The sequence below is a fragment of the Dermacentor variabilis genome, chromosome 11, assembly GCF_050947875.1.
Source record: "Dermacentor variabilis isolate Ectoservices chromosome 11, ASM5094787v1, whole genome shotgun sequence".
Taxonomy (NCBI): Eukaryota; Metazoa; Arthropoda; class Arachnida; order Ixodida; family Ixodidae; genus Dermacentor; species Dermacentor variabilis.
Window position 1 is genome coordinate 42,759,464 of NC_134578.1, and position 119,708 is coordinate 42,879,171.

Below are 119,708 nucleotides of genomic sequence, written 5' to 3' on the forward strand. Positions count from 1 at the left end.
TGGCTTGGGCTGACCGGTTTTTGTTAATGTGTAATGTTTTCATGAAATAAAGGTTACTATTATTATTATTATTATTATTATTATTATTATTATTATTATTATTATTATTATTATTATTATTATTGTCATCTTCGATTTTTCCGGCGAGCATTTTAGCCTTATGGGTCTGAGATAGCTCTCCATTTCCCAGATTGCACTTTTAGGGTGTCTTCTATTGGGCCATCGGTCCCTCCTCCGCCTATATAAAGGGTGAGGTTGTCAGCATAGAGAGTGTGGCAGAGGCCCTCTAGCTTTCTGAGTCTCTCTGGCAGCCCGATCATCGCAATATTAAAGAGGGTAGGGGTTAGCACCGGTCCCTGCGGTGTTCCCTTGTTGCCTATCTTAATGTTTTCTTTTATTGTGGCCCCAATTTCTATGTTCACCGTCCAGTCCGTGAGGGAGCTTTTGATATAGTTGCATAGCTTGCTTCCTACATTTAGGTGATTGAGGTGTGACAGGGTCGCTTTGTTTTTGACGTTGTCAGACGCTCTGCTGACGTCCAGTGCCACTATGACTCTCGAAGCACTAGTCTTCCTTTCCAATACTTGTTCTTCAAGTTGTAGCATGACTTCGTTTGTTGATAGTTGTCTGAATCCAACCGTGCTGTCTGGGTCGAGTTCCTTACTTTCCAAGTATTCGTTGAGCCTGTTCTGTATCACGTGCTCCATGAGCTTGCCTGCAAAGGAGGTTAACGATATGGGCATAAGGTTCTCTAGTTTGAGTTCTTTCTCTGTTTTGGGGATGAGCAAGATATTTGCTTTCTTCCACTGCCCCTGCTCCCAACAATCTTGCATGAATGCCGTTAGTTGCTGAAGGAAGTTGTCATCAACGTTTCTAAGCATCTTGTTGTTGAGCCCATCTGGGCCAGCCGCAGTTTTTCCTTTGAGCTTGTTTAAGGTAGCTTGGACCTCTCTTATAGTGATTGCTTGGTTTAGATCCTCGTTGTTTTCGCCGCTATAGTCGGGGAATGTTTCGGTGTTTCTTTCCCCTATGTACTTCTCTTTTATCTGGTTGATCATATCCTCCTCCGACCTCTGGAAATTGTGTGTTAGTCTTTGCATTTTTCTACTGGTCTCTGCTTTGGCGTTGTCTGGGTCAAGGAGGTGCCTCAATAGTTGCGATAAAAAGAAAAAAAAAAGCAAAGAAGGTACGTAGACATCGCCAATAGAGCCGGCACTTTCTGATAGGGGGGGGGGGGGGCACTTCATACAAGTATTCGTCAAGATGACTGCTTCTCGACTGACTTTTTCATAGTTTGGCCCGTCGTATGTCCTGTTCAAATACCTTCACAATATTCTTTTTTTCTGGTGTTAGAATACTTTTCAGGTAATATTCCAGAAAATTTAAACAGAGAACTTGGCTCTCTCGCAAATGCTGAACCGGTAGTCGCCACTAAGAATGCAAACCTTTTCTAAGCTGCGGGCAATCACAGTGTTGACACTGAGGGGCACCGGTCGCATCTTTTCAAAATACAGTTTCTGCAGAAAATTTAAACACAGAACTTGGCTCTCTCGCAAATGCTGAACCGGTGGTCACCACTAAGAATGGAAACCTTTTCAGAGCTGCGGGTGATCACAGTCTTGACACTCACGGGCGCCGCTCGCGTCTTTTCAATATACAGTCACTGCAGAAAATTTAAACACAGAACGTGGCTCTCTCGAAAATGCTGAACTGGTCGCCGCCACTAAGAATGCACACTTTTCAAAGAGGCGGGTGATCACAGTGTTGACACTGACGGGCACCGGTCGCGTCTTTTCAACATACAGTCCGTGCAGAAAATTTAAACACAGAACATCGCTCTCTCGCAAATGCTGAATCGGTCGTCGCCACTAAGAATTCAAAAATTTTCAAAGCTGTGGGTGATCACAGTGTTGACACTGACGGGCACCGGTCACGTCTTTTCAAAATACAGTCGCTGCAGAAAATTGAAATACAGAACGTGGCTCTCACGCAAATGCTGAACCGGTAGTCGCCACTAAGAATGCAAACATCTTCAAAGCTATGGGTGATCACAGTGTTGACACTGACGGGCACCGGTCACGTCTTTTCAAAATACAGTCGCTGCAGAAAATTTAAACACATAACTTGGCGCTCTGGCAAATGCTGAACCGGTGGTCGCCACTAAGAAGGCAAACATTTTTAAAGCTGTGCGTGATCACAATGTTGACACTGACGGGCACCCGTCACGTCTTTTCAAGATACAGTCGCTGCAGAAAACTTAAACACAGAACTTGGCTCTCTCGCAAATGCTGAACCGGTCATCGCCACTAAGAATGCAAACATTTTCTGTAGGTGATCACAGTGTTGACACTGACGGGGACCGGTCACGTGCTTTAATAATACAGTCGCTTCAGAAAATTTAAACACAGAACTTGGCTCTCTCGCGAATGCTGAACCGGTAGTCGCCACAAAGAATGATATTTTCAAACCTGTGGGTGATCAGAGTGTTGACACTGATGGGCACCTGTCAGGACTTTTCTAAATACAGTCGCTGCAGAAAATTTAAACACAGCACTTGCCTCTCTCGCAAATGCTGAACTGGTCGTCGCCACTAAGAATGCAAATATTTTCAAAGCTGTGAGTGATCACAGTGTTGACACTGACGGGCACCGCTAGCATCTTTTCAAAGTACAGTCGCTGCCGAAAACTTAAACACAGAACTTGGCTCTCTCGCAAACTCTGAACCGGTGATCGCCACTAAGAATGCAAACCTTTTGAAAGCGGCGAGTGATCACAGTGTTGACAATGACGGGCACCGGTTTCGCCATTTCAAGATACAGTCGCTGCAGAAAATTTAAACAGAGAACGTGGATCTCTCGCAAATGCTGAACTCGTGGTCGCCACTAAGAATGCACACTTTTTCAAAGCTGCGGGTAATCACAGTGTTGGCATTGACGGGCACCGGTCGCGTATTTTCAAAATATAGTGGCTGTAGAAAATTTAAACACAGAATGTGGTTCTCTTGCAAATGCTGAACTGGTGGTCGCCACTCAGAATGCACACTTTTTCAAAGCTACGGTTGATCAGTGTTGACATGACGGGCGCTGTCCGCGTCTTTACAAGGTACAGTTGCTGCGGTAAACAGCAGTTACTGCACGTGGCACTCTACGTCAATGGTTTTCCAGCCCATGTAGCTATGATCTGCAGTAGAAGACAAGCGTAATACAGCGCTTGTAGCATCGACGTTCCAGCTCCAAATAAGCAATAGATGCTCCTATTTTCATCAGAGAGCCCTGGCGGTTCCAATAGGCTATCATCGTCACGGCTCTAGCCAACGATCAGCATCCTCAGCAGAAAGTGGAACACTTCTTTGAGGGAAGCTCTATATTTATTTCGTTTCTCTATTATATTTATTGGTACGCAAATATACACAGGTGCCCATGCTGGTAGGAAAGCCCAAAGGAGCGTCATGTTTCAAGCATTGTTCTTGACGTGGATAGCCAAGTTAATCGCTCGTCCGAGTTTAATCAGTCTTCTAAACTACGCAGCGTGGACAGGGCTGGCGGGAAACCCAAGTGTATTCGGGCCGGTACAACTTCTATGTTCAGATACCTTATCATAAATTCCGCGTCTAACACTGTGCCCCTAAACAATTATCAGAAAGGCCTACTCTTTCAACGGCGTACGCGTTTACATTATTGTGCAAAATGTTTTAGAGTTCTTTATTTTATAGAATTCCCTGGCGCACTGGGGAGCTCAGAGACCAACGTTTTCATGGCTATGTATGTGTACGCTGGCAAAGATGTTTTTCTCTTCTTACAGAATGTCATTTGACATTTGAAAGTGACCTTGTTTATTTCATATAAACAACAGCGTCCCTAAATTCCAAAGAGGGTAAAGCTCATCCTACAAACTCTGCCGCACTGCTGAGTTGGTATTTATGTTGTTTTTTGCTCTTCTGGAATTTTTCCGCGAAGGATGCTATCAGAAACAGTCGGCGACCAGTGGTAAAAGGGCACTGGAAATCCACAGTGCAAGTGTTGTCCCCTTTCTATTTTAGCACATTTTCCTCACGAAGTCAATAAATAATGTACACGGATGTTCTAGCATTCGGAAGAACACGTTCAAAGCGCTAGCAGTTCTCAATTCTAAGGAATATATGTTACTAACTCCGAGAATCCCAATTTAGTTCTTGTTCGTTGTTTCCTCTCCTTAAGGCCCCGTCGACTCCATTACTGAAACGGACCCTGAAAGGCTTCTGTATAATTTGTACAAACATACTGAACTGTTAGGTCTTGATCATTAGGTGAACCATTCGGGCGCTCGGCGTAAAGCGTGCAATGTATTACAAGGTTATAAAATGTGCACCCTCGGCGATCACAGTGGCGCCGCTCGCCTCAGTTTTCAGCCGGCCCTTCCCAATTGACGCGGTTGGCTCAAATGACGTCAATTGGGCGAGCAATCCGACTGGCTACCGAGATCACGTCATCGATAGCTTTCTCTGCATTATGCTGAACAACTGTTGCTCGTGTTTCTTAAGCTCGCGTTATTAGCGGCAAAATATGTTCGCTTCGCTTGGGAAGTCGCGTGCAAAAGTTCCACATCGACTGTGCTGGCAACCTTGTATCAAAATCTGCGTTGTCTAAAAAACAGAACCTCTATTTGCCCAAATATATTTACCCAGATACTCACTACCCAGCCCACAACATTCACTAAAACCCGGGAAGCAGGCAATGAAGACTTCTCAGTTGCTGCTTCCGACAGTGCGAACTCTTAAATTTGGGGTGGCTACACATAAAAAACCACCGGCTATGTCCTGAGTCATTTGACAGGATGAGGGTGAAGTGCTTTTTCGGTTCATACCCGAGTAATACATGCCTGTCACGCCACAGCTAGATAACTTCGCGAGAAGCTGCAGGGTTTTCTAGAAGAACCTTTGTTGAATATTCCTGCTCAATTTCTAATACTAAGGCCGTATAATGCAAAACCATTCCAATATGTTTTTATTCCAATCTCCTGACGTCAAATTTGCGTAACCGCCGACGCAAGCATCGGGCGGTCGCCCGCAGGGTTGTCTGAAAAAACCAATCAGACGCTCCCCTCGTTCATAGGAGGTCACTTTTGTTCGCTTTAAAAACGAATAACATTGCCTGCACTGAGCCGCTTGTCTTATCTAATTGGCTCACAAGAGCCGAGGAGCATGCTCAAGTGGAGAGGGATTCGATGGGGCCGAGCCACTGCACTGAATATCGATAACCGGATGAAAAGGGTGGTGCCGGCATCTTCGATTGGTCCGGATTCTCTTAGCTTGCCGTGGCTCGTCGACAATCGCGGCGGCATACAACGGAAGCTTAAGAATGACGCTAAAACAGATTCTCAGCAAGGAAGAGTTGGAAGAACGAGGTCGTAAACGTGCCGAAAGTACTCGAAAACGTTACACGGCCACGCAAAAAGGTTCATTAGACGCAAATAGATCCATGCTCTCCGGCAGGGGCGAGTAGCCAGTGCCAGAGCGATCGGCGGCAGCCATCTTTTATTCCTTTCGGAACGGGGCAGCCTGCAGCTATTCACAAGAAAATTCAGTTTTTCTCGGAATATTAATGCATCTTTAACGCTTACGCGTCAATTCGAAGCCGTGAGTTTTTGCGGTTTTGTGACGTCGCGTGAGAGGCAGGCGAAGTCGGTGCTGCCCGAAACTTTTCACCAATAGCCGATATCTAATGGCAAGAAAGCGTCGAATCAGAAAGAACTATTGTTTTTCTGTTCGGTCAATTTATGCGTAATCAGTGTGTGCACGTCATATCAGACGGGGAGCTATCGCGGGGTTAGTGACTTCGTGTGACAGACAAGTGAAGAGGGGTGGTCCAAAAAAAAGTTTTTGACCAATCGCGGTGGCCTGATTGCAGAATTGGAATAGAAAAGTTTGGAATAGTTTTATAGCGCCCCTAATATCTTAATCAAAACGAGCTCTCGTATTTTTGAACGCTCACAAACCGAGCCTATATTGAACAAATAAAGCTCTAGTTGTCAAGTTACTTCCGGGCTCACCACTTAAGTTATGCAGTGGGTCATCACTCACAATTCTATTCTCTGCCATATTATTTTCCGTCTCTATCTTCAGCGAAAAAGAACAAAGCTACCGTGTTCCTAACACCACAATTGCCAATCTGTAACGCGCCAGAAGAAACATGCTTAATAAGTTTCATATCATGATTGTGCCTTATGTGTGCATCTCTCTAATTCAAAACTGGTCTTCCTTCTATCTGTAGGCGCGTGCACCTTCCCGAAATATGCCTTTCCATTCTTTAAGGACCACCCATTTTCTTTCAAGAGGAATAATTAGCTAGAACTCAACATCGATGCCGCCTGTTCAAACACATGTGAACGGAGAAACGTTTTTAAGGTAACCATTTGGCCGATTTTAATCAAATTTGTGGAATGAGAGAGATAAATGTCATTTCTAGTGACTGGTGAAAGTCTAATTTTGTTTTCGGACTTATATCTTTTTAAAGAGACTTTCAAGGATTGGAAGGCTGCCGGCATTTTTAAACAGTACTTTCAAGAATTGGTAGGCCTGAACGAAGCACGAAGTTTCAGAAATTTGTAGCTCTGCACTAACAACAAATTTCGCAGTTCTTTGACTTGCTTCTGGTAGAGAATACGAAACGGAAATTTTGATACAAAATATGTGTCTTACGTGAATTTGTTACATTCTTTACGAAGGGTTTGCGAATGTCCAATCCACATATAAGCGGTCTATTATAAAGCCGTGCATATTACGTCGACGTTTTACGCGTTAGATTTACTATTGATCGCTGTTTTACGAATAACTTATGTGTAACCCTTGCGGAGTTATAGAGCTCTAAAGTTGATAGTTTCATTTTCAGAAAATTAGAGATTTTCAACAAATTTTATGAAATATTGATGGGCTTAATCGGACATTCGCTAGCAAGAATCACTATATTTTACCTTTTTCTTTTAATCCAACAATGCTCACCCAATTCGGTGCTCGTTTCCGATAAAAACGATTTCTCCTATGCTGTAATAGAAACAACCTAGCTAAAACTTCCTCAAAGCATTCCAAACTTTGCTGACCGTTCTTCCTGAGGGTTGTGGAATAGATCTCGTAAGCTGGAGGGCATGTCATAATAAATGCGCGCACGCATGTCCTCGTTGAGAATGAGCGAGACACGCACGATTCAATGAAGTTTAACTAGGCAGTCTTGCAACTCTCCTTCGAGAGTAACATCTTTTGACTTACGACTTATCCCAGCATTCACCTCACTCACTGTTCATACCTCGACAAACATCAAGAAACGCCAATGCGCTCGAGGCATATGAGCCTTCATCTCCCAGTATGCATTCGCATGAACTGCTCCTAGCACTTCGATAGTTCGCGAGTGGCGTAGCTCCGCATTAAATAGTCTTAGTTTCGTTGGAAAGGCGAAGCAACGATTAACATTGTCATAGGAAGTTCTTTGACAGCTATATGAAGTGAGGATAGTAGTTTTATCGGCCGTATAAACTTATAAACATTAGCTCACTAACTGAATGAACAAGCATGGTGTCAGAGCGCACCAGGAAAAATGAGTACATCCCACTCGGTACGCACGGTCACTCGGTAAGCACGGCCGCACATGTTGATTGTGTGTAACTTGTGCTTCTTTCTAATTCAAAACTGTTCTTGCTTCAATCTGCCCGCATGTGCACCTTCCTATTAAACGACTTCTTTTCCTTGGATAATTATTTGTTGCTTTTCAACAGGAGGCTTTAGCGCGAATCCAACTTCAACGCCGCCTATTCAAGTACATGTAAAATGCAGAAATGCTTTTTTAACGTAACCAATTGACCAATTTCATTGCAATTGGCGTCGTTTCGGATAAAAATGTAAATTCTAGTGACTATTTGAAGCGGAATTTCGCTTGCAGAACAGAGTGTTTCAAAGCAATCATTCAAAAATTGGTAGGCTACACCGAATTGGAAGCACAAAGTTCACAAATGTGTTACTGTGCTCTAAAATCAGGTAAAGCATTTCTGTAAACTGAACCTGCTAGATCATGGAAAGCGTACAAATTCGCTATATGAATTCTTGTTTTACCTGAATTTGTTACTTACACGTAATAGTTCTGCGGAAACCTGCAAGGTGGAGAGAAGCAATTAATGAAGGGAGTCCAGGACCAGGACGAATTTTTCTTCAGCTGCGAGGCTTTTCTTTCAAGGAACCCGTATCGGTTTCCTTTGTAGCATTTGCTACGAACGGGTGGATGTCTGATTTTCTCGTCATGAATTTGCTACTTTGTTTAATAGGCGTTTGCAGAAGTCCCGCTCAGATATTAGTGGTTTATTTTGGAGCGATGTATAATATATCAATTCTTTACGCTTTAGATGTAATACTAGATGCAATTTACAAAATAATATATGTTTTTTTTTCATTTCCGGTTTTGAACAAGCTTTATTAAAAAATTTACGTGTAAATCGTAAATTCGCTATCAACAGTCACTATATTTCACATTTTTCTTGTACTCCAATAAATCCGATCAACTTGGCGTGGAGATTGCCGATAAAAACGATTTCTTCTGTTGCAAGCATTTAGATAGGAGAACCCGAGCTAAAGCTTCCACATACGGTCTGCCGTACTTTGCCGACTGTGGTTCTTGATGGTTGTGAGATAGATCACGTGAGATTGAGAACTTGTCTTTGCAAATGCGTGCACGGAGGCATCCGTATCCAGTAGGTGACGCACGCACAATTGAAAGAAGGTTTAATAGGCAGTCTTGCAACTGTGCGTCGAAAGTAACATGGATGACCTTTTACTTCTCTCAGCATGCACTACATTCAGCGTTTTTTCCACACCAAATATCATGAAACGCCATCTCGCTCTAGTCATATGCGCCTCCGGCTCGCATTATGCATTCGCATAAAATGCTGCTCGCACTTTGATCTAGTTTGCGAATGGTGTAGTTTTCATAAAAAGGTACGGCATGAGCTTTGCAATGCATACACATAAGAATTGCATGAGGGTGCACGTTTCCAAGGGCGACAATATATTCGCCTACACGCATCCCGTTTAGTTGCATCAAATAGATCCGCATCACGAATACATTGCTTTACATTTATTTCAATATGGGTGCTTAATCTTTCAAATTTTAAAACCTAATCCTAATTTAAATCTAATTTTAAACCGAATCGGTCGGACGTAGATGGCATTTGGGTTTTACTGCACGTCGACCATTCCACATGGGTAGTATTTCCTTCTGAAAGACTAAATACCTACAGCAACATTTTCTACCCCCATTGACGTTTAACCGTGACGTTGAAACGTCAGCAGGAGCCAACGTTTCGACAAGAAGACTTGTCTTCTTCAAGGCTTGAATAAAACAAGTCCACTTGTCGAAACTTCGGCTCCTGCTTTCACGTTGATCTCGTTTTGCTCATTGTCTTGAATTTTCACCTCCCGCATTCCCCGTGTATTTCCGGATAGCCAAATAGAAATTCAGTAAAGTTCGCATATGTGGCTCCATCTATTCAGCCTACAAACATTAAGGTGAAGTTTTTCAGTTATGTTAAGAAAGCAATTGCCTTCGGTTATTTTATTTTTGACATCCTGCCTCTTTATTAAGTCGCTTTATTTGTTGGGCCATTGGGCGGTGCCTTCACTCTTGTGACTTCGGCTGTAATTCTCTTCGTCTGCTCCTGCCACTTTCCATGCACGTGCAGGTTCTTTCGCATGCTCTGCAGAAAAAAAATTTCAGTGCCCCAGAACATTCCAGGCAGTGCCTGATAAACTGAGCAATCGGCAAAAGGTGTGCTACGCGGCTGTGAGGCGTGGCAATCCGGGCAGCAATAGCAGGGATAATTTTTTCCGTTTTCTTGCGGTCGTGAGGTTAGCTAACCTTTTTCCAGTGGTTATAAAGAAACAAGCGCTATCCTTATCAGAACAGCCATAGGTCAAAACGAAAGATCTTCTGCAGCTGCTTTCGAGTGAATATATGGATTTCGCGCTGTACATTTTCCTGCGTACTGAAGAAACTGAAGCTGCTCATTGACAGTTACGCGTGAGCTCATTGATGCTAGCTGAGGCGCAGACGGAAATTTCGCTTCAGTATATGGTACTGCTGCTCGTCATTTCTTCCACGAGTAGAAAACTTTCAGTGTGAGTTTTCCGAAAGTTTTCGAATGCCTGCTGCACAAACTGGTTCTGCGAGAGAGAATTCCAGTGATTAGCCTTTTTTTCTCATATTACCACCTTCGAATGTTTACCAAGACGGCGGAAACCAGGAAACTCACTTATGTGGCATTTACCAATTGAGTTTTCAATTAAAAGAATTTGTAGTTACCTGCGCAATGACCGAGCTGCACTTTACTTTTCAACTTTTGCCTAGGATGACAGAAGGTTATTGTCGCTTCTTCGTATTCTCAACTTCACTTTCACATTTAAGTGCTCTTTATTGATGACCGCGTGATATTTTGCGCATTTTTCAGATGTGACATAGGCTAAATTAGGCTAAATTACGGCGGGTTTGACATGTGAGCATATGTGAAAACGGCTAATGGCCCTCCTGGGACTCTATCACAGAAACGGACAACCACTCTTCCACTCCGACTGTTACCTTAGGCAGCGAACTTTGCTCTGCCTGTGCTTACAAGGCGCGTGCTCGTCAGTTTCTCTTTAACGCTTGTTGATCTGCGGTGCGGGATGTTCCCAATTATATGCTACATTATAAAGCTGACAAGCTTTCGCCGTCAATGAATTAATTCACGGACGCAAGAAGTTCCATGCGTGTCCGTGAATTAATTCACGGACATCCATTGTGCTACAGCATGCGATACGACGAAGCCAGTTGTGGCGCGCCCTGCCATCTTGTCCCAAAGTTTCGTTTCCACTTTATAGCAGAAATTCTTACGCACCAAAGTGTTGTATGCTCAGTTTCCCAGCGGTTTCAGACCACTGGCAGCTAGTTTTGCTCTCATAGATATTTTGCAAAAGTAAACGGAGCAAATAAAACACTTATTTACCTAATACTTAAGAAACTTGGACTCGGGCACAACTCCGATGCCGCCTATTCATATACACTTCGGTCTTCGCCAAGCTCACCTGACGACTGACACATGCTTTTCCTGCATTTTGTTTTTCATGAGAAAGCGACTCGGCGCTATTTGACGTTAGTTGTGTTGGAAATGTGCATTTATGCCTAGGTGAGTATAGAACAAACTAAATACAACACAAACTTTACGAAACACCTGCAATATGCTCGTGTGGAATTTAGTACTGATGCTTTGTTATCAATGTTACTGCCCTGAATGAAGCTCTACTGGTTTTCCATGTATCGCTGAACCAAACCAAATAATAAAAGAAAATGGTAAACATTTTCAATTCAACTTCCTAAATATTTATCGCGAGAATAACCAGTAGGGGTGCCAGATGGTTGCAATTCGCTCATATTCCTACCACAAACGATTTCCTCTAAAATGTGTGCAACATTTCATTCCCACCACCCAAATTGTGCTCACGCCGGTGTCTCCAAGACTTACGAACGCTTTGGCAACGATATTAGAGTCGTGGGATGTACACATTCATTCGCCAGTTTATTCGTGCCTCCCCTGAATGCCAGCGACGTGAATAGCCCTCCCACCAGGCGACCAGTTCTTTACTGTCACTTCTGTGCCCCAGCCGTATGTTTGATCGTGTCGGAATTGATCTCTAAGGGCTCCGGCTATTCACCACTGCAGGCAACCAGTGGGTCATACCACAAGGTTGGAATTGTCTGATACTCATGCCACAAACGTTGTGCTCTAAAATATGTGCCGCATTTCACTCACACCCGCAATGTTCCCATGCCGGTGTCTTCAAGACTTACGAATGCATTCAGCATAAATATTACAGGCGTGGGATGTAAACCTTCACTCGTCAGTTGATTTGTGCCTACCCTGAATATCAGGGACGTGAGAAGCCCTCCCACAACAACACCGCTTCTTTAAAGCCGTTTCCGTGCCCTGCCCGTTCTTTTGACCATGGAGGCATTTGTTCGTACGGACGACGGCTATCCGCCACTGCAAGCCATCGGTGTGTTATCATTGCCGTCGACCACTTTACAATGTAGGCGGAAACTGCCGCTCTGCAGTCGCCATAGCATAGGACGTGGAATCCCTCCTTCTTAACGGGCTTATTGTTTGTTGTGGCATTTCCAGGGAATTCCTGAGTGATGGTGGCCATTTTTTTCCTATCTTATATGGTTGAAGGCGAGCTTTATTAGTGCCATAGTGTTCATCGCACCAGCATGGCCCTTTTTATCCTTGACAATCTGCTTCATTCAGTGGTTTATTCTGAGTGGTTGACACATGTTGTGTCCGGTCAGGAAAACTGGGAACTGGTTCTCCCTTTGATACTTAGGCTGACGACACTGTTGCACAAGTCACAGCCATTTTTTCTCCATTCTCATTGTACGATCGCCACCCGTGTAACCCAATAAACACTTTAGTGCCCTACGATTCCGATGACTCCGAATTTGCGCCCATTTCCGAAGCTGCCTTGCATGCCGAAGAATGTCGTCAAGTGGCAAGGCAGCAGTGCCAGAAAAAATCCTGGACGACGTCCATTCTACCGCTACCTTCCTTCCCCTAACATTCGTATCCCAGTTGGAAAACACAACAGGAATTTTCTGTATGTCGTATTTGGGGCATTCTGTTGTCTGACGTCAGTTGTTTGACCTTTGTTGTTGGACGTCTAGTGTTTGACGCCTGTTGTTTGACCTCGGTTGTCTGACGACGGTTTTTTAGCCACTGTTGTTTGACCTCTTTTCTTTGACATTTGCTTGACGTCTGCTTTCTTACATCCATGATCAGACGTCCTCTAGTCTGCTGCTGTATACTTCTTCATAATTATTTATTTAAAATGTCGACCGAGACCTCTTCAGGAATGCGAAAGTATCTTATTGGAAGAAAAAAGTGCAAATTAAAAAAAACTAAATATACCAGAATTTCTTAGCTGGGGATTTCAGCTTACAACATAACACTTCTAAACCCCATATCTTACTACCGCACCACGTCGAAATTTTTACCCTCTATATCCCGCAAAACAAAACGTAAGATATATTACAGAAGGTATACAGCTACACACATCAAACTCAGCCAAAGAAACATGTGCGTCCGAAAACTTCATACGGTCAGGCAGAACTTCCAGAGGAGCGTACACCCTTCTCACAAAATCTGCACTTTCGTCAAAGAGGGATCTTTTAGGTCGCGTGCTTTCAGCATGGCGATCACATTGTCAACACCTCATAGCCCTTATAAATACAGTGCTATGAACATGTTATACGACGGGCCGCCAGTGTTCCTAAATGGTGGAATCCTAATTGAGTATGGAATGATGAGAATCTCTGAATGTGATAGTCCGTCGGAAATTTCCTCCCTCCCTAAAATAAAAAACAACATCCTTAGACTATAGGACAATGCGAGCGAAGCGTGCATCGACAGCCTGCGCGCACGATGGCAAGCGGCACCGCTCAGCTCGGACCTGGAAGACCAACTCTGGGCAGTCCAGCGGGCCAAGGAAGGCGCCGAGAGGCAAGAACTCTTGTCCGTAACTTTGGCAGGTGCCCCAGCCCACTAATCGCCGGACGTAGATCGTTCTAAGTCGAAATAAAGTTTTCTCACTCACTCCTTAGAATATATGAAACGATGATCTCTGGTCACGGCACCTGGACTTAGTCGACAGTTCGTTGACCACGGTATAAAGCCGCCCTTCTAATTTACCCAAGTTCTAACAGGGAATATTTCCGACTGCAACTTAAAGAAAGATGTTTTACTCCACCAGCTAGACACATTTTACGGAAACGCCTTAGTACATCCTGATAAGGTCTACTTAAATAAAGTGCAAACAACAAAGTATATGGCAAAATCAAATCCGCCAGTGCTGCATAATTTCAGTTTTGACTACCAGTGAAAATGTACTCCCAAGCTCAATTTAACTTTCAGCAAAAGAAGTGGGTCAACAGACTTCTTGAGAAATCCCGAACGAGCCTGTGGGAGATCTTTGGCATCTCACGACACTACTATAATAGGAAGATAACTCATCAGAGTCGCAACATTTCATGCAAGAACAGATAGTCACGGTTTCTAAAGAAAGAGAGGCGAGAAACAATTTGCCTGACGGAGAGAAGGACTAATCCTAGAGGTCCACGTGCAAGGGGCAGGAACCCATAATTACGGCGCCTCTATTCACAATCCGAGCTCGCGGTAAATCTCACAAATACGCGATGCCGAGCCTGAATGCGAAGTTCTGAGCAGGGCAGTACATGCAGCACATACATAAGTATATGAAACTAAGAAAACGTTGAGCACTTTAGCCAGACCGAACATTGACAAATTCCGCCTTCGCTATGAATTCGCTTCATGTGAAATTTTTCAAACTTCTCCCGACCACTGAGTGTTGCTTTTCCAATACAGTGAGAGAGGTGCACCTAACTGGCGCAGATCTTTTTTTCGTTTAATTCCTGTGTAGTGTGGTGGCGTTGTGGCCTCTAATCCAAACCAAAAGCTGCAATTTTTTTTCAAAGCTAACGCTAACATCAGACGCCACACAAATTCTTCTTTGATTTCTAGAGTAGCCTTTAGTTGCTTCTTGTCAGTGTAACAGAAGGCCACCTAGTCTTCAAACGCAAGAGCCTGCATCTCATTAGACGGCAAACAAAACACTTAAAAATTGTATTCGTTTTAAATATGTATACAAAATGGCTCTTAATATAAGCAGAACAGAAGCGATGACTAAGGGAATCATTGCCTTACTGATCATTTCATTTATTGAATATCAAGTGCGTACAGGCATTACAGAGAGGAGTGGCAGTAGAAAAAGAAATGGTTAATGAGGCCGCACATCGTCACAGATAGCCGATTTGAACGCATAATGATCTGTGATGGTGACGATGGAGGCGGGAAGGCGATTCCAGTCTTGAATAGTGTCCAAGATGAAGGCTTCGAGGTATACATTGCTTTTACACTGAAGCACCCTAACCTCCATTCGATGATCAATGTGGTATGACAAATGGCTCGGAGTCTAAAAAAAGGTATCATTTTTAGGTCATTATTAGTGTAGTATATTTTATGAAACAGGCATAAGCGGGAAATTTGACGTATTGGGCAAAGGAGAAGTAGGTCAAGCTTTTGATTCGTGCGAGAAAAGCTGGCTAAGAGTTGTTGTTAGAGAGTATAAACATAACTAAGTGGTTTTGAACCGATTCTAGCGACTGTATGAACGACTGCAGGTACGGCTCCGATATCGGTGAAGCGTACCCGAGTTTAGAACGCACGAGTGGTTCATATAGCAGTAGTTTCAACGGAACGGGAGCGAGGCGCAAATTCCGCCGAAGAAAACCAAGGCAACTGTTAGCTTTGTTAATAACATGGTGGATATGTTTCTGCCCTTACAGGCTACTAGTGATATGGACGCCTCGATACTTCTAGCTGTCAAAGAACTGAAGAGGGCAACCGTTCAGATCATAGCCCAGAGAAATGCACTGGTTAATCTTTCGAGACACACTCATTACTTTACATCTGGTAATGTTTCGTTTAATAACCTATGTATCACACCAAGAAGACATTTTATTTATGTGAGACTGAAGAACGCAGAGGTCCGACTCGTAAGAAATTACGCGGTACAGAAAGCAGTCCTATGCAACGAACCTTATGTTAGAAGTAACAGACTCATTGAGGACAATAATATAAATAATAAAAAGAAGAGGGCCAAGGACGGTCACCTGAGGAACACTGGATGTTACATTGCATGATGTAGAGTCATGATCAATAACAGAAACGTACTGTGTTTTATTCTGCAAGGAAAATACAATCTACTTAAGGAAGCTGCACTCAAGATGGAGTGTTCGAAGTTTCAGTAATAGTAGTCGATGTGAGACGGTATCAAAAGCTTTCGCGAAGTCAAGGAAGATGCAGTCAATAACTGCAGCTTGATCTAAATCGGAAGACATATCATTAGTAAAGGTTAATAATTGAGTCTCATAAGAATAATTTTAAGGAAAACCATGCTGCTGTGACGCAAACAATTTATTAGACTCGAGAAAACTAATCAGGTTGGAGTAGAACATATGCTCTAATAACTTGCATGGAATAGAAAGGGATCGGCCGGTACTATAATGGGTTATGTAAATAACTTGATTTGTGGACTGGAATCACCTTCGCCATCTCCCAGTCGTCCGACAGTGATGAATTCTGCAAAAAACTATGTAAAAGTATATGACACGAAAGCAGATGAATAAGCTACAGTACTCTTAAGGAATTCGTAATTTATGGTATGAACTCCAGCCAATGACGAAAGTTTAGCTTTTTTACTCATTAAGTATATACCATGAACGGAGATCGAAATCGCCTTCATCTCAGGGTACGTAAGGGAACCTCCGGGCGGTGAAGTATTTATTAGAGCATCATAAAAAGATAGCGGAAATGGGTTGTTCAAAACCATTGAGCAAAGCTCACCGGGCATAGGAAATTCAGCATTAGATTTCAGAACAATTTTTTTTTAGGTTTACGTACGTTGATAACGTTCGAAAACTTCTTAGTATCAGTTGTGAGCAGATGAGGTAGTGTTTCGGAAAAAAAGTAAATCTTAGCTGACCGGATGGCCATTTTATATTCAGATGAGATAGCTACGTAGACAGCTTTCGTTTCGGTGTCGCCAGACAGCTTGATGCCCGGAAAAATGCGTTTATTTTCTTGTTAAGAAGCCGTTTTAAACACAATAAATAAACCAAGGAGCCCGATTGCATGGCGATAATAGGCGATCCGGAATATATTTTTCAGTTAGTGTCTCAACCTTGTTTTTGAAAAGGAGCCAGTTTTCTGCGATAGTCCTTTCCCATAACTCTGGAAAAAAGAAATTGGCAGAACTTCTTAAATCGTTATTAATCGAGGAACAATCTGCTCGACTGTAGTCACGAATTTTCTTATAGTATTTTAGACTCTCGGGCGAGCGTAAGGGGATTGAAAAATGAATCACTGGTGGCTTAAACCAGGTGTAATTGATAATGAAGAAATAAAATCAGGAGATGTGGTGATTATAATGGGGGAGGGGGGACACATGTGGCAACATACGAATAACATTTCTAAGGGATAGGGAACGCTTATGCTGAAACAGATAAGCTATGAGCGGCTATCAGCACCCCGCCGCCACGTTTGTCTAGTTGGCCTCGGCGGGAGATACGGAAATTAGATAAAGAAGATACCAAATCAGCATCGGCGACTGAAGAATTCAGCAAAGTTTCGGGGAAAATTATAAGGTTACAACAAGATATTACGGCTATTTATGAAAGAAAGTCGCACTTTAGGAAGATACTTCTGATTTTGGTATATCTGATAAAATAGTGCGCGTAAGGTTTCTGTCAGAAGATCTGCCACAAGGCGACAAGAATAGCGGCTGTGCAACAAATTTCTGCTCAAGTGGATCGAAAACGTACGTTGTATTTGCAATTATTAGTTTGGTATAACGAAGCTTGAACGAATTTTTCTGTGTTTTCCCGAATTCGACGATCTTTTGCGTGCGAGTCCGGTGTTTGGCGAGAAATCTGCAGTGACACTGCGTCAGTGCTCTTCAGTAGCGCACTTAGTGACGAGATGTGCTCTTTGTCTTTAAAGTGGGGAAAGCGGACAATGATTGGCCTATCTTTTGTTTAGGTTGAAGCTGCCAATGGGCGGGCACGCTCGTTGTCATTTGGCTCCAACGAAGTGCTGCGCTTAAAAAAGCAAAGGTTGAATATTATTTTTTCCGACTGTTGCCCTGTTTCGCGTTAGTCGACCTTCAAACCAAAAAAAATATGACATTTTAGTGCTTAGCTCTGTCTTCGGAGTCGTCCATTCTTGTGTCAAAATCCTCCTTGTTAAAAAAATTAAATTATGGGATTTAACGTGCCAAAACCAATTTCTGATTATGAGGCACGCCGTAGTGGAGGACTCCGGAAATTTCGACCACCTGGGGATCTTTAACGTGCACCTAAATCTAACTACACGGGTGTTTTCGCATTTCGCCCCCATCGAAATGCGGCCGCCGTGGCCGGGATTCGATCCCGCGACCTCGTGCTCAGCAACCCAACACCATAGCCAAATCCTGTTTGTTGGTGGTGATTGTTGTTGGTGGCCAAATCCTGCGTGAACAGTGAACCTGCTTGGTTCTCTGTTCAGCAAGAGTTTCTACTTTGACAACGTGTTGCTTTTTTTTTATTAGAGACTGCTGTTGAACAAACAACATCAATTTCACCTAGTCGCTTTTTGATTTCAAGAAAGCCTGTTTTCATTTTCGGACAATTTGGAACGTGTAGCTTTCATTTCGTTTAATAATGCTGCTTGTCCGGCTTGAAATTCACTCAATGCTGACACAATATCGCAAGTTGTCTGTGTTGTAGATTGAGTGCTAGGGTCAGGGCTTTCATTGATGTCACCAGACAGTAGCAGGAGTTCAAGAATGCTATGAGCACAATCACAAATCATCACAAAGCCACACTGTCGACTTGGCAGCAAAGCTAATACTTTCTATAGAGTACAACGGACGAAAACGATATAGTAACTTTTTACCTGCGCAAAATGCAAGTGAACCAGATGAGTGTGGGTCATAGTTGTTGTGCCGCTAAGCCCACGGTAAAGCGGCACTGTTTTGTCAGGCTATTTCTAGTACGGCAGTGATGTCAGCGTTGATGACGTCAGGAATGATGAGGTAGCACTGATCCATCCAGGCAAAGATAGTTTGTTTATAATTATCTAGATTTAATTCAGGTCCGAGCAGCAGCTGTTCCAACATGTCGGAGGTGGCGTAGTTCAGCTTGCATAAGCATGCTGACTGCACCTGCCAAATTAGGAGCGGCACAGTTAGCGTCATTGAATTGCCCCCGAAAAACGCGAACGGGAAAAAGTACTTTACCAGAAAAGATTATGTACCAGGGGAAACAACTCCGTAGGCTGCTATTGCTGTAATATATTGTGGCTTTCCTATAGAGTAAGATCGCGCCAAAAGACTCACTGGAGCTGATTGAACAATTTCTAATCATCAGCTATATAAATTTTGGATGCGATTTTGACATTCAGGTATTACAGCATTCAGACTGTTCTGCATTCAGAATTTTTCTGGATGGAGGTACATGGGCGGCAAAATTGTCCGAGTGCCTTGCAAGGCTAGATTGTGCTGCAGCTTCCAGCATCCTCCTCTATAAGGAAGTAACATAACAGGTAGAAAGACTGACCAGATTTCCTGGAACTTAAAATAAGAGATTTGCATTTGTTAAGATTTGGTCCTTTTTATTTATCTGTCTTCTTAAAACAGTAAAAGTAACACACTGTATGCATATCTTTATTTTTTTAGCACATAAGTATGCTTGGTTGTTTCTTTTTTCCATGTTCAGATCCCCGACCAAAGCAGTGACTGTGGGAGAGACGATCATGCAAGATATTAGCTCAGAAAGATTCTGAAAACTAGCTAAATTTCAAGTTTAGTACAGGGAAAATGATAATTTCTTCCCTAAAGCAGTGGGATTGAAACAAGTCAAAAACTGACTTATGGTAAATGATCAGAATACTTCTTACAAGTTTTGATAACTTAAGAGTCTGTAACAACACCATCTAATGAACAGGAGGTATTCAGACACCGTGATAATGAAATATCGAGAAATCAACTTCATCAATCGCCTAGCACAGGGGAGTAGCATAAAATACAGCTAAATATTCAAACCCCAATATAAATTATTGGCGTAGACCTTCATCGTCTTCAAATTACATTGACCTTGATTTTAGAGCAGAGGCACGATATTCCACATAGTATAGCACACATAAGCTTCAACGCAAAGCATCGATATGCCACTCTATACTGCTACCTTGCTTGAGTATACTTAACCTTCCGAACCCAAATATTTCCTTTTATTTTTGTACAAAAGGGAGTCAAATTCAATAATTCAAACCCACATTTTCACAGATAGTGATCACACCCATAGAACAGCCTAAGAACAATAATGAAGACAACTAGAATGATGTTATTAACGCATAATTAGTGATGTTTTTGCACAATGATTGCAACTATTTATTATTGATGGCTTATTTTTGTGGAAGTCAGTGAGCGTAGCCAGAATTGGTCCTCTCACGAAAACAAAAGCTGGCAGCAGCATGTTTGACCTAACAAGGCAGAATTTTCTTCTGGTAATTGGAATTTCTGAAAAGCGTATGGTAGCGCTGGCACGATAATTACTTTAGTTTATAATTGAATACTCTAGACTAATATAAATTGTGTTTCCCTAAAGAAGCATTGCCTATATAGTATATATAAAGAAAACAAGGACAAACCTTTAGTCCGGGGTTTTTCTACTTTCTTTCATTTTTTGCAATAGCAAATCTTTATTCCAGTCGCAAATCGCACATAATTTGTTTTGAACAATTAACATGAATGTATTAAATTTATCACACAAATCCGAGAGAAATTTAGCTCACAGGCTCTCAGTTTGTAGTGAGCATCTGTGCACATGTGGGAATGCGAAGAATTGCTGCACACCGAATAAGAGACCAGCAAACTGCCGGCGGGAAATTCCAGCTAGTAACAATAGCTCGCCGAGAAAAATAGTTACCAAATTTGCGCTCCGTAGCTAGGCGCCGATAAAGAAAAATAACTTCAGCACACCCGGCAGCACTAATAATTTTCGCACGTTCATTTCCGTATGTGCTACAATGCCTCAGGAGATGAATATAAGATGGCACGAAACAGCATAACCAAAAAAACATCCTAAAGCACAACTAAACTTGCATATGCAGCGAAAGATATACCATATGCCTGCGGTCACCCGATCAATTCATTGTGCAAAGGGAAACTGGAAGGTTGGCGTGTGTCATATACATATATCAACATTCCCTCTCTCTGCTCTGTCGCTCTCTGTATATATATATATATATATATATATATATATATATATATATATATATATACATACATACATACATACATACATATATGTTTCCTATCGCCTACAGAAAGAATGAATTGTAAGTATTTGTTCTTCATATTCTTGTTCTACATATATACATTATCCACAGGGCCGCCGATCGTTTAGCAAGCTTTCGTCTGCTGAGGTAATTGTTCCTCAACATATTAAATGCTACATACATATCTTGTAATTTTTGCAGCCTACATTTTAAACGCCATAGTCACAAGAAAGGGCCAGAGTTATTTGTAAAGGAGAGCAGGCAATAAATTTGCTCGTAGCGCAAATATGTGGGAATTGAATAACGAGAAAGCAATCGCATGTTACGTACATTGTTTTCAAAGAAGGTGTGCGCCACAATAAAATATAATGATTTTAATTGAAAGTAGGACGTATTATAAAGTTGAAATTATGAAACATCTCTGATAGATTTTCATAAGAAAGATATAGACATGATATTGAACGTAGGTGCCTATGTTTACGTACGAAAAAGTATTGTTCATGTTCATGCGCCATCCAAGGCCAGAACGACTCAAGCGTGTGCCAAATCTGTTGAGAAAGATCAGGAAATACATTCATAGAATTAAACTGGATATACGGCGAACATATTAGTATGTTCACTCATAACATATTTCTCAACATTATTTATTGAGCGACAAATATTGGTGGGTAAAAGTGGTATTTTACAAGTATTATAACATGAAAGCCCCTATGGAAGTCATAATAGCGGAAATTTTGCACGCTATTGCCCCGTATCACATTTGTAAAATACTATTGTTCTTCATTTTAGAAATCCAGACATCAAATTTGGCAATTTTGATGCTTTTCGTAGCGCTCCAGACTTCACGACATAAAAAACAGGCAGCCAGCGAAACAGTGCTCTTATACAACCATTGAAAAAAGTCATTAATTACTTAGGCACCATCCACCCATTTACTGTGTATGGTATTAGTAAATGTTACCGGAATGTGCATGTCAGCACATGTTTCTCTTTGTTATATATCACCTCTTCTTTGTTTATTTGAATCTCGGCATGTGGTGTAATTAGAGGGCCCGTATCTATGTTTACAAATGCATGAAGAATGGTAACGTTAAGGCGTAATCAACGGTAAAAACAAAATATCCGCTTACTTTTGAAATAATGAAGCCTATCAATTTATTAATGGGAGAGCTCGGAAATTTCTTGGCTGCTTTTGGACGAACCGGCCGAGTTAGATATCTTACTGCCCGAATGTAGGTGTGCTTCCTGAAGCTTACGTACACGTCGAAGCCGATAATGCGAAGCGAAACAAGTGGCTCTCATCTACAGAAGTTGAAAAGATTTCCTTTCGCACTGAGTCTTTTGATGTACCTACGACGTTCTACTAATTGCGCAATTCCCCATCTGACTTTTCATCTCTTTCCACATTGCGGTTATAGAAGACACGTCTGCTGCTCAACATAAACCCCTATACCGCAGTTTTCAGCCATATTCACACCTTTAAGCAGGATCCCGTGAACAACTAAACTGGCTTTCCTTGGCAACGAGGCTTATCTGATTGAGCAAAGTGAACCTCACAGTGAAACATGGCGCAGGTTGAAATATATGCGACGTGGCCTCAGGGCGTATACCACCTACGTCACATATGCCGGGAACAGCTTGAAACATTCAGCTTGTAGTTACCTGAATGAATGTCATCGTTACTAATTAATGTTAACCTCCTATTTCAACTTTTGCACTTCATCTATTCATGACATCACAGGCGTGTGTCCCAAAATTGCATCTATGTGGTTGTGACCTTGTTCGCGCAATGAGCAACGATGGTGCAGCAGTGTTAAGCATGCTCAACATAAAGGATTATATGCTGCTGAATTCCTGAATATCCTGCTGCTCACGCTAATTCTGTTCTGAGCAAGAGGACGTGTTTCGACCTGAACTGGATAATTTCAAGGCTCTACTGTTGTACGTACACCTAAAACATCAAGCCGTTCGCAAATATTTCAAATCTCCGAGATTCTCATACGCAATGACAGCGAAATTTGCTGAAGAACATGACAGTTTGCTTGAATGAAGAAGACCGTCACCAGTCTCTCAACTGAAATGGGCCACTGCAGCAAGAACAGCTTAAGAAAGGCTGATCAGGCATGTTCTGTAAGGATGACATGGTAGTAATGATGGCAGTCTTTGTAATGCTTCTTTCGTACTCACCGATCTTTCAGAAGTGTTATATGGACGCGACTTTTTTACCACCTTGTATTTTTGATGCAACTACAACGACATTGTCCTAGATGAACAGTCTAAGAAGCTCACATTCGTTAACAGAGGCGTGGGGTTGTTTTGCACACTGTATTCCTTTGGGTATGTCGTCTGCACCGCCTTAAAAAAAACATGGAAACGAACCGATGCTACTTTTCACTCGAACCTAGGTCACAAAGGTTTCTGTAAGGCAGCAAGCCGCCGCATTTGCAGGCGGCGCTACGAATTCACCGGGAATGTGCCGCTTCTCAATTGTTCTTTCGCCAACTTAGGTCACTGAGTATGTGCCACCTAGTGTGCGCCATGCGAGGGAACAATTTTCAGCCTTCGAAGGCACCGATGCACCTCGCTTCTCGTCTCGGAGACCGCACGCGGACCTCCTGGCCGCGCCACAAGATGGCGTAGTGTGCCAAGAAAGAAATGCGATAAAGGAGCCCAAATTCCGCATCACCCGTTTCCCAGCGTTCTCCGCGCAACAGCGCGTGATGATTTACGGAGGTCGTGCACAGCCTTCGCCATGGTGGCGCTAGATGGCGTTGAGTGTTCGTAGGGAAGAGTGAAAGGAATATTTTCTGCAGTACAGACCTCATACATAACCCTTATCGACGGTGGCAATACCTTGTGTCTTTATAGTGTTTAAATGCTAACTCATTACCATCGAGAGTCATCGGGAGGTGGGTTCTGCCGCATTTTTATGAAGGATTCAATGCCCAGCAAGGTCAACGACCCCTGGTCCTACCGCGTCCAAATACTGCTTGCAGTAAGTTCCTTTCGAAAATAGCAAGATTGCTGTCCACGCTCGATAACCAACTAATCAATAATCACCGCAATGAATACCGCACTGTAAACAAAAAACATCATTTGAGAAGTGAAAGGGTCCATTTGGATAAATCGCTAAATATTATGTACTCTGCTCCTCACTGCCCCTGCGAGCTAAATGAGATGCAGCGCAAAATGATATCGGTGTAATTTGCTCTAATCGAGTCGGGTTATATATATATATATATATATATATATATATATATATATATATATATATATATATATATATATATATATATATATACATACATACAATAACTTACAGGCCTTAAAGTGAGGAAATGTGTAAGGGGGCAGCACATAGAAAATATGTAGAATACCAGATATCTATTAACCGCGTCAGTTTACAAACTACAACCGCAAGTGCAGCCGATAGGAAAAACAATTCTTTAGTTCACGATTCACTAGGGAAAAGAAGAAAACATAATATAATAAGAAGGAATAAATCACACATATTGTCCTGAGTGAAGCTGTGTAATAAACAAGACCAGAGTGTTAAACAGTATAAATTATTGAAAAAATGACAGAGCAGTTACTGACGCGACTCCAACAGAACGGTAAACATAGCAACATAACGGTAATAATCCGACAATAAACTGTAAAAGACAGTGCAATTACAAGAAAGCATTGTGCGACAAACGTAAACCTTCACATTTATTTAGTCATGCATTCAGTCAAAGCATCACAAACTGAGTCGCAGTTGGACTGGCATGCAATGCTGTTCGGGAGCGAATTCCGCATAATGATTGCACGAGGAAGAGCAGAGTAATGGAATGCTTTTGTAGAACCGTAAAGCGGGCATAGCTGAAATGATTATGAAGCATATGTGACGTGTAGTAGGGTCGTTTCAAACATGCGGGTGTTCGAGTGGAGTGAAGGAATTTGTGGAACAGTGATAAAACGGTTATGTCTGGGCTAGTGTTCAACGATTGTAATGATAGCTTAACTCATATTTGTGTTACACTAGACTGGTAGCTGTAATCGCTTATTATGAAGCGGCTTGCTCTGTTCCGGATCCGTGCTAGCGTTTTAATGAGGTATTTATAGTGAGCGAACCTGACCAGAAATATCTAATTGGAGGTATTATATACCTTTTGAGGTATATAAATACCTTTAAACGCATATATATAAGCCTACGGACTTCCTTTAGAGAACCGTACGCAACGCTTATTGGAATATTTCTAAATACAGCGTCAAAGGCCGCGACATTATACTTCTGTTTTCAGGCGCCCATAAAGATCAGAAATGGGTGCTGGTAGAATACAATGTTCGTCCTGGTTACTGGTATAATACCAGTAGAAAATTGACTACAGTCGTCGCTTGGACAAACTGACGCACTATGTCAAATTCATGTAGACTTGACAAAGAACAGTTTGTTAAGCGGAACATGCAACTAGGACGTGCTCCATGGTTAGCCAGAAAATCAGTAATCTGATCTGTGTTTGGAACCATTCAACGTCTAGGACAGTGAGAACACAGTGCACGCAAAGCTACGGGCCGTTGGCGCACGTAGAATGCGCCCCAAACGCAGATCGCTTTCAAGATAAAGCCCGAGCGACCGCGTACCGCCCCCCCCTCCCTCCTTCCCCTTTTCCGGTAACTTACGCGCGACAGAATACGGCGCGCTTCCTCCCCTCGCACAGGCGAGATTAAACTGCCATCGTCGTTTCAAGTTTTCACTCTAACACAAAGGGTACGGCGCCCGTGAGGACGATGTTACCGCGTAGCGAACCCTATACGCATGCATCGCAAAGAAAAGCTGTTGCAACTGCCAGAGGAGGTCAACTCGGGGGGCATCAGCCTACCTTTCTCCTCCGCGACGCTTCGCTTCATTTCTATGTCCATGTTTTGCTCAACGTTACCTGCACATTCCTCTAGGTGGCCGTACTATGCCACGCTAAGGGGCTCTTTCGTGATTCTCCTGTGCGCGATTTCCTTCACCTCCAGGCGCCTTCCTCGTTTGCTTGCTCCGCGGCCTCACACATATTTCCCGCCGATTTGAAGAGCTGGCCAGTTACGTTGCCGCGTAAGAGTTCCACCACAGTATGTCGGCAACCGATCAGTGGTTACAGCTGTGTATGATACCTTATGCATGGTAGGCATGCTGGATAGTGCTGACACTGACTATTGCTGATGTGCGGTTTTGTTGATGTAGCACTGTGTTATCCATATAGCGCTTGAAAGCTAGTGATGAAGAGGGAGGACACTGCGTCACCGTTATTATTACGATTTACCTCTTCATCTCATCTGTACAACTCTACAGCGCTTGTATATTTACAACGTTGTCACTGCTAACAGAACTGAGCGTACACCCTACTTGTAAAAAAACTCTTTGTAGGAAATGTCAAATATTTTGACTTGACGGCACATCATACTAAGATAACGGTCTGGCAGAACGTAAGACAGAGCTCTGAACGCGAGGCAATTGAGACTCTTTACTTGACTGAGCAGCTTGATAAGCATCTTGTTGGTTATTGTAAAACGGCACAGAAGATTAAAAGCCGCGTAGAGTTGTAGGCTACACATGTGCCTTCCAACACCCACGAGAAAGAAAAAGTTGTGTGTCTCCCTTCGACTTGACGTTGCCAATTTATTGCGGTGGAAAGGTTGTTGTTAATGTCCCCACGAAGATGGCAAAGGGGAGGCTTCCTTGTCAGTTTTTTTTCTAAAGTTTTTCCCCGTGTTTTTTCAGTGCTAGCCCCTCATCAAAGGACTAAGATATGGGGGCGGATTTTTCGCTGCAACTAGAACACATTGAAACTCTTCTTCTGCGGCGGTGACCTCGTCACAGGAAGCCAGTACGTGTTACTAACGTTATTTCTCTACAAGAAAGTGAAAAATATCCATCCCATTTTTAAGTTAAGCTTCATTGCACCATTTCGGCACTTCTTCGAACTCTTTCTGCCAATGTTCATGGGGTTCGTAATAAAACTTTTAAGAATGTCATATCCAAAAACAAAGCATTTCAGTATTTTCCACCAAACTTACTTTTCCTTATTATTTATTTAACATGTCTTATTCAGAAATGGGGACTTTCCAAAAAAAATTGATTACTTATTCTATTAGTGAAAGTGCTTCTAAAGAGAATTTTGCGAAAGGATGTGTTGTTTTATATTTATGTTGCACTTACGTGTCAGGTTTTGGCCATAGCCGCATATGCAGTAACAAATGCTTCACTTTTGACATGGGGCACCACCCTATGAAATCAACTCCAGGTGGATGAGACTTTTCTAAAGGTGTCGGTTTCTTTAGACGCTTAAGTTACCACGCAGCTCTCACTGAAGCGGATGCAAAAAATGCTCAGTAAGTGTGACAAAATCTTGCAAAGCACGCACGTGCTTATTGGCACTGTTTTACTATGCGCAGGCCATCTGCAGTCAATCTGCAGGCAGCAATAAGGCAGAAGCGTTAAACAAGTCTATGCAATGCCACCTAAGATGAACATAGCCTAGGTGTATAGCCTAATATGCACGTCACAATTTTCTCAGTAACACATAATATTCTTCAGCTTTCACATTTCACTATTTCTGATCAGGACCAGATGAAAACCGCAATGTCAATACTCTAGACTCAACTATAGTGCTCCTTCGTGGTCTAATTATACTGCTCAGGGGTGTGCTGTAAGAATGATTTAATTCAACACACACAGCGCTCTAGCACGTGCGTTTGTGCTTAAACTAGTCCCAGTCTCGAAGCACATTCTCGAGAAAAGGTAATACATTCTCTTGTGCCCATCAAAGTGGTATACAGGGAAGAGTGCAGCATAATTCATAACCTGTCCATAACAGGACTATCTGCTGTGTATATGCACTTGTACGACCTCCTTATCTTTCCTTCTTTCTTTTCCTCCTCCTGGTCCATTATACGAAGGGTGCTATGGGATCGCACATGCATAATAACGCGTGGGAGGACATCTGTAAAAAATGAAGCCATGAGATAGACGAGAGTGGTATTTTGATTTCTCCATTCACCCTTTTTGTGGCTCTGCCTGTACTGCCGCTGACCATTGGTGCTTTAGCATAGCAACAGCTTCAGCAGTAATATTACAGAGTAAAATTTTTGTTGCGTTTCTAGCACTGTAATTATCCAAAAAACATATTCGCTAACCAGCTGAATTAACAAGCATGGTTTCAGCCCGCACACGCAAACACAAACACATCACTCTCGATGAGAGCGGACAGTCGCTGTAGAAACGCTAGTGCAAGCGAGCGCGGCAGCAGCAGACAGCGAAGTCACTATGCGGTCTATGGCTTCAACGCAAAAACAGCGAGAACACCGCACGCACATATTTATGACGCCGAAGGTATCCGCTGTGATCCTGAGTTCCCCTTGCGCGGGCGGGCTCTGTACACGTTGCAGATGGCTTTCGAGACGCAGCGGCCCGGGCGGGGCGCGTCGCCCCAAGTAGAACACTTCTCCCCTTCCTATCCACGGTGGACATTGTCCCCATCGCATGTGGTTTTCAGGGAACTGTGGTCCCTGTGGGCGTGCGCGGGCGCACGGAGGAGAACGCGTCTTCTTCTCTCCTCCAAAGTCTTGCGCGTGACGGAAGGCGGCGCGCCTTTTGTCTTTCGTGCGCGGGATTGAGCCGGTGATCGCCTGCTCACCGTCACACGCTTTTACTCGCACATACAACATACGGCGTGCGGCGACGATTTTATTGTCCTTTGAGTTTATACGAAAACTCACCACGACGCCAACGGCAGAAATGCGTTAGCAGTGTCCATATAACTGCTATAGCAATAAAATATTGTTATTTGTGGCAAAGACGGTCACTAGTCTGGAAAAATTTCTTACACCTTCGATTCAATTGAAAGTGAAAAGCAGGGGCTCACGTGAAGGCCGTCGCTTTCGCTGTATTGTAAACCTTCAAATTTCCAACAGTAAGTTTTACGACAGCCGCACTTGTATGGTTACTACAAAATGTTTTGTATGTAGCTACCGATGACGATGAAAAGTTATGGAAACTGATATCTGTAAAATAGAGCGGGACCGTTAAAATGAAGTGCAAGGTAAATAAAGAATGTCGATATTCCTGCATAGTAACAAGAATTGGTAACACTAGCCCCTGGGGCATATTAGAACTTCAGTATACATTGGCCGCAAGCAAAATATGGTAACGCTTCGTGCTTTTTTCGAATGACATAAACATGGTAAATTGTAGAATCATTATCAGAAGTACCATCGCTTATATAGAAATGCTAGGACACGAAACCACCCACCTTTGTCCGTGTGACATGTTCAGCTTTGCTGGACGCGTACTAACTAGCGCCTCAAGCAGCCCCGGCACGAAAATGCACGTTTTCAACAGAATGAGCGGGATTTTTGCAAATAACTAAAGCTACAGGTTGATATTTGAAAAAAGGCAGGTAATATACATGTTCTGGAAGACAATACACGCGAGTCAAATGCAGTGGCAAGCAAGAATTTTGTTCCCAGAGCGGGTAACGATTCAGAACCAATGGGAACGACGAAAATTTGTACTCAATTTTCGAGACTAAACGGTAGCTGGTACAAAACTGCGGCTGCTATTGTGATAGCCGCTACAGCGTATTTAATCCGGAAACTTAGATTTCGGTTGATGCCTATCTCGACTCTTCACACATGACGTAACACTGTTCTCAAAAGCAATTTTTGAAACCCAGTCGTACTAGTTCTCATGGTATATATACAGGGTACTAAAGCGAACAATTTCAGATTTTTTTAAAGGCTGCCTTTGGCAGATAGCTGAGTTCTAGTTGATGAACCTGTCTACTAGAAGCGGCGGACACTACTTGCATAAAATATTGAAATGCAAAATCGACTGATTAACACGAATTCATTAATTAGCTTTTTAGCTAAATATTTTATGACTCATATTGCAATTTGCAAATTCTAGCAGTGCATTCCGCACGGCGGATCCACTTGGAACAAGTTCGCAGGACGACACCAGTTTCGAGATATAAATTCGCGAACATGGCGGAGAAATGCATTAGCGTTCCAGTTACTTCTGTGCTTCAGTGCATGAAACACCGTTTTCTTAACAAATTAACGGGAACGCCAAAGCATTTCTCCGTAAAGTTCGGGAATGTGTCTCGAAATGAGTGTCATCTTGAAAATTCGTTCCAAGTGGATCCGCCTTGCGACCTCCACAGCAACTACTTGTAAATTGCAATATGGGCCATAATGTAATTAGTTAAAAACCTAATTAGTGGATTTTTAATAACTTTTCGATTTTGCGTCTCAGTTTTTTGTGCAAGTATTGTCCGCCACGTCGAGTGCAATCCTCACGAGGTGACAAGTGCAATTCCGGTGTGTGCCGGATTGCACGGCTTTGACCCTATGTTGTAGTGTCGGATTTGACGCCGAGAAAGCTGCGATTCTTGCGCTAGTTATAGAAACATTTGAGTGCGCCCGCTATCATAGGACAACCTAAGCCTTATATAGCACAGTGTCTAGGTATGACCGGACGGAGGATAGATAGAAAAAATACAAATACGATATGCTGGCTGCTCTGCTTAATAGCAGTGGGTAGGCGAAAGTAACATATGGAAATAGCTCGTTCTCTCTTGCGTTCTACATTAACATACAAAGAAATAGTATCAGCCTACGTTCTGATTTAGATGTTCCGTTAACAAATTCGTTTGGAGATAATATGCAGCGCCCTTGTGGAGAGAGTTGCACGTCACATGCAAGACGTATTGCATCACAATGCCTGTGGATGCTGCCAATTAATTGGAAAATACTACACCCGCCGTGGCTGCTTAGTGGCTATGGTGTTGGGATGCTAAGCTCGAAGTTGCGGGATTGCATCCCGATGAGGGCGAAATGCGAAAATACCCGTGTACTTAGATTTAGCTGCACGTTAAAGTACCCCAGGGGGTGCAGATTTCGGGGGTTGCACTCTACGGCATGCCTCATAGTCAGATCGGGGTTTTGGCACATAAAATACCATACTTTTATTTAAATTTTACACTGCTACAAAAAGTGCACCTGATTGGAGGACGCAACTGTACAAGAAAAACGTTGCCATTTTGTAATAGCTTCCCGGTGCAATTGCCGCCGAGTCAGGTAGTCGGTGGTGACTATTATTAGTTGCGCAAGAATTTTGATGAATGTGGACCAAGTAGGTCTAAGTGTATTTCATAGAATTACAGTCCAGGGGGTCTAAAGTGGGCAGGAAGCCAACGCGTTTAACGGCTGGTGTCTTGGTCCGCTGACCATCGCTACAAGTCCTCACGTACTCTTCAACAGATTAAAACAACCGGGCCCAGTAACATTCCCGAGATATCATGGCTACTGTTCAAGCGAACTTTAATTGTCCAGCACAGGGCTTATTTGTCAAACTTGGAAAAACACTTGGCGCTGCGCTGATGTTGTGAGGAGAAGGTTCTTTTCGGGTAGCTTCCACAAATATTTTTTATATAGTACATTGTTGTGAAGACAGGTTGATGAGCCGCGCGTGAACACCGGGGTAGAACAGTGTCAACTACCCAAAGGCGTTGGACGAGTGGCAACATCTGTGTGTTTCCGCACTGGAACTTAGCCATCCTTATGAGATCGAGAATGCCGATAATGCCATGTCGTGCTAGTATTCTGATTGTGTCGTTGAGAATGGTGCGCGCGATGGTCTGACAGGGTCGTTGAGTTTCCTTCAGCATCGGTAGACGACGGTAATTACCTACCTTTCCGAACAGATATTCTAAATTGCAAGCGTCATTGAAAGATCTTCGAAATTGTGAGGCGAACACAGGGCATATTAATCGCGCACAGCCGAAAATTGTCTCCGTGCATGTAGGGGGGGGGGGGGGAGGGGGAACTGCTCGTCACCCATGCGGTTAACCGCCATGCTGTATTTCTTTGCAGTTAAATAGATAGTGATATTCTTATTGAGATTGCAACTTCCGTATACGATGGCGCATTTCGCACCGTTTTGCCATAGCAAAAGACTGGCGTCGATGGCCATATTTCTGAAATCAGTGTGAAGTTAATCTTTTGCGTCGTCGTCGAATGAATACAGAACTGGCGAAGCTTGTAAATGCTGGCGCACAGAATACAATCACACATGCAGCTCATCCGCCTGAACGAATGGGAAATCGTCAAGTGTAAGTAGTGCAAGATAGTCAGAATCTTGAAAATTTTCATGACAAAGTATCTGTGTTGTGCGCACAAACCAAGAAAACGTTCTGCAATCTTCCTCACTGTAGACGGATGAAGCCCCGGGAGGCAGACTACATGGCTAAAATATACTAGCTTTTGAAAATCAAAGTATCAGTCTTTAGGCTTGATACTTGGGCTGGCCTTGTATATGACGGTGAGGACGCTTCGAAGACGTAAGTACTTTCAAAGAAGACAAAGTCGTCAAAAGATTCAAGATAAGTGTGCCGTTCAGGTTTAGCAAGGGCGTTATTCATAATGTGCTGAATGATAGAAGCCACGGAATACAGGGGAATATACAAACTGGAATTTAGAAAGTCCGTTAGGCGTGACGAACACTGCTTTCGTGCGGTCGTGCTGAAGTTCAATCGGCCATTGCGCAGACTTGAGATCCCATGAAGAAAAAACTTCACATTGCATCAACCATCCTTTGCGCCGGTAATCCGCGCCATTTGATGAACGCGACCCTTGGTAACACCGCTTCATTTTTTTTGTTTACACAGAAGTATAGTGTGTTGTATTTCTTGGCAAGAATGGCGAGCAAAGCCGGGGGCCTTGTGGAGGCTGTATGATGTCGCTCCCCAGTACATCGGTCACTTGCTCCTTGATCGCCTCTCTTCCTAGTGGCGAGAATCCGTAAGCGTGCTGGTAATCGGGAAATACCGACTCCCCGCTAAATTTATGGCTTTTGTAATGGACCTACGGCGTACTTCGAGTGTTGTCGAAAATCATCAAAAGAATGGCTTCACGCGACTAATTAGAAGGTGTTTCTGCTGTATCACGAGGGCACCTTGCGTTCTCGTGACGTGGCATTGCAGCCAATGAAAAGTTTTACGCCCAATGGGCTTTTACGCTCAATGGGCCAGTTGACGTTTTCGCATCAAAAATGTCAATGCTGCATTACATTTTTATGTATTTCCTTATTGACATACTAAATGGTTCCCTTTTGCGTACCGCAATGATGCACAGAATAATAGTTGCACTCTTTTTCACAGCTCATTTAAACTGCTAACTCCCTATGAAAAACAAGAAATAAACTTTCTAGAACGGCGTACTAATGTTCATGAATATGTTAAATGAAAATTACTTCCGCACAAATTTTTGAAGGGCTTTTTTACGCTCTATTCGGTGCAATCTCTCTAATAATTTATTCTCGACGTAAGCCATAATTTTCCGCCAAGATTTGATACACATCACTTGCGCATTTTTTTCTCTCTCTCACCTCCTACAATCTGTGAATGAAGAAGTGATTATCAAACAACCATGCTGGTTGATCCTTACGATTCGCTTTCAGTGCATTTTTGTGGTCCTGTTTACACGTCTGTTCCTCGGCTACCTACTATGGATGTAGCATCAATATTAGACTGTGTTCCTAGGCGTAGTAGTGTTCCGTGCAACTAGATGAGTCCTCTCGCTGCAAGGTAAGATACAGTATTCAGTTTCTTTCTCAATAAGGCGTCCTGTAATGCTTCCTGTTCAACAATATCCGATAGAACATGGTGCCCTATGTTCCAGTGACTAAGTTCTGAAAGCCACATAATGGTGTGAGCCCTAATTCTCGAATGTTGCAGATAGACTCCATGTACGGTTTACGTCGTCCAAACTTCACCAGTGTAGGATAGCTGCGCATCTTTGACAGACTTTCTCTCGCAGCATTCTTGCTACAGCAACTAGTGTTTCCACTAGGCTACTGGAAGCATGTTACGAAAAAAGTGCTAACGATCGCTAGGCACTGTGAATTGTGCGTGCGATCACCAACACGCTAAATGAAGGCGCAGGGCATAACATGCGAAATTCAGTACTCGCTGAGCGTAGAATAAAAAGATCTCACTATCACGATTGTACCCTAGCCGAATTTCTTGCTATGTTATAAACCGTAAAATGTACCGCTATATTGTCACAGATATAGTTCAAAGTGCTTCAGGTTCATCGTGCCTTTAGCCAGTATTTGTTGGTGTATACGAGATTGAAAATGAAGTCGTCGTGACGTCATTTTTGGGTGCAAGAGGCATCAGCAAAATGGCTCAAAAATCTAGGTAAACGGACGCTGACAAAATGTGCCTGCTAAATCTATGAGACTGCGGGAAGGTTCTGTATGCACATTGCCGTGTTTTTAATTTGTTTTCTCGTTCGAAATCTGAAGGTGTCTAAAATGTTAATCACTTACGCATCTGATTCTACGCATCTTTTGATGGACATGTACCAAGCTACACGACACGATGCAGCGACATGTAGTGGTGGTTACGATATGGCTGCTTGACTAGTTTCGCTCAGTTGTCATGGTTCGGCTTTAAGTTATGGGGTTTTACGTGCCAAAACCACTTTCCGACTATGAGGCACGCTGTAGTGGAGGACTCCGGAAATTTCGACCACCTGGGATGCTTTAACGTCAACCTAAATCTAAGTACATGGGTGTTTTCGAGTTTCGCCTCCATCAAAATGCGGCCGCCGTGGCTGGGATCTGATCCCGCGACCTTGTGCTCAGCTGCTCAATACCATAGCCCCTGAGCAACCACGGCGGGGGCATTACCGAGCGTTAGTCTTGTTTATACCCGCGAAAAATTTCGTAATCAATAGTTTTGACCGATAGCACCACCGATCAACGACATCAGGCGCCGTAAATAGAGATTCCGAAAAAGAAAGGTTAGGCTTGAGCTTTTTCGAATAGGTACTCCCTTGGTGCTCAACTTCAATGCTCGAAACGTGTTTAAATGTTTCTACGTTATGCATGAAACTTAAACAAACTGTGTTGAAGATAAGAACCCCAACACAAACATCGCAGAACCGATTCCGACACACTGAACCAAAGTTAAACTAGCGGATAGCTCAGTAAACAAGTCCCCAATTATTATTTCATTAACGAATTATTCTGCATAAATTTACTTTTCCTTTCTTGAACGTGCAAATGTACTATTTATGGCCAAAATAAAAGGTGCATCATTTGTTCTCTTTAGTGTAGACTGGTGTTTTGACCTATTTGTCGAAAGCTCATTATGGTAATATTAGGTGCATATGATAGGTGAATATGAAATACAAAAGTCTCTTTGAGTGACAGAAAAGTTTATTCTACCATGTACAAAAAACTGGAACATCACTAGTGCTTGTTAAACATGTCTCTCTGAATATTTAAGTACGCTACTGCACCCCATGATACAGACGTATTATATTTGACAAGCGTACTAAAAAAACAGGGTTTTTTTTCGCGAAGCACTGCGCGCAACAGACATTTCGTACACTTTTAATACTGCAGTAAAAAACAGCGACAGCAAGCTTCACTCACTCACCAGATAAAGCGGACATATTCCATGTCTCATTATAGTAGTCGATTATGTCGTTCCTGTAACAAGCAGACATCAACTGCAGCAGTTAGGACAAATGGTTTGAAGAAGGTGCAGTGCATCTTGAATCAGCGTAGATGGTGTCGCTACGGTTCCATGTTGACGCTAACGGCGTGTACGTTACGTTCGTGTGTGTGCGTGTGTTTAAGAGAAAGAGAGGGTGTGTGTATTGTGCTGCTGATAACGTGCGGTTCTGTGCTTGGGCTTTTTATGCGAACAGCATTCTTTGCCTACTTTAGATGTTTTGAGCCTATCTATCTATCTATCTATCTATCTATCTATCTATCTATCTATCTATCTATCTATCTATCTATCTATCTATCTATCTGTCTATCTATATGTCTGTCTGTCTGTCTGTCGTTCTGTCTGTCTGTCTGTCTGTCTGTCTGTCTGTCTGTCTGTCTATCTATCTATCTATCTATCTATCTATCTATCTATCTATCTATCTATCTATCTATTTATCTATCTATCTATCTATCTATCTATCTATGTATCTATCTATCTATCTATCTATCTACCAATCTATCTATCTATCTATCTATCTATCTATCTATCTATCTATCTATCTATCTATCTGTCTGTCTGTCTGTCTGTCTGTCTGTCTGTCTGTCTGTCTGTCTATCTATCTATCTATCTGTCTATCTGTCTGTCTGTCTGTCTGTCTGTCTGTCTGTCTGTCTGTCTGTCTGTCTGTCTGTCTGTCTGTCTGTCTATCTATCTATCTGTCGATCTATCCTCTTACGCCAGCCCCGTGACCAAGTTGTGCATCTATTTATGCCAATAGGTATGTGCTGCTGGTCCTGATGGCGTCGCTGATATTGCAACGTCGTCATTCCAGGTCCGGGATTCCAAGCTCGTGATGCCGACGTCGTCACGCCTTCTACCCCGACCCAGTGCTTTTGCCATTTTTGAACAAGAAATAATGTTTCCAATGGAACTCTTTAAGATGGACTAGCCCTATAAAATGTAGACTTTATGTAGAATGAAATATAAAAAAACTGAGGATTATACCAATAAAGCTTGCCGCGTTAGCTGCAGGAAACTTTAGTATTGTTGGTGTCACTAACTGGACTAAACTTCGCGCATGTGTCCGTTCATTTGTTATTCTTCTAATGGGACCGTAGAAACTAATATGCTTTTAAACCATATGTCGTAGTATGATCAAGTGTGTACTTGCCACGTAAATAGGTAGTAAATGGCGTCATTCGGGGCTTTAACAGCTGCATTCGCTGCATATTTTTTAACCTTTTCCAGTGTGGCAGGGCCATCAATTGTCTTGTTTTCAGTTCCAAAATTTACGATCAGGTCAGTTTCCTGCAAACGATGCAGGGCACATTTATATTGCTCAACCTTGTGGAAGAGCACGTTGATTGCCCACTTTTATGAAGAATCCCAAGCTGCCTTGAATAATGTGAATAATGTGCAAGAAGGCAATGAGCAGAAATGAGGAGACGCATGTGGTTCGGGCCATATTGTTGGGACATGAGAAACGCTCAGTTCTATACACATATAATTCGATGGAAATGCTATAAGCTTGAAAGACACGAAATAATAAATGTTACAATATAGACATCGAGATCTTTAACTACGCTCTATGGTAATATAGACGTGCCTTTTACACCGAGTATGCTCCGACCAAAGAACACGAATAAAAAGAAATTCTTAATCTTATACAGAAAACAAAGTTCAATTAAGGTACTTTCAACGATGCTATCGTATTCGCGTGAGATAACACCCAACCAGCCAATCCGCTCATCCAGCTTTGTTCAACAAGCCAATCAGCGCACGCTTCATGGCCGAGGTGATAGTATCACCAAAACTCACCCTAATAAATAATGTCGCTATGTATATGGGTTGGCCATTGTCACGGCACGTAATGTCTGCGCATGGAGTAAACTGAACAGGCGAATTTTGCATCCTGTAGGCCTGCTTTTTATTGTGGCCGCCTCAACAAGAAAATGCAACGGTAAAATTTAGATATACAGCAGATAGAACCTATAACGTTTCACGCACAATATTGTCGCGTGCAGGGTTAGCAAGTGGTATGATTTCAATGGATGGATGGAAACAACTTTATTCTGAATCCGGCAAATTTGATGACCCGGGCTCAGGTCTCCCATGAGGGGACTTCGAGGCCTTGCCTTGTCGCCGCCTCTCGGGCTTGCTGGACAGCCCACTCTTGTGTCTTGAGGTTGGAGCTGCGCAGAGCGGCGGCCCACTTCGACGCAAGAGCCTCCGGAGCTACTGCCATTGTAGCTGATGTAACCCGACACTCCCACAACATGTGTGAAGGATATCTTTGCTTTTCGTATATTGCCAGACACATTTCACGGCTTTTCTGGCCCTGAGAAAGCAATCTAAATTTTAGTTTGCTCGTTTCTCTTCTCAAATTTTCCTATTTCTTCATGAGTGCTTTTACTAACAGTTATTCTTTTCAAATAATATTATATCGTGGTAATTCTATAAATTTATTTCAGTTACGGTTGCTTCCGTTTCCTCGGTGTTGTTCCGGCAGACGATCAGGGGGGGGGGGGGTATTAACAAGAAGTTTTCAATAGCGGTATATAAAAACTAAATGCACGTTTGACGTGGGGCAGAAACCAGGTATTCAAAAAATTTCAGAGGCAGTTTCTCTCTCACTCAAGTTTAACCAAATTCATGCATGCCATTGTGTGTTGTAGAGTAGACATACATAAGGATCATACAATCGTCATGCCAGGCTGTCTAACAAGTGAACGTATTTGTTCTAGATTCTTAACATTTATTTTGAGGCAGCTAATAAGTAACCAACTGCAAACGCCAGTATTACCCATAACAAGAATTACGCATACCATTGCACCCCTCATTCTTGCAACATGGAGTTAGATGGAGCGGTGTATAAAAATCGAATGTAGGTTCATTTTTTGCAAATAATGTTTATTCAATAAATTTGAAAGGCACGTTTCTTTGCTCCATTTTGCCAATTTTTACTGAGTTTATGCATGCCAGCATGTATGACGGGGGGTAGAATTGTCATTCAATAAATTAAGGCTGGTATTATAGGGCTTGTATGGCTACCGTATGATCGTCATACCAGCTTGTCAAATAAATGAGGGCCTAAACTAATTCTTACAGTGGCTTATCGAGACCTGTGAGAACTCTTCCTATAGCGTTTAACATAAACTACTTTGACATCTTGTAAGCAAAGGACAAGTTTGTACTCAGAAATATTGTGTAAAGTTGCATAAAAGGTGGTTTCGATATAAAGTTCGTTAGGTGATATTTTGGTACTTATCTTTAGTTGTTTGTTTAGAATGGATCGATCCCAGCAAAAAGCAAATATCATGTACAGAATAATACTCCTACGCCACTTGGAAACATAAAGAATGGTTGATGTATCGCGAACAAGGGCAATAGTCGTAATTTTTGTTTCAGCGGACTCTTGATTTTTCACTGCTGACCGAGAAGCTGACCTTTTTACATGTAATTGTATCCGTGAACGTTTGACTATTTTATCTACAGCCATAAAAATTGTAATCAATACCACAGTAATACGACATTCACTACGCATACTTCTCTTTTCAGTGGCTTTGTGAATAAGTTCCCTACATTAGCGGCATGTCTGAGACGTCCCTATGGAGTCGCGAAAGCAATTAAATATGGAAACATTCCTAGTAATATTGATGCATTCGCATGCCTGTCACAGTGTGTCTTACTTTGAATATTTAGTAGCTTAGGAGATTTACTGCAGTAATGTAAATTTCAGCAAGTAAAATTAAGTAGAAGGATAAAGCATCCCAAAGTTAAAAGCTGTAAAGGGTGCATCGTATTAAAACGTTAAAGAATCTTCAATTTCAACTTGTAGCATGCAGCCACTAGCCTTAATATAAACGGAACAACTTGTAGAACGAATTATTAAAAATATAAAGAAAAACATTTAAAAAATTAGAAGTTAAGAAATAAATGAAAAGAGAAAAAAAGGAAGTAGACAATCATAACACTGGAAGAGGAGGACAGTAAAGTGTGCGCTCATGATCACCCTGTTTAATTTTCAAACAATAATTTTTGCGAAAAAGAGTGCAACGACGAATGTAAATTTATATCGCAAGAAATTCTTTTCCAATTTGCTCTCCCGCCAAAAGAGGTGGTTTGCCGTGCCCGGTTAGTTCTAGCGTTACGGAGGAGTAGGAGTTGCCACTCTGCAGATGTCTTGTTACGGTTGCTGAGATATTAAATCGTGAAATCTTAAACCATTACTTTCATGTGTCATAGAAAGAAAATGAAAATTGATAGCTGGTGAGAAAACACTTTACAGAAAGAAAATATATTCCAATTTTATAAACGGGAGCAAACTGACACATAAATACGCTGAATGTCGCTGGTCTTACGGTTAAAAGAGTTTGAGGTGGGTGTTATATGTGTTTCTCCAAGATAAGGCTCAATAGGAAAGATAAGTGTGAATGAAAGTGCAGTATAGGGTTAAATAATATGGAGCAGGAAGTAAGAATACATAATAATAACATGAGTTCCGAAAGGTTATTTCTTAAGCAGAAACCTGGCTTCAAGATGACGTTCTCTCAGAAATAGGTTATAATGTTTACAAAGACAGACAACTAATGTTCGAATTTTTCTTTGAGGCTTTTTATATTATTTCCTTCTAACAGAGTCGAAACCGAATCTATTGGAAACACATATAACGAAATATTGCCTAAATAGAATAGCTGTAAAATATGCTTTATAATTACTGCATAATTTTTTGTTTTTTATAGAGTCACCTATATATTGAACTTCTTTCGACCCCCTTCAGGTTCGCTATATCGGTGTTCGACTAAGGGTTAGACTGCATTTAAAGGTATAAAATATTTATCAACATAAATGTTTGTGACAAGAAGTGGATTAGCGGCTCTGCTTCGACGCTCCTGGCCGTTTTCGCGACCTGGAAAAGTTCGCAAATTATGTCCTAAACATGCATTGCATTCACTTGAATCTTGACAGTGTGCACAGGCACTGTATAACAAACCTCTAAAGTAATGGGCATTGGAATTCTTCCATTTTCCGATTTATATCTACTGAACAGCTCAGTCTAAGAGTGCACACTGCAGTTTCACAAGCACACATTTTTTGCACTAATGTTTAGGGAGAAGCAAAGACATGAATTATGAAATGAGCCATTTACGTTTGTTCTCTTCGACTCAGGCTCGCTACGACGTAACTTGGAAGAAATATTACTTCAAACATGCCTAAGATGTACAAAAGACCTCGCGATTTGGATTTCACTGTTATGTGAAGGTGTTTTTATGTGATTCAATAATTGAGTAGTCAGTGTAGGGTTAGATTTGTAGTCATCGTCCGTCACTTCGTCGTCCCAGCCGAGTGGGTGATTACCCACTGCTATTTCTTGGAACCAAAGCGGCTGTCTGACTGCGGCGCCACGACTGCCACTCGGCAAACCTGCGTTTAACTTTGAATAAAGCCAGTGGACTGTCTGTTCTGAAGCTGTCAAAACGTCATTTCTTGCCAACCCCAAGCCGAGCTCCCAACAGATTATTCGGACCATCGATATGTTTCCTTTGGTTTCACATCGTGTCTCATACCAAAGTTATACAAAGTCTCATAATAAATTTAATTCCATGCTTCTAGAAAGTACCACATACTTTTGCAAAACAGACCCCAACACTAGAAAAGGTATAGATCAATAGAGCACTGCCTTTGCTGTTCTGCAAGCTTATTTATGCAGTTAGGAGACCACAACAATCTGAATATTTCAGAGTGTGCATTCTTTATTATATCTTCCTTGAATCTCGTTAAAAGCGGTACACACAAGGCACATCTAGGTGACAAACGCTCGCCAAGGTTGTCTTACTCATTATACACGCTTTTACTGGTAATCACTGTGCAGCGCTAAGTTTACTTGGTTATAGGCCCTAAATCTCGATCGTTTATGTGGTACAGATGAGGTGAGCCCACAGATAACAGTTGGTGTTTACCGGTGACCATTGTGATACGATTGCTTGACCTATGCAAATTGGCCGAGTGGTCGACCTAATTGCCCGCTTTGAAGCAACGTTGCCATTCTTATTACATAAAGCTTACCTGTTTGACACTTGTAACTGTAAAATTGACCATTATCTTGTAGTAGTGAAAATACATCTGCACCTAGAACATTGCAGAACACATATTGAGACGATAAATGTAGATCAGACAACCTCGTTATTGCCTTTCTTTGTCTGCCTGACACCATGTGCAAAAAATAATAATGAATACAGCTTATCGCATCTGCTTCTCTATGCAGTAGATATACCCAAGCCCACCCATAAGAAATTTTGTCATATTGCGTTTTGTGGTCTGATAAATATACCACGTTATCTAAAATGTTCATGGTCATTTTAACATACGCTAAAAAGGACGAAACGAAAGCCTTCGCGTCCATGGGACATTCACTAAATTACTTGAAATTTTCAATTGAATGTTTCATTACCTATTACTTATTACATTCGAATGTTACTTCCTATTACTTGTTTTATACTACCAAATATTGTGTTCAGGTTTGTGTGCCCTAATTACTTTTTACTTGACTAATTTATCCCTAATTAACTTAAATGGTTGCGGGTCTGACGGACGACCTTCGCGATGTTAATTGGAATCCAACTTGGAGGAGATATGGCTGGTTCTTCAATATCTCCAAGTTGGTTCAACTCCTAACAAAGGTCCTGGATTCGGGTGCCCTAATTTCCTGTTTCTTTATTGACTTGATTATCCCTATTTAACACCAAAAGTTGAGGGTCTGGCTCTTGACCTTCACAACGTCAATTGAAATCCAACTTGGAGATATGGCTGGCTCGCCCATATTTCTATGTGGGTTCGACTCACAACAAAGGTCCTGGATTCAAGCGCACTTATTAACTCTATACTAACTAACTGTGCCTTAACTTCATCCTAACTTACACGAACGGCAGTGGAATTGACTCTCGACCTTCGCGAAATAAACTCCGATCCAACAAGGAGTATTGCCGGTGGTTCCCCATATCTCCAAGAGGGTTCCACTCCCAACCGAAAGCCATGCGTTTAAATACCTCAGTTACATCAACTATATTTAACTGCCTCTTAAATAACTTTGCCTTAATCAACACCACATGTCGTGCGGACTCTTTTGCGCATTGGCTTCATGCTATGTTATAAACAAATGGACGGCCTAATTCACGCTAAATAACACCAAAGGTTGTAGGTTCTACTCCGTGTGAATGTTGTTGCGATAACGCCGGACATGGGACGTTTGACCCTTGAACTACCAAGGCGTTCGCCTTAATAACTACTGTTCTTAGAATAATTTGCACTTTCATCGTACTGCCACACCTATTAAAGGGCCTCTTCGCTTAAAACATGTAGTATTCCTCTCACCAAATTTCTGTGGATAAATATGCTTTTCTCGAGTTTGCAGAAACTTTCGCAGCGCAACTTAACAGACACGAACATCAGCGTACTCTATGTATTAATAATTTTAGTCACTCGCTATTATGGAGGTCATATCAAAGTCAAGTACTTTTATTTTTCGGTAGAGCAGCATGGGTTATATTCAGGTATACTGTTAGGGAAAAATATGTCTGCAACTTAATAATCGAATAGTTATACCTGGTAGATACTGTTCTCTATAGGTACATTGCGCCCCACCGCACAAATTCAATCATGCATATTCCAAAAAACATAGCCATGAATCTCCGAATACTGACCAATCGAAACAAGTCGTTGAAGTAGTCTAAACTATCGTCATTATTACTCTCAACAGCAGGAGACTTATTGTTTATTTTTTGAATATATGGACGGATTTCTGGCGCGTATAAAACATGGACGTCCACTTTAACCCCTTTGCCGATTTCGACGACACCGCGAGGTCCTGAAATAAAAGAGCTTCAGACATTACCAAAATGACATTACACATCTATTTATAGTTCACACTTTCATCAGTACTCCAAAACAACCAAAATGTAAAAGGGTGAAAGATGCCTATAGTGATTAACTTCGGTATAAAAAGGAATATCGTTGAAGATAACGTTTTCACGAGGCGCTAGTCTTCACCAGGTCAGCAGCTGCTTTCCACTAAATGCTAATGCGCCTTGGGCACATTTCATAAGGTACAGAGGAGCTAGAAAGCATTTGCTCAATATCAATACGGATATGAGGTCCAATAGTTTAGTGAAAAGATAGTTATCTCTATACTTCTTCAAATATTATCTATTCCAGGCTAGACAGGTATATTCGCTTGTCAGCAGTTCCATACGATTCAACTGAGGCAATTCTTCTTCCCTTGCAGCCTATAACAGAACTCTCGATTTCTGGGATCCCTTGATGACTCCTCTGCGTTGGACTACTCGGGGGATAATTGTAAAGGCTGTTCATCATTTTGACCAATACAACAAGGGATAAGAAGATACTATGCGCAAGAATTGCGAACGAGAGAAGCTGGAACCTCATAAAGAAATAAAAGATGTGGCGTGTGCCCTGTCCTCCCCTTTTTTGTGTTACTTAAAGCAAGTTGCAATCATGAACAATATGTAAGTTAACAACCTGGTTAGCTTATCTTGTATTATCTTTGACATTGTCCTTATAGAGCCGCGCTTTGCTACCAAAGAGTATCAGTAGACTTTCGAAACACTTGACTCAAACTGACTTAAAGCAATCAGCTGAATTGCAATAGCCCCACACCGAAATAGTCAAAAGAACGCTAAGCCAATTTACCTTGCGTTAAAGGACTCTTTACTGCGTTTGTGATCCGCCGTGCTCCAGGAGACGATGAACTCGTTGTCGTGCAGTAAACCCATCACGCGAAGCTACAGAGCTTGTATTTCAGTGTAACGCCTTGAGCAAAGTCGCCGTTTCTGTTTCGCTGCGTGTATCGGCATCAACTACAGGATTGACTGCGTCTCGACTATCATCGATGGTTGACACAATTTTCGAGGGACGTAGAAGTGTTTCACTTGCTCGACGTGGGTGAAAATGTCCCTAGCACGCTTGTTGCGGCCAATCAACATAGCATAGACATGTGTTCTCAGTGCAAATGATGGGGGCTAAATTCGAACCTCAACAAGTTCCCTCTTCAAGCAGTCTCTGAGGCGCGGGGCAGAGGCAGTCATGAAGGCCCCATTGTGTTGACGAATGGAGGACATACACAATTGAGAGGGAACAAGGGGCAACATGCATGAGGCCCATGTGTCTTAAGACGTCAACTCACGGAATGTGTTGTGCAGGCAACTGGATGCAGCAATGAATAGCGAGAATATTTGTTTGGCTGGCTGAAGTTTCAAATAAAAACATCATTTGATAGGGAGGCGGTGGACAAACAAAAAGTCGCGGAAGAATGACAGTATTTGCTGCCTGCCGTAGCAACATGTACAACGATGTCAAACGAATAAAGAATACCGCTTTGTCGCACTAGGGTGCCTGCATTTGTGACGTTGGAATGGTGTTGATGGGGACCTCAAACATGTTCGAGCTTGTATAATATCCTCTATGACGGCCGAAATTCCGGTGACCACCAAAACAATGTAGTGATGTTTCTGCTGCGGGTACGGAATCATCACCGATGATTCTAAAGAAGCGAAGAACATCTATATTTATTCCAGCTTCCTCCTTCATATAATAGGTCTGCCAATGTATGTGCGCTATGGTGAATACTTAAGGACTAAGAAAATGTTGAAAGTTGATGTTCACAAGTGAATACAGAACAAAGTCAACACGCAGATGCAGGTGATGTACAACATCAAAATACGGAACAATGCGAAGGTTCACTTGCCGATAACTGTCCTAGCAATGTGCAGAGCTCGCCCAATGCAGCGGCTGAAGAAGACCATCGCCGCGATTGGATGTAGTGACTACCATGGTTTGTTGTATATTTTAAATGTCCTACCCATGATGCAGCTACTGGTTTGACATGAATTAATGCTGTGGCAGCTCTCTATGTTGGTGCACTCAGCGTGCACTTAGCCGGCAATGGTAGGCTCCGCCACGCTCATTCTTCACTGAAAGCTGTTATAAATGCTCATCGCATCTCTACAAACTTGGAAGGTGGCCCGAAGAGGCCCCCACCGTGTCCCCTCTTGCCTTTTTGAGCTGGCCTGCCACGGTATTGGCTAACCGTGTGCCGAGTGATCCCCGCTACCTCAGGCCAGACAAGTTCAGAAAAATATGTTTCATAGGTATGTGGGGCTTGCTCACGAACATAGTGTATGCAACGAGAAAATAAAACGATGGTGCGAATCCCAGACATCTACCAATGATTTGTTGTGTTTTTTTTTACCGTTGTAGCATAACACTGTGTTTTTGTTATGTCATTTACCAAGATAGCGACGTGTTCAGTTATCTAGCTATTGTCATGTATGCATTTGCTTTCAACGTTGCAGTTCTTTTAACATGCAGTCTTGGTTGTGACAATCAGGCAGAGGCATGAATTAATTTTACCAAGTAGTTAACTCCGGAAAACACGTATATAGTTGTTTCTAACAGGCAGACCGGTACGTTTGCTAAGTATATTAACTTGTTCTTTGCACTCTGCCTCCTGCAGTTGTTCCCTGTAAGATAACATATGCTATGCGGCAGACACCGCGGACAGTCGAAGTACGACGAAGCTGTGTGATGGACTGTGGCCGGTGCAACCATTTCGGAGAGAATGTCAAGGCTAGCTTTTCTTATTCCGTAGTCACCTTGCGGCGCTGACGACAGTTGCATTCTATCTTATGTAAATACATCGGTGTTAGCTGTATTGCTTTAGGATATAAGGGCATCAGACATCCCAGTTTAATGCGAAGAGTTTACAGTACCAGAAGAATATTAAGTTCCTTGGATCCACAATTGCCGCTATGATCTATTTTAATTCTCGTTGGGCGCGAACATCAATACTGTATGCTGAAGGATAGATAATATTTCACATTTTCGGCAAATAAGCTACTATCAGTCGCGCTTTAGTCCGTTCAAAAGCACACATGCATGTGTGAAGACAAGGACAACGCTATGTAGAAATAGTTTTTGATACGCAGAGATCCATATTATTAGAAATGGCTAAGTTATCCTACATTTCCCTTGAATTTTATATCCGAGACAAATGGTTTGAATTTTCGCCTTATAGACATGAATACAAGCAATAATAATTACCTGGAGTGCTATAAATTCCAATTTTTTAAGGAACTAACACAGAGTGATTAGCCTGAATAAATCTATAAAGCAATCACTTGCTTTTATGCTTTGCACCAACAATTAAAAAACAAAAGCAAGGGAACTAAAATGTGGGCTAAGTATATTACCCCCAGTTGCAGTATTCACTAACACGATGATGCAGAAAGCCATTAGGCAGAGGCAGTACGTCGGACGCATGTCGAAGAAGCTCCAGCTAGTGGCACTTTGTATATATATTTCATCTTTCCGTGAGGTCACATATTCTTTAAAGCGTTTCGCTGGCGATAAACTTTTTGAATGTCAGCTTACATTTTACAACTTCAGGCATTCACCCGCACCCAGGTGTGAGACAAACTCAAGATAAATAGCAAGGTCTTTTCTGATATGACAGCTAAGAAAGGTTAAAACATAGATTGAGGGAAGCTTGACAAGTCTAGTAAAAGTTCTCATTGCCACTTCAGTACATTTATATTTATTTTCAAAAATCTCTTGGAAACGATTTTCAACATCCATATGAGTCCATTTTGTATACAGCAAGTATAAAACACGCCAACGTCACAAGACCCGTTTCGCAAACTTTGAGATAGGAACACACTGTGTGTCATGTCACTCAACGTGAAAGTTAACCATTTTTAAAAGTCAATGATCTTGGGCGTATCGCAAACTGCGGGGAGACTAGCTTTACTTTCTACCATGCACTTTAAATGTATGAGTAGCAAGAGTTCAGGGCGTTGGTTTTGCTGAAAATTTCTTTAAATATAAAATCTGTTGAGCCCCCAGGTAAAAAAAATTGAGTGATTCCACTTTTTGAACCTGGAGGACTACTCAGGACTACTGGAGGAATCAGTAGCACATCAGACAGTGTTAGACAATGGTCCATGCAAGGTTTGCATTATTTGTTAATTGTAGTGACGATAGCTTTGTTACTACTTTGATATAGACTGACTGGTTTGCTTACTTCGTTGGGCCGGTCCTTGACCAAAGTTATACTTACGCCGGACCGTAGTTGAGCATTTTATTACCTTGAATTAGTGTGGAACTGCAAACGAAACTTTTAGCATAAACTGAGTGAAACATTTCTTGTCTAGTTTTCAAATGTCCACATTAAATTCCGCAACGATTAGCATGGGTTGTGTCATCACTGCTAACACATGCAAAGTGCGTGGTTATGAAATTTTTGATGTCACCTTGGGTGTGACTGTATATATTTACACAATGGATATTACAATTGAGCGTTCCGTTTGTACGGCACGGAAATCCCCGCAGTTGGTGGCATTATTCTGTTGCGAGCACGGGGTGTCCGTTTGGACACACATTTTGTGTTTTGCATATATGGCAAGGTCTCATGCTCCTGAGTGCATAAGCTGTTCGCAAATACTTTCACTATACCCATAAACTTGAAACAGTGCTACTGGATTCATGTTTTTATATCTTGTTTCTTATCATTATTATTGTTATGGAAGGATAAAAGAAGAGGAAGGAACATCAAGATTGCAAGACGCTGGCTGCTGTGTGCTGTTGCTGGTCAGCCATTATTAACTACACTGACTCTGGTTGTGTATGTATTGTAAATACAGTCTTTCTATACTCGCAAAATTGCCATAACATATTGGTGGGAGGTGCTGAGTACCACGGCTGAGAACGTAGCTCCACAGTGTACGTCGCATCACAGTCCCCACCATGAATGACGGTGAGGACGCGGGATCAGTGTCGTTGCCGCCTCCAACGTCTCCGTGGCCAGCTATGTCGCTGTCACCTTCGGTTGTGGCTGTGCAAACCAAGGATACTAAAACTTTCTGCGCGACCGACGGCGCCAACCTTTAGGAGTGGGTGGTGATGTAATATCACGTGAGTGCAATCAACAGATGAGACCCTAAGCTTATGCTGGCTAACCTGTTGTTCTACCTAAGAGGCATGGCAAAGGTGTTGTACGAAAACCACGAAGAAGAGCTAACCGGCTGGGACTAACGCAAACAGAAGTTGAGAGAGTTGTTTGGCAAACCAGCCGGTCATAAAATTTGTGGAAAACTGAAACTGGCCTCCCGTGCCCGATCTCCCACGAAGTCCTATGTCTCGTACATCCAGGACGTGCTGGCGCTTTGTCGTAAAGCCGATCACAGCAAGACAGAAGCTGAGAAGGTCGGGCCCGTGCTGAAGGGCGTTGCGGACGACGTCTTTAATCTGCTCATGGGCAGCAGCTGCTCAACAGTTGATGCAATCTTCAAAGAGTGCCGACAATTCGGGCAGGCCAAAAGCCGCCGGGTTTTGCAACCATTCGCCAGACTTCCCAATATAGCCGCAACGTCGATGAGTTAAGATAACTGCGAGTCGGCCTAGTTGGAACAGATTCATCTTGAAACTTTTTGTGCGCAAACAAACAGGGACGAAGAATAGGGCAACACAAGGGCGAGTTCAACTAAAAGCGCTCGTCCTTGTGTTGCCCCTATTCTTCTTCCCTGTTTGTTTGAGCACAAAAACTTTTAAGAGTTAAGTTCAACACGCACAGCAACATGCGGCACCATCAAAGGACGTGTTGCGAAACGTTCGACGTGAACTAGATGCGATGGCGCCCACTGTTTTCTGTTCGCGTAGCCCGTATGCTAGCCCTTTTTCAGTTCCCCTCCTACAAGCCATCGTTCAGCAGGAACTTGAAAACATCGGTTTACATTCTCTCTGTGCTGTCGCCAACGTGAGAGCCAACGAACGCCTTTCTACTATTTTCACTCCACCCCGATGCTTGTCTCTGCGGTATCGCAACCCGACTGACTGGAGGACTGCGGACGACCAGCCATTACGGTTCACCTGTCGCCGCGTTCGTCATGTCACCCGATACTGTCGCAAATCGCGACCCTCAATACCTCGCACGCCGAACAACCAGAGTCGATTTGACGAAAACGCCCGCAATGTTTCGGCCACCACCGAGTGTAACATCGCCGACAACTTTGCTAGCAACACGTGGTATAATCGCTCATCATTGCCGCGTGCACACCCATCTCGTTCGCCACAGCCACATCGGCTTTCGTCCCCTGCGGTTTTTGGCCGCACCCTTTCAGAAATCTATGTAATCCAGCACTCGGAGGTGGTGCTGAATTGCCTACAACTGCAGCAAATCCTCTGTCTGTGCTCACAAAGAGAAGTGTAATTGGCGTTAAAATTGACGACGTACCTGTTCAAGCACTCGTCGACACTGGAACTCACGTATCTATGATGAGTGCTAGCCTACGTAGACACTTAAAGGTCCTCACCCCAGCAGCTGCCCGAATGCTTCATGTGGCCGACGGCGGCGTGCTGGTTGTTCTTGCAAAATGTGCTGCGCGTTTAAGTATAGCCGGCCGCCTTACATATGTTCTCTTTGCTGTGACCGACAACTGCCCTCACAACGTCATCATTGGATTGAACTTTTTGTCCAATCATTCTGCTCCCATCGATTGCGCAACCACCATTCTTCAGTCAGAACTGGCTCAACTCGCCGATGCTCAAAACACCGCCCCATCGCACTTGTGCTCAGTTCGCGGTGTGCGTCTGTTACGCTAGGCAGTTACTTTCGTCACTTTGACCGCCCAGCCACAGGTTCCTGACAGTGAATATGTGCTTCACCCCATTGTGGTCGTGCTTTTGAACCTGAACGTTGATGTTCCGCATAACAACGTCGTTCTACCTTCTTCTGAAATTCAACCTGCGCCGTCAAGTGCTTCCGCCCGGCATCTTTTCGCCCAGCGTTTCTGCAAGTTCCGAATTTTTCACTGATATTCTGAATGCCGAGATTGGCTTATTAGCGCCAGTTGCAGCTCACAGCTCTGGTTCCTTAGCGGCCGACTTCTGGAAAATGATTGCACCTCACCTCACCTCCGCACAAGCCACGGAGATACGTCTCCTGATCGAATTGCAGTGATATTTTGGGTTTTGGCGACAGACCTTTAGGCCGAACATCTGCTGTTCACCACCAGATAAACACTGGAGACACGGATTCTATTCGTCAGCATCAGTATCGTGTATCACATCCTGAACGTCGAGTCATCCAATCAGATGTGGACAAAATTCTCCGAAAAGGGGTAATCGAACCATCAGCCAGCCCTTCAACTTCGCCTATCCTCCTTGTGAAAGAAATGATGGTACCTGACTTTGCTGCGTCGATTAACGCCAGCTAAACAAGATCGCACAAAAAGACGTCTACCACTACCACGTACCACGCTTCGATGACGCCTTAGACTGCTTGCACGGAGCTAAATACTTCTCGTCCATTGATCTTCGGTCCAGCTACTGGCAGATTTCAGTTGATTAAACGGATCACTAGAATACGGCCTTCATCACGCCGGATGGTTTCTATCAGTTCAAAGACACGCCCTTAGGCCTATGAAATGAACCTGCGACATTTGAACGTATGATAGACTCTCTTCTGCGAGGCTACAAATGGACTACTGTCTTTGTTACCTTGACGACGTTATTCCTTTTTCTCCAAAGTTCGACAGCAACCTTACCCGACTCGCTGCCGTTCTTGCGGTCTTACGAAAAGTCGGCCCCCAACTGAACTCAACGAAATGTCAATTCGAGCGCGGTCAAATTACCGTGTTGGGACAACTCGCTGACGAATCCGGTGTTCAACCAGATCCGGAAGAAGTTCGCGCCGTTCGTAGTTTCCATGTGCCACATTCTGTGTCTCACGTGCTCTGCTTCGTCGGTCTATGTTCGTACTTCGGCCGTTTTGTGAAAAACTTCGCCGACGTTGCTCGCCCTTCGACACATCTTCTAAGAAGAACACGCCATTCTCAAGGGGCCCGGAGCAGGCTCACTCGTTCGCTGTATTCATCTGGTTTCAGACCACCCCTCCCATATTTGCCCACTTTGATCAATCTTGACCGACAAACGTCCACACTGACGCAAGCGGCCATGCCATCGACGCTGTTCTTGCCCAACAACAGAATAGTAACGAGTGCGGGTAGCTTATGCCAGCCGCCAGCTGTCACCTGCCTAGAGAACTCACCGAGCGGGTGTTCTTGGCTGAAGTTTGGGCTATCGGCACGTTCGGGCCATGTTTGTATGGCCGTACGTTTTCGGTCATTTCGGACCCCCACGCACTCTGCTGGCTGTCATCCCTCTGGGACCCGACAGGACGGCTTGGTCGCAGGCTTATGCGACTCAAGGAATTTTCCTTTATTGTCGATTATATGTCTGGATGCCTTAACAAGGGCACTGACTGCCTCTCTCGTAACCCCGTGGATCCTCCTCATCCTGCTGCGCATGATCCGGTAACCTGCGCGATGGCTTTTACTGACATGATCGACATAGGCGCTTGACAAGAACGTGACGAATCCTTACAGTCCATTATCACCGGAGTGCAATCTGGCAGCACCAACGGCACGTGCCGCATGTTCGTGCTGCATGACGGTATCTTCTACCGCCACAATATAAACCCTGACCACCCTGAGTTGCTCCTTGTACTTCCTCACATCTTGCTAATTGTGTCAGCGCCGGAAGAAGATTCCCCTGCCAACTGTCGGTTGACTCCATCCAATTGAAGTTCTGTTTGAACATTTATTTTGCATAGGCCTTGACCTGCTGGGCACTTTTCCGACGATGACTAGTGAAAATAAGTGGATCCACGTCGCTACTGACTACGCGACAGGCTGCGTGATCACAAAGGCGTTGCCGGCTAGTTGCGCAACAGACGTCGCTGATTTTCTCCTCCACGAGGTCATTCTTCACCATGGTGCTACTCGACAGTTACAGACCACAGCCGCTCATTCCTGTCTCAAGATGTCGACTACCTCCTCCGCTCTTGTGCAAGTGAGCACAAGCAGTGCACCACCCACAACGCACAAACCAACGGTCTTATGTTTCGTAAGACCATTCCGTGTCAACCGAACACCCACAGAGGTGCTGTCGACGTACATCTACAACGATCACCTCTACTGGGACGCCACGCTGGCATACGTAACATTCGCGTATAACTCATACCGGCATGACACTGCAGGTTATTCAACCTTTTATCTTTTGTATGGTCGCGACCCAACCTTGCCGTTTGACATCACCCTCCCTTCTGTGCCACGTGTTGCAACTGAGTATGCTCGTAAAGTCATCAATTGCACTCACATGGCGCGTCAAGTCGCCCGGTCTCGTTTATTAGCCTCGCAGCACATACAAAAAGAGCGTTATGACCGGTGCAATCGCCATGTTAAGTTCGCACAAGGTGCTTGGGTGCTGGTTTGGTCACCACCTCGTCCATTCGGCCTCTCCCAGAAGCTTCTCTCTGTCTACACAGGGCCTACACACGTCAAGTTAAAGACGTCAATGACGTTATTTCGCCGTTACAGTTTAATCCATCCTCAAGACCGATGCCTGTTGACATTGTGCGCGTTTCGCGGCTTAGGCCATGCTTTGTTCTCCATTCTTCGCCTACCATGCGCCGAGACTGCGCTTCTGCATCCTGGGGCCCTGTTACTTAAGGATAGAAAAAGAGAAACAAAGAATAAGATTGCGAGAGGCTGGCATTTGCGTGTTGTTGGTGGTCAGCCATTTTTAACTACACTTACTATCCTTATGCATGTGTCGTAAATACATTTTTTCTACTATCGCAACATACATGTAACAATATTATTAGAGGCGGACTGTTTGAAGCATCTTTCGTCTCCACTGCGGGTCGGCCCGCTATTGCACTACCTGCGGGTTTGGCGCGCGCTAACATTTTCACCGTTGATGCACAAACAGAAACAATACGTCGAACCCTACCCATATACAGCTTCACTGTAAACCATGCGAATTGCCGAAAACCAGATGGAAGTCTCAATTTTTCAACGTCATTAAGCAACATCCTGACCCTGACACTCACCATGGTAATAACGCTGCGCGATCTAGCACGGGGTGCAGTCGAGCTCACTTACGAATGCGGTTCTTTTTCATTGTTTGGCATTTGATCATCAGGTTTCTTAATGCAAAACAATAGCTAGCATCTTATTCAATGAAGTCGACCACCATGCCTAGCGCCCGGATTTCGACGGGTCGCAAGGCCATGTGGCTCCCGAAGACTTGTGCTTAGGAGGCTGCAATGTTCAAGTGGCTCAGTTACCTAACTAACGTGGGGTTTCTCTTAAGGTGCTTCCGCTCGCCCAGGTGCCAAAGAGACATGTGCCTCGTGTCCACTTTGGCAGTGTCCATGCAGTTTTCTAGCGTCTCCGGTGTCACTTACACAGCGTCCACGTCTCCTGACGACAAGCCTGGTACTCCTCAATCTCGGTGACGAGGTCCGACGCCATCAAGAAATTATGTTGAGGACGCGCTCGGCGGTCCTCTCCATGAGGACCTTCCAGATTTGCAGAAGGCCACCTTAGAGAAGGTCCCGACAAGCTGGCGTCGAAATCCTTGGCCACTCTATCACCCAATAGCACCCATAGGAGCACGGCGAAGCACATTCTCTCCAGGAGACCGGGATAGCTGCCTTGCATCGCGTCAAATCAGGTCTCTAGGCTGGCCATCACCTTTCCCACGCGAAGGTGCAAAACTGCCAAAGGTCTTCCAGGAGAGCCAGCAGTCACCCTATGTCCCGAGTTTCGTCAGCAGGCGACTTGCTGCCGTAAACCTGTGAGGGCGACTTACGAATCTACATCTTGAAGTCTTAAAACATGGTGATACTGAACGCGGTGTGCCAAGAAGACACGAAATGTTGCTTGTGTGCGACTTGAGATGCGTTCGAGCTCGCTGCTGCGTCAGGCTGGGCTACGGAGGGGTCGCCACCGAAAACAAAGCGAACGCAGTCGGAAACTGTCGCCCAGGACAAGTAAGCATTGCAACACTCGACGCACTCAGCTCATGGCGCGCCACACGCTCTGTTTATCGAGCGTTTCCAGGTGTCGGCTACCAGTGCTATGAGCAACCACTTACGTAGATGTGCCGGTGCTGGGAGGCGGAGGGTGCTATCCTTCGCCGATGGTTCAAGGTAGTCCAGGTTCATCGCAACGTTTTCGGGGCTCACAAGTACAATGCCGTGTGTTGTGGTCAGAAAAGCGTAAAAGCGATCGGCAGGTTTCAGCTGGAGCGAATATCTCATACTGCACAACGTTCAGGGTCGGCTGCAAATTGCGGAGATGCCACTACGACGAACCAAGTATGAAGGTTTGCGTGTGTGAGTTGTTAGGGCAAGTGTACGTCATGTGCTCAACTTAGCCTGGAGCGCTACAGCACCAAATCCCTCAAACTCAAGCATAAATTTTCAGTGTGACAACAGTTCACAGTGAACCCTAAATTTTCACAGTGTACAATCATATCAAAAGAACGCTCATTTTAAACTTGGGTTTAGCAAATATTCAAATTTTTGAGTAGTAATCGTATTGTCCCTGCTGTTTGATTGGTACTCGCTGTCATAATTTCCTTTGCGATTGATATTGATATTTCATAATTTCCTTTGATTGATATTGATAGACGCACTTATGAGAGTCTCGCCGGAAATAGAACGATAAATGTGAAAACTTTCCGAATTTTTTTTGCAGCAGGATAGCTGCGATGGAAGCTCGCGGTTTGGAGCTTTCTGCAACACAATAATTATAACCGTCAGGCGTTTAGAGCATCGCCTGCAGGCTAGGCACCAAATAGACGGGAACGATGGAGAAAAGAGAGAGTAAGCGTGAGAGTGGAGGACGACAGAAAGAACAATGAATATCACCCTCTTGGAAACTTTCTTTATCTAGGGGACTTGGCACCTGCAAGCTGAGAGTGTTGACGCCTCTGTGCCTAGCAAAGCGTGAAAGCAGGTGAACGTCATGCAACGGTGCCGATGATGCACTTCCGTCGGAAACTTGTTCTTTTGGACAAAAAACAAGCTTGTTTTGTCCCGTTCAGAGCGAACAAGTTGCGCTCAGCGATGGCGGCGGAGGCGATAAATTCTGCGCCGCGTGAAGGATAAAGGTCATCGTCGCGCTGATTGATCCAAGACAGTCTTGACCGTTGGAAAAACTCATCGCTTGTCGCAAGCCGATATGAACTCGCGATTACGAGAGTTCTGGTGGACATAGAAGAGTGCGAATTGTGATTTTGGGACTGAATGGAATCCGATTGGCATTGTGTCACAAGCGAATAGTATCGAGTAATGAATAATTCTAGAAGAGTTTTAGTATATTGCACAGCCGTAACCACAAATATTATAAAGCGAGCTTCACATGCCAGGATTCATAAATCTAGCAAGTTTTTGTCTTTGTAGTAGTACGTGACGAAGTGTTGCTCATAAAAAGAACAAATGGACCATTAGGCGCAAGCAAGCAGTTTACTCGCATATACAGAAATCTTCAGAGTTGGAGTGATCACTGTATATCCTGCAATGAAGGGCGACAGATGCGACGCAGCCTGCTATACTACCGAAGTTCTCATGTTTTATCTCTGTACGTGATAGTTCAGCGTGCGAAGAAGCCACCAGCGCCGTGGGGTATAGGGGAAAGTCAGAAATCCTCTATCCGTGTCCACTAGCAATGGTGCTTTCAGCATTCAGAAAGGAAGCTCCGGAAGTAAAGTGGAGTATAGCAGCATCTCTGAAATGCACAACACTTCTTAGGTTAAATCTGGAGCTCTATACAGATACATGGGAATGAAGTAATCGTTGTTCTCTGCACTCGTTGCAATAATCTTGAAGGCGTTTGTTGAATTTATTATAAATTGCAAAATCTAACAGGCAGTGTAAACCGATTTTCATTTGATGCCGCCACTCTTTCAGGAAAACGTCTTCATAATTGCAAAGTAATAAGTTTACAGCTCTGCGAAATAGCAAAAAAAGGAAACGATTGCACAATTCTGTAAACCACCGCTAGTAACATTCCTAAAGCGAACAAACTGGACGAAGTATCCACGACTATGAATACCGCTTATTAGGAAATCGGATTTCCTCAAAACCCTTGTAATGGTTGGATAAATTCACTAGGGCGGCAAAATTTTCATTCCGATAGAAATTATATGGACACTGCAGGAGCATTTCGGACGTCGGCGTGGCCGCGACGATCCGTATAATGTCCACGGACGATAAAATTGTCGTCGCGCGCCGTATGATGTATGTCCGAGTCAAAGCGGGCTATGGTGTGCCGGCGATCACGTCTCACTGTCAGGCACGCAACGGACGGAAGTGGGGAGGAAACGCGCCGCCTTCCGTCGCACGACAGACTTCGCCGAGAGCGTAGGAAAGAGAAGCGCGTTCTACTCTGCGATGCCAGACCCGGCCGCTGTATTGTGAACGCCATGTGCGACGGGTACAGAGCCCGCACTGCGCCGTGTTTTCGCGACTTAGTTCGCGCTGATGCGAGCGGCAGCATGAAGGTGAATTCGCTCGCTGCTGCTGCCGCGTTTCCTTACTGCAGAATGTTGAAAGCCAGTTTGCGCGGCCATCTATTCAGATGTGTTCATGTTTGATAGTGCGCCCATGACACCCTGTCGGTTAATTTAGTGAGTATGCTTATGCTTGCAAGTTTACACGGCCGATAAGGCTACATTATATTACTTCGTATAGCTAGCTGTCCGCTACTTTTCTATCGCAATCGAGGCTTCGCCTTTGCACGAAAATGCGGATTTTAAGACACACACACACACACACAGATATATATATATATACATATATATATATATATATATATATATATATATATATATATTTGTGTGTGTATACATACATCTACATATAACCTGTTTTTCCTCTCGGCTTGTTAAACAGATTTATTTATTTATTTACATTTATTAAACCCCAAAGGTCCCAAGTATGGGGCATTACATGAGGGATGGGCAAGACAATTATAAGACAATGGTCTCGATCATTTTCTTGGATTGGATAGGGTTGATCAAAGGCACAGCTTGCGGCGGAAAATTGCTCCAGTCCTGAGATAATTTGGCAACGAATGATTGAATGTGTGCAGAAGTTCTTGCAGGGGGAAGTTAGACGGTCTTCTGGTGGTCAGTTCGACTGGAGAGACGATCGTCTGGTGATACCAGTGCTGATTCAAAAAGTTAATGATAAAACCTATGAAAAACGCACAATCGAAATGTTTTGTGGCGTGATTAGATTTAGTAAGAAGGCTGGAGATATTAAGGCAAGGACACTCGTGTAATATGAGTCATCAGGATAAACGAAGCCGATAACACAATACTGTATTTTTTACAGTGACAGACTAGTTGAGTTTAGAAGATCACATGCGGCGGAAACAATTTTATTTCAGGTTGAACAAAAGCTTTCTGTGCTAATAATTTTGTGGAAGGGGTATCAGAACAAAGAATGTGATGTAAAAAGCGAAGAGCGCGAGTATCATCATTGGCGATGTTCATTATATCTAGAGACCAAGTTATGCATTAAGCTAATGCCCAACAACTTACAGACGGAATCGGAAGGCACTTTGGCATCGAGAAGAATGTATTTAAGAGGAATGTAGGATTCCCTGAAATATGAAGAGATCAAACATGTTTTAATAATATTAAGGGATATTAACCCGTGTTTGCACCAAGTTTCGATTTGTACAAGAGCGTTTGGAAGAAAATCGGCGACAGCGCAGTTAGAAATCTCTTGGTAGATTGCATAGCCGTCAGCCAACAAACAGATATCGGAGTAAATGTTAGGTGGAAGATCATGGATATAAATCAGAAAAATGAACGGTCCGCGCACAGTGCCTTGATAAACACCTAAGGTAACCGGAGAATAGAGGACGAGTATTTGTTAGCCTAGACGAATCGTTCTTCGTTAGAAATTTTCGAAGTCCTTCCATTATTAAGGGGTTGAGGTTTAAGTGCGAAAGTTTCAGTAGTAATCTTCTATGCGGTACTTTATCGAAAGCTTTTTTCGAAGTCTAGTAAGAGCGCGTCAACAGGAATATTAGGTCAAGGTTGGAGCTATGGTCCTTAATAAAAACGGCTATTTGGGAATGCTAAGAACGTCCTTTAATATGCTATACTGGTTAGGCTGAAGAAGGTTGACCGAAAAAAGAAGTTTGATAATGTGCGAATGAATTAGATGTTACATTAATTTTGAGCAGATGCTTGTGAGGTAACTGGGGGGGGGGGCAGTAATTATTGACTTCATCCATTAAAGTAAGAGGCTTGTGCGTTGTAGGGTTAGTAGTTTTCAAAAACTCTTAGGGGTTTTTCACGCAACATAAATGGTATTACTGATTTAAAAAGGAAGTTTAGTTTTGTTCGCTAAGGATTGGAAGGCTTTTCCAGCAGAATAATATTTGTTCGACGTGCATGCGGTGTTCAGGCTTTTCGCTGATCGAAATAATTATTTCTTTTTGTTGTTGAGGCGTTTCTGTTTCTTCAATAAACCATGGTGACGATGTTTTTTTGGTTATAATGATAGTTGGTATCTGCTTATTTATTAGTTCGTGCATTTTCACCTTGGAAAGAGACAAATTACTTCCAATTGATCGTTTGGAAAAATTGATAACACAGCGTGCCCCAAAAATCAGGAAGCTCCATGTTCCTGGCCACATCATCACCTTTGTGGTATAGGGATAGCGTTATTTTTTTTAGGCATGCTACTTGCCAACCAGGTGTGGTTTCGTTTACAGAGTGGTCACTAATTCCAGGCCAATGAAGTGGTTGTGAAAAGTTATATGGCTAGGAAGTTAAAATGAGATCGAGAATATTGGAAGAAGGCTCACTTTGCCTAGTAGGCTTTCTCACGAGTGGAGACAATCCAAAGCTTAGGGGCGTGGTGACTGAGTGAGTTCCAATTTATTAAGGTCCAATGCAGACCAGGAGGTTGCCCCGCACGACCAGGCTACTAAGTCGCTTTCGATGTTACTATTGAATGTAGCGCAAGGGAAGTCAGACCAAATTATGCACGAAAAGTGGAAGTCGCCAGCAAGAATAATTGGAGAGTGTTTATATGAAGTCAATAGCGTGCGCAGCGCTTCATAAAAGTGGGTAACAAAAGAGTCATTGAGTTAAGTATGTCGATAACTGGGGGCTACGATAACTGGGATGATAACTGGGGGTGACACATGACATTGAATGAAGAGTAATTCAGGAGGAGATTCAACTTTAATGTGAAAACAACGATATGAATGATGAATCTCCATTCGTACATAGCCTCCTCGCCTACTTATCCTATGGCGTCGAAAGAAATGGAAATCAGAGAGCACGGAATGTTTTTCAGAGCCATCTGTGGGAAAATTTAGTGACGTTTCATTTAAAACGAATATACAGGTTTCCGTCCTACACACGAGATTGTCGGTGGTGTCAAGCTTAGGTAGAAGTCTACGGATATTTGTATAAGGGACTGATAAAGGCCGGAGTATTGACTTCTTCAAACGGTTATGTAATGGCTATGGAGTGTGAGTTATGACTTCCTTCCAAGCATGATCGCTAGTACAAGCGATGCTAGCGATGACGCGTTTATCGTGGCGCAACTTGAATTTTTTCATTCGATCGCAATAATTGTTTCCTGGCGAAAAGTGTAGCTTTCGTGAAACCTTGGCAATTGCTAAAAACTCTTTTTTTAATTTGTTAGCGCAAGGAGAATTTTTTCTTTTGTTTAACCAAGCACGAAGTTAACAACAATTGGCCTGTTTTTGTTAGGATAAGACCTTCCTATTCTACGATATCTTTCAGTCTCCATGGCCTGTATGTATCTTGGCGTGTATTAGCTTATCTTTGCGTTACCAAGTGATCAAATGTTCAGATCGTGCCCATGTTTCAGATTCAGCGTACGTAAAGCCAAAACCAATAAATTGGAACGGCGAGCCCTATATTCAGACACGACCAGCTTGGACATAATGTTCGATACTCCGCGAGCTCACGAACATTGCTGATAGCTTTTTTTTTTACTGTGGCAAATGATGCGCACCCTTCTTCAATTTTCGTTAACCTGGATCTGATCTCACCCAGCCCTGCGTCATTCTGGGTGAACGTACTGCGAGCTGTTTTTATCTGCTCTAGCAGAGCTGCTTGCCCAGACTGAATTTCGTTTAAGGCTTCCATTATGTGGGAGGGTTCTCGCGACGCAGTTTTAATTCAGCGTGTACCGCCAAGATCAGTAGTTCACAGATGACACTAAGGCATTCGGATACAATTGCAAAACAACACTGAAGGCTCAGCAGCACAAGCAACATCGCATAGCTGGTACGCTGTGTGAGAAACGAAAACTGATAATTTACCTTCACGATAAAGCGGCAACGCCGGTGGGCGTATTTGGCCATCGCTATGCTGCTGCCGAGACCATTAGGCGCGATCAGTGGTGGTGCTGTCTTTAAACAGGAATAAAAGTGTGGTGACGTAATTGTTGCGATTATCTTCCCTCGGTGAAGAGTAGGCGGGTTCGTTGCACATGCGTTGCCCTCAGGCAAGTAGTAAATGCAGTGTTGGTCCTCTAGTCAGTGGGAGGCCATCTTGACGGTGGGCGGACAAGGCAATGAACAGGCTCGAGTGTTAGGTCGATCGGGATCCGGCTGGGCCGAAACCGGAGGCTGGAGTTCCAACGACGAGGATGCGGCGGCAACATGTTAAGGAAGCCGCCGGCCGCCCGTGTCACGACAGCGCAAGAAGCAGTTGACAGATTTAAAGGCACGAGTGCCAGCACCTGCACGGTAACGAGGCGACGAAGGTGAGCGAATGCGGTAATCGCTGTAGTGCGGCCGATCCCATTCAGTTATGGAGTGTGCAGTTTACTAAACCACCGTATCGATTTTCGTGGAGAGTCGGAAATTTTTAGGCCTCGTACTTCTAATTTCTGCGAAGGATATTGCAATAAATATATATTCAAAAAATGTAATTGGAAACATAGTTGCAATAAGCCGCAATCTTTTATTGTACTACTGCTGCCGAGCCCATTCATTTATGGAGTATGCAATTTATTAAACTGCAATATCGGTTTTGACGCAGAGTCGCATATTTGAAAGACTCGTTGTTCTACTTGCTGCGGAGGATATTGGAATAAATAAATATTTAAAAAAATATTCAAAACACAGTTGCAATAAAGGCACACTATTTTATTGTATCTGGGAATGCTTAATATATTAAGTGGCGCACTTTCAAAATAGTCGTGATGTTTTTGCGAATAATTTGGCAGGACGAACTTGTCTGGATGAAATACAGGATATGCTGCTCTCCTATGAAGTGCGCATGAATATTTGAAGCACTCATTTTAGCTGTCACTTTGTACGTATATATAGGCATTTAAAATTAAAAAGCGAGTGGATGGACAGTTGAGTCCCACAACTTCGTTTTGAATGGGGGCGAAAGTTCAATAATTTAGAAACTGCATGTCCTCGTTGTAATACCGTTTTCTTCCTGATTGATGGAATACCTGAACGCGCACTTGCGATGCAGCCTAATATGCCGTTTTAGGCAGAAGCGATAAGCCGGCCAATAACGCGCCGGCGTGGTGGCTCCACCGGCACCGCGGGAAAAACGTTTGTTGCGACAGCCTGTGGATAGCCGGCCAGGTGGCAACCAGTGTTACTGTGCGCAATCTCTTCCGACAAAAAAATATATTTTATTCAACTCCCCTTTCAATGTGTCTGAAACGGTCACAGAAAATATTGTGCTGCTGCTCTGCGTAGACATGTGTTTTCTGCTACCCGCTGCGATAGCTTCGCGGCTATAGCCTCGCGCTGCATTATGTCGCGGATTCGATGGCAACGAAATGCAAAAACACTTGGGTACATTGATTCTTGTACACGTTAGGAAGCTCAGGTTTTGAAAATTAAAGCAACTTTTCCGCCTACACTCTGTTTTATAAGTAGAACTTGATTCTTGTCTGCAAAAACCTCTCAGTTCGTTTTAAAATTTTTCTGTTTTCTCAAAGTGGCTAAAGGCTTGGGCCGTTTATGTATGCCGACATAATCTTTGTCACGGGAGCCTAGCGCTATTCTTTCCGTTTTCTTCATGTTCGTTATTCGTATAGATGTATAGAAGCTTTGACTCGAAAGACAGCGCGATGAAATATGTGCGGCTAACGAAAATGTGCACCTTTCAGGATGATAAAATGGCAAACTAAAGGAAAGAAAGTGCGTGTACGCGGAATGGCAGGCTGTGCGGTCATTTGAGGCTTTAGGTATCTAACGCTAGAAAGTACAAAAACCGACTGAATGTCAATTTATAGTTACATCCATGTAAGGATCAGCACAGATATAAGCGTTTTTAGCAAAACGTTTCTAGTAGAGGTGTTAGCAAGATGTAAAGAGCCAAGAGCTTATCCCCTTCAGTAACGAATAGCGATCGACTGTCTATAATTCTATGAAATGTACATAAGTGTATGGCAGGGCGCTGGAGACGCCATAGAAATCAAATCAAGGGGCGAGAATGACTCCGCGTATTCAAATGGTGACACATCGTAACGACATAGTAATTAAAAAATAAATTTATTGTACAGTCAGTGATGCTACGTTTCTTCATTCAAACTATTGAATCACCCACTCGAATTACATGCACAGGTTAGTTATGGTGGCAAAAATTAAAAAAGGCGAAAAAAGGTATCGCGTAATTGCATACGAAGCGCCCCACTTCAAACGTCTCTTCAAACACGGTGCTCAGTGGCTATGGCATTGGGCTGCTGAGCACGAGGTCGCGGGATCGAATCCCGGCCACGGCGGCCGCATTTCGATGGGGGCGAAATGCGAAAACACCCGTGTGCTTAGATTTAGGTGCACGTTAAAGAACCCCCGGCGGTCAAAATTTCCGGAGTCCTCCACTACGGCGTGTCTAATAATCAGAAAGTGGTTTTGGCACGTAAAACCCCAAATATTATTATTATTCAAACACACTAGTGCCTTCACCGAAGCGTTCCGCTGCAGTGATATATTTCTCAGAAGTGAAATAGGTGTACTTTAAGAAAGCAGAATGGTCAATTTACTTAAAGCTTAATGTTCGTTGTCTATTTCTTGCAACCATGGGACAGAAATTTCAAAAATAGGTCGCGTCCATAATTGTGTACGCCTTGGCTGAAGGAGTTAATAAGAAGTCTTTTAGCCGTCTGTCGTTGGTCATCTTCTAGGTTTGCATAGGAATGTTTTCTAGCTGTTATGTTACTTGGCCCAGAACCCCTATTTGACACCAACGCAGTCCTAGGTTTTCTGAAAGAAGTTTTGTTTTATGTTATTAGCCCCACACGTTCGTAGCGTCTGCTTCCTTCAGAGGATGCCGCTGTGACAGCACTTTCGTATAGCACATGCCTCTAGGCCCTTGTGTTTCAAGCGCTCTGGTGGGGCAGTAGTGCGCAAGGTAATTTTACCATCTGATATATTTACAAGTTTGCGTCATTCTTTCACGATGGATTTTAATGCTCATAGAACATGTCATTTGTCATCGACATAATCTTATTAGATAGATTTTACGCACTCTCGAGCGACTATTTTAAGGCCTCTTTACAGCCACGCCACATCAACTTCATTGAACACATAACTACACTGCGAACTAATCACCGCGGAACTGGCGCTCCTTGGCCATACCTGGCCCTTGCGCCAATAAAAACCATACATTCATTCATTCTAACCGTCGTAATAAGTCGTAGACGTTGTAGCCCTTTTATACTACAGCTCGTAGGGCGCCCGTTTTGCGGCGAGCATCGGCGTGGTACCTCGTAATCTAACGAACGAGCATATTGAAACAGGGAAGCGAACGCATGTCGCAGCGGGCTATAAAAGACGGCGAGAACGAGGACGATTGTGGATTGAGGGGGGTTATGCGTATCCATGAGGCAGAAAGCCGAGGAAGCGTGTATGGCGATAGCGCGGCAGGAGAAAAGCGCAGTGCCGCTTAAGGCAGACTATGGCGACAATGGCGCTACAGTAGCACGCGTCGTTAGGGTGCCTCAGTGCGTTCGGTTGGCACCCCTCGGAACTCATGCGCGCGAATCGAGGCACGTTACCCGCCGTTCAGCATAGTGCTGAAGAAGCGGAGCTATCTCTGGTGTGACTGCTCTGAATCTCGTCAGCGCGCCAGCCACGAGCCGTCTCTCGCGATCTACTGATTAGCGATGCGGTCATGCCACACTTCGCTCTGTTTGGAACATGTGTGGAACAGCGAAAGTATTGCGAGATGAAAAGGCGTATAGAGCTGGGCTGAAGTTTTGCGTTAGGGAGTAGCGTATTCATTGGTAAATCTTTAGCTGGTCCAAGACGACTGAAAAAAAACGTCTTCTGTTGACTGGAAACTTTCATTTACAAGTGAAGTTGTCACATGAAGCACGCATTTTACCACACGAATTATGCGGTTACTGTGCTGTGAAACAACCCCGTTCCTGCCATGCAGGAGTTTCGTGATGCGCATGTTCAGGAATGCAACATCACGGAGTCATCATTGTCGACGATATGAATAGGATTCATAACGATAGCCACAGTGAACGCTGATATGGCCTTTCCAGGAAAGCAACTCCGTACCAATTTCCCAGCAGTTGGCTGGATCTGGCGAACTCAACACACCTTCTCCGAGCTCCTGAAAGAATGAAGCGCTGCACCTCTAATAATACCTAGAGGCGAGCACAGAACCATAGTATCAAAATCAGAAGCATGAGGTGCTCACACGTAAAAATACCTGCCTTGTCTGAATAGCGCAGTTTTAGCAATTTTTGAGTACCCTTGCTAATACCTTGTCAATAAAACGAGGGATGAACACCAACGGCATTTTTGATAGGGAGCCATTGGTGAAAATAGCGTGAGAAGGACTGCTGAAGCCGCATTGAAAGAGCCTGGCCAGCTCTTTCTGCTTGCTGTATTTGTGCAACAATAATGAATTTAAGGATGAAAGTATAGTAAAAGTTATTGGTATTAGATTTAAGCAATTACTTGATTGTATTCGCAGGCTAGTAACAGGCAAGTGAAATTAAAAACATATTCTATAACGTAATTGTTATTTTAAGTCGCATTGTTTCATTATTCAAACCAGTGCAGATATCATATATGTATAACTGGGGTCAAACTATGGTTAACTAATGTTGAAATGGCAGACAGGTCGGCCACTTCGACCCTCTTATACCGTGTGCATCACATGCGAGGGCGTTGCGGGTGCCTAGCACAGAACGTATGGAATGTCCTTGAACTCGTTGAGGCCGTCCGGCGTGATGAAGGTGGTTTTCTCGCGAACCATCTGGTCGAGTTCTATTTGCCAGTAGCCAGCCTTGACTTCCATCGATCGGAAATACCCTTGCAGAGCCGGTCCAATGCGTCCTCTATCAGTGGGGGCTGGTATACGTCCGTCTTAACCTTATTCCGCCGATGATAGAGCACGCATACACGGAGGGTTACGCCTTTTTTTTCAACAAGAGAGGCCCCCGGTAACTTCGCAGGCAGGATGATTTCCTGCATAGTATTTCACCGACTTCAGCATTTAAGCCACGTCGAAATTCGGTGCGGGTTCTCATGGGGCGTCCGAGCCTATTCTTCAGTTATAATGCGATGCTTAGCAAGTGCTGTTTGTCGAATCATCGATGACATCGAAAAGCAGTTTTTGAAGCGTCTGAGAAGACTTTTGAGCTCTTGCCGCTCGCTCATGGGAAGACTCAGATTAATGTTAAATGCTGATTTGGCAACTATGGCCGTCTAGGTAGATGCGCGAAAGTCTCAGGAAAAACGTATTTCTGCTTTTCACAATTTGAAGATCAGCTGCACATTTGTGGAGCTGGAAACGTGTGTAAAAAGGCATCACAAGTATTTTGACCTAATTTAAGAAGAGGGCATTAGGAATCATCAGACACTAATGTGTGGTCCCGCTAAGGCATCTTGAAAAAATGGCAACATTAGCTAGTATACCCGTTTGAAGCTGTCGCCACGCGACGGCATCTTCTCCATTAAGGGAATTATGTGGTGGAGGGAAGTGTAACCTGGTATCTCTGTAATATTGTAGAGTTTCAATGTAGTTCAGTGGTTCTGTCGGTGCGTCGTCTGGGTTGGACAGCTCTTCCAATGGCGCCCGGTTCGCTAGCTCTCGGGCTACCGCATTAGCGCGCGGACACGCCTCTCTTCACGGTAATGAACAGAAAGGAACTTCTTTCTTCAGGATGACAGTCGGGGAACGGGCAACATGGGCGAAATTTTCCGCAAACCTGCTGAAGTAACAGCAAAGGCCAATAAAGCTGCGAATATCTTTGGCACAAGTTGGTACGGGGAAATTCTGCACTGCATGAACTTTAGCGGGGTCGGGGTGACTGCCTAACGAATCGACGAGATGTCCGAAGATGGTTATTTGGTGGTGACCGAAGTGGCACTTGGACGAGTTGAGCTGCAAGCGAGCGGTGCGAAAAACAGAAAAAACAGATGAGTCTCTCAAGATGAGTCGCAAAAGTTGAAGAGAATATGATCACGTAACCCAAGTAGCACAAACAACAAATGGACCATTTCAAACCACGCAAGAGCATGTCCATCATCCGTTGGAAGGTCGCCAGGGCATTGCACAAGCCAAAACGCATTACCCGGAACTCATACAGGCTGTCTGGTTTCACGAATATGGTCTTTTCACGGTCCATTTCATCCACAGAAATTTGCCAATATCCAGAGTGAAGGTTTGAAGATGAAATATAAGTGGCCCCGTGGAGACAATCCAGAGCATGGTCAATCCGGGGATGTGGATATACATCTTTCTTGGTGACCGTGTTTAGATGACGGTAGTCAATGCAGAATCGTCAGCAGTTACCCTTCTTTTTGACGAGAACAACAGGGGAAGCCTACGGGCTGGAAAAGTGTTCAATAATAGCTTTGGCAAGTATCTTGTCAACCTCGCTTTGGATAAACTGTCACTCAGAGGGCGACACCCTGTATGGGCGTCGGCGAACAGGTGCTGCATCGCCGGTATTTATACGATGCTTCACGACCGTATTTTGACACAAAGAGCGACCATTCAGGTCGAAAATGTCGGAGCAGGACTCGAGGAGGCCACGGAGCTGTACGGCTTGTTGGGTTGATATGTCCGGTGCAACCATCTTTGTAAAATAAAAAGAACAGCGCAACACAGGACGACCGAGTAAATAGGACAGAGCTCTGCTTAATTGCTCGTCCTGTGCTGCGCTGTTCCTGTTTTTATTCTAAAGATGAGCCAACCGGCCCCATTGAACACACTGCTATCTTTCTAAATTCGTCGGTCGGGGCAGATGTAGTAGGCGCAGAATGAGCATTGGCCGAAGACGGCGCAACAGATAGAGCGGAAATGTGGCACGCGTGCGACGATGACAACGTGGCAAGAGACATGGAGCGCTCTAACGTAAAACTATTCCAAACTTTTCTATTCCAGTTCTGCAATCAGCCCACTGCGATTGGTCAAAGTTTTTTGGACCACCCCCACTTCATCTGTCTGTCAGGCAACGTCACGGAAACCACGATAGCTCCTCATCTGATATAACGTGTACGCACTGATTATGCATAATTTGACAGAACTAAACAAAAATAGTTATTTCCGATTCGACGCCTTTTTGCGACTAGCGCTCGGCTATTGGTCAAAATAGTTCGGTCTGCACCCACTTCACCTGCCTCTCACTCGACGTCACAAAACCACAAAAGCTCACTGCGTCAAAGTGACGCGTACGCGTTCAAGATGCATTAATATGCCGAACAAAACTGTATTTTCTTCTGAATAGCCGCAGGCTGCGCTGTTCCAAAAGGAATAGAAGATGGCGGCCGCCGATCACTCAGGCGCTGGCTACTCGCCCCTGCCGGAGAGCATAGGTTTATGTGCGTGTAATAAGACTTCTTGCGTGGCTGTCTATCATTTTCGAGAACTTTCGGAACGTTTACGACCTCGTTCTGAAATTCTTCTTTGCTGAGGATCCGTTTTAGTGCAATTCTTAAGCTTCCGTTGCATGCCGCCGCGATTGTCGACAAGCCGCTGCAAGCTAAGTGAAAGAAAGCGGACCAATTGCAGACGCCGGCACCACCCTCTTCATCCGGTTATCGATATTCAGTGCAGTGGCTCGGCCCCGTCGAATCCCTCTCTACTTGAACATGCTGCTCGCCTCTCATAAGCCAATTAGATAAGACAAGCCGCTTAGTGCAGGCAATGTAATTCGTTTTTCAAGCAGACGAACGTGATCTCCTATGAACGAAGGGAGCATTTTATTGGTTTGTTCAGACAACCGTGCAGGTGACCGCCCGATGCTTGAATCGGTGGCTACGCAAATTTGACGTCAGGAGATTGAAATAAAAACATATTTAGAATAGTTTTATGTTATACACCCATGCATCGAGGAAGTACTTGTAGGCCCTGACCTAAAGTTAGGAGGGGAAGGTATGTCTTATTATCCGCAACAGAAACGATAGTGTTTGGGAAGGAGACATTGTGAGAAAGCAGGACTGAAGTCGCGGGAGTAAGGACATAGTCTCTAGCCGGTAAACGTGGGCAAGCTAAAACAGGGATGCAGGTTGCTGCTAGAGATGGCAGGCGAATAAAATCTGCGGAACAAAGCTTAGTTGGAGCTTGAGCTGGAAGGTCAAAGGGAGCAGGTAGGGATAGGTCAAGTTATACACCTGCTGAACAGTCAATCAGAGCAAAATGGGCGGCCAACAAGTCGAGTCCGAGGATCACATTGTCAGGACAACGTTCGAGCACACTAAACAAAACGGACGTGTGGCGACCGGTGACACTGACACGAGCAGTACACATTTAAGCACAGCCAGAGTACAAATGACGGCGACTTAGAGCAGTCGAGTCGGAGCAGGAGTAAGTACTTTAAGCGCGTTCGAAGCTCGGCACTCATGACGGAAGTTTGTGCTCTAGTGTCGATGATTGCTGTAATGAGAAAACCATCCACGCCCACGTCCAGAAGGTTTCGATTAGCAGGCAGGGTCAGCAGAGGAATTTCAGGCCGGTCTTCTAGAGCAGCGTCACCTCCAGGAGCTGCCCCAATTAGTATCCCGTCGGAGAGCGGTGACAGTAAGCTGGAGATGGAGAGCGACGTAGCTGGGGCGAACGGGAGCGGCGACTATGTGGTGGTGGCGAGCGGCTAGTCGCGGTTGCTCGAACGTTCTCAGGTGCGTATTCAACCTCGGTATGGTGTGATGGTGGGCGAGGCTTCAGTGGGGACCGGCGGTAGGCGGGAAACCTTGGTCGAGAGTGGGCTGGCCAGGAACTTCGACAGTGGCGAGAGATGTGGCCCACACGTTTTTTATTAGCTGACGTGGATTACAACATTATGACTGAAATATTAGCTGCAAGATTACGGACAGCAATTAAGAAAATAGTAGAAACACGCCATACATGTGAGATTAAAGGTAGAAGCACTCTGTCAAACGTTTGCAAAGCACCAAGTATGTTGGAATGCTTTAATATATTGCACGGTCAGGTAGCAATGTTACAGAAAAAGCATTTTCTAAGGCGGCGCATGATGTGTCGATGTCAGTTTTAGAACATCTAAACGTTTTATCGAACATACTCGAAGGGGATTGCATCGCGTACAGCCAATGAACTACAAGACAGTTCAGTAATAAGTGGGTCGGATAAACCATACAAGTCAAGTGGTCCGTCCACAAGGGATGCACCTTATAGCCACCCTTGTTTTCAGTATACGTAAATAGAAAGCATTTGCCGCCGCATACTGAAAACGAAGATCATAATAGGTTTTATACTCAACTCATATCAAGTATTATCAGTATATATGCGCACGATGTTGCTGTCCCTTATAGTAATCACGAATATCTATTCGAGACTCTGGGAAAAAAAGTTGCAGTTTTGCCCGAGAGGCGAAATTTAGATTGCAGTTCGGGTAATTTGCAAATCGAAGAAGGGAAGAGATCGGAATTTTTCTTGTTCACAAGTGAACTGAATGTCTGGTTCTACGGAGATTAGGTGGATGAGTATATTGATGAATTGTGGTGTAGTTGTAATACAGAAACAATCTTGAGTCTCGAAGCTCCACAGAACCAGACATTCATTTCGCCTGTGATGGCGAAAATGATGAGTAGCTTCCATTCCTTGATTTAAGAATTTACCGAAGAGGGGACTCTGTCCATTTTCCAGTCTACCAGAAAACATGCACGCCGCTAACCACACTGTAATTCTCATCATCCTGCAAGCCGACGGCAGTGGCAACGCCCGTCGTGCGACGTCAAGAAAAAAAGGAACCCGAAAGCTCGTCTTCGCGCATAGCGTTTGCCGCAGAAGTTTGACGCTAAATATTGCAGATAACCTGCAGAAACTTCATCATACGAAACAGGGAGTGGCGTAACTACACTTTCGTATGGAAACGAAGAGCCCACCTAGCAGCTCATTTGATGTGTGTTCTGATAGCACTATAGCAAGGTCGCGCATATTTCGGGCTGCCTTAAGGACAGCGTGAACACAAGCGGCGAGAACAGCAACGTCAGTATGCACAACTGCGTCGTGCTCAGGCAAGGCAGGACCAAATTCAAGGCGACGTTCCTTTGGTCTATCGGATAAGGTGATATCACAGCCACGCTGGCCAACCACCATCACGGCGGCAATTGGACCATCTATTATTCCCCGTAACGTCCATGTAATACACAGTACACTTGCCCTGGATTCTTCTCTACATATGAAGCATGGTACAAGTGCACCTAACACCAGCAAATATACTTGCAAAGAACATCGTGACAGGCTATGGAATAATGGTAACTGGATGCAGGGTGTCCAGGAAGCTTTTGCGGTTGTCTACCGCTCCAATGGGAAGAGGACGTTGAATAAATGTTCGCCAATAAATCTTCGGACATGTCGCAGCTGCGGGCGTAAGATATGTTCACCTAGAAGAACCATTTATTCCACTTTTATTTGCACATATCTGATAATTCATTTACATTGCATCTTGTTTCTGTCAGATGTTACGAATGAAAATGAAAGGATGTGTCGCTGCCTGGCAGTCCGCCCACTGTCGTCAACATTCCACAATACCATCAATTTCTTTCCTCCTGGGGCATCTCCTGCAATGTAAATCGTCAATGAAGTGTAAGGCTTATTTAATGGGAAAGGTCCATTACGGCCATAACAGCGACATAACGCCTTGCAACGGTAACTATGTGGGATTATCTTCAATGCATTTGGAATGAATGTAATGAGCCCTGCAAGTTTTACTACTAGTATGTAGTCAAACACGCATTGCTCATTGTGGTCAAGTATGCATTGTTGATTACGTGTAAGTTGAATGTACTGGCTATAATCGTCATGCAGGTATCTTTGTTCGGCTTTACGTCGGTAGGTGCTGTTAAGCAGAACTATGACTAGTGGGATATTTGCAAGAAGAGTCGCCAACCCTGCATTTTAAAGGCTTTTGTGCTGAAACTATACAAATGGTTAACAATTATGACATTTGAAGTTGGTCGACCTTTGTTTATTACCGCGCTGAACCGTCGAATGGCTCTTGCGAATAAATTTATGGAACTTGGGCTCCGCTCTAATAGCATGTCAATTTTGCAGTCGGAATCTTTTATTGTGGATATTGTCACACTAGAACTGCTGAGTAAGCAATGGACAAACTAGCAGCAACCGTTCTACTTTGACACACAAACATTTCCAAAGCGGAAAGCGAGTATACAATTTAACTTTTGAAATAAACTTGAGTTGCACAATAGGCGCCTGATTTTACCGATCTGCAATGATTTCGTACACCTGTGTATTATTTTCCTATTCAATGTTACCTCGCCTAATGTGTTGTATTCTAAGCAAAATGCCTTCCATGCGAGTGAAAAAAAATACTTATGTATTAGCTATGCGGATATGGCAGTTCGCAGCTCAGTAAAATATTGCGGGTTGTGCCCCCTGCTGCAGTGGCATTTCGAAGTGACAAAAACGTAGCAGTGGTCGTAAACAGGGTGAGGGCCCGCCTCCCAGAAATTCAGGGCCCTCTAATACAACATCCTTGCTGCCTCCTGTCATGATTTACGCTGCGAAACCTCTGTTCGCTTCGAACAACACAATTCAAGAGCGTTGTTGAATTCGCTCGTGCAATATTGGCATGGTAATCGCGACAAGTATTTCTATGCTGCTCAAGTAGTCAGTAGCATGTTCAAGGTGCCGCATTTGACAACTGCTTATTTAATTCTATCAGATATGGTCACTTTCTTCAGCACAAATGATTAAATCATGTATTACGTTCTAAGTAATATATTACCAATTCTCACCGGCACCTAAGAAGTATTTCGTGTTACAATTACGCAGATATGTTTTTTCTCTGCCGTCCCAGATGTTCAACGTGGTGGGAGAGATGCGAGACGCTTACTTAACTTACCCGAGTAAATTATATTTTACATATTGGTTGTAAAGTGGCTCAGTACCCGCCATGGTAGCGTATTGAATATGACCTAAATTTTCCTTCTATCCCAGTACAGCACTTCTGACTTTGAATGAGACTCGGTGCTGAGATGTGTTTTTTCCAGAATGACCAAATATGTGCATTATGAATTAGGAAAATCTTCTAAGTGCTACCACAGTCGAACAAATTTGGTTTAAGACATTTAGTAATCGTGATTATATGAAGCTGCGTTTCAGCACTAGCTGACTGAAGCACAGCCTACACCACCCAAATAAGATGGAGTAGCCCTACGCGTACAGACGTAGCATCGTATTAGTAATTATTGACCAATTAGTTAGCAAAAGCTCCATAAAAGTGGAGTACCCACAGAGCCAGTTGCCGATTGGGCAGAAGATTAAGGCTGCATGACTTTTTACTTGTCACACATGTAAGCATGCCGAGCTCCGTCTACCACCAGGAAAGTAAAAAAAAAATCAAAATTGTCAGCTTGTAGAATGCTTCGCGTAAATTACCACTTTGTTAGAAGTTTCGTTTCACGTAATATATCACTCATGTTTTGGACCGATCTGCTACTTCCTGGATAGGCTTCTCTTGTGAAGCATCAGCTTTTGCTTACTAGGATTCATATTTACAGGTGTCGCAGCGCTTGTTTGCCTGGCACAAACATGTTCTAGCAATTTCTTTAACAACTCCAACGGTAACAGGCAAAGAAAAAGCTATTTCTTAAGACGTTACCCAGCTGTGCGTCTAGATTAACCCATACACTTAGCACACCAAGGAGTATTGTTTACAAACTCTATAGAGTTCGAAAATAGCACACGTGATTTTAAATATGCCTTTATAATTTGTCGTCTCCTCATTGTCAATTTATGCACACTCTAACGACACTTTACTTCCAGTCAAAATCTAATTGTCTGTTTGAGTGACGTTTCTTTGGTGTCATTTCGCTTAGTTTACCGTTTCTGCAATCGATTGCGATCTCCGCGATAGGCTTATATGTGGTGAATGTACTGTGGAATTTTCCTATATCCCCTCTTGCCAGTAACATAATTCTAGCCATTGGGCTGGATTACTTAGAGAGGCGCACATTTTTTTACACGACAAGTCGAAACACATGCAACTAATAAGCAAAAATTTAGTAAATAAATGTTTATTTATAAATTTTCTAGCACATATTCAAATTTACGATTGGTAGCTGGTGAGTTTGCAAGGCGTAGGCACTTGAAATTAATTTGCGCCATATAACTCGGCAGAAAAATGCACTGTTGCTCCACTTACAATTTTAATAAAATGTTGTTTTATTTACTGAAGAGCAAAAGTATCTGGGATGCTCATATATTTTGTCCCACCTTTCTGGAACTAATATAGTAAGGTTGGTGTCATCCTGTAGAATAATTTAGGCTGGATAGGTTATGCAAACTCACTGACAACAATTCGTAAATTGCGACATATGCCATAAAGTAATAATTTAGCAAGCATTTGGTGAATTTTCGTAAATTAGTTCCATAATTCTTTTGATTTCTCAAGCTACTAAATTCCGCCTGTTAGACTAATCCAGTTCAAGGGTAAGAAAAATTCAATCTGCCAATTGAAAAAATTCTGGGAAACCTAAAAATGACGGTATTATGATGCACATTGTTATTAAGTTTTAAGCAGCCAACACATTTTCCCCGTAACATATATTACCATCTATAAATATCCAAGCCTGCGCGCAACCATCTCTATTTACTGTGTTACACGCTCTTCATAAAACACGCTACTTCTATTGTCCATTTGCGTACGTCACCGTACTCCTATAAAACCACAAACTTTTTCATCATCATTATCCTCATCATCGCCTTCAGTCTTCTCCTAACCGACCAATTGCATTCTTCAAATTATTTATCAGGAAAGAGTGACGTAATGTGCCGTAATAGAATTCCTGTAGAACCCATGTAGAGGTTATTGCGGTTAGCACTCAAGCAACGCAGGGGCGCACCGTTTCGCTGCCGTCAAAACGCGTCACGTATGAGGTGTATTTGCAGCTAGGCTGCTCTCGCGATTCTGTATGGACAAGCTGAGCCATCTAGCGCCGCCGCCACAAAGTTCACGCGTGGCGCGCGTGTGAATATACGTTGGCACAAGATTCTCTGAATATTGCCATGTTGCCGTAAACCGTGGAGAATGCGGCTAACAGAAATGCTAAACACAAAACAAACTCTTTTGTTGTCCGAAGTTATGTCCATAGAGGCTTGTTACACTGCAGCCGAATGCCGCTGACAAGCGCGTGATTAGATTGCTGAAATCAGATCTACGAGTAAGACGTGTCGGCAATTTATGCACGACTCATGTATAATTCTAGCGTGATCACTGGTGCTCAGGCACCTTCGTGAATGTACAAAACTAATCCTGTCGCGCATACAATCTGATTACGTGGTTCAACGATAGCCTAAACAGATATATTCGGCGAAAGCAGTCTAGAGTTATTTGCGGCTTGAAAATGCAACAAAACTATGCTCATCTATATACAATAAAGGCAGATATAAGGCACCCAACAATGAGCTATCATTTCTCCGGAAATTTTAGGAATTAATATCCGGAAGTTTGTGCCATCCTGTAAATTTGTTCAATGTTGATCCGCCTCGCGAACTCCCCGGCTATAATTTTTAGATTGCAATATGTGCCATAAGGTAACTAGTTAGAAACGTAATTAGCGATTTTTAATAATTTGCTGATTATGCATCTCATCTCATGTCCGTCGCGTCGAGTAGACCAGCCCGATGACTAGAATTGTGCTATCTGGTACAGGTAGTCTTAAAACAATTTCTGTAAGTGTTCGCGGAAACACTTAGTATAACCCTAGTGCGTATGAACTGCCGCAATGAGGTAGAGTTCTCGTGGCTATTCGGATGGCCCAGTCTGCGTAATCAGCTGAAGCTATAAATGGCTTTAAAACCAAATATTGCCCGATTATTTAGGGTTCGGCACCGCATGTAAACACTTTTGATAGCACGTATTCGCAATCTGCAGAGTTTGCGCTACGTTATCGGGGAAATTGGCCCTGTTAGCTAATTTATTGTCTCCGATGGCGGCGTAACGTGCTACAGATTGATAGCTTAAAGGGTCCCTTATTACTTTCTAAGAATGAGATGAACAGGAAGCCAGACAGCGGTAGACAAAATGCAAGTTTTGCGTTATTATAGCGGTTATCCTTCTTTTCAGTACGTGAGTCATTTAATGTGTATACTCTGCTTCTGTTCTTAAGTGTAGCACCATGGAAACTACAGGCTTCCTGGAGCAACTATTGTGTCGAAAACATCATAAAGGTGCTATCAAAATTACATGTACGTTGGACTTGCGGAATCAACTCGATCTCTTTCTTATAAAGCAGCTGTGTCGGTGTGTGACACGGATTGTCCATGAGGGACAGTTGTTTCCGATACTCAGAACGGTTTATCTTGTACACAAGATTTCTTCTGTTACTTGTGATAGCAATATAGCACTATCACAAAGATAGGCCGACGGAGCAGCCAGGAAGGTGTGTCCACAGAACTTGGAATGAAGAGCCGCCTCAGATGCAGTGTACTATGTTTTGAACTTTTGGATGATTTACGCTGATTGACGCCCACGTAGATTGTAAGAAGCTGCGTGTTATTTAGTAAAAGGAGCTGCTTAGCGTCTTCCACTGCATGGAGAGTCCCCATGTAGAGAGCGACTAGGCGACAACGTGAGCTATTTTCAAATCATTGCGGGAAGCAGGATGTTACTGTTCTTTTACCCTGTGATAGTGATACTGTTGGGGGATGCAGAACACCAGAGCGCTTATTGCGTTCACGTTAATGCTTTGATGACTGACATTGACTGCAACAATATGTTCACGCCTTCTTGCACACCCGTCTGTTATTTCTCTCTGCTAAAATATCATTAGAATATTTCAGCCACTTTGAGCAATTCAACTAGCCTCGTTAGCTGCTCCTTAGTAAAATAACTATTAAAATTGTATCTAGTGCTGGGCGGAAATAAGCTCACGTAGCACGGGTGATTCAAGCGCAGAAGCCTGATTTATTAGCACTGTGGCACGGATGCGGATGCCCACGGGAAGGCAGGAAATAATTCACTGCATTAGCACGCATCAACACACTGTGGTTTTCGGTGGCCACGCATAATAACCTGCACTCTGCGTGGATTTCGTAGGCGCTTCACTAGAGGGCACAGATTGTGTACAAAGAAGAATGAAAAAGGAGCTCAGCTATAGTACACTGTTCACACAGGACTGGTTTCTACGCTGGAAGTAAGGTGTGTTGCTATGCGATGCCTGTTGCAATTGCAATAATGTATACATTTTTTTAATGGCCGGCAATAAAATGTACGGGCGGAAGTCCACTGCTGAATCCATGGGTGTATCAACTAAGATACATGGCGCAGAAGTGCACCTTAGGGGCCGAGCAATCCAGAAAGTACGCCCTTATGTATCTATTGATGCCGCCCTCCCCAATTGTTTAGATAGGAATAGAATATCGCCGTTACACACAACGTTCACACGACACACACACGGCCGCATTTTTTTCACTATCATGACGAAATAAATGTTAAAATACCTATGTTTGAGATTGGTCGTGTCTTGTACAACTGCTATAACAGTTAATTGTGCCTTTAGAGGCAGACCAATATTCCCGCTATATGGGTCCTCGGGAATTAGTTCGGAGATAGAATTTCTGTTTTGCTAACATGTAAGCTGCATGAATTATGAACAAGCAATTCAGAACAGTACATTTTTACAGAGAAACATGCCGCAGGGACCCCTTTTGTGTCTTGTCATGGTGATATATGACTTCTTTGTACCTAGACCTGTAGGGCGTATATATTTGCATTGAATTGCTTGAGCTATTGGAAACTCTATTTGTTGCACAGTTCCTTCTGATTTTCTGTCAAACTGGACAAAAATGCGCGTTTTATAACTGTTAGTCCATTAATTATTCTGTCGGCAACATGACGACTGCACATCGGTATGAAGCGTTTGTTCTTGCAGAAGACAATGTAGCAGGATTGTTTTTTTTTTTCACGAGCGGAATATATTTTTCCGTCTGCCTCGCTGACCTCACACTCGAGATCGTCTGAGCTCATCAGTGACTGGATGACAATCGGATGGGCGCCGATAATTGTTTTTGCCTCCCTGTCTAATTGAAAGTATATTCTAAGCGATTGAAATTTGAATTAATTTACGGAACCCTAATTATGATTCGTTCAAAACGTCGTGTAGAACGGCTCGGCTATCAAGAAAAATATTCTTTCAGCAATTTTAGGAGCCGATGAACGAGCTTTTTGCTAGGCGATTTGGACCTAAGGTACCGTGGAGCGTAATTTTAACCATGAACAAAGAGAATTGATATGTTCAGATACTGTCTTCAAAGCGACCCCTTGAGGCCTTTTTGTGAGCTTGGCATGTAAGCCTATAACACAATTCTTTTTTACCGCAAAATGCAATTCGACTGTGAATAAATAGTTGACAGCCGGCTTTAGAGCACAAGGTTTCTTGGTTTGAACCAATGTAAATTTTCAATTCTTCCTGGCCGTTTATATTAAAAGCCCTAATGTGGGATGTTATAAGCACATGATATTATAGAACCTGTGAATTTAAACGTCCCGATACAGAGCTCTCAACTTCCTAACGCAGTAAAAGTTCTGGATGGTACAGTAGGTTTTACTAAATAAAAAAGGGCAAGATGAATTCCCGTTTCCCTTGTAGTAGTTGTAAGCCTGATTTAGCACTGAAGAGTGAACCAGCTGCCGAAAGGTTTTACACCTATGCAAAATAGGCCCGGTATGCGCTGACGTTCAACTGCGTTACTGTATGTACGGTAGTCTACTGCGACGGCGCCCACTGAATAGATTCGGTACACTAACTGAACGACCCCGACAAACGCGCACTCAAAGGCGCATAAATAGCATGGACACTCCACGCCGGTTATAAAAGTGCACTTAAGCTGTATCTCTTCTGGCGGCAGCGACAGCTGTTGGTGAGTCAGTAATGCAGCAGCTCCGTATGCGATGCCGCCTACGCCGCTTGTTCCTGCTTATTGCATTCTCATTTTGTATGACTTCCTCAGGAACATATTATTTTGTTGATATTCTGCCACCATCGGGCAAATTGATTCCTAAGATGAAGAGCTTGTCCTGGTGGCCGCTCCGTTCTAATATTATTGTTTATTAAAATTGTCCTCTTTGTTTCAGCGAAATTTCTATGAAATGAGTGTTTTGCTTTATTAGCATATTTTGCTGCATGCAACCTTTGTTCATCCTGATAAGCGTAGATTGATGCGCGATCATATTTTAAGTGACAACAGTGTTCTAACAGTGAATCTATAGCAAATCTTTTCGCAAGAAGAAAAAATGCATTTTTTCAGGCAGCTACTTCATTTTGCAGCATTTATGTACACGTTGCTTACTGTTCCCCATCGTCAGTGATGAATGTGTACTACATGAAGAATGCAACAAGTGTTTTGATGTCGAAAAGTTATCAAAAACTGTTTTTTGAGAATTTGATGTAAGTCAAACAAAAGATTGCCTTGTAGCGCAATAATAATAGATTTATTTATTTATTGCTGTATTGAACTTCCCCATTATTACCCTTTTCTCACCAATGATATTTGAGCAATTATTCTTCTTATTCGAGCAAATCGAGCTGAGGCACTATAGATGCGAGGAACATTCTCCTCAAAGTGCTTAGTCGCATGCGTATTAATGAATGATGTCGATGTTGCAACATTTTTCTTGATATACTCTGTCATTTTTTTCTTGCTGCAAACTGTCATTTAGCCACGCTGTCTAGCCATAAAGACGGCAAAAACATAGTTATAGCTCATATTTTTGTGACAATGTACATAAGAGAAAGCCCCTGTAAAGTCGGCGATCTCGCTAATTTACCTTTATTTGGTAAAGAATAATCCTTGTGTCACTTTGAAATGACATAGTAACATTATTTTACTGCGCTTACTGCAGTAGAAAATGTTGAGTGATATATAAGCCCAACAGTATAAATTTCGAAAATAGCCTATGTTTCGTAGGGAACTCAATTGTAGGGCTGGCGACATTGTTACAGCTTTCTTATGTCTTAAAAGAGGCTCAAAAAATGTTCAGCATCTTTTCTGTAAATTTCTCTTCCTGTTACAGCAGTTAAAGCAAGAGTGAGTTACACTTGTCTCTGGCAGATTTTTTTCCAAAGAAAAGGATGCAGCTTTTCTTACGAGAAGGTCTCATTCATTGTCTTCCAGTCATCATCAGTAAAATTGAGGAAATGTCTCGATCCGAAGCTGTGGAGCAAATTAAGAAATAAGATGTCAGACATCTACCACATAGGCTGGTATCATTGTGAAGCTTATCGCAGATGAATGTTTCACGTGAGATTTTGAGCATTTGACGTTCATGCGATAAACAATATATGTTGCAGGCAGAATTTCGTCCCGTCAAAAAGCAGTCTCATGAAAAAAATGTCGCAGTTTCGCCGGAAAGGCGAAGTATCCATTGCGATAGCAAATTAGTGGACAGCTATACGAAGTAGCGATAGTAGTTTTATCGACCGTATAAACATGTAAACATAAAGCTACTAAGTTAACAATCATGGCGTCATGTGCACAGAAGCAAATATTAACATATCATGCTAGCTAAACGCGGAAACTCCCTTTCGAAACGCTGGAGTGAGGCAGCGCGGCAGCAGGAGCGAGCGAACAGACAATCATGCTGCGTCCCGCATCAAAACAAATTAGCCGCAAAAAACACATGCCGTGGACTGTGTACCCGTAGCGGGCGGCTTTCAAGGTACACCGGCCCAGGCGAGCGGCCGCCCTGGCCGCGCCTAGTAGAGTGCGCCCGCCCATCCTATCCACGGCGGAGCCTGTCCCCGTCGCACATGACTTTCAAGCTAGAGCGGAGTAGAACGTGCCCTCGCCCCCCTATCTCCACCCCAGAGCCTAGCGCGCGACGGAAAACGGCGCGCTTCCTTCCCATTTCCCTCCCTTTTGTGCGCGAGAATGAGCCTCGATTGCCGGCTTCCCTCGCCCACTTTCACTTGCACATAGAGCGTAGGACGCGCCAGATGATTTGATTGCCCTTCTACTTCATAATGAACATCAGGGCGATAACGACGCCGACGGCAGAAATAGGCTTGGAGTATCCATATGAGTGCTATCGAAATAAAAATACACATGAGGGACTGGTTTGCCACTAGACGGATATGTGTGCCTTGGTAGCACCGAATATTTTTTTTTCCTACTGATTCGCATCAGCTGAAGGAAAAACACTTTGGCCGCAGAAGTTGCCAATGATATAAATATTTGGTTCACTGATTTTAGACGAAGTACAACAGTATGAGTTCGTATTACTCACGTAGTCAATATGGCTCTCACTGTGCTCCAAATATTTTCGCTGCCAGGCTTATGTCTTACGACAGCAGCACTTGTGTTTGTCGTGCAGAAGGTGTTATTGGTGGAAACCTCTGCAAAGAAAATCATAATCGAAGTATCTTATTCTGCTTAACGATTTTAGAGCTCCTTGGGGGCGCACTAGAAAAATTATTTTGAAGACAAAATAATGACGTGGACAGGAGTGTCGTGTCTTTGCGTTTTTCTGTCGGAATAATTTTGCTGGAATGTTTTTGCTGGAAACGTTCTTCCAAACATAACTGACTGGTGGCACATCCGTAATTCCCCCTCTAATATTTGAAGAAAAAATACCTACTACAAAATAACCCATTTTTTATTGCCGTGCCAACAGCAGCGCTCAATAGTGTACACTTGACTAACTTTCTGCGCCGGCGACTGCTCTTATTAAAGAAGAGTAAGCCTCATCATTTTCATTATTAGCATATTTTCTCTCCAATACTGTAAGAAATCTTCTACTATTACCATTCGCACTTTTCCCTACTGACAGGGGTCTTATAACCGCGGCCAATTGATGTAACTTGGATCTCCATGCAAATGTTCGTCCTCACTAAGACACAATTCTTTTTTTTCTCATGGAGTTTGACCAGATCTTGGTGATAAAGCTCCGCTCCAGCGTTGTTCCAACACCAGACATACTCGAAAGCAGGTGGCGGTACCAGCCACTGTGGGGAAAGCGCCTTCTCTCTGCTCCTCTAACAACATTCTATCGCAGAACCTGGCCTTTAAACCGCCTACGCTTAACAAGAATCGTCAGCAGAGTGATACTGCTACCGGAACCGTATTTAAGTCATACGACAGAACGCAACTCATTCATTTCGGGAGTGCCAGCGTCACGCTCAGCCCGGGGGCCGACACGAGAAGGCGGCGAGAGTGCCGTTCTACGAGGCACGGATAAGGCAGTTCTGAAGAACTGTGGACAACGAAGGTAATTGTAAACTAGCTTTCGGCTTTCATTAAGACGTGCCGCTCCTAGGACGTCGCTGGACGCGCGTGCCCGCTTTCTTATCCATCTCACAGGCCTTAAAGTCAGCATGTATTTAGCACTTCTTATTGCCACCTTCATCATATGCAGACCAATTTTCTAACCTCCTCATAAATGTCATAATCCGTCACCTTTCACGGCATTTTCCATCCCTTGGTAGGCGTTCTGAGTAGAACATGTGCCCCCTTCCCTGCACTATACGCATTACACGAACTACGTACCTAGCACCAGTTGTATTTCTCAATTTTTGCTAGATGTTATATAGCCCGTGTTACTTTCTCAGCCGCAATGAATTTACGAAGTCTAGAAACCTAACTAATATTGGGGCAGAACGAGAAATATTTGTTGTGAATGAGAGGAAACTTCAAATTTTGCCTGTATCACAATGGTGGCCCTTTCATACAAAAATTCTGTCAGTAAATGCAATGCGATGACCACTGTTATATGGAAATAAAGCTACAACACATTTGATTTACACATGAAGCACCCCATTTCATTGAACCGAAATTCACCATAATAGGGTCTGATCTATGGAATAATTATACGCAGCGGTTAGGGAATATTAAAAGGCTTTGTTGCTCAGCTCCAGCAGTTATAATGGAGATCATTGACGAGCTTACCCGATACACCCGGGCGATTTGAGCCAGGAGATTTATGGTAATCTATTAGATCAGCTGTTCTCACATCCTCAACATGTCTTGCCCTATCGAGAAGGAAAATGTTATTTCGCAATAAACGCTCATCGTATCCACAATGCACACAGGTGGTAACGAGGTCTTCAATGTGCGGCCAATCACATAAAAAAAGATTCACTGTATCAGGAAGTGCTGATGAAACAGAGGCAACGTTCTCGTGTGCAAAAGACACAACTGTACAAAAATCCAATTATTCAGAACGGTAGATGCGCTCTCTGCACTATCGTCAGTCTGTATAAATCTATTCCCTAGGTATTGCTCTTTTCGTTTTGCGGACATCAGCACTTTCTTAACAATTATCAATAAAAGAAGACACGTGATCGCACGAGTGCAGCTTAAAGATATATCTTTACGAGGAATTTTCACGAAATGCATTGAGCTAAGAGGTTTATGCAGATGGAAGATGTTACTAATTCAGCAACACTGGCAAGATTACCTTCAGGTATAAGAACAAAAGTGGAACAAGCAGTCATGCCCACAACAGCGGCCACATCACACCAAGTCATTTGACTACTAAATTTTTTGCCCAACAAAAGCCTCATGCCATAACGATATTTTAAATAAAAATTTGGAGGGCGCATAAAAATCGATTTTAAGAGTGGCACGCTATAGAATTGACAGATCCCCGACTGCTCCTGACGCTTTCGGGCAATTGCAGCGTATGTAACTGTAATGTTTTCCTTGAAACGCAACCGGCGAAAGAGCAATCTTACTGGTTCTCTTTATTTTGCTCCCCTCCTCCCCCCCGTGGGTGCTGCCACGGATGCGCGGCCGCCAGTGTCATTGGGATGGTGTACGTTGCAAGGAACAGAGGGGGGCATCGCTCCAACTAAGACCGAAGACGAGAAACCGCAGCTAGAAGAGGGTTTTGTGTTTGAGCTTCAGCATAAAATAACTACGTTTTTTCGTATATTCAAGTTACAATCCGCCGTTATCGGGTGGGTAGATTGCGTGTAAATTGTACTTTACGGATTTTCTGGCGGACCTTGAAAAATTCAATTTCTTCAGTAACGCCTTTGCGCCATGCGGAAGACCTGCGTGGTTCTAGATGCGTGGTTCGGTATGATCTTTCTCTACCGGACAACGCCGCCGACGCCGAAACCGGATTTCCTGCTACACGGGGCCCCTAACGCTAGCACGTTAAAATAACTTTGAGTCCCCTATTGATTATATCCGCAAGCGAAAACAGTTGTTCAATGCTCTGTTGTAGGTGACTAAGGGTGAGGACAGTCGGATATTTCTTTTGCGTAATTGACCACATAAGCAGATTAACTGAGGAAAGGTGAAGTCGCCATAATACGCAAAAATTTCACAAACCATATAATTCTCTTCTGCTGACTTAAGTCATCTAAAACCAGGGAGTTGTGTGCCTGCTTTTCTTACACACAACGTTATTCCTTTATTTTTTGCAATTGTATTCGTTATTGTTTCACTCATCCGTCCATTCTTGCCTACCAGCCAACCGTCCACTGCATTAAAGGGCACAGTTCGCTTACTCCTAAATTCTCAGAATATTCTATCCCTCAGCAGTTTCTGCTAATAACGCGATTTATTCTCGGTTTATTCCTTAAGGCCTTGTTGCCTTGCATGGTCTGATGTAGTACAACTGCTTCCTCCACCGTTCTCTGGAAGTTACTCAGTGCTAGAACGCATCTGTCCCAGCTAGCCAGTTTTCGTCAAATTTTCATCAGTCTCTGGGGCATTTTCCGCGTCCTGGCTTGAGGCGATGGACGCGGAACGTTCCGCAGGCCCGTGCTGCCAGAAGTCTGCAACGGCAATCTCTTCTATGAGTCAAGGCACCTGGTCCACCACCAGTGACCGCTCAAGAGAGACTCCTACTCCTGTGGCCATGGATGCAGAGCCTATTGCCGGCCCGTCTGGCAAGATCACTACATTAACAAGTTCCTCAAGGAAACGAGGCACCTGGTCCAGCACCAGCGAAGACACAGAGGTCTACTCAATCACAGGTGACGACTCATCTGATGACAGCTTCGTGTCGGTGAGGAGCCGAAGGGCTAAAAGGAGGCTTATCAAGGCATCGTCACCAGCGAGTACGTCAACCATGCAGGCAGGTAGTGAACGCTGGCCGCACACCATCCTCTTCATGCCAGTGGATTCTTCTGTCAACCTTCGAGTATTGAACAGGCAAGCTGTCTCTGTTTTTCTTGAGGGAAAGGCGCCTAACGAAATCAAGGAAGTCCGGCTGAACACACGAAAGAATGTTCTAGCTGTCGACACAACCCGTGGAACCACGCTATAGACGCTACGACAGATAACAGATTTGGGCAACATAAAAGTACGATCGGTCATACCTATGGATAGGGCCTGCACTGCAGGTGTGATCTACGATATTGACTTGGCTATTTCGAACTCGGACCTGCCCATTCTGATCAAACCGGCATACGAAGGAACGGTCATCACGCACGTATGCCGACTTGGCAACAGCCGTTGTGTGAAGATTGTGTTCAAGGGGGATTCCATCCCTTCGCACGTAAAGGTCGGTCACTTCCGACATGTCGTACGACGGTTTATCCCAAAGCCGCTTCAATGCCACAAGTGCTTTAAGATCGGACATGTTAAGGGCGCCTGCACAAACTCCCCAATATGCCCCCGGTGCGCGGAGTCACACACGGTAGATGTCTGCCGTGCCACAAACTTAAGGTGTGGCACCTGTGAAGGCACCCATGAAGCGACGTCTAAAGAATGCCCAAGAATCAAAAAAGAGTTCGAAGTTCTGAAGCAAATGGTGAGGGATAACTCAACCCATAGAGAAGCCTCAGAAAAGATCCGGCGTCGACGTCGTCATCGACGGAAACGCTCAAGACAGGGTGGAGCTCGTGCGCCGCTTGCGCCAACGCCATCATCTTCATATGGAACGCCCGAGAGCACAAGGAAGCCTCAGAGGGGAACTGCTGCCCCCGTGGAAGAGTGGCCGGCGCTTGCAAGCTCTCAGTCTTCTAAGGAGCCTCCACGCTTGATGCTCCCATCGAAGCCCGCTTCTGTCGGTGAGGCTTCAACAGTCGACTGCCAAATGATCCCGGTGCTGCGATCCATTGTGAATGTCATCAGGGCCATGCTGACAAGCATTGACACTCCATCTGCTCGTAGTGGACTACAAGTGCTCGACGCGCTGAGCCCCGTCCTAGCAAGCCTTGAGTGAAGCCATGACTGACAATCACAAGTCATTTCGTAAGGAGGTCAGAGAAGCGTCGATCCTTCAGTGGAACGCGAGAGGTCTAAGATCTCGCATCGCCGATTTTCGTCAATTTGTTCTCACTAACCGCTTTCCAATCATTGTCATATGTGAACCAAGATTATCCCATCCAATGAGACTATCCGGCTACGAGACAATATTCTCATCAAGAGACATCAAAAGTAGCAAGGTGGTCGTGTTTATTCGCCGTGAACTCACTTACGTCGTCCAACCGGTGCAACATCATGACGACAATCAGTATGTGTGCATGACTGTTAAAAATAGGAAAGTCACCTTTGCACTCTTGGGGGTGTATCTGTCTCCATCGAGTCGATTTGACACCAAAAGACTAGAAGACATCTTGAAAACACAACCTGGTTCATGTATTATCACTGGGGATTTCAACGCTCACCATACCATTTGGGGAAGCTCAAAGGTTAACGCGACGGGAAGACGACTAGCTTCATTAGCTTCCAACAATGGTCTCTGCCTGCTGAATGACGCGAGTCCAACATTTCTGCGGGGAATAACGTACAGCAGCTGCCTCGATTTGACTTTCGTCTCCCACCGCCTCGCCACACATGTTAAGTGGTTTTTGGACATTGAAACGCACGGAAGTGACCACATCCCCACTTACCTCAAGATCAAGGGAATGTCTAACACGTATACGTTCACCACGATACGAAGAATAGATTGGTCTGTATTTACATCCCAGATTGAGGACGCTTGTCACAAAGGCCTCTCTTGTGGCCTTCAACAAGCTATTAAGAACACGGCACAGACGGCCACGCGCACACTTACGTGTTCTCCAAGGTATTCTCAATTCGTCCTGGAATTGGAGCGGCTTCGTGCGATTTGCCGTCGTGCCGAAAGGAGATATCGACGCACTAAGTCAATTCAGGATCTCAGAACAGCCAGGCGAATGCAAAAGAAGATACAACCGCGCATGGATAAACTAGAGGCTCAGCGTTGGTCGAAATTTTGTGCGTCGCTAGATCCCCGCAAACCGCTATCTCAAATATGGAGAACTGTGCGAGGTCTACGTTCTGTTCCGGAACAGCGTTTCCCGTTTAAGGCCCTAGCACTATTCCAACGCCGACAAGACATTGATGTGGCGGAAGACTTCTGTGCTATGATTGCGGGCCAGCCAACTCGCACAGGTTCGCTTACATTGAACCGTATTCCAGATTCACGCGATTCACGCATGGATCTGCCTTTCACGACGCAAGAGCTTGACGCGGCGCTCGCCCTCTGTAATCGGTCGTCGTCGCCTGGTCCGGATGACATATCTTACCGCATGCTATGTCACCTTGGTGAACGGGCACGAAGTGCACTCCTTCATATCTATAACGAGTCCTGGCAAGAGGGCAAAGTTCCTCAAGATTGGAAGCTCAGCCGCCTGGTACCGCTTCTTAAGCCTGGCAAGTCTCCCTTAGAGATTACTTCATACCGACCGATTGCGCTGGCAAGTTGCGTTGGGAAGGTAATGGAGCGAATGATCCTCGCCAGACTTGAGTGGTATCTTGAACATTACGAAATCTACCCGGACGCCATGGCTGGTTTTCGACGTCACCGATGTTCTATCGACAACGTTATCGATCTGGTAACCTATGTTCAACACCAAAAGGCGTCTAAGAGGTTATCTGTCGCAATGTTCTTGGATATAAAGGGAGCCTACGACAACGTTCTTCATGACGCCATACTTGAAGCATTGGAATCGGTGGGCCTAGGCGGTCCATTATATCGTTGGACTCGCAGTTATTTACATAGGCGGTCTCTATTTGTTAACACTGAAGCTGGCCCAACCTCGGAATATTATACGCACCATGGACTTCCACAAGGTGGTGTCTTGAGTCCAACGCTTTTCAACCTTGTACTCATTGGTCTCGTGGAACGACTTCCGAACACAGTTCAAATTTCAATGTATGCCGATGACATCTGCGTGTGGGCATCTGGTGTGACACGGCCGCAAGTACGCGCCAGGCATCAAAAAGCTGCCACGTCAACATCGGCCTACTTAAATGAACAAGGCCTCAAGATCTCGCCAGAAAAATGCGCATTGGTCGCGTTTAGCCGGAAGCCAATGAGATTATACGATGTCTCTATCGACGGTCAAAACATTCCTTATGTCAGGACGCACCGATTCTTAGGAGTAATCATTGATCGCGACCTCTGCTGGAGTCCTCATGTGGCCTACCTAAAGAAGCGCCTGACGGATATCTCTAATGTGTTTAAGTTTCTTGGAGGAAATGTCTGGGGTACTTCAGTACATGCAATGATGCAACTGTACAGGACGCTCTTTCTTGGGTATTTGCGATACAGCCTGCCTTTGCTGACCAACACCTGCAGAAGTAATATCCGTACACTCGAAAGCGTCCAGGCCCAGGCGCTAAGAGTGTGTCTAGGATTGCCGCGGTGTTCATCAACGGCTGAAACCATTGCGATTGCACACGATTTCCCAGCCAAGACCCATATAGTCATGGAAGCACTCAGAGCACACGTAAGACACCTTGCTCGAGCCCCTGCCCATCATCTAGCCTCACTGCCAGAGGATCGACCACGCGCTTCCTTTTGTGAAACTGTCCTGCCCTATCGTGCATACCTTCCATCAGGTTATACAGCTCCAGCGAAAGTTCCGTTTCCACCATGGTGCTTGGCTCAAGCAAAGGTTCGACTTATCGTACCAGGCATACGAACAAAAGCCCAACTCTCGTCTCCAGCACTAAAGCAGCTTTCACTGCTCTTGCTGTACGAGACGTACAACAATCATCATCATCTGTATACTGACGCTTCAACCACGGTGAATGGGTCTGCAGGATCGGTGATCTTTCCTGCAAAACCTTCCACCATAAAGATTCGACTCTCTCACCAGACTACATCGACTGCCGCGGAGCTTGCTGCTATTCGTTGTGCACTTCGGGTAATTTCTGAAGAACTACCCAAGAAATGGAGCGTGTTCACTGACTCCAAGGCTGCACTTCATTGTTTGGTTTCTGCCTTACGCCGAGGACCCCACGAACAACTAGTTCTAGAAATCAGACTGCTGCTTCACCACCTCGTCGAGCAAGGACACGACATCACGTTGCAGTGGATTCCAAGCCACTGTGGCATAATGGGCAATGAACTTGCCGACGCAGCAGCACGATCTGCACATGAGGAAGGCTTGCAAGACTCCATTCCATTCTCAAGAACAGACGCTGCAACGAAAATTCGTGTGCTTGCAAATGAATCCATCAAAACTTTATGGAACACACCAAGCTTACAGCATACACGTCTACACCGACTGGACCCATCCCTTCGACTTCGACCCCCTTCTGGACTCTCTCGACTAGAAACAGCAGTACTTTGCCGACTGTGGCTTGGTGTCGCCTGCACAAGATCCTTCGCCTTCCGAGTCGGTATGGACGACAGCGCGGCTTGCAGACACTGCGGCGGCGAGGAGACCATCGAACACGTGCTCTGCCACTGTCCTCAATACAGCGCGCACCGGCTGTCACTAGCGACCACGTTGGCACGCCTTGACGACAGGCCACTTTCAGAACAGTCAGTTTTGGAATGCCGACGTGAACTGTCGTCGCAGCAAAAGTCGGTCAAGGCTTTGTTGACTTTTCTACGTGACAGTGGCCTATTAGAAAGACTATAAGGACCCCATTTCATCCCTTTTCATATTTTTTTTCTCACGCTTTTATTTTTGTCACGCTCTTCTTTCCGTCTTTACTTCCCCTTTCCCTTCCCCTAGTGCAGGGTAGCAAACCGGAGGTTTTAAGTCTGGTTAACCTCCCTGCCTTTCTCTCATTTGCATCTCTCTCTCTCTCTCTCCACCGTTCTCCACAACTTGGCCCCCTGAGATGTTCAAATGATTTGTTACGACCTAATATTGCAAATACATATATAGCACGATATTTCAGCTTGACTGAGTACCACGTATCACAGCAAGCAATTTTCCATTTTCAAATAAGCATACAGCGTAAGTCTGAGGGATCGCTGCTGGAAGTATCAATGTTTATCGCAAAGGGCATGGGACAATGTTTTTCGCTAAAGATTGCCTGATAGAAGCATCTGGATGTTGGAAAGACGGTTAATGCTTTTGTTTAAAGACAATACAGGCAGTTGGCGTCGTATGTTTCCAGGAAAGAAGTTATTGCTATTGGGAAGAAACGATGAATATGTAGGAGGCTTGGAGAAGATCATATAGCCCGGCAGTTGTGAAGTAGCTCATAACGTGAAGAGATAGGACCGGAGCGACCAGTGCCCACAGATGCCAGGAAAGTCGCCACACCTTCCTGCACATCGAGCCGGCGACTGCAACATAGGTAAATTTACGCCACTTACCATCAAAAGAGCGATGTCCTAAAATTAAATATTTATATTTTTAAAGATGATTATTTATTCAGGTGGGAGCTCTGGTGATGACATGCACCACAACATAGATGTTACTGGCTGCACTCTTTCCTCTTTGCATAATTCCTGTTCGGCGCAACAGATTTTCATATTGGGGCTATGAAAAAATACCAAGAAAACAATTCAGAAGACACAACAACTATGGTCTTCGTGGTTCCAGAGCCTATTTTTCGCAAAATAACAAAGTTCCTCCTAAAATTGTTGAAAAACAAGTTGTCATGTCATTTCTTTTGAGCTCTGGCTTGCACGTAGAGAACCGAATTTCGAAGAGACCTTCGCTGTCACGGTGCGGCATTATTCTATTCGGCGAAGCGCCGATCAACGGGTGCCAAAAGGTCGCGTAAATAGGGACCGGCGAGCAAGATGGATATTGCCGGCCACTCGGGCAAGCGGCCGAAATAAGTCGAAGGCAAGTTTAGAGGTTATTGTCTTTTTGTCATCGGCGCGACCGTGACACCCCGATGGCTTTTTGTAAGAACCCCTGTGTATTCTCAGCCCCGCGTGTGCATTTAGAAGCTTGCTAAAAAAGCAGGGGTGCGAATACTCCGAAATATGTGGTGTCTGTGCATTCCTGTGTCCACGAATTGCTGACAATGCATGCGTGCCGACAGCGCCGTATAACCGGCCGCCGTCGTTTCTCCTGTGTTTGTGAACGAACAAAGGAGGTCCGCCGCGGTCTCAAGTGTGTGCGTGTGCGGTGCAATAAAAGTGCGCGTCCTCTAGCAGCAGGGAGTAATCACCCGTTCCGTCGCCCCTAAATGAAAGGGCGCGGCCAAGACCTTGGGAGGAGGAGGGGGGAGGAGGTAGAATTGAGTGAACTTGATTGGATCTTCATCATTATCGGTGGTTCCCTACCACGGGGAACTAACAAAGGAGAAGTTATTCAAACGCAGGTTTTAGACCGAGCAACGTAGTCTAGAGTCTAGAAGGTGAGCCTACGATCTGCTGAAAAGTGTCAAGGAGCTAGTGCCGTCCAGTATCACCTGGGCCACCTAGCCGCGTTTGAACTACGAGTTACTAGTTGATTGGCTGTCAATGCCTAACATTTATGAAAACATGTTACTACGAAATTATACGACCAGTATTAAAAGAAACGACACCCTAAAACGTATTTCCAACTTAATAGCAAAACATAGGGCGGTCCGAACAAGGAGATCAAAATATGGGAACTATCAAGGCCTAGAACAAATTATACTTATCAAATGCTACGTTTTCTACTACCCTACCATTTAAACAAGGCAAACATAAAGTAATGTTTATTTCTGTCCTAGGATAAACATATATCTAGATGTGAATATGTGCATAGACGTATGAATGTTCTTTGAACAGGTTCCATTCTTGTATAATCATTTTTTTATTTGGCATATCGAATCCTTCTGTATATGTTGCTGTATGAAATATTTTATATATTATGTCGTAATAGCGATGTACATAGCGCTGCATTTGTTTTATTATCTCTTATGTATTTTGCGATGTATTTCATGACTAGCAGTACTTATGAGAATTACTCATCATGTAAGCTTTACTTCTTTTGTGTTTTGTTATACTTGCTCATAGTTATCATGATTAATGTTTCGCGGTTATTAGTGTGAAAATCCTAACTTTCCAATTCCTATTGTATTTAACCGTGCTAATCCTTTGTTGCATTTGTTGCTGCCTGTAAAACGGGGTCATGGACCACGTCAAGATTTGCTGGCTTTTTGTCCACGGTTCTCAGCATCAGTTGTACGTTGAAATAAACTTGATTTGATTTAAAGAAAGCAGCAAAACTGTGAATGGCGAAACTAGCGTTTTAGTGCGTGAACTTGCGCCCTCAAAACAAAGTACACCCAAAGCACAACGATATCGGCGAACACAGTCGGCTATCGTGGAAAATTTGATCAGCGGATGAAGCGCGTTGGGTTTTATACACGTGTCATAAAATGTTCTACAGTAATCGGTGGCACTCGCATGTTTTTCAGAAAGTTCTAGACCATTCGCGTCATGTAAACATGAAACCAGATTACACAAGCTACGGTGACAACAAACAGCGGATGGAGCCATCGATAACATTCGCAAAAATTCTAATGCATGCAGGTTCGTCCTGCGCTGTGCGATAACGCTTGTTTGTCGGTCAAACGTGGTCACCCCATACAGATAAACAAGTACACGTGTCAATATTAATGATCGCCAAACTGGCTTGCGTTATGGCGATCAGCATTATTTAGGAGCTTCATCCACTTTGCTCTATGTCTGCGCGTACCCAAGCGTTTTCATGCCAACTTGGGACACTTGTTGATTCATAATCTAATGGATAAGACATTTGACTGCATTCAGAGGTAAAGAAATTCAGCAAGAACGGACACTTAGAAAAAGCTCACAACCTGAAACTCGTCAGGCCTAGTGTTCGCATGATTCTTTGCCAACGTGTGCATCGTAAAAAAAGAATGTGAAATGAAGTTAACATACAAGGATTTCATTTTAAAATTTTTTGCTGCTCAAAATAATATATTTTGGACATGAATATAATTGTACCTTGCGACTTATTTTTTAACGGTACCTATCGCCAAGCCAATGAAACGCCGGACGCGCCGGGTGCATGCTGCATGTGCCAGACAAGCCACCGAAGTGAGCGAGGCTGTCTAAGCTTGTAAGCATTCGCTTATTCACTCTCCTGTTTCTCCTTCTTTATGTATGTGTGGTCCCTAGGTCTGTCGGCGTATTTTTCTAATTCCTTGTGCTTCGACACGGCACTCATGTGCTATTGGACCCAGGCAGGGTGATAAATTTTGTTTCCGTGCATGCAATGCGTTTCAAATATATTAGGCACCCGGCGTTGTGGAGCAGTTTGCGAAAAATAACTCGGTCGTTCTGGCGAGTTAGTTTGGCTTGTACAAATTTTACTGGGATATGTTTTCGGTGCTTTCTATGTACGCCAACATTATTGTAATTCTTTCGGTACTTGTCGGGAACTTTTCGCATACGCTGACAATGCTGCGCCTTATGATGCAGTTCGAAAAATGCAGCTCGCTCATTGTTGAGTAGTGAATTTGTCGTTTACTCATTCTTAGTGGGACATGTTTGTGACGCTTTTAGTGAACAGCACTTTTTAACTTAGTTCAGTACTTATCGAGCACGCTTGCCGCACGGGGCTTTGACAGCCGTTGTCGCGCAGTTAGGTTAGTGCATACTCAATCTTACTGGGACATCTCTGTGGTGTTTTCTATGGACCCCAACCTTATGTAACTTAATTCAGTACTTGCTTTGCACATTGACTACACAGGGCATTGTGACTTAGTTTTGGAAACTCAGGTCAGAGAGAAAGACAGTTCAGCCGCTGTGGTTAGTTGGCTTAACGTTGGTTAGTTTCGCGTTGAATGAATCTTACAGGATCAAGCTTGTGACGATTTTCATTACTCCCCGCTCCTCCCACCTAACAATATATGCCTCGTTTCTGTACTAGAGCCTGTCGAAAACGCGAAGAACGTTTGCCGAACATGATATCAGGATAGTATGTTTCTTGCGCTGCCAGAATGGGTAAAAGGTAAGGTCACGGAGATGAAAAACCACGAACACATAACTGAAAAATTCCGTCTACTAAATGACCGAAAACACGCTTTGAACCTATGCATTCTGAACCCCCTCATAGCGTGGAGGAGAGCCTGTACGATTATTGTGGCGCCTGTGTTTATGCGGAGCACTAAGTTGTGTCAAGTTGTGTCAAAAACTAAGATGCCAAGTTGTGTCGAAAATGCGCAGCCACTCGCGCATTTTCGCGCTTAAACAGCCAGAAATGAGGCTCAGGAATGAGGAATTCTTTAAAATCTGAACCCGCCGTGATTGCTCAGTGGTGATGGTGTTCGGCTGCTGAGCACGAGGTCGCGGGATCGAATCTCGGCCACGGCGGCCGCATTTCGATGGGGGCGAAATGCGAAAATATCCGTGTACTTAGATTTACGCGCACGCTAAAGAACCCCACGTGGAGGAGAACTCCACGTGAGGAGATTGAGGAGCACTCAAAATCAGAAAGTGGTTTTCGCACGTAAGACCCCATAATTGATTATTTAAAATAGGATGCATTTGGTATATGTTACGTATGGTATTGTTTCATTTGCCTTCAGGCGTATACGATGCAATGTTTGTAAAACCGAATTGCCTTTGTTCGTAATTCCACGCATTTACCATACGGCTTAAACCCCAATTCTTCATATGCTTGTAATTTGCTTTCATCAGCTGATGCCGTCCAGAGGACCCTCAAACCTGAACTACTGCTTCCTACTTGGTGCCACAAACATTTGAAAACAAACATTTTAAAGCAGTAAAATAAACATTTCCTCATTTCATAAGGCATTTTGCATGAACTTTGTAAAATTGCACGTTGCACAGAGGACAACATGGATGGCGGCTTGTAAAGTTTCCATGTAAGAGTACTTATATCGCTGAATAAAAGAATTACCGCCATTTCGCCCAAAATGCGAAGCACTGATTGAAATAGCAAATAAGTGGACAGCTATGCGAAGTAAAGATGGTAGTCTCATCGGACGTATAAAGTCCTCAACATAGGCGTAATAAATGAATTACCAACAATTGTGCCACGTGTGCACAAGCAAGCATGAACACACCTCACTCGATGACTTCAAAAACTCGCTGCATCTCGCATCAATGCGGGCTAAGTACCGAAAACTCAGCGCACGGTGGACTGCGTGCCCGTCGCAGATGGCTTTCAAGATACGGCGGCCCCGGAGGGCGCGCACGGTCGTCCGGGGCTGCTGTCTGAAGGAAAACGGCGCAACGAGGCCACAGCGAAATCGCAACAGAGGAAAGCGGCGCGCTTCCTCTCCGCTTTCCTCCGTCGCGTGCCCAAGTTTGAGCCGAGATCGCCAACTCACCCTCGCACACTTTCACTCGCACAAAGAGCAAACGGCGCATGGCAACGATTTTATCGCCCTTGAACTGTAATGGGACCTCCCGGCGAAGCCCACGGTGACGGAAATAGCAGAAATACGCGTGAAATGTATATATAACTGCTGTTGCAACCGTTGATACCTAAAGGCAGCTGTCGTCTGCGTACATAGAAAGGTACAGCGCTTATAGTAAAACTTCAACCAGCCCAATGTGGGTTACATTGAGCAGAACGGAATTTGGTACTCTTTCTTGAGTGCGTGTTATGTTCAGCTGTAGGGCCATCTTTTTGCCTCATAAAACGACCGGCAAGTTGTGTATTTGCATAACCAATGCAGCATACGGCCGCATATTGCAGTAGGCTCCAAGGAGTTGATGATCGCGTAATGCGCAACGTCTTCATAGCAGCATTTAACATCGACAAAAATTGGGACTGCATGCGCTTACGGCTTTTCTCTTGTTGAATAAACGTTGCGAGGCCAATGACGCTACCACTCGAGGAGTGGCCCGGCGAAATCCTGCCATGGAAGCAGAGTGCACATTGTAACACTAGATAAACTATTCTATACGTGCAAGAATTATCCTTTCCATGAGCTTTCCTGTGCCATTGGTAAGAGCAACATGGCGATATGCCTTACTGCGACGGGGATTTTTCCGGTTCCAGCGCAGCTACCAATCGAGATGACTTCCACTGCCGGCCAGAATACCCCTATAGCATGAGTTGTTGTAATTTCTCTAGCGCTCCTCTTGCCTTTTGTCCCAGGATAACATAGCTAATGCTGTCGGGGCCTGGAGTGGATGACCGTTTAGTGACAGCTACGCCAGCTTCGGCTTCCTCATGTTAAAAGGCTCGAAATGTTGACAAGTGCTAGGTAAGTGTTCTACCTTGAAATCTTAACTACTTACGATTGCCAAGCCTTTTCGCCTGCTGATTTGAAATAAGAGGGCAATTTCCCAAGAAAATGCCTAAAAGCGATTAGCACGACTCGCGTCTGCCGACAGAAGTTTGACCAACGAGTTCCTGAAGGTTGCTAATCATTGATGTCTATGTTCTTTGCGGGGAATAACTTACTCTTAACTGAATATGTTGCTCGGCTACTTGGATCATTCATGCATACCGTAAGACGCCCGAACTTGTGACGGTACAGCGAGACAGGCACGGAAACTACGCACTTGGAAATTAGCGCCTGTCAGTTTTCAGTTAGCACCCACGCTTTGTCTGTCTTACTGGGGTTCCTAAAGTTAGCGCCTGTTATTCCATGCATCACTGACGTTACTGAAAAAAAAAACACTTGGCGTAATTCTGTAAATTCATGCTAGCTACAAGCTTGTGTAATTTTGCGGACAGAGTGCAAGAGGCCGAAGTAGTGTTTTAAGATAATATGCGTATATGGTTGAAACTTCACTTCCACAAAGATAACATTTGCAATCACAGCTTGATGTTGTGGGTACACACAGTCACAAACGGACACTGAGAAATAAAGGCAGTCGTCTTAACCAGCCTGCACTGAGCTTAGCACCAGTGATCAGGTGTCAGTGTTCGATTGGGTGTCGGTATATGTAAAAAAAAGAATGAGAATTGCACTGACGAAAAGTTGTGGCGAAAAAAGTTTTGAATATAGAAAACACACACCCGCACAACTTGGACTCACCAATAAAATAGAAAAAAGATGGAGTTTTTGGGCTTGTGCATAGACTCTCCGTATTTTGTGAGGTTTTCCAATGTGCGACGGCCGTCTACCGATTGGTTAGCTTCAAAATAAACAGTCAGATTATGACTCTGCAATGAAAATATAAAATGAAACATGCTTAGGTAATGCTCCTGTATGAGCTTGTTGATCGCTGGATTCAAAATAATATTTGCCGAGCATGAGCAAGCGGGACACAACCGACGACATTCCCACTATAAATCGTGTACAACAGCCACAAAATCTGAGATGTCGAGATGGAGTATATGGCGTTGGATCAACCTTTTCAAGGAAATTCTCCTTTAGCGTTATGCACAAATGTCCCAACAGCAGACATTGTAGAATCAGTCCAAACTTACCGTAATAGGTTCTTTAACGGTTATATTTATCATTATTGAGCGGTTGTGAAGATACGATTCAACCTGAAGTAGAAAGAGAACCGAGTTCAAATTAACGTACGGCTGTGATGTCGTTAATAGAGGCATTGTGTTGTGCCGTATGCATGCGAAAGCGCAAAGACACGTGCACGTTTATACGTGCGACCTGTTTTTTGCAATTCTGCGCAAGGTGCGCGTTGACGTCACATAGGTTATTTCTTGTGTCTGGTTCTGTTAATGTTCTGTACTGTTTTGTTTATGCTTATCTATGCCAACTCTTCCTTGTCATTGTGCAGCTGTCGTGGAAGAGCCGAAATACCTTGGAGAGAACAAAGACCGGCGAGACCGACCGCCTAAACAAGCTTGATCTGTTTCACTGCTGAGCTGCGTGCGCTCCTCAGTAATGGCGTACCAATATCTCAGAATGCCTGCCCATGAACTAAGTGGAATCCTGCTATACGGACGCATGGGTGATGTTATGTATGATGCTTTGCGATGATTCGGGGGTCTGGGGCTTCAGAAAACAGTGATGGAAGCGGGGCAAGAAATTTGTTGAGAGAAGGGTCCTGGTGGCACATAAAAATAACAAGACCTAATTGGAACCTCTTACGAATAGGAGGAACGGTAACTACGATGTCCATACTATCGTGATGTAGTTAGCTATTGTGACTGTCCTTTCATGTTCTATAGGACTACGCTATTACGACATCATAGGGGCGAGTTGTGATGTATGGGATTTTTTAATAAAATAGTCAACACCTGAAAACTGTTTCATTTTTTTATCATGCCGCCAGTGGTGCCTTATGCGGTTCGCGAAAGTGTGCTAGAAATTGGGGTAAACGCACTGTTTACTGCAGATTCTGCATGCAAAAAAATCTGTGAGATGGCGGAGAAAGATGGGTCCATGCCATTCAGTATTGCAGTCAATATATCAACTCAGCTATCAGCATTTTTCTATCTGAAAAATTTTAAAGTATGTGTTTGTGTACAAAAAACAGACATTACCTGTTTAAATAATTCTTCGGTGTACTGCTTAACACCTGAGCTTGATATATTAAATGACTGATCGTACACGGAATATGCATCCATAGAAACATTTATTCCAATCTTCGGCATTTCTTTCCTACCTGAAAGGAGATTACGACAATCACACAACAGTGGCTTTCATTACGATTTAGTAGTAAGAAGCGTATTTCTAGGTCCCGTGCATTAAAACGTTCCAAGACCCACATAAGAAGTGCCCGTGAACTCGTAGTCGACTGAAGCGCGTATGATGGCTTAAGGACGCCACTTCCTAATAGTGAAAAGTAATGTTTTGTGTTCTTCCCCTAGCGGCACCTAATTATATGGCACCACTTTCCTAGAAAAACTTTCTATTTCTTTTTTTCAGAAGAGTAATACTTCTCGCCTGTCTTGTAGATATCGATATGAAAGTCGCTTGAAGTGCAGTGTTTAAAAGATGATAGGTATGCCAATTACGTCACAAATTCAATTGTTACATTTACTGACCTAACTTTCAAATGTAGCGCTATAACGGGATGCGCATTCCAATTACGAGTGACAACATGCATACATAAAAGGAACTGTGTGAGAAGCTGACACATAATGTATGTCTTTGTGGTTACTTAAGCGGGAAGGGAATCTTTGCCGAAAAAAAAAAACTGTAGTTTCAGAAGGTAGCATAATATGCGGAGGATTCCATAAAATGAAAAATTTTCTATTACGAATTCATGTAATTAGAATTGCTTTGCGAGTGATCTGTGGCTAATTATGTACGTGTATTTATCCTAAAAACCAAATAAGAAAAAATACATTTGTGCAGTTTATGCGTCAAATTTGGAGCGCTGGAAAGGACGTTATGTGAACAAGATGTAAGGCCGTTGAGCGCAAGGACATGATGCCACTGGAACACTTAGTCTGTTCCTTTTGTTACTGGCTAAAGGAAACTAATTTCGCTGGACTTCTGTTTCTTTTTGACCTGTGTAAAAGCGATTGATCAAAGCTGAAGAACGCGCGCAGAAGAAATCTGCCGATTCGACGCAAATATTGCAATGCAGGCGAAATAAATCGTTCATAGCGCGAATAAATATATGCTTTAAACTAAATTTAAGGGAACAACTGGGTTTATTTCAATTCAATGTAACGTGAAACCACGCGTAATGTGTATGTTTATGAAAGAGACGAATCACAATTTATCATGATTCCATGTTTATGCTCGTGCAGTAGACCGTACTCACAGTGGAAGCACAATTAGACCAAATAAAGCTTTTGAAAATTGTTCTGCTGCCTCCAAAAGTTGCCTGTCCGACATGCTGGCTGTTTTCAGGAAGTTCAACAGACGTCATACAAATACGCGACTTTCTGAGGCGTAGTTTCCTCATAAATACTTTAAAGCTTGTAGGATCATTACAGAAAGCTTGAATAAATGTGACCTCTCGACATATTTTCACGGAACCCTTCCATCTTTCCACTGTTTTATTATCTTGGATAATCAGCTAAGAAAATCAAAATACATGGGCCGTGATACCTAAATTTTTTGTCATTTGGTAATTCGATTCTTACCACTTAGTACAAAAATTGCTAGAACATGAGTGGCATGTTTGCTATTGATTAGAGCAACATTCTTGGTTTTTGACTTCCCTTTCCAATAAGTTACTTATGGTGATTATTCGTAACTTCACAGCTGATACTACCATTACCGTTCCTGCGGAATTTTACGAAGTTTTTTGTATATTTGTTTTCATGGTTGTCCTCGGCTAACCTCATTCATTCCTCCTTAGGTTATTGGGTAGTCCATGATCTAATACGCTAAGCAGAGTGCTGCTCTGCTGTGGAAACCTGCTTCAGAATCAACCATTGGACCAACTTGTGTCAATAAATATGCGCCCCTCTATGATGAACCTCCGTTACGACAATTTGCGTCACTCGATCTCTTCCCCTAGGTATGTGCCGCTCTTCAGTGAAAAATAAGAATATTGAAAATTGCTGCGCTATGGCGAAGAAATTCAACTCGCGTCATATTTACTCAGACAGTGCAACTTGAATTTATGAAAACACACGCTACACGTGCGCACATAACGCCGACGCCAGTACTGGATCAGTTTTCCGGTGAGAAGAGCCCGGCTGCATTAAGGCTTTATACACGCGGCGATTCGGAGTGGTCAATACGATTTGTGTCGATATATTGCCCCAGTGCTAATCACATTGCCGTCGACATGCATCACGAGAGGGGTTCTGCCAAAACTTTTTTTTCTTTTATTTGTCATAGAGAGATAACACAGCACAACCCAACATACACAAACGCCTGAAGTAAGCAACGCACTAGATGAAGGTAGTTTGTCAATGGGTAGATATATAAGATTCGTGCCGCTAGAGATTTGACTTAAACCACGGCTTCTTCTTTGCGACAAGGATAAACATTTTTTTTATCGGTTGCTAAACTATATTTTCGATAAATTAGACGTTAAGTGACATGGCGTTTGGTTTCACTGTGACCATGGTATTGTTTCTGGGCGTGTTCACAGTTCTTTGTCGGGGCTTAACAGGTTTCCTTAAGAAGTCAAACCCTCTTTGTTCAAAAGTGCATGCGTATAACGATGTGTGCAGAGGTTTTAACTTGAGCAACTTCTCGCTAATGGCAACGCCGTATTGGAGAAAAGTACTACTAATAGTGTCCTTTAATGAGAATAAAGGGTAACAGGCGTTTTCTTGACAATCGGAAGAATATGTTGTATAGCTATATCACTCTGCGAACATGAGTTTCCTTGCACAGTTAAATAGGCTGCAGGCTGCTGGTTACCCAAGTGTGGTGGTGACGTCAGTCTCGGAAGTATTGCTTCAAAAACTGAAAGGCAAGCGGCATAAAAGTAACTGCAGCACACAAAAGAAAAGGCCTGAAGTTGTGCCGTATTGCCACAGAGTGGCTCACAATCTGAAGAATGTCGCCACCAGATACAAAATTCCGGTAGTGTTTTCCGCTCCTCAGAAACTGTCGATGTTGTGCAGCCGTATTTCTCAAACAAGTAAAAAACCTGATTGTGAAAAGAACCACGTGAAGTTTGTAGACTGCAGCGTCGGTGTGGTTTATAAAATTCCCTTGTCATGTGGCAAAGTGTATGTAGGGCAGTCAGGCCGCTGTGTTAACGAGCGCCTGAGAGAACATGAGCGATCCATACCAACAGGCACAGGTTCGCATTTGGCTCAGCATTGTAAAACTTGCAAATGCAAACCCATGTTTCGTGATACCACAATCTTGAAGAAGAGTCGTGACACCACCGCCCGAGAGTTATCAGAAGCATTTTTCATTCAGTCATTGGGGTCACTGTGCATTAGTGTGCCTTCCTTAACCTTGTACAGCGCTGAATTTGGTTTTTTGGATTCGGTCGCATGAGTGCGCTCTTGGGATCGGATGTTGGTGGCTCCACCGCATGGTGCTCACTGCGCATGTTCCTCTGGTTTGAGCGGTCTATAAAGGAGTGACGCAATAAAATGATGTCAGTTGAGAGTAGCGCCTTGTCCTGTCGTCTTTCTTGTGTCTGTCTTTTTGCGCTTAACAAAGTATTCATGGATTCGCACCAACTAGCCCGCCAACGCATTGATAGACAACATTGTTTTGCATTTCCTGCTCAAAGAAATTATGAACAAAATATTTCATGGCACGCGCACAATTTTGATACCAGACGCATAATTGTGAACTTATTATGAAAGCAAAAGTTGGCAGGAGAAAAACAGCGATAACAGAGGCACAATGATACATATCACAAACAGCAAAAAAGTTATTTCACTGCATGAATCGCCATATGTAATTCATTGAGCAAAACGGTAAAGAACCTATGCATGTATATTGACGTTAAGGATTGCGCTCCAAGCACTGAGATAGCACTCCAAGCACTCAGATAGATAAAGATAGCACTGAAACCATTCCAATGCACTCGTATATGAGATCCTGCGCTTAAATTAGGAATAAGTTCAGGCTTTCTCGTGAGTTAGTGGTCCCGGTACAAACAGGCTGTCTGAGTTAAAATGGACAAAGCTTTAAAAAATAGAATATGGGTTACGAGGACGGGAATAACTGCATTATGGCAGTAGAAATTCACTATGGACTTGCGATTTTTTATAATTTATTTCGTTATGCGAATTGACCGAAGTATTATTTATTGGCCTAACAGAGTATTCAAGTAAAGAAAATCGTTCTCCATATATAAAAACATACTATTGGTCACTATATTTATCGCGCAAAATTTTTCCTAATGAATTTTTTGCCATATGAAGTTGTGAGGCGCAATAGAATACGAAGAAGGCAAGTCAGCATGCGCCCACGCGCCCCGCTTCTGCAAATAGCTGAATGAGCAACCATGTAAAAGGGACCACGCATAGATGGAATTGTTGGCAGGTACTCAAGGGTACACCAGCGTAACGCTACTAGCTAGAAGAGTGTCGAGTTATCGATTAGATTATGCCTACACTTGGCAGCAGCTAACAGTTACACTGACACCTCATTCCTTTCATTCGATCTGCAAATCGAGCATTCAGAAGAGTCGGGTACCTGAAGCTTATGTTTACAGGCTTTGTCCCAGGCATGGTAGCGTGATCGCTCTTTCACTTCGCTTGTTTTTTCTTTGGCGCGGAACATTTGTCAAACAAAGAAAAAAAAATGAAAAATAGAAACTGTAGTGCTTTGCAAAGCATTATTTGCAATGTTTTCTGAAACAATAATGAATCTGGCGTTCTAATAAGCGCCATAAGGCAAATATTTATTATTTGGCTAAATAATCATTTTCAGTTTGCAAAATACAACACAGAATAACCGAGCTTTAGAAGTGACTGCGAACATTATAGTGGCGATCTTGTCATCGTATATCGTAGCTATCTATTATACCTTGCCCGGTTTACCCCAAACAAAAGGCGCATACTTGTAATGCGTTTCGTGTTGTAATTCCGCACCATTAGCTGGCCTGCGTGGACCACTACCTTCAAAATACTAATTATATTTCGGGCCCCACTGAATGGGCTCTTCTGTGTAATGTGGGTCCATGAAAATTCACGCTCATTTGTTACTTTAAAACGGGGACCCTATTATTATACTTGTGGAAAACCGCAAAACCATAGCCTTTACTACACTTACTTTTTAGGACATCCCACCAGTTCAAATTCTTGTCTGAAGCGTCTGTGAACAAGAAATTCAAGAGAAAGTTCTGCAATCAGTGTGGTTTCTTGACAGGAAATTTGAATGCTGTAAAATGGGACGCAACGTGATACGACGAATTTGCTCCGAAATGCTTCCAAAACAACTCGTTTGGGAAGCTTTGTTTTCAAATAGAAGGGTTAGCTCTTTTCTCTTTCATTTTACTATGGCGCCTAACTTTACCAGGAATACAATACTCTGTATATTGTAGTAGATTCTAGTAGGCTGGAAACCGCCATTTCCAACTTGTGCCTGATATCGCAACGAGCAACTCGTGTCTTGCTATTATGCAGGAACGATTTTACAGGCAGGTGGAACAGCTATGGTACAGAAGCTTAAAGACAGGCGAAGAAGAGAGGCTGAGGCTCAGAAACTAGAATTGTAGCTGCTGGGCCATACTGCATGCGTAGGATTTCGCATAACTTAATTATTGGAGATGGCCGATTTAAAGTGTCGCACGCACATGTTCTAGATAGGAAAAAATAAATGGTTGTGGCAAGAACCATGCCCCACCTTTTCGTGATGTAGGCGGGCTGTAGGTGTGCTGTATGCATGCCTGCTCTGTCTTCAGACAAGTCCTACATAGGACAAACTTCCCGATGTGTAAATGAGCGGACACAGGAACGTGTGATGAACACACACGTTCAAGACGGTGCACACTTGTCCGTGCATTGGGACCTCTGCAGAGTTGTGCCACGAGTCTCATACATAAGGGTATGTGGGAAAACTAGGAACTCAATCGTGGGAGAAAATTTAGAAGTCTATCACATTAATCAAAATGGAGATAGCTCAATTAGTGACTCGTATCTTGATTGGTACCCGTCAGAAGCCTCCTTGTTACAACTTGTGATATGGAACTTGGAAAGCGCGCCCTCTTTTCTTTCTGCTTCCATTTATGCTGTTGCGGTTCTGCTGATGTCTTCGGATATATTACGAAGTATGCACACAAATTTCTCAAGGGTTCAAAATTAAACTCGTAGTGCTGGAGTTGGTCCTGTGTACATCTTCTGCAGTTTGAGTGTTTTGATCTCGTTATCTAATATTGATACAGGCGATAACAGTGAGCCGTCAGAATAGTGCAGCACAGCCATATTTGGCTAGGTTATTGTACTTGAACTAGTGTAAACTGATTAAAGTAGAAACCCCAAAAAATACCTTCAAACTTCGTGAAACTTTGACTACAGCAAGAGCAATCGGATTTTCTACATTTAGCACACCAGCACAAAAACGTATGTTGCTGACTATGTTGTAAATAATAAAAAGCATTCTTTTAGAAAGCCCCCGGAAACAACTCAAGGACACTGATAAGATACACAGACGCACACGCAATGTTAGGAGAATAAATGCCAGCTAACCCGGAGGTTGGACAACTCAAACACTGAGTCATTTGGCCTATTGCCAGTCGCCCTTTAATGATTCGTGAACATTGCCCCAGATTATAGCTCCATGATATGCTGCACACTCACAAATCAGAGCCAACGGTACCCGGCCTTGCCTTTCCGATTACAATTGGTAATTTAATGTTAGAAGCAATACCAAAATAAAAAAGATTCGGTTGCCTATAGATAAGTTTATGACAGTAGAACTTACTGTAGTAAAATTTGGTGAATTCGAAATCAACAAAATAACCCAAGAATTTTTTTCAGGCACAGTCAGGTGGTACACCCTCGTGCACGCCTGCGCGATGTTCCACGCAGGCCGCAATAGGAAGCGCGTGCAGTTCTACGGCAACCGCATTTAATGACCGACAGAAAGGCCCCTTCGTCTCGCTGCGCACTTTGTCCCTCAAAGGTTACTGCAGGAGGCGCTTCCCTGGCAAAAGTTCGCGTGCCGTCTTCGATTCGCGTCTCAAAGGCCGGCTTGTACCGGCACAAGTTGGAACACCTTAATAAGTGGTGTAACTGTGCGGTACTGCACAATAACTTGTGTTGGGGCGATATTGGGGGCTCTCTGTGACGGCTGATTTGTCTGCCATGGCACTGTGGATGACATCAAAGTGGCCACTATTTTCGCGAAGCACGGTCCGTTTTGAGTTGTTCCTGATTACATCTTAAAGCTACAAGTGAGATTCTCTATGAGCTTCAGAAACTAATGTAATGCTCTATTATCCTAACCTTACCGCGTGCCCACGACCTGATTGTCTACGGCAACTGCTTCCATACCGAAGACTCAGGTATCCAACTTCATTGCTTTGCTGTAGCTGCCGTGTCACTACGGGGTAATAGGTAACATACGTAAACACTGCATTACTGCTTCAGCCCAAAGCTCTACAGAGGTGCTCCAGATACCTTTCTTTGCGACTGATGGATGAGTTATAGTCTCTTGTTGCGTATGGTTCGTCCAGCGCTCTTTGTGCACTCGCTCAGAACAGAAGTACAGGTCTCCTTGTATTTGGGAAGCTATGTGCTCGTTTTGAATGCCGCGTTACCCTAACAGGCGACATCTAAATGTCGCAAATTATAAATACCTTGTCTTTAAAATGAAACAGATAATGCCCCCACTGTGAACTTGGTGCTGTGTAAAGGAAGACATAGCCAACTTAATGTGCACTCGCAGGAAATTTGCACAACAAAGATCAACACAAGTATGCGCACTGAGCGTTCATAATAAGAAATGTCATTACATCATCTGAGACTCTCGTGACTCTTTGACTAATGCCGTCAATTCATCTCCCTAAAAGAAGGTTCTTTTAGGCTTCCTCGGAGATGCTGGTCTCAGTTAAATTCCTCATTATATATTGTGTGTTGTGCGGAAGTGCGACATCACATCACTCCTTTTTTAGACATATCTATCTCAAGTAGCATCCTTGGCATGAATCAAGGCATGCACTACTAAAATTTAACAAAGAGCGGGGAGTCGGCGTTCATGCGTATCTTACTGCGCGGTCAGCACAACGGCGGCCCATTGAGGCGCAGCTGTCTGCATTCTTCGTCGCTTTAAATGTACTACCCAGCATCTTTTTTTCGCGCATGCGCAAGCAGTTACGTTGGAGGGGTTTTTGGCGTAATGCGATTGAGAGACGGACGGACGGACGAATCGCCTAGCCATATCATTGGTATTGCGTTCATTGCAATCGACTCACGAGGCTACGTCATGACTGTGCAAAATTAGCCGGCCTGTGGGCAGTATATGCGCAAACACACACGTACCGGATTAGCAGAAAGAACTTTATTGCATACAGGAAGCATCACTCGAAAAGACTTCATCAAACGGACTCTAATGCTTTCGCATTCCGACACAGAAGCAGTCTTCAGTGCCTCCGCCAATTTTTTTTCACCCTGTGCAATGTGTAATTGCATGCAGCGCTTATATTCATGCAGCACATTCCTCACACATTGACCGTCTCATGCCAAACACATCAGACGTCTACGTTTCTTGTTTTTTATCACCCAAAATGTTTTAAGCACGAGAAACATAGGAAAAATTCTTTGATTGCTAAGACTTGAGTGGTGTTCGCCATTTATGCATAGTTCGTCAAACTAATCACTAGTTATAATTATCATAACGGAAATACATTCTTTTTGTGCTAATTCACTCTGGACGGCACAAGTAAAGATGCGCTAGTTACTCCTTTCTTCTTAATGTTAAATTACCATTATGAATCATAGAATAAGTCTCACGCAATGTTTTATTCATACAGGATAGCTCGAATATAGGTAAACACAGCAAGCATATTTGCTTCATGAATTCTGCACTGCCCACTTAAATGATGTGGCCGTAAAATTTGAGTAGCTGGAGACATACTTGGATCTTGCATGAGGTATAGTTGAGGTCGGCTGCCCGAAATGTAGGGTAGCACATTTCGAATGCGTGCCAGATGGCTGCACATCGTCTCTTAACCCACCAAATATTCCTCGAGGAATGCCACAGCAAACTTGTAGTTTGTGCCATCCAGAACATGTTTAGAAGAAGTTTGCTGGACCGCCTGCCACACCAAAGGGCTTGATAATTAACTCGAAAGTATCGTGGCGGCTAATAAATGCGGTCATGGGGATGTTCGGTTCGCACACTATGGTCTGAAAAAAACATTACGAAAGGTCGAAACCGGCGAACAATTTGTCCTACCCAGATTTGACAACAGCTGCTCCATCCTGGGCACAGGGTGCACTGGTCCACTGGCTACTGCTGACATTCTGCGTGGAGGGGTTGGGGGCAGTGCTTCATAATGGCTCGGAATTCAAATGCTGACAGAGTGGAGTTTGCAACGTGAAGAATGTCAACTTGGTGTTGTGCCAATTTTGTGTACTCAGGGGTAGTAGGAAAAAAAATGACTCAAGGCCTTCAACACCTGTGGCACCCGTAGGCTCTAGTTTACCTTAGTATTAAAGTCAATAGGGTCATTGGAGCTGGCAGGACCGGAATCGATAGAAGACCCGCGGTTGCTCGGAAGAAAGTGTTCTGCAAGCTGCGCGATACCTTGCCGTCTCACTCTCTTTTACTGTACTGCTCGCCCTTGAGTAAGGATGGGATGTACATTGATTCAGTCCATCTTTTCTTGCCTAAAAGCGCAGCGTCTAGTGAAATTATGGTTGCGCTATGTAAATCCGTCCCATGTACACTTTACAAGAAAAGCAGCCTGCGCGAACCCACGCCACATTGGATCTTGCATCAGAGCGATGTAACAGATCGAGCTCGTCGCTACGCAGAGTGTTCACACCTCTCGTTTATGCGACAACAGCTTCAGCGGCTACTGCAGCTGTCTGTTGAAGTAGTCTGATGCAAGATCCTGTGCACAAGAATTCCTTAAATGTCGTCGCCCCGATGCGGATATCCAGAAATAGTTCCCTGCTGCAGGCAGCGGTCGCGAGCTGGATCACACTGTTGTCATATGCTCACTGGTACAGCATCTATAAACTCGCATTTCTTGAGTTTTGGTTCTATGGTAAACGAGCCTAAATGTACCCAGGTCGTAGACACGTGAAACATTTGCGTAGTCCATTTTGCATGGCCGTTGAACATTGCCGAGTAAAATGGCCAACCCCCTTCCCAGCGCTTACAGTGCACTCGAGATGCATTGTGCCACTGGCAACTAGGCGCCAGTTACGATAGCGCGGTGACGGGTTCCATTGGTGGGGGAACTAATGAGACTGCGTGCACATGTTCCCAAAATAGAAGGGTTTGGTAAATGAGAGGTGGAGTGGCCAACGGTACCACTGCGGTGCCCCTTGCAGCATACGCCAACGTAGGCAGCAATCCAGAGGCCATCGTCTGCGCACTATCTGGTGTAAAAGCCAAGCCGTTGGCGACACAATTGGACGGTCTTGGTGGCGGCTTGTGATGCTATTGCTGCTATGCTTGTTCCATTAGGTTGCCTACCTCCATGATGAGCTCCGTTCAATACAAAATTTTTTTCCGCCTGAGTATTCTTATCGTACCCTGCACACTTTCCGCTCAATATATATATATATATATATATATATATATATATATATATATATATATATATATATATATATATATATATATATATATATATATATATATATATATATATATATATATACCCGTTTTCTAGCTTACCGGGCGGGGTCGCTTGGTGCTCTGGTCCATCAGGCTGCTGTGCCGAGGGAACAGAGCTCGAAACAAACCATCGACTCAGTCTGCGTCACTGCCCATGTGACAATGCCTACTTCTGTGCCGCTGTTCAGCGAACCTCTTTCACGCCGACATGAATCACTGCAGATGCGGGAGTGCGCAAGTACCGCAGTTCCATTTAAGTACTGGTCCGGTTTCTGCGCTGTTTGCTGAAGTGTTTGTACGTACCAACAATCCCGGGTAGTCATGCCAATAAAACTCGTTAAGGCCCAGTGCGATCATTCGGTAGCTGCCACTCGGTCATTGCTCGTCTTCAATGACCTTATTTGATGCCAGCTTGGGTATCTAGGAAAATCCCACTAGGAATGTGCCACTCTACAAATACGAATAACATTCGTTAATTTATTGGATGCTGAGCCCAGTAGAACCCCCGTTACAAGTGTTCCTTGAATACAGGAACCTGACGCTTTACCAGGTTGCGCCACAAATGCACTGGGTATGTGCGGTTTTTTAATGAACGTCTCTCACGCCAAGGATTTAGGGAGCTGCGTCATGAATGTACTAGGTATGTGCCGCTCTGCAGTGAACCATTCACCAACTTGAGTTAATGAGTATGGAGCACTGGATGCGCCGCAAGCGAGGGAGCCAACAACGGTAAATGTAAGGTAAAAAAACAATTACCTTTACCATCTTTTATTTTTTGCTTGCGTAGCTTTGCGAACTTTAGAGAATCTGTCCAGCACTTCGAGTAGATTTCCCGTAAATTCCTTTTTTTAATTTAGATGTTCCTTGATATTCCTTGTGAATCATTGTTCGTCTTCAAGTTAGGGAGCTGTTATTTTCCGAACGTATCTCTCCTGCAGAAACTTTATTGTATACAACGCCAAGCGAGGATCACCTTTAAAATTCTTCGAACTAATTATGGTTCTGTTCAGAACTAACCTTTCAAAAAGTATACCTCTCTTCTTTACGCTGTGGTTGTTTTGTTGTCTTTGTTTGATAGATACGAGGAATCGCATGGTGGTCACATTTGTATCCATATATATTCTCATTAGCCAGTTCAGGATGAGTGTTGATAGCTAGATCAGGAGGTGCGTGCGAGTGTGATGGAAAATATGAAAGCTGTGTTATTTGCAAGGAGGCTAAGGTACCACAAAAGTGGCAACATGAGGATTTACTGTGGCCAACATATAGGAGGGTTCGGCCGCCAAGTTTATGCATTTAGATAATTTAGGTCTGCGACAAAAACAACAGCTCAGCATTAAACTTTTTAATGTGCATTATCATTGCACATAACTCTGCAACAATATGTAAGGAAATACATGGGAGCTGCTAGCAGCCATCTACTTCCAGAGCGGCCTGTTGCGGTCAACACATGACCTATATGTGATGTATTACCGTCACTATAGATAGCCCCTAGCGGGCTATCAATAGTGGTGGGAGTGTCATTATTATGTTTTTACTGCAACTAGCAAATATCCTAATAAAAATCATTACCGATGTTGAGTTCGACCATATCATTATCTGTCGGGAGCCATGTTTCCGTCCTCATGGGAAACATCAGCGGACCACGTGTGAATGAGTGTTGCTAGTAGTTGTTGCTCGGGAATAGAGCTACCGTAGTTTGCTTACATTCCAGAATGGGAGTGAGGCAAATGTACATCACTTGGTCTATTTTCTCATTGCTGCTTGTTCTGAAGCACAAAAACGCAGACGCTAGCCCAAGCTTCATCGTATTTATATTGTAGATTTGCAAAAGAAAAGGCTGATGAAATGTTAAACTAATTTATTTCGTCCGGTATGCACTTCTCTAGAGCAGAATGCCCGAGTCGCTTACGGGCAAACTGGATCCGCTGTCAAATATTCTGATGAATTCCGACTTTGATGTCCTAAAATTTTTTTACCTTGGCAGTATTCCCCGATATGTGACGCTTTGTTTTATGTATTAGCATTTTAAAGATCAGTGGTAGATGGTTACATTCTTTACTGGTTTCGACGCAATCGGAATGCTTGACATGGGTCACTTCTACACCTAGGCATTTTCGCAATAGTCAATGACAGTTTGTTCTGAAGCATGTTGCTTCTCTATTTGTTTTCCTGGTAGGCCCTTGAAAATGTAATTCATATACAAACTACAATACAATATGTCTGAACAAACCAATAAAATGCTCCCCTCGTTCATAGTAGGTCACTTTTGTGTGCTTGATTAACGAATAACATTGCATGTACTGAGCACCTTGTTTTATCCGATTTGCTCTCAAGAGTCCAGGAGCATGCTAAAGGGGAGAGGGATTCGACGGCGCCGAGCCACTGCACTGAATATCTAACCTCGGATGAAGAGGCTAGTGCCGGCGTCTGCGATTGGTCCGTGTTCTCCTACTTAGCTTGCGGTGGCTCGTCGACAATCGCGGCGGCATAAAACGGAAGCTTAAGAATGACGCTAAAAGGAATCCTCAGCAAAGAAGAGTTGACAGAACGAGGCCGTAAGCGCGCAGAAAGTTCCCGAAAACATTACACGGCCACGCAAAAAAGTTTCATCACACGCAAATAAGCCCATGTTCTCCGGCAGGGGCGAGTAGCCAGTGCCGGAGCGATCCGTAGCAGCCATCTTTTATTCCTTTCGGAACGGGGCAGCCTGCAGCTATTCAGAAGTACATTCAGTTTTGTTCTGCATATTAATGCATCCTTAACGCGTACGAGACACATTGACGCGGTAAATTTTTACAGTTTTGTGACGACGTGTGAGAGGCATGTTAAGTGGGTGCAGCCCGAAAACTTTTGACCAATAGGCGAGGGCTAGTGGCAAAGAGGTGTCGAATCAGAAATATCTATTTTCGTTTTGTTCGGTCAAATTATGCATAATCAGTGTGTACATGTTATATAAGATGGGGAGCTATCGCAGTTTTCATGACGTCGCGTCACAGACAGGTGAAACGGGGGTGCCCCCAAAAAGTTTTGGCCAATCGCGGTGGGCTGATTGCAGACTTGGAAAAGTTTGGAATAGTTTTGCGTTATCGCGCCCAATTTTCGATGTTTCATTCTTTGTTTGCTTCAGTAGCCTGAAGTATTGGAACAGAATCTGTTGTAATGCATCCTTCTTCGTTTTCTTAGCCGCATTCTAGCTTGCCATTGTGGGATAAAAAAAAACAAATTCTGGTGCTATAGGTTTCGCTGGGGCAAGTTAGTGAGAAATTTCTTTATTGCAGTGTAAAATATATTTTAGCGTGGAAGAACTGAAGGTACAGATAAAATAGATTTTGACTACCACCGTAAAACATTTTGGAATCTACATTGCTAACATATTGCTTTTGCAGTACACTTCCAACTCCTATCTTTACAATATATAATTACTAATAAAATGTACGGATACTTACTCTCTCCTACAGTGTCTTCTGAAGTATTAATACGAGCAAGCACCAGGATGCAAAGACACACGAAAAGTTCTCTAAAAGACATCTTCACGGGAACTTCGTATTGCTTGATGAATGTCCTCAACATGGCATGTTACTTTTATACATTCCAGCACGGCCCTTCTCTAGGCTGCCTAGAAATGTCGGCAATTGTTATTTAGTAAAGTTCAAACATATAACTCGTTCAGAATAGAAAGAGTAAACGCAAAGCCAAAAAGAACAAATGCGCACAAAGCAGTACGCAAAAATAATCAAGGAATTGCAGTTTTGCCGAACCAACACGTGTTGCAGTACGCAAATTGAAGTTTCGGCGAACGGGTGAAGCATTGGCCGTGATAGGAACTTTCTAGCGTTGGGCTTGAAATTCTCGAACTGTGTTCTAACTGTACGCTGGTGCAACTAGCTAGGACAGAAAATACGCAAATGCGACAAAAATTCTGGCACAGTGAGGAGCTTTAACATGACGCGTAGGATCTCTATAGGCACCACTAAGCAGCCCGTAAAGAGCCCCATCATAATTGCAACACTTCCTGGTTTGAGCACTGATATTGCTTTCCCCACTTTTAATATTCGAAAGTCCGAGAAAGCACCAGAAAACTCTGACAAATATTAACTAAGTATGTAAGATTCCGTATGAGTAGCATCAGTGATAGCCTGAGCTAGCAATGGAGACGTTTAGACGGCATGGAATAGCATATAGCCTAAGTACACCTAAATTTGCGCAGAGCACTACGGTGCACCAACGGCGAAAGTAGGCGTGGAGCGTCAGTCGATAAAAAAACATATTCGGGACTAATAGACCATGTTGCAAGGAATCTGATTGCGTATTTCAGAATTTGTATTCTGAGGAAGGCATTAAAGTGGCTTTCAGTACATTGTTTCCTTTAAAAGTATTCAGATTATATTCTTGGGAAAAGTGGTTTCGCTGAGGTAGCTAAACTATGTGGTTTGTTTAGCTGGCAAAGCTGGCTTAGGTTTTTTCTAGCATGTAGCTTCAATAGCCTTCTAATCTTTTTTAATTTGTGGTAGAGCGGTTCGCACTACGTTAGCTTATACTCTACCAGATCTTTCCAGCAATATTACCCCACAACTAAGCAAGTCGCATTTATTGTATCATAACAACACGCTGTGAACAGCAGGTACCAGCCAGAAATTGGGTCTGTTCTGTTTATTCGTTTCTATGTTGCATTTTGAAGTAGACCTGGGCATAACGTACTAAAGGAATGTATCGATATATCTACAGCATCTATATAAGAATAATTTCTTTAAAGTAATGATCGAAGTTCTCTGCTACCACCATTCTGCCAAGTCGAAGGAAAAAGCTTACCTTGCGAAAGCTTTTTCCATCCCAATAAAATGGGAACAATAACCAAAATATTACGGTCATGGAAATTATTTTGCTCATATTTGCGGAAATCTGGGAGCGTGTATCAGGTGCAGTCATGAATTCAGCTTTGATTTAGATGCACGGACGGAGAAACATAAATGTGTTGCCATAGGTTAAGGATGGCGAGCTCTGCTAGCTTGCTCCGGTTCAAAAAATATATTTTTTCTGAAGCAACATAAACATGCGACCGAGGCATAAATACTCCCCGAGCATCAAACTATCAACTAGTGGTCGACTGAAAGAAACTACAGATCTATCATTGCCTTCAATTGTGGTTTTAAAAGTTGCTTTAGGCAGAAACAAATTTTCATTGTCTTCAAGTAAACTCGTTCCAGGGGTCGCGAAGTCATTGGTCATGTCGAGCTTCATCAGCATAATGCTTAGTTCATCATCATCATCGTCATTATCCTGGTTACGCCCACTGCAGGGCAAAGGCATCTCCCATAATTCTCCAACAGCCCCAGTCATGCTTAGTTGCCGCAGCGCAAACCAGCGCAGAGGGACATAGAAAAGACGAAGACAAGCGCTTTTCTGCCTCCCTCTGTCCTACTTTCCGTTGCAACACATAAATTTATATAAAACCAAGTATCTCAAACCGCCCACCCTTTAAACATGGTGGTTCGGACAGGACAAGTCTGTCACATGCAAGCTACATGCTAATTTATACTGCATGATAGTGTCTCGGCGTTGTTAAGTTACCATATACGGGGAGCCTAAATGGAGCCAAATAGAGCCTTATGTCGGTCAAAGCTTGCGATGGTCGCGTAGATCACGTTAGAATTTTTACACTAACCGAAGACTCGGGCATCGATAACTTATGTTTGCAAACAGAATGGTGCGCCCGCTGAAACTTGGTATGGTTCTTGTCATTTCGCTCGTATGAAATTTTCGCACTTGTCTAAATCAATTCTTAACATAATTATCCTTCTTTTTTATGAATATGAGAATCAATATGCGTATACCGGTGCAGTGGGATAGTTTTTCGTGCGAGAATACCGATCACAGCTGGGCACAATAGTGCGAAAATATGCACGAGCCGTTCTTTCTACATCTGGCTTTTGTGGTCGATGTCCAGAATTTTCCGCGAGGATGCTGTGGTCATTTCCAAACAGACAACCTCGCGTCAAATCTCAGTAGCTCATGCTAAAAGAATGTTGCAGGGAAAAATGCCGAAAATAGTTTCCAATGCTGCAGCACGAGCAGTCACCACATGAATTATTCGGAAAAACCAGCTTATACAATGTTCACTGAGGAAAGAATAAATTACGCAATAGAGCCTGCATTCGCGGGCATCGGCTTGTGCTAGAACTTTTCGCAATTACGGCTGTTGGTCAATGGTGACGTCGGTGACATACGTATTAGAGATTGTAAGCGGCAACTGACAAAAAGCACTTACCTATGAAATGTTTTGTGCATTCAACCGCAACGTGACTTCATTGCGAAAACCGGCTCATTTTTGTGTAGTTGCAACTTGTGAAGTGTTGATAGGCATTCCGTAAGTTTTTCACTAGCCGAAATTTCTCAGAGCCGGGTCCAGAACAAGCAGTTTTCAATAAAGTGAGACAAAAGGCTTTTTGATGTGCAGCTTTCAGCATATGCACGTGGTAAGCCAACTAATAATTTAGGCTCTGCTCAAAACAAGCAACAAGTCAACACATCTCTACCAAACGCAGGGATGACGTCAATAATTATTATGAATATTTACCACAGGAGAAATTGGGAATGTGAAAATATCTGCACTTTCACTTCAGAAGAGGTCGACTAACAAGAGCGCATTGAATATGATGCACGTTTTACAAAGAATTAAAAGCTGGAAACGGGCACGCTAGATCTAGGAATTTGGGGCAAAGTTTCACTTTTAGAATGAACTTAAAATGCCGTAGTTAAGTGCTGAAAGGGCATAAGTGTCGCTCATTTGCAGCTCTGCATAGCGCGCTATCGAATAGGGCATAGCGAGCCGCTGTCTAGGAGGAATTTACCTGAGGAACCACTGACTTATCAAGCTAATACTGGTGAAACAAGATGAATGGAATACAGTGCTTTTTTATGTTACTGTTTTAACATTTTCTAACTTAAAGCAGGAACTGTGTACGGTTCAAAAACGTCCGTCAACACTTCTTGCCTCTCACACGCAATGGGTTTGTTCTCGTCGGTATAATATCATTAACTATCATGCATATTTTAAGGTACTTAATCTCAGCTTGACGGGATGCTGGAAATATCTCATGATTTCATGAGTTGATCACAACTATAAGGTGTCCTTCTGCTCCCAGAGGTGGTAATTATTTTGTAAGGCGAGCCAATCTTGAACACATTGTATTCAAAGGCGCATCCAGGTGCCGGTACTGGTAATATTATCACGTTACAGTACCTCAGGTGCACTATGCGGATTTGATTTCTTTCTGCGTTTCTTTGTGCTGAGCATCACCAGACAGACGTAGGAGCAGATGTCTCAAACAACTGCGCCGCGAAGATGGAAATTACGGTCGACAGCGATGACGTTTGCGCAGAGGATTGTGGAGACTAAGCTTTAAAAACATGTTGACGCAAATGCGACCAAGGTCATTGCGACCGATGGAGGTCAGCGCGACCGAACGAACATTTACCAAAATGGTAATTAGTGCAAGTGTAGCATATCATGGCTTTTTCAAAAGCCGTAGACGCGGTAAATGTCAATCGCTATGTTTTGGATTTCTTGGTACGCAAATTCCCACGGCATTAGTCAGCTTTCTGCATGTCATGGAGGGCGCCACTCCGGATGTATATCACCTCGTGGGTGAATGCGAAGTACCAAAGCATTCCGAAAGCAGAAACACGGCTTAACTGCATTCACAATTAGAGATCATCGGCGTGTGTGTGCCAGGTAATATCACACTACATAGTATGTGTCCATTTCGATTGAGCTGGACATTATTACACTGGCCGCTGTCCTTAAGATGCGTCGCGTTGCATAGGAACAACATACTTTTAAAGTGGGAACGCGTAAGTTTGTGCACTTGAATCCTTGTATTTAAGGCGCTTGAGGATACTCTGTAGGACAGCAGCTATTTTGTGGACCGGCCCACGTTACTTAGTCTTTTCGTCGTAGAAACTAACGCCAGGCAGGAGCATCGAGGCGGCCAGTGTCGCAAGAGAAGAAGTCCTAAATTATCAAATCAGTGGTTGCCGTTTTGTGGAAGATGTTGTCATAAACACGTTCAGAACAGAAACAATATTGTTCAGGTAACACAAAATGGGCTGGTCTCACTGGTAATGCACTGCATATTTCCAAACAATCCACGATAACTAGTTAGGTGCAAAAGCCTTCGCATAGCATCAATTTTCACAGTCAATCAATCTGCTTTCCTGTCCATGCTGCATTTTGTACTGGCGACTCCTGCTAGCATTTTTTATGGTTGTGTTAAAGTAGCTAGTCGTTCCCTGGTTCTTGAACAAGGGCTAGTTTTACTCTTGAAAAAGGCCGACAAATCAAACGTTCTGCAGCAATCGATGTTATGTGAAGCAAAATGTGGGCAGCCTACCAAGGTAACGAAACGACCATGAGAGCACCAAGACGTAGGCGGCTCTTTCATGGCCTAGATGACCCGCATATAATGACATTCATGTCATAACCTATCATTTATTATCTTCATACTGCTGTCATACTATGCCAGTTTTGGTACATACAATGTTAAAGAAATGCCCATGAGAGAAACAAGACGTAGGCGGCTGTTTCACGACCTGTATGAAACGCATGTCATGCCATTCATGCGACGACCTATCCTTTATATTAGTCACTCAATCTTGTCATACTGTGGCAATTCCGGCACATACCAAGACGTAGGCGGCAATTTCATGGCCTAGATCGGAGGCCCTTCATTATCGATCATTTATGATCGCCATAGAGAGACAGACAGACAGAGAGACAGACAGATAGACAGAAAGATATATATATATATATATATATATATATATATATATATATATATTGTCAATGTTCCAAATGTTCGCAAAGTGATGCTTCGCATTGGAAAAATGCTCCTAGCTTTAGCGGACGTTTTGAAAAGACAGCCGAGCGTATTTTTCTCTACCGTGTCAATAGGCTCGGCCGATGGCATATCTTGAAAGGGTTGGAATATATTCAACAGCCGTATGATAGCATTTCGCAACGCTAAGCTGCTTACCTTGTCCGGCCTGGAAGATTTTCGTCCTCCTCTTTTTCGCACTGTTCACTTCCGGTTGAGCTAGGCTTCTCTGGCTGCACAGAAAGCCATTATACTTGTTAGTGCGAGGTGTTCTTGTTTTGTTGCTGTGTTGGTGCGATCACTGTGCATATCGTATTTATCACCTGGCACTGTGGATAGCATGGAAGCCGCTCAGTCGGGCTTAAGTCTCCACCTTCATTAGAGTGCGTCAGGATATCGTTCTTACCACACGGAACATATTCACAGAAGAGGATGAAGCCTAGCGGGATAGGAAATGTCACTTGACGTAGACGGTGCTTATAGTATACAAAAACGGTCAACTTCAACTAACTGCTAATTGGTAAGTGAGATGTAGAGTACGGCCATCACAGCATACATATATGCAGTAAATCCCTAGAAACGGATCTGATGCTGCAAATTATTCTCTGCCCGAAGAATACCCATATTTGTTGCCGTTCCATTCAATTGAAAGATTGCCTGAGAGAGCGAGGGTCCAACTTCAGTTGCGCGAAGCCCCCTAATGGTTTTGTTAAATTTTGTTAGGCTATTTTCCTTCTTTGTAAGCGTCTCCTGTTATACACGACCGATGTCATTCAGTACAAGAGAGAGGGAAGAGAAAGAAAATATGAAACAAGATATTGTTTACCTGAAAAAGGTGTAGTTGAAACGCCCTATTGTGGGAAAGGAATTAAAAGATGAGAGAGAGAAGCCGCCGATTATGTACACAATCATCATCATCATCAGCCTGGTTACGCCCACTGCAGGGCAATGGCCTCTCCCATACTACTCCAACTACCCCGGTTATGTACTAATTGTGGCCATGTCGTCCCTGCAAACTTCCTAATCTTATCCGCACACCTAACCTTCTGCCGCCCCGAGCTACGCTTCCCGTCCCTTGGAATCCTGTCCGTAACCCTTAAAGACCATCGTTTATCTTCCCGCCTCATTACATGTCCTGCCCATGCCCATTTCTTTTTCTTGATTTCAACTAAGATATCATTAACTCGAGTTTTTTCCCTCGCCCAATCTGCTCTTTTCTTATCCCTTAACGTTACAACTATCATTCTTCTTTCCATAGCTCGTTGCGTCGTCCTCAACTTAAGTAGAACCCTTTTCGTAATCCTCCAGGTTTGTGCCCCGTACGTGAGTACTGGTAAGACACAGCTGTTATACACTTTTCTCTTGAGGGATAATGACAACCTGCTGTTCATGATCTGAGAATGCCTGCCAAGCGCACCGCAGCCCATTCTTATTCTTCTGATTATTTCAGTCTTATGATCCGGATCCGCGGTCACTACGTGCTCTAAGTAGATGTATTCCCTTACTACTTCCAGTGCCTGGCTACCTATCGTAAACTGCTGTTCTCTTCCGAGACTGTTAAACATTACTTGAGTTTTCTGCAGACTCATTTTTAGACCCACTCTTCCGCTTTGCCTCTCCAGGTCAGTGAGCATCCATTGCAATTGGTCCTCTGAGTTACTAAGCAAGGCAATATCATATGCCAATCGCAAGTTACTAAGGTATTCTCCATTAACTCTTATCCCCTATTCTTCCTAATCCAGGTTTCTGAATACCGCCTGTAAACACGCTATGAATAGCCTTGGAGAGATCGTATCTCCCTGCCTGACGCCTT

At 43.7% G+C, this 119,708-nt stretch overlaps 2 protein-coding genes and 1 long non-coding RNA gene across 6 annotated transcripts; 1 reads left to right on the forward strand and 2 right to left on the reverse strand.

Moving 5' to 3' along the window:
- Positions 1-19,305: 19,305 nt before the first annotated feature.
- Positions 19,306-46,830, reverse strand: LOC142563683 (uncharacterized). 2 transcript variants are annotated; one of them, XM_075674276.1, is made up of 8 exons: positions 46,736-46,830; positions 43,172-43,335; positions 41,538-41,600; positions 36,643-36,779; positions 35,412-35,464; positions 28,827-28,965; positions 21,420-21,482; positions 19,306-19,393 (listed from the first exon to the last, which is right to left on the reverse strand). In XM_075674276.1, exons 1-8 carry the CDS (start codon positions 46,803-46,805, stop codon positions 19,330-19,332), a joined length of 753 nt encoding a protein of 250 aa, XP_075530391.1. In that variant the 5' UTR covers positions 46,806-46,830; the 3' UTR covers positions 19,306-19,329. The 2 variants fall into 2 exon arrangements, with proteins under 2 accessions (XP_075530391.1, XP_075530392.1); XM_075674277.1 differs by lacking the exon at positions 21,420-21,482.
- Positions 46,831-47,408: 578 nt separating this feature from the next.
- LOC142563176 (uncharacterized) lies at positions 47,409-98,129 on the forward strand. 3 transcript variants are annotated; one of them, XR_012824322.1, is made up of 5 exons: positions 47,411-47,492; positions 81,737-82,083; positions 90,159-90,341; positions 96,074-96,182; positions 97,672-98,129. It is a non-coding gene; the product is annotated as an uncharacterized LOC142563176 (long non-coding RNA). The 3 variants fall into 3 exon arrangements; XR_012824323.1 differs by lacking the exon at positions 81,737-82,083 and having other exon boundaries at positions 47,409-47,492; XR_012824321.1 differs by lacking the exons at positions 81,737-82,083; positions 90,159-90,341 and having other exon boundaries at positions 47,409-47,492.
- LOC142563175 (uncharacterized) lies at positions 71,254-112,560 on the reverse strand. The gene is made up of 9 exons (XM_075673725.1): positions 112,469-112,560; positions 103,500-103,541; positions 98,381-98,502; positions 97,358-97,420; positions 96,963-97,090; positions 82,761-82,843; positions 81,103-81,211; positions 79,965-80,030; positions 71,254-71,413 (listed from the first exon to the last, which is right to left on the reverse strand). The coding sequence occupies exons 1-9, from the start codon at positions 112,548-112,550 to the stop codon at positions 71,368-71,370; spliced, it is 741 nt and encodes a 246-aa protein (XP_075529840.1). The 5' UTR covers positions 112,551-112,560; the 3' UTR covers positions 71,254-71,367.
- Positions 112,561-119,708: the final 7,148 nt, after the last annotated feature.

Excerpts from the sequence above, each read along its gene's own strand:
- LOC142563683 (XM_075674276.1), bottom strand. The coding sequence starts at position 46,805 with ATGCGTCCGACGTACTGCCTCTGCCTAATGGCTTTCTGCATCATCGTG. Across the intron at positions 41,601-43,171 it reads TCAACGACTTGTTTCGATTG|GTGCAGATGTATTTTCACTA; the intron begins GTCAGTATTCGG and ends GCAATGTTCTAG. Across the intron at positions 19,394-21,419 it reads AACATGAACAATACTTTTTC|TCACTGCTTTGGTCGGGGAT; the intron begins GTACGTAAACAT and ends TCTCTCCCACAG.
- LOC142563175 (XM_075673725.1), bottom strand. The coding sequence starts at position 112,550 with ATGTCTTTTAGAGAACTTTTCGTGTGTCTTTGCATCCTGGTGCTTGCT. Across the intron at positions 103,542-112,468 it reads AGAAGACACTGTAGGAGAGA|ACGCTTCAGACAAGAATTTG; the intron begins GTAAGTATCCGT and ends TCTTGTTCACAG. Across the intron at positions 98,503-103,499 it reads CTGGTGGGATGTCCTAAAAA|GTAGGAAAGAAATGCCGAAG; the intron begins GTAAGTGTAGTA and ends ATCTCCTTTCAG.